Below are 144,179 nucleotides of genomic sequence, written 5' to 3'. Positions count from 1 at the left end.
GGATGAAAATACCAGCGTGTCAAAATCTTAAAGAATTGCATTTTAATTTTGAAAATTGAAGAAGAGTTTGTAGGAGAGTTCCAGATTTTTTGCCATGAGGTAGGGTGAATATTTCTATTAAGATCTTCTTCCCAAGCTCTCTGAAAGTATAATGGGGAGAGACGGTGGCTCAGTGGTAGAGCATCTGCTTGGGAAGCAGAAGGTCCCAGGTTCTATCCCTGGAATCTCCAAAAAAGGGTCCAGGCAAATAGGTGTGAAAAGTCTCAGCTTGAGACCCTGGAGAGCCGCTGCCAGTCTGAGAAGACAATACTGACTTTGATGGACCAAGGGTCTGATTCAGTAGAAGGCAGCTTCATATGTTCATATAATATCTATAGTACGTCGAATGTTATCCGTCATCTGTCTTCCTGGCATAAATCCTGTCTGATCTGGAAATATATAATCTGTAATTATACACTTCAGTCTGTTAGCTGATAAAGACGTGAAGATTTTAGCATCGCTATTATGTAGCGCAATTGGCCTATAGGAAGCTGGATCAGTCATATCTTCTGTTTTGGAATAACAGTTATTGAAGACTCCTTCTGTGATGCTGGTAAGATACCAGAATGGAAAACATGGTTGCAGATACATACGAGAGGTTCTAACAATACCGTACTGAAGGTCTTATACAACTCAGCAGGGAGGCCATCTATCTCTGGGGATTTATTATTTTTTAAATTTTTAATAGTGAACTGAAGTTCCCTCATTGAAAAAGGAGCATCCATTAGATTCCTATGAGCAGAAGAAATATGTTTGACATAATCATTGGAAGACAAATGCATTCTGATATCTGTTAGATCAGGTTTGTTAGAGCAAAATAATTTATCATAAAAGGTTGCAAATGCTGAGCTGATATCTTTAGCTGAAAACAACAAATTCCAGTCAAAATTCTAAGCAGATGGACTTCTGCTGGTCTGGTGACTCTGTGGGATTTTCAAGGCAAGAGATCTCAGGACAGGAGAGGTCATTCTAATCATTATCCCCCTCCCCTCCTAGTGTTTTCATCAGTTACAACTGATGATGAATTTAGAACTGTTAATTTATTTATTGTATCTTGGCATTTTGGAACAACATTACTGACTTCTTGGAGCAACATTACAGAAAGGAATCATGCACAATGGACACTTTCTCCCTCAGATCAATGTCAGTCACTAATGGTGTCCGATAATTTCTGATCTCTTGTCTGAACAAAAATGTGTAAATTTGCTTCATTTATTACTCAAAATTCTGTCTTAAGTCTGGACAGTTTCCTTTTGTATTTATAGTCCATAAAAGTCTTCTTGTGTCTTCTAGGTATGTCGTCTTCTGCCAGAAGTTTCTAGAAACCGCAGAGACTTATTTCATGGTTGGTCATAGAGTGAAGTATTCTTAGAGTGAAGTCATATTCTTAGAGTGAAGTATTCATAGAGTGAAGTCTTCACTGATAGGCCTGAAGTTGTTCCTAACATCACTGTCAAAGCTGGAAGGGAGATAGTCCCTCTGAAAGTCCAAAATTACCCCAGGTGGTAGGAAATCTCCATGCGCCGGATGGGGATGATCAGTCACTACTCTCAATAGTGCTTTATCCATGAAGTTGAGTTTCTGGTATGTGTTGATGTAGACATGCAGTTTAATGACCATGTTGGAGTAGAGATTTTGAGCGAGGTATTTGGCACAATTCACCCAGCTTTCTTTCCCTCCGAGCGCGAAATATTCACCTATGAACGACGTCCTGTCTCTGAAGCTTTCATTCCCCTAGATGAGGGGGATTTTTACTATGCTGGAGGCTTCTTTGGAGGAACTGTGGCTGAAGTTTACAAGTTCACCAAGAAGTGCCACAAAGCCATCATAACTGACAAAAACAAAAGTGTGGAGGCTGTCTGGCAGGAAGAGAGCCACCTAAACAAGTATTTTTGTACCATAAACCAACAAAATTACTTTCCCCAGAATATTTGTGGTTTAATGACTACCGCAGGCCAGATTTTATGTAATCCGCAAGGACAGGAATGTAATTAGAAATAAATGACATTTGAACGTGAAATGATAGCTAGACTTGCAGAATGAATAATATTTGAGATAAAGTATCATTATTTATTACAGAAGAGGCTTGTAGTTATGAGGGCAAAAATGGCATGGCCCCCTACATGAAGTGATCTCACTTTTCAGACATCTTTCAAAGTAGGTGAGATCAGTCCAGAGACACAGGCCTCTTGTTTGAGTCTAGCATGATCTTCGATGGGCTAGTGCCTTCTTTATCAGATACATGAAAGGATCATCCATTGGCAGAAGTTATGGAGAAAGTGTAAATTTATTCCAGCATTCTTCCTTGTAACTGTTAGTGGAGGGATCCATCTCATGCATTCTACAAAGTGGGCTCTCGTCCATGAAAACTATTTCCTGAATATGTTTGTCTTTAAGGTATTGTTTTTTTTGTGCAACAGATGAACAGTGCAATCTATGCAAAGGCTAAGCCCATTGCTTCCAATATGGCTACACCTCTGAGACTTGCAGGTTGACAAGGGAAGGGGAATACAGAGGAAAGGGAAGTATGAAAGGGTGGACCTCTTGACAGCACCTGGGTTTTGGCCATTGTTTGACACAGTGTTGGACTGGAGGGGCCATTAGCCTGATCCAACACAACTTCTCTTACGTTATTCTTATGAAAAAATGTACAGGAAGGGGTCTGTTCCTGAACAGTTCCTTTTGGCCTTGTGAAATATGAAAACCTAAATATTTACCAGCCTTCTTTACCAACTGAGCCTTCTCTTTGGAGACTATATTCCTGCTGTCCCAGAAAATTAAAAAGGGAGATGGTGGTTTCCCTGACAACCTCCTGAGTGGGCCTGTCAAAAGAAGATCATCCACATACTGCAATAAGGCCACCCCTCCCCTCCTTTCCATGCTTTTAGATTTTGTGCAAGGCAATTCCCAAACAGTGAAGGAGAATCTGCAAAACCTTGGGGTAAGACAATCTACTGAAGGTGTGACTTAAGTCCAGTAGTGGGGTCCTCCCACTCAAAGGCAAACAGGTCCCTAGATTCTAGGCCTAGGGGGATGCTAAAGAAGGCATCCTTACGATCCAAAATTGTAAACTGCTCATGATCGCCTGGTAAGGTTGACAAAATTGTCAAGTAGACGGATTCAACAGGGAGTCAACGTTGATACAAAGACTTCATTTATTGATTAACCGTTACTGTGGCTCAAGCCGATAGCTTGAGTGGAATGAAACCAATACATTGATACAGGAGTTATAAGATACACTTCAAAGGGATTCCTAGGGGGAGGGTAGCAGGAAACATTCACACATAACTACAAATATACATTCCCAGGCCAGTTATCATACATTACTACAAAGGGACTACAAAGAGACATTCCCAGGCCAGCTATCACACCATTTGGCCTTGCTCTCCTTGGAGGGCTTTCACTCCCTCACACCACTGTCTGGGAAGGAACAATCTACTTGATTCACAACAGTTACCAGTCATAAAGGAAAGGGGGGTCATTACAGGGAAATAAACTAGCAGCATTTGATCCAGGATGATTCTAACCAGGCCTGTTCTGACAGGCGGGACCCATCAGTCTTTGAGCAGAATCAGTCTATCTTGACAAAAATGGTATATGGATTAGGGACCACAGGGTGGGTACTTTCAACTATCGCATTTATACAACGAAGGTTCTGAACTAGCTGCCAAAGCATCTGTGCATTGTCTTCAGGTACTGCTAAAATAGGAGTATTATATGGTGAAGTATATTCTTCAAGCTGCCCATCCAAAATTAACTGTTCAATGACAGGGTTTAATCCCATGCATCATTTTACTGGCAAGGGATATTGCCACATTTGGACTGGAGCTGTTCCCTTCTTAACTTTTATTTTCACTGGGGCCATCCAAAGCCAGGGCTGGGGTCCCTCCCTCTGCCCAAACAATAGGGTCCACCCCAGGCAAAATGTCTAATCTTCTGTCTGATTTGGGGGTAGTTTCTTCTTTAGCTGTCCATAAAGCAGCAAGATAGTGTGGGACTTCCTGAACTGGGAGTAACTCCTTCCTCTGCATAGTAGCCCCAGGGTTGCATAACAAATCTGGACCGGGTAGTTACCATGGCGGCTACTTGAGAGGGAGAGATTAGAGAGTCTACAACCTCCTCTTTTTGACTGTTATGTTAAGGAAGGCGCGAAAGGGCATCCGCCAAAAAGTTTTTCGTCCCGGGGATGTGCCTCAGCACAAAGTCAAATTTCGAGAAGAACCCCGCCCACCGGATCTGCTTTTTACTGAGTTTACGTCGCCTGTGAGCGCCTCCAAATTTTTGTGGTCGGTCCAGATCTCAAATGGAACCTTAGAGCCTTCTAGCCATGACCTCCAGGTCTTTAGAGCATAAGTCACAGCAAAAGCCTCCTTATCCCAGACTGACCAATTCCTCTGCTCTTGGGAGAATTTTTTAGAAATATAGGCACAGGGCTTTAGTCTCCCCTCCTCATCTTTTTGCATGAGGATGGCTCCGACGACGACATCGGAGGCGTCACATTGCACAATGAAGGGCTTCAGCTCATTAGGGTGTGTTAAAATGGGTTCACTAGTGAACAGTCATTTGAGCTTGGTGAACGCCTCTTGGCACCTCTGTGTCCAATTCAGTTTCGCCCCTGGTTTTTTGGCGTCAGGACCCCTCCCCCTGGTTTTTAGCAACTCCGTGAAGGGTAACATAATTTGGGCGAACCCCGGTATGAAGGTTTGGTAAAAATTGGCAAACCCGAGGAATGATTGAAGCTGTCTATGTGTCCTTGGGGGAGCCCAATCCAGTACCTCTTGAACCTTACTTGGGTCCATGGCTAGCCCTTGTGCTGATACCCGGAAGCCCAAATAATCTAGTTCAGTCTTATGGAATTCACACTTTGACGATTTAGCATACAGCTTGTGCTTCAATAGGGTACTAAGAACCTCCCTCACTAATTTCACATGCGATTTGAGGTCTTGTGAATAGATAATTATATCATCCAGGTACACCACCACCCCCTTGAACAAATATTCTCTCAACACCTCATTGATAAAGTTCATGAACACTCCCAGCACCCCTTGCAACCCAAATGGCATCACTAGATACTCAAATTGTCCCGTGGGTGTCATGAATGCCGCTCATGGAAGACTGCAGGGTCATTTCAGGCCCAGACACAGCAGTGTTACTGCTCCATGCCGATGTCTGCCGATGGGCTGTGGGCCTGATAGCAGCTCAGGGTAAAGGCTGCCTGTCTGCAATAGAAGGTGTGTGGGGAGAAGAGTGTCAAGGCGGGAGGCAGGAAGGGCTGGAGAGGGTGGCAACCCCACCCCACACCAAGGGTATGGGCAGGGGGAGGCACCTGAAAGGAAACTCAGAATTGGGCTACTTAGTCTGCCAGTTAGCAGAGCCTTATGAGGGAGAAGGGGACTGATGGAGGAACTCCAACCCTTAGAAGCAGGGGCGTAGACTTTTCAATTTCCCGGTGTGTGTGTGTGTGGGGGGGGCTGGGGCCCAGTCAGAGGCATTTGATCCAGTGACATCACAGGGAGGAGCCTCCATTACCTATGAATTTATAGAGAAGCTCCCTCCCCATACTGATTAGCAAACACTAGTAATAAACCACTGTGTTTTTATGTTGCAAATAAATGCTTAAGCAATTTCTTTCATAATGATGTAATTATATTATTATCATCACAAACCAAAATTCATTAAATGTCCATAGAAAAATCAAAAAGTTATTTCACACCACTCTTCTAAGGCAGTACTTTCAAAATCAGAATATTTCACATCACTCTTGTAAGGTAGTACTTTACAGTCCACTGTCTCAGTTCTCCTTTGCTTGAAAGACGTAGACAGGACCACGCTTGTATATAATTCCTCCTGTGGGTAGCAGACCGAAGTCTTACGGGTGCGGCGGCTACGCAGGTCCTAGGTTCAGTTCTGTGTTCCGTTCGCCTTCCACTGGCCGCTTTCTTTTAGCTTTGGAACCCGTGCTAAAGGTAATGGCTCACACATTACAATACAATGTTACTTTGCAGCTTGCAATGGGGGGGCGGGGGGCAAGCAGTTTGTATTATTCTGCTCTTCCCCTATGTGATCTGAACAACAACCCTGAGAGGCAGGTTAGGCTGGAAGTCTATGTCTGGTCCAAAATCACCCAGACAGCTGCCTTTCCCCTTCCCTCTACACAGGAAAATTACAGTCTTTCTTCACAGTGTGTGTGTGTGTGGGGGGGACCAAAGCAGTTTACATCATTCTCCTCTCCCCCCATGTGATCTGAACAACAACCCTGTGAGGCAGGTTAGGCTGGAAGTCTGTGACTGGTCTGAAATCCCTCAATCAGCTTCCACAGCAAGGACCTGGGTTCAGTAGACCCCACTCTGAAGCCCTCAGATTTCACCACAGAATCTCCAGGCATTTTCCCACCAACTTGGAAAAGCACCAGCTCCCTTTGAGGTGGGGGCGGGGAGGGAATGCCTTCACTTGGGTCTGGGAAAAGCTGTTTTGTCCTGAGCAGTCAAGTGGGTGGGGAAAGAACTTTGATAGGGCAACAGAAGTGGAGTCCACTTATCAGTAGGGACAGATCTATGAAGCAAAGGTGCTTTTTTATCCTTTCACCTGGCCTGTCTCAGCTTTTCCCAGAGACAAAGATCACTTAGAATTACAACTGCTATCCAAATAGATGGCAGAGATCAGCTCCCTTTGAGGTGGGGAAGGAGGGAATGCCTTCACTTGGGAAGGGAGAGAAGGGAGATGTTTACTGTACCTCAATTAGCATTTGTGAGAGGTGCAAAAGAGTCTCTGATGACTGACTTACTTCTTGGCATCCAAAAAAACCACAGAGGGGATAGCTGCTTCACTGTTTCACATGCCTTTGAAAGAGATAATTTCAAAGGAGTATTGCTGGTGGGGGCTTAGCCCCCAGGGGAAAAATTTTGGGGAGGCGGGAGCCCCGGAGCCCGCCCCCCATACTTTATCCCTACGCTTAGAGGTTGATTTAAATGGGAGGTTTTCAGGCATGCCAGGGAGGAGAAAGCATGAGACCAGGGAGAGTCTATGAGCAGGAGAGAGGGACAAAGGTGAACTTAACCTCCTCCCTCCTGCACCATCTGAGGCCATTACTGAGCTAACCAGTCCAGTGATCATGCCCTGAAGGAGACGGCTCTCCCAAGCTGGGACCTGGAGGCTCCAGGACCCAACAAATAAATAAGAACTTATTGAATTTATTTTATTCCATTTATATCCCACCCTCCCCCCAAGGCGGGCTCAGGGCAGCTTACGCAGACTTGTGTATGCATGAATAGACATAGTAATGTGATGTTAAACCATAAAAATGTAAAATAGTATAAAATCATAAAATACATTTCGGTGCTGTGGTCTTAAGTTTCAGATTTATAATTCTCTGCAAAGCAAACCTTAGGTTGTCCTCTCCGCTGCTGCTGTACAGCAGATTGCAAGGAGTGGTTCGTATGTTGCCTAAAAGCTGTAGTGGCCAACAGTCTAGTTTACAAATGCCTGGTGGAAGAGTGCCGTCTTACAGGCCCTGCGGAACTGTATGAGCTCTCGCAGGGCCCTGACCTCTTCCGGCAACTCATTTCACCAGTGTGGAGCCACTACAGAGAAGGCTCTGGCTCTAGTTGTCGTGAGCTTGGCCCCCTTAGGACTGAGGATTTTGTGATCCAGACCGAAGTGCTCTCTGGGGAACATGTGGGGAAAAGCGTTCCCTAAGGTATGCCTTAAAGATGTGAACCAACACCTTGAAACGAACCCAGTATGCGATAGGCAACCAGTGCAACGCTTTCAGCACAGGTTGAATGTGCTCCCGTAAAGGAAGACCCATTAACAACCTGGCTGCTGCATTCTGCACTAGTTGAAGCTTCCGGGTTTGAGCCAAGGGTAGCCTCATGTAGAGGGCATTGCAGTAATCCAATCTTGAGGTGACCGTGGTGTGGATCACTGTTGCCAAGTCGCTGCGTTCGAGGTAGGGGACCATCTGCCTTATCAGCCGTAGATGATAGAAGGCTGATCTGGCGGTGGTTGCCACCTGGGCCTCCACATTTAAGGAGGGATCCAGGAGCACCCCTAACCTCTTGACCTTGGGTGCCGGTGTAAGCAGTGTCCCGTCAAAGGTTGGTAATAAGACCTCGGTTCCTAGACCGCCACGACTTAGCTACAGGACCTCTGTCTTCATCGGATTCAACTTCAGTCAACTAAGCCTGAGCTACCCTGCCACAGCTTGAAGTGCCATGGTGAGATCTAGGGAGGAGTTGGACTGGCCACCCATCAATAGATAAAGCTGGATGTCATCTGCATACTGACGACATCTCAGCCAAACCTCTGGGCAATCTGGGCAAGGGGGCGCATGTTGAACAACATTGGGGATAGAACTGCTGTGTAAGAAAGCTCTGTAACTGCACCGTGACCGCCCTCTCAATAATCTTGCCCAAGAAAGGCAAGTTCGACACCGGCTGATAACTGTAAACTGTGACTAAGATCCCAGCAACCAATTCGGTGGATAGTTCAGCCAAGAGTAAGGTGGGGTGTACAGCTCTTTCATTATTTGTGGATGGTTTTGCCAATAAGGAAGTAGGACTTGCAAATAAAGATCTTGGAACCACCTGGCAATCTACCCAAGTGCAAAGCCTACTAGAGAGCAAGTGTCTCTGGAGAGCAATGCATACTGATCACAGTAAGTTCTTTCTGGTGTGCTTTTCTGCTTGCATTTTCAGAGAGAATTCATTTGGGGGTGTTAATTCTGAGGGGAAGAGAGATAAACAGCAGGGCGTGGGTGTTTGGTATGGATCGTAAATAGAACTTTTCATAGCATGGAAGGATGATCAGAATATTGCCATGCAGAATCACAAACAACAGAGGAGAGAGTATTCAAGCTCCCATTCTATGTGGAAATATATTTCTCTGATGCTGATGGAGCTTATCTTGGGGTAGCCTGCCAAAACCTGCAGCATTAGAAATGCATAATTTCTAATGAAGATCAGTAGCCTGTGGAATAAACTTAATCAAACTACTACGGACAAATGGCTCCTGGGACGTTTCCAGCAATTACATTCAGGCTCAGTTGCCCAAGTATGTTGTACGTATGAAGGGCACTTATTTAGCATGGGAAAGGGGGCATGATAGTGATGTTTGCTGGCACCTTCTTTATTCAACTTCTATCTAAACAATCTGGCATCAATCTTGGACGACTGGAGCCACCCACCAAAACTCGCTGACAGAGAGGTGCCTCCCTGTCCTGCTTTATGTAGGAGGATGATATTGTTCTTTTGTCTCAAACCAGAGTTGGTCGGCAAAGGGCCTTGCAATCTTTTCCCAGTTACTGTTTCCAGGAAAGCTTGGTGATAAATTATCTGAAATGTAAGATCGTAGTTTTCACCAAGACCAGGAAATGGAGCCCACTTCGATGGTCAGTCAATGTGTTCAATATTGAATGGGTTCAGATCTTCTCTTAGTTGGGGATTCTGTTCTTGGCAGATTTATCTTAGACCCTCCCCCAACTTGGAAGACTGTCCAATAAAGCAAAAATATGTGCAAAAACCAAAAATAGGTTTTATTGTAATAAGGGAGGGTGAGATATAGTCTCAGAACTGTGCAAGCCTTCAACTATAAAGTGCTCCACCTTTTTCTTTATGGCTCAGCTATTCAAAGCTATCTCTCATAATATTGGTCAACCTCCAGCCCAGTTTTTAAGAGGAATGCTGAATGTCTCCCGTTGTGTATCAGCTATTGTACTGAGGGCAGAATTGGGAGAAATGTCCCTAAAAGGAAGAACATGGCTCTGTGCCTTCAAAATGAGAGTGTTCTGTGCTGAAGATGGCTTGCTAGCTGCTCTGAAATAGTATACCCACTAATCAATTGAAAGCCCTGGACTAGAAATTAATATTAGCTGGAAACACTGGGTAATCATATTTCTGATATGGACAAATCCAGAGCCAATTTGGTGTAGTTCTAAGCCTTGTGAGGTTTAAAGTGTGCAGACTCATATTTGGGAGAACCGGGTTTGATTCCCTACTCTTCCACTTGCAGCTGCTGGAATGGCCTTGGGTCAGCCATAGCTCTTGCCTGAGTTGTCCTTGAAAGGGCAGCTTCTGGGAGAGCTCCCTCAGCCCCACCCACCTCATAGAGTGTCTGTTGAGGGGGACGAACGTAAGGGAGATTGTGAGCCAGTCTGAAACTTTGAGATTTGCAGTGGAGGGCAGGATATAAATCCAATATTTTCCTCTCTGATCAAAAAGTATGCCCTAGAAACTGATTACAGCAGTTTGATCTTAAGAGCCTGCCATATTTGCTGTCTTTTTGTCTTCCCCCCTCAAAATCTTTAAATGCCCCCCCCATGTGTACTATCTTACTATCCAACACAGTGTTCTTAGTCACAAGATGGAATATTATACCCTCCGTGATCCTACATGAAAGATTTCTGAATAGACTTCGTTCCAATAGAATTTGCCATTGTAGCCTAGGTTGCCATTGTTGCTAGGTCCAATTAATATCTGGGGACTTTGGAAGCAGAGCCAGCAGACTTCGGGGATGGAGCTATGAGATTTTCTCATTCCCAAAATAAATAAATAAAAATACAGCAGTGCAATTCCCCAGAATACAATCTTCATTCCTTCATCCTCTTTTTTCCTACCTGGCAACTGAACATTCACTAAATGAAAGTGAAATTTGTTATACCCCCACAAATCCCCTTGTTAGGCCCTGGAAGCATTTCCAAGCATAGGTTTTTAAAGGGGTATGCACACATACTCACAAAGCAACTAAAATAAACAGTTTGCAAGCCTACACTTTTGTAATCTCACTGAGGCAATTTACTCTCAGGATTTGCTGAATGTAACAATCTGCTGTATTTGAACCAACATCTTCAGACAGGAACAGGATAGGAGAACAGCCTAAGGGATGGAGTTGTCCTCCATCCCATAACCAGGTTTTAGCTAGCTCTTTCCTATCCATTTTACTACAGAAATGGCTTCTGAAGTTGAATGCAAAAGAGGGAGACTCTACTTTCTGTCTTTCTCACAGTTTCACACACTGGTGGCTCCGCTTGCTTGCCTCGCCCTCTGCTGCTGGGATTTAAAGGCACACACACATTCCAAAATACAAACAGTTGCAAGCATCTTCTAAGCCTGCTGAGGTTTAAAGGCACATGGTGACAGCTGGGGTAGGACTTTCCTCTGCTGGCCAGCTGGCTGCTGGTGGGAAGGAGCCTGCAAAGAAGATCACCCACTGGGACCTGGTGACTGGCAAGCTTACCTTAGAAGAAGAAGAAGAAGATGATATTGGATTTATATCCCGCCCGCCACTCCAAAGTGTCTCAGAGCGGCTCACAATCTCCTTTACCTTCCTCCCCCACAACAGACACCCTGTGAGGTGGGTGGGGCTGGAGAGGGCTCTCACAGCAGCTGCCCTTTCAAGAACAACCTCTGCCAGAGGCTATGGCTGACCCAAGGCCATTCCAGCAGGTGCAAGTGGAGGAGTGGGGAATTGAACAAGTAACAAAATTTACTTATTTGGGAATGGTAATTCAGGATACAGGCGCCTATAATGAACATTGTAATATGAGGGTGGAGAAAACTGAGAAAACTATGTATGCTATCCTGAGATTTTTTCGTTCCAAGGGGGGCTTTTATGTTCCTGCAGCACTGAAACTGTTCCAATATAAAGTTTTAACACAACTGCTCTATGGTATTAACCTGGGCATCTCGGCTAAAAAATTATAGGCTCTTGCAGCTCCCACCAGGTGTGCCAAATGCCCTTTTGCGACTAGAAACTGGGCAAATGAGAATTGAGGCCAGAATTATGTTGTTTTCGGCATACCAATGGCTAAGAATCTATACAAACAAAAAAGACCTCTTTCCTCTAATAATTCAAGACCTCTATAGGCCAAGGTGGCTGCAATTGGTTGAAAGCAATTTGGAAAGTATAGGATTCTCACTTGAAAACCTCTTGACGCAGAGTAATGCCAAAGCAAAAAGTATTATCAAACAAAGAATCTGTGATATAGAGAGACAAAGGGATCTAGAACAGGCCCCTTCTTTCTTGGCGTCTACCGAGACCAAATATGTTATGAGGATGGCCAAGTACTTTTCTTATTTGGAGGTACCAGCTCACAGAAGAGCCTTTACATTGGCTCGATGCGCAGCCATGCCCTCAAAAGTGTTAGAAGGGAAATATAGAAAAGTTCCGTATGAAGATTGACGCTGTTCTTGTGCTATGGGAGAGGTGGATTCGATGATTCCAGGGGTGGGGCGATCCTGGATCTGGTCCTAAGTAATGCCCAAGACTTAGTGAGAGACGTAAAAGTGATTGCGCCGCTTGGGAACAGTGACCATAATGTTATTGATTTCACCGTTTGTATAAATAGGGAGTTGCCCAAAAAGACCGCCACAACCACATTTAACTTTAAAAGGGGTAAATTCTCTGAGATGAGGAGGCATGTGAGGAGGAAACTGAAAGGAAAGGTAAATACGGTCAAAACCCTTGGGGAAGCTTGGAGACTATTTAAAACTATAATCCTAGAAGCTCAGATAAAATACATACCACAAGTTAGGAAAGGCACAAACAGGTATAAGAAGAGGCCAGCATGGTTAACAAACAAAGTAATGGAAGCTGTAAAAGGTAAGAAGGACTCCTTTAAGCGGTGGAAAACCAGTCCAAGTGAGATTAATAAAAGGGAACACAGGCAGTGGCAAATCAAATGCAAGACTGTGATCAGGCAGGCAAAAAGGGACTATGAGGAGCATATTGCAAAAAACATAAAGACCAACAATAAAAATTTCTTCAAATATATTAGAAGTAGGAAACCAGCCAGGGAAGCAGTGGGGCCCTTGGATGACCATGGGGTAAAAGGATTACTGAAGGAGGATGGGGAAATGGCTGAGAAGCTGAATGCATTTTTTGCCTCCGTCTTCACCGTGGAAGATGAGAAGTGTTTGCCCGCCCCAGAACCACTAATATTGGAAGGGGTGTTGAAATACCTGAGTCAGATTGAGGTGATAAAAGAGGAGGTCCTACAACTGATAGACAAATTAAAAACTAATAAGTCACCGGGTCCGGATGGCATACATCCGAGAGTTCTGAAAGAACTCAAAGTTGAACTTGTGGATCTTCTAACAAAAATCTGTAATCTTTCATTGAAATCTGCCTCTGTTCCTGAGGACTGGAAGGTAGCAAATGTCACCCCCATCTTTAAAAAGGGTTCCAGAGGAGATCCAGGAAATTACAGGCCAGTCAGTCTGACTTCAATACCGGGAAAGTTGGTAGAAACCATTATCAAGGACAGAATGAGTAGGCACATTGATGAACACAGGTTATTGAGGAAGACTCAGCATGGGTTCTGCAAGGGAAGATCTTGCCTCACTAACCTGTTACATTTCTTTGAGGGGGTAAACAAACTTGTGGACAAAGGAGACCCGATAGATGTTGTTTACCTTGACTTCCAGAAAGCTTTTGATAAAGTTCCTCATCAAAGGCTCCTTAGAAAGCTTGAGAGTCATGGAGTAAAAGGACAGGTCCTCTTGTGGATCAAAAACTGGCTGAGTAATAGGAAGCAGAGAGTGAGTATAAATGGGCAGTCTTTGCAGTGGAGGACGGTAAGCAGTGGGGTGCCGCAGGGCTCGGTACTGGGTCCCATGCTCTTTAACTTGTTCATAAATGATTTAGAGTTGGGAGTGAGCAGTGAAGTGGCCAAATTTGCGGATGACACTAAATTGTTCAGGGTGGTGAGAACCAGAGAGGATTGTGAGGAACTCCAAAGGGATCTGTTGAGGCTGGGTGAGTGGGCGTCAACGTGGCAGATGTGGTTCAATGTGGCCAAGTGCAAAGTAATGCACATTGGGGCCAAGAATCCCAGCTACAAATACAAGTTGATGGGGTGTGAACTGGCAGAGACTGACCAAGAGAGAGATCTTGGGGTCGTGGTAGATAATTCACTGAAAATGTCAAGGCAGTGTGCGTTTGCAATAAAAAAGGCCAACGCCATGCTGGGAATTATTAGGAAGGGAATTGAAAACAAATCAGCCAGTATCATAATGCCCCTGTATAAATCGATGGTGCGGTCTCATTTGGAGTACTGTGTGCAGTTCTGGTCGCCGCACCTCAAAAAGGATATTATAGCATTGGAGAAAGTTCAGAAAAGGGCAACTAGAATGATTAAAGGGCTGGAACACCTTCCCTATGAAGAAAGGTTGAAACGCTTAGGGCTCTTTAGCTTGGAGAAACGTCGACTGAGGGGTGACATGATAGAGGTTTACAAGATAATGCATGGGATGGAGAAAGTAGAGAAAGAAGTACTTTTCTCCCTTTCTCACAATACGGGAACTCGTGGGCATTCGATGAAATTGCTGAGCAGACAGGTTAAAACGGATAAAAGGAAGTACTTCTTCACCCAAAGGGTGATTAACATGTGGAATTCACTGCCACAGGAGGTGGTGGCGGCCACAAGCATGGCCACCTTCAAGAGGGGGTTAGATAAAAATATGGAGCAGAGGTCCATCAGTGGCTATTAGCCACAGTGTGTATGTGTGTGTGTGTGTGTGTGTGTGTATATGTATATGTATATATATATATATATATATATATATATATATATATATATAGCCGCTGTGTGACACAGAATGTTGGACTGGATGGGCCATTTGCCTGATCTAACATGGCTTCTCTTATGTTCTTATTCATATGTTTTTTCGATGCCCATTCCACCAAGCATATAGGGACAGGTTTGTTTCCCCGTTTGTAGTCAAACCAATAGCAGATGCCGACGGGGCGTGTTTGGAGAAACTTTTGGTGGATGCAAGTCCATCTACAGATAGGTAAATTCTGCCATTACCTGGTGAAGTTCCATACTAAGAAATAAGAAATGGTAGGTTTTGTATGATCTGTTTGAATTTTAGGTTATAAACGATTTTATATATTCTGATTTAAAGGATTTTATATTAATTTGAACTGATTCTGGATTTTAAAATTGGTTAAATTATATTTTAGTTATCCCTGACCTATATAGGTGCGGAAAAGTTTTAAGTATTTTATTGTATTTTATGTATTTTAGGAGGGGTTTTACATGATGTGTTATAATTTTTATATTGGTCTATGACCGTAATAAAAAGTTCATTCATATTCAACCCGGTTCTCCCAGATAAGAGTCCGCATACTTAACCACTACACCAAACCGGCTCTCCGGTTTGAAGAATTGAGAATCTTCTGTTGCTCAAGATTTGTTAATCAATGACCTACTATCCAGGATCACTACTGCTCAGGGCGCCTACTACTTCCAACATGTCAACCAGTTTTTCTCTGTCGATGAGAATCCAGTCCAAGATAGCAGATCCCCTTGTTTCCTTCTTCACTTTCTGGAAAATGGAGTTGTCAGCAAGACAAGTCAGGAATTTATTTGACCTTTCATTTTAAGTAAAGTTAGACTTCCAACAGATGTCCAGGTAACTGAAATCTCCCATGACCACTGTGTCCCTTCTCTGCAATCTGTTGTAGGAATATCTCATCCAAGTCCTCTGCCTGGCTTGGTGGTCTGTAGCAGACCCCCACCATAATATCACTGTTATTTCTCACTCCTTTTATTTTTACACAGAGACTCTCAACAGAACTGCCATGCTCAGATTCATGTATTTCCTCACAAGTATATACCTCCTTCACATATAATGCTATGCCTCTGCCCTTCCTTATTTGTCTGCCCTTTTTAAATAAGTTGTACCCTGAATCCTAACATTCCAATTGTGAGTGTCACCCCACTGAGTTTCAGTATTGCGTATTAAGTCATAGTTCCCTTCCAGTTCCTCCTGCTTGTTTCCCATTCTCTGAGCATTAGTGTCGAGATATTGGAATCCATGTTTGAGTTTCCTTATATACCTACAAGTTAATGTTACCTAGCAGATGTGCCACTACCTGCAAAACATTAGCATTCTTATCTCTAGTTATTGGCATCCTACTAGACTAGGCTATTGGCATCCTAGTAGGCATTCTACTAGGCTTGAATAATTGTCCCACTCCCTCATACAAATTAGTTTTCTGTATTAGGTTAGCAATTCCTCTGTATTGGGTTCTTACTAAACATCCGTTTCCCTACCTTCAGGAGATGCGAACCACCTCCCAATAGAAGAGCTTGATCTTGAAAGCATAAGCCAAGGTCCAAAAATCCACACCTTTCCTGATGACACCATCCACGTAGCCAGTCATTCATTTGCAGCATTCTCCTTTCCTGTCCTAAGCCTGAGAAACTTCCTTCAAGCTTTGTGGAGGTTAGGGAAGTAACCCTTGTTCCGGTGGTTCAGAATCAGTACCTATGGGAAGACCTTGGAACTGGTTGCTTAGCAGCAGAATGTTTCCCGATCTTCCTGCTCCTGTGGGTTACATTTTCCCAAGAGCCCTTCTCCTGTGTTGGGTTCTCCTCCATTTGCTGAGATACCTTTTCCTCTTCCTCCGTTTTCCCTCTCAAGAGCACTTCATACATTCTGTCCTCACTTTCCTTATACACTGTAGTGTGGACTGGTGTGCCTTAAGTCCCTGTATTCTACTGAAAGAGAAGATACTACTGGACTTCCAACTTATACTTGCTGCAAGTATAATTGCTATTACCCTCAGATTGTCAAGTCCCACAGAGTTCACAACTATCAACACACTCCTTTGTTGAGAAAAGAGCTTTATTGAAATACTGAGACACTTCAGGCAAGAAGCTTCTTGCGAAAACTGTCAATGGCAAAAACCGCCACCTCCTCTCCAGGCTAAACAGGCCGAGCTCCTTCAACCTTTCTTCACAGGACTTGGTCTCCAGTCCAGAGCCCTCATCATCTTAGTCGCCCTCCTCTGGACCGTTCCAGCTTGTCTATAACCTTTTTAAAATGTGGTGCCCAAAACTGAACACATTCCTTCAACCTCTGTGAGTTTTGTCCTTGAAAACAGGCTCCTCACTTTGTCACTGGCATTTTTTTAAAAAGTATCTTTTTAAAATTACAAGTACCTTTGCAGATAGGGAAGCAGATTTTGAAAAGTGAAAATGAGTGCAGATTGAAGGATTAAACCACCTCTAGTGAAGCTGCTTGAAATTGCATTTTATAGGCAGAATGTGATCTCTGTCTTATGTGTTGGAAATTTTAAGAAAAGAAATAGCCTCTTAACCTGCAGGATAATATTTCCTCATAGTTTATTCCCTTCATTGCTTCTGAGTGCCCTGCTTGTTCTTTCTAATACCAAATTGGATGGTTAATTGCCAGCCAGGAAGGGGGTGAAGCCAAAGAATTCACAGAGAAATGTTAATTGCTGCTACTTCTGAGTTTTGATTATCTAGATGTTTTACAACATATTCTATATTGCCTTGGATAGTTTCCCATTTATTATTAAATTTTACTTCAGCTTAAATGCGAGTCTCCTTTTATAACATAAGTCATAAGGTCTTTTCTCATTTGCAAGGTCAAGGAAGGTGGGCCAGGTAAGAATTCCTGTCTGCCGGCTGCTACCTGAGCTGCCAGCTGCTAATTTAGCAGTTCTACTCTGAAGCAAGTCATAAATTATTCAGTGGGACTTTCCCCCCATAAAGTTTCCTTAGGATCGCAGCCTGAGTTTCTTCCCAAATAGCTCTTCATAATTAATATTTCACAACAATGCTTTAAACGACTATTATGTCTCTCCAGTTTGATGTAGTGTAGAGCCAGTTTGGTGTAGTGGTGAAGTGTGCGGACTCTTATCTGGAAGAAACGGGTTTGATTTCCCACTCCTCCACTTGCACTGCTGGAATGGCCTTGGGTCAGCCATAGCTCTGGCAGAGGTTGTCCTTGAAAGGGCAGCTGCTGTGAGAGCCCTCTCAGCCCCACCCACCTCACAGGATGTCTGTTGTGGGGGGAGAAGATAAAGGAGATTGTGAGCCGCTCTGAGACTCTGAGATTTGGAGTGGAGGGCGGGATATAAATCCAATATCATCATCATCCTATAGCTAGGTGTCAAGTCGGCTGGATTCAATAACGAGTCTTTGGTTGAAACAAAGTTGCTAGTTTATTGAAAGCAGAACTGAAGACCATGATAGAGATTGAAGGACTGGGGTACATAGACATTAACCAAGCATTTAAGGTATAGATCAAAGGATTCCTACGGGCGGGGCACTCTATGCAGTATATTTTCGCACTAGGATGTTACTCCCTCGTTCCCAAGCCAAGGCCTTGGCGCTTAACACTCCCACAGACACCCGGCCTGAGAAGGTTCCACTATCTTGTTCACATATCAGCATTTCAAAGCAGGCTACACAACAAAGGCACAGCTAGGAGGGGGGAAGGAAAGTTAGCTAGCAGCATTCGGTGTTCAGAATGAGCTACCCAGAATCCCTTACTTCTGAACCAGAGTTAGACCATAGGTTGATCAAAATACAGCAGACTTGACACTAGGGTTCAGGCCTCAAGATTCAGGTAAAGATCTCCTAGGGTTACAATGGATCTCCAGGTGACAGAGATCAGTTCCCCTGGAGAAAACGGCCACTTTGGAAGGTGGTCTCTCTGGCATTACACCTCACTGAAGCCCCTCCCCTCCCCAAACCTCACCCACCATAGGCTCCACCCCCAAATCTCCTGGTATTTCCTGGTTTGGAGCCAGCAACCCAACATACAGCCCCTTTCTTTCTTCTTCTCAAATTGACAATAGATGCATGTTCTGTGTCTTTATTAAAATGAGATTCAAATATTGTAATGCATGGTTCTTCCGAAAATGCAAATGATGTTACCTTTGGCTCCATCTTTTAAACCTTGAAGATTCTGGTTATGCTGTGTCATTTTAAAATATAGAATTTATCATTTATCATAAAGATTTTGCATACAGGAATTATGATTGGGTTGATTAATTTCAAGCTGTTGATTTTTTGGGTTTTAATTCCTCTGTTTCCTTACCGAAGTATTTATAACTTTCCACTGAGCAAGTAGTTTAGTTTGAGTTTGGGGGACATTCAACAGCCTCAAGGGAACATATCTGAACCCTGCACAAAGAATGGTTTGCCGAGTAAATTGATGGTGTTACATTGACTTGAACTGGTGTACAGACCTCTGGTCTCATACAGTATATACATTTTTTAATCTTGCAGAGAAAACAGGAATAATTCCTCTTTCAAAATGTTCTCCTCCTCTGCTCCTTGTGCTATGCTTATTATCATCGTTCTTCCTGGGATTCCTTTGGTAAGTGACTCATTATGTCATAACTGCTGTTTTCATATCCTGTTTCTGGGATCCATGTGGGGGCTTCCTTGGAAGCTCTTCAGGTGCTTTCTCACTGAGAAGGTCAGTCAGTCATGTCCACTACGGACCATCATCTGCACAAATGATCAGAGAAGAAATAAAGGTCCCAAGAAAATGGAAGGGTAAAAACCTAAACAGGGAATTTTGCACCCCATTCATCAGCACAAAAGGTTATAGGATGGGGGAGACTTGTCTTAGCAGTAGTATGTGTGAAAAGGTTCTAGGGGTCTTAGTGGACCATACGCTGAACATGAGTCAATAGTGTGATGTGGTGGCTAAAAAGGCAACAGAATTATAGTGTATCAACAGAAGTATAGTGTCCAGATCTGATGAGATGGTATCGCTTTACTCTGCTCTGGTAAGACCTCACCTGGAGTATTGTGTTCACTTTTGGGCACCACATTTTAAGAAGGATATAGACAAGCTGGAACAGGTCCAGAGGAGGAGGGCAACGAAGATGGTGAGGGGTCTGGAGACCAAGTCCTATGAAGAAAGGTTGAAGGAACTGGGATGTTTAACCTGGAGAGGAGGCAGCTGAGAGGTGATATAATCAGCATCTTCAAGTACTTGAAGGGCTGTCATATAGAGGATGGTGTGGAATTGTTTTCTGTGGCCCCAGAAGGTTGGACCAGAACCAATGGGTTGAAATTAAATCAAAAGAGATTCTGGCTCAACATTAGGAAGAACTTCCTGACCGTTAGAGCGATTCCTCAGTGGAACAGGCTTCCTCGGAAGGTGGTGGGCTCTCCTTCCTTGGAGGTTTTTAAACAGAGGCTAGATGGCCATCTGACAGCAATGAAGATCCTGTGAATTTAGGGGGAGGTGTTTGTGAGTTTCCTGCATTGTGCAGGGGGTTGGACTAGATGACCCCGGAGATCCCTTCCAACTCTGATTCTATGATTCTAAAACAATTGGGCTACACAGTAACTAAATGGAAGTAATAACATCCCACCACTTGCACAAAGAAAGAAACAAACAAGGAGAGTAAAGGAGTTGCAGGGAATTTCATTTCAAAGATCAGAGGGTGTTGTTTTCTACTTGGAACTGCAGGGTGGTGGAGGGAGGGCCTCCTGACTCTCCCATGCCATTTTCAGAAGCTGAAATGGCCCCCAAAGGCAATCAGTTACATTATATTGGAGTGGCACGTAGTTCATGTGCCGCTCCCAAGTTATGTACGTTACTGCGAGCTAACATTATTTCAGCTTAAGAAACCGGTCATGTGGGGCAATACTCCCTCTAAACTGTGGAGTCTTGTGAGCAAGAATTCTACTTTGTGAGTTACTCGCATTAGAGTTGTGAGCTACTGCAAAGATTAGTTTGCTCTGGGGCCATCTTTTTGTGAGCTAAGACAAAAATCTGTGAGCCAGAGGCAAAAGAACTGTGAGCTAATTCACACTAGCTCAGCTTAGAGGGAACACTGATGGGGGGGGGGGAGATAGGAGGTCCCTGCTCCCACAAGCTCCAGTTCCCAGCCGAAAAGGGCTTTGTCTGATCTTTGAAAGGACATTTCCTGCAGCTGCCCTGGAAAGGAGGGTTGGGTTGGGAGAAGCCAGTACCAAAGCTTAAAAAAACATAAAGTTTAGTTTGGCCCTCAGCCAAATTTATAGGCTAATCCTCCAATAGGTGTTGAGACTAAGGACTAAACTTGATGTTCTTTGGCAAGTTGTCAAGGGCCCTTGCCATATTTTGTTCATTTCAGGTATTCATGTTAATTTAGGCTGGCCTGCTGTAGCTTCTGTGCAAATCTCTGTCTACTCTGTAACAAAAGCAAGAATGCCCCACAATTAGAGCCAGTACAAGCTGGCTCTCAAGGTCATACTATCTTGTGGTGAATCATAGCCCTTACAAGTTGCCTGTTTATACTTTCTATGAGAACCAATTGTCTGTGCAAAAGCGCGCCTTTTTGTAAAAGTTCAAATCTTGGCAGGACTGGTGACTGCCCAAGATAAGGTACATAACCTGTAGCACTAGCAGTCATCTATAGTTCTAACACTTCCTTGGAAGTGTCTGAGTTTCTATCTATCAAATGAAGTACTTATCCAGACAACCCGGAGAGCAAAGAACAAAGCTGCTTTACTTTATAACACATAGCCACTTACTTTCTAGAGGGTAATTGTGTTAGTCTGTAATTGTAGAAGAACAAAATTGGAATAAAGTAATTGTCTGGGAACTACCTCCAATAATAACAACTCTCTATGGGTTCAGGATAGGCATTTATTGTAAGATGGCACCAGTGACACTGTTGGAGCCAGTGTCAGAACTGGGATACAACTGCAGGTGAGTTAGATATATACTTTCATTGTGGCTGTTACCAACGTACCTGTTAGATGCAAGATTAATTCAAAAGCAAAAAGACTGCACAAAACAATTACAATTACATTACATTCACACTACAAAGCAGCATCTGAAATCGCCACGAGATAACATACTGGAGTAACCTTGAAGGCAGGCTGGGAAGGAATGCACTGGCCTCTCTCGTGGGGCGCTTAAGTTTCAGTTTCTTCTAGACAAAGCAAGCATGCATAATACTAAATGGCAAGGGATCTTGACATACTCCCTTAGCAGGCCCTCCGGGTTTGGAAGGGAACCGTTTATAAAATTTACAAATCAATGCAGGAGCTCTTACATGGAAATGTGGATCCCATTCATTGTGTGATGGAGGGAAATGTAACCATTTAATTAGAAAATACACTGTTCTTTTTTTAATTTTGGCATCGAGAATTTCTTCCACTTTGTGATGATTCTGCTCGCCCACAGGATTGGTTTTGGGGGGGGGGCAGGGGTGCCACTGGGATCCACCAGGGTCTCACTTCAACAGGCTGGAATGAAAGATAGGGGGAATTTACTAAACATCTTAGGTAAGTCCAGTTCAACGGTCACCTCATTTATGATCCTCTTAATTTTAAAAGGACTTAAGTACTTGGCAGCTAGCTTTTTAGTGGGTTGAGTCAGAGGAAGATTTTTTTGTTGAGGCGAAAACTGAGCCCCCCACTTTAAAGGCCCATAATGTGAAGTGATGTTTGTCATAACGTCTTTTGTAAGTCTCTTTGGCTGTGTCTAGGTTCTGTTGAATGATTTTCCAGGAGTCATTTAGGGTGGACCACAACTGGGAAAAATCAACAAGTGGGGGTGCTTTCCCCTCCCGGGAGATGGGGAAAGAGTTTGCCCTCATAACTATTTACTACTAGCAATGGAGAAGCTTGGGTGGAGCTATGTACGCTGTTATTGCATCCATATTCTGCAAAGGAGAGCAATTCCATCCAATTGTTTTGTTGATGGCAAATAAAATGTTGCAGATATTGTTCAATTAAAGAATTAACCCTTTCCATTTGTGGGTGGTAGGCAGAACTGAGAGCTTGTTCTATCTGAGTTAGCTTGCACAAAGCTTTCCAGAAAGCCGCAACAAATTGGAGGCCTCTGTCACTTATTATCTTGTCAGGGAAAGAATGCAATTTCACCTCATGTTGGAAAAAGAGGTATGCCCATTTTTTCATAGTAGGCAGTATAGAACAAGGTATGAAGTGAGCTTGTTTGGAAAACGTGTCCACAATTACTAAAATTACTGCCTTTCCCTGACTGGGAGGTAGGTCTGTTACAAAATCCACAGATATCACAGGGGGCTTGTCCTGCTTCTTTTGCCCATAAGGCAGATTGGGCCTGACCCAACATATTCTGAAATGTCTTTTTTCATGTGGGGCTACCAAAATTACCTCTGTATTAGGTGTGGAGACTTTACCAGGGCAAATTAGGCATTTGCCTAGGGCGCCAGGAGGGGGACACTGAATTGGGTTCTTCCCCCCCCCCTCCAGGCACCCAAGACAAAGGCCTAATTGCTTTGCCGTGGTTGCTGCCTCGCTGAGGCAGCAGCAGCAATTAGGCAGGCAGCGGGCAGGCCACCCCCCAGCACTCTTAGAGGAGTGACACCCGTCAGCCTCCTGCTTACCCGCTCGACGGGCATCGCGTTCTCTTAATAGACGGCAGGAAGAGGCTTCAGTCACCCCTCCCTTCCTGTTCCAGAAGCGAAGCCTCTTCCTGCCATCTATTAAGAGAACGTGATGCCTGCCGAAGCGGGAAAGCAGGAGACGAGCGTCACTCCTCTGAGCACATGGGAGGGTGGGGTGGGGTGGCCAGGGAAAGGAGGTCACCAGCTGCAAATGAGGATGCACAAAAAATGTTCATGTAAAATAAGTAGCTCAAAAATTTAACAGGACAAGATAATTTTTTTTTGGGACCAGCTGATTACCTCAGATGAGATTAACGATGCCATCAAACAGGCCAAAGCTAATTCTACACCCAGCCCAGACAGCCTGCCAAACAAGTGGTATAAGGCCTTTAAAGATGTTTTGATTCTTCCTTTGCATTTTCTCATGGCTCAGATTATATGATCTGGTCAGTTTCCTCAATCATGGACAGATACCCACATTGTGGTAATACAAAAGAAGTGTGAAGATTCTACTCTGCCTGAAGCTTTCTGGCCAATCTCACTTTTAAAATCAGATGCCAAACTTTTAACAAAAATTCTGTCCAAGAGGTTAAAGCAGCGTTTTTCCATGCTGGGCCGCAGGGCCTCCTGTCCCCTGACTGCCGCCCCGCGCCTCCACCCACATTTTCCACCGATCAGGTGATCGGGGTGGGGCTTTACGCAGCCTGAAATTGACCTGCGATGGGGAAGGGAGGGAGGAGGATGCGGGAGAGTCAGCTGTATGGCGAGAGTGAGCAGTTCTAAAAGTGAGTTGCTCCCATCCCATTTCTTTTCATTTTTCTTTTCTTTCTTTCTTTCTTTCTTTCTTTCTTTCTTTCTTTCTTTCTTTCTTTCTTTCTTTCTTTCTTTCTTTCTTTCTTTCTTTCTTTCTTTCTTTCTTTCTTTCTTTCTTTCTTTCTTTCTTTCTTTCTTTCTTTCTTCCTTTCTTCCTTTCTTTCCTCCTTTCTTTCCTCCTTTCTTTCACTCCTTCCCTCCCTTTTCCTTCCTTCCTTTCTTTTCTCCTTTCTCTATTTGTTTTCAGCTCTCTCCCCATCCCTTCCTCTCTCCCTCCCTCTGCCCTTTCTCCCTCCCTCCCCCCTCCCTCCCTCCCTCTTTCTTTATCTGCACCCCCAACAACTTGCAATTTGGACCCATGCCCTTCCTGGCTGATTAAATCCTGCCAGAGGGAGCTTAGATATCCTGTGTGGGATATCATAAATAGATCCCTGACAGAGGGGCACTTTCCAACACCACTTAAAGAGGCGGTGGTCCGTCTCCTCTTGAAAAAAACATTAGACCCGGCCGAATAGGCACACTACCGGCCGGTCTCGAATCTGCTCTTTTTGGGCAAACTTATCAAGAGGGCAGTGGCGATGCAGCTACAGAGTTTCCTGGAGGATGCTTCTGTCCTTTATCCCCTTCAGTCCGGCTTTCGCCCGGGCCATGGGACGGAGACGGTGTTGGTTGCCCTGATAGATGACCTTCAATGGCATCTGGACCAGGGCGGCTCGGCCGTGCTGATGTTGTTGGACCTGTCGGCAGCGTTCGACACGGTCGACCATTGGCTACTGACCTGCCGCCTCGCCGACGCGGGGATTCAGGGGTTGGCCTTACAATGGCTTTCCTCTTTCCTTGAAGATCGAGGACAAAGGGTCGCAATTGGGGGTGAACTGTCCCGGAGACACACGCTTGATTGCGGAGTGCCTCAAGGGGTGGTTCTCTCCCTGATGTTATTTAACATCTATATGCGCCCCCTTGCCCAAATTGCCCGAAGGTATGGGCTGGGCTGTCACCAGTACGCTGATGACACCCAGCTCTATCTGCTTATGGACGGCTGGCCGGCCTGCGTCCCAGAAAATTTGGACCAGGTGTTACAAGCCGTGGCTAGATGGCTCAGGCTGAACGGGCTGAGGCTAAATCCAGTGAAGACAGAGGTCCTTTGCTTGGGTTGTTGTGGTCCGGGAGGGCAAATTCCCCTGCCAGTTTTTGACAGCGGCGCACAAGGTCAAGAGTTTGGGGGTACTATTGAAGCCTACTGTAATGCCCTCTACATGGGGCTGCCCTTGTGCCGAACCCGGAAGTTGCAGTTAGTGCAGAATGCTGCAGCCCGGTTGTTATTGGGGCTCCCAAGTTGGGAGCAAATTCGGCCAGGGCTCCGGACTCTGCACTGGCTGCCAATAACATACCGAGTTCGGTACAAGGTGCTGGTTATTACCTTTAAAGCCCTATATGGCCTAGGACCTGCCTAGCTTAGGGACCGTCTCTCCCCACATGTTCCCCAGAGAGTACTGAGATCGGAATCTCAAAATCTGCTTGTTATCCCCGGGCCAAAGGCCTGCAATCCACCAGGGACAGGGCCTTCTTTGTAACGGCTCCTTTCTGGTGGAACCAACTGCCGGAAGAGGTGAGGGCCCTGCAGAACCTTGCCCAGTTCCGCAGGGCCTATAAGAAAAGCCCTCTTCCGGCTGGCTTATAATTAACTGGCACTGGAAGCTGAGTGTAGTTTTGATAGACCGCCGCTATATGTTTTATTATTTTATTGTTTTAACTGTGTAAGATGTTTTAAATTCAAATTATGTTAGATTTTTATGTGTTGTGAGCCGCCCTGAGCCACCTCGGTGGGAAGGGCGGGATATAAACTTAAATAAACTTTCTTTCTTTCTTTCTTTCTTTCTTTCTTTCTTTCTTTCTTTCTTTCTTTCTTTCTTTCTTTCTTTCTTTCTTTCTTTCTTTCTTTCTTTCTTTCTTTCTTTCTTTCTTTCTTTCTTTCTTTCTTTTTCTCCATCTTTTTCTTCTTCTTCCTCCCTCCCTCTCTCCCTTCCAATTGCTAATCTGATTAGAGCGGTGGGGGGGAGGGAAGAATCTTGAAATGCCCTGCTATTTCATGTTTTCCAGGCTGCCATTTCATGTTTTCATAGAATCATAGAGTTGGAACAGACCTCTAGGATCATCTTTTTTTTCATAGAGTTGGAAGGGACCTCTACAGTCATCCTCTCTCTCTCTTTCTGTCAGTCTTTCCCCCTCTCTTTCTTCCTTCTCTCTCTCTCTGTCTTTCTGTCGGTCAGTCTTTTCCCCTCTCTCCTTCCTTTTCCTTCCTTCCTTCCTTGCCATTGCTAATCTGAGTAGATCGGGGCAGGGGTCAGAGAAACTTAAAATGCCCTGCTATTTCATGTTTTCCCAGGTTGCTATTTCTCTCTCTCTCTCTCTATTTCTAGAATGGAAAACTATGAAATATTCTTGACCAGTTAGAATTCAGCTTATTAAATCATTTATTCTTCCTAAATGTTTATTTCTCTTTTGAACTTTTCCTCTGCATGTCCCACAATTAGATCTTGATAAATGCCAACAGGAACTTAATAGATTTATCTGGATTATAAAAGGCCCAGATTCCATCAATCAGTCCTTTGTAGACCAAGAGACAGGAGGGGGCTATATTGTCCCAACTCAATTTATTATTATGAGGCCTCTGCTCTGGCCTCGATGATAAATAATTATCCAAATAATTATAGACCGATCAGTCTCTTAGCCCTCATGGGGAATCTGTATGCCAATCACTTGGTCAATAAACTAAAATTGTGGATGCTAGACCAGCAAATCCTGGGGTCAGAGCAAATTGGCTTTTGCCAGGGTATGTCAACCCTGGACCCTTAACCATCTAGTGAATAAATATAGGAAAGGGAAAGGACCCAAATTATACTCAGCCTTCTTAGACCTTAATGGACCTTTTGATTCAGCGCCCAGGGACATTCTGTGGAAGAAATTACTTAATATGGTGATTGATAAGCAATTGCTTCTCCTGATTAAAAAAAATAACTTTGCTCTGAAACCACTTTCCGGGTTAGATGCTCGAAGGATGGAGACCTAACTTCTAAGATTGCAATCACAGTGGGTGTCAAGCGAGGCTGTATTTTGGCACCTATATTGTTCAATATTTAAAAAAAAAAATTGGCACCCTTTATGACAGGAGTGGGGAACCTTTTTTCTGCCAAGGGCCGTATGGATATTTATAACATCATTAGCGGATATTTATAACATCACTGATAAAAAATTATCAACTCAAAAAACACTGCTCCGCCGAGGGAGAATGATTCAGGCCAGCAAAATTAATGCAAATAATAGTTTTTCTAATTTAAGTCACATCGGGAGAGTCTAATCTGGCACACACACACACACACATATACACATACACACCCAGCCCGCCGCTCTAGGCAAATGCATAGGTCCAGGGCTTTTTTGTAGAAAAAGACCAGCGAGACTCAGTAGCATATTAGACCACATCCCCTAATATTAGTATATTAGGTCATGCACTCATTAGCATATAGGCCACACCATTTGGGATAATCAAGTGCAAACAACTGTGACAGTAACTTTTCCAGGCTCTGCAGCAATTCTGGCCGGCCAGCTAGGCCCCAGGGAGGCTGCCGCACAGTACATCTGGGCCCTGTGATCCCTGCCTGGCCCTGGGGAGGCTGCCACATGGTGCGGCTGGGCCCCACGATCCTCACTGGCCAGCCAGGCCCCAGGAAGGCTGCTGCATGGCAATCTATGTATCTGTCCAGCAATCCCCGAGGGCCACACCAAGTGACCTTGAGGGCCATATACGGCCCTCGGGACGGAGGTTCCCCACCCCTGCTTTATGAGCTGTGTTAACGGACGTTACCCCAAATTAGGAAAGAGACACATCTCGCTATTGTCGGCTCCTACAAGTTCCTCCCCATTAAATAACTTGAGTAGGATCAAGAGATCAGTTTATTGAGAACAACATGACACACTATACGGACATTGCTAAAACTGCTTTTGGTGGGCCATTGACCCCTAGATATACCTTTCAAGCAACCATTACACATTCAAGCATTAAGCGCCAAAAGCATTCCCTCTCACCAAAGTTCTTTTCCGACAAATGCCCCCTTCATTGCAGGTGCAAGCGATTCACTGTGAACGAGACATTTTGGCCATGAGCACAGGGCGATAGAGGCGACATGATGGTTTCAAAGGAGTGCCAGAGATAGCAGCTAAGCTGAAAGGCAGAGCAATTCATGTACCCATGTCGAGGTTACAGGTCAGCATACACATCATGGCAAGAGCACTCTTGACTGCTATTGCTATGTGGCGATGATGCTGTTCTCTTTTCACTTTCAAAAGTTGGGATGAAAAAAATGCTAATACTCTTTTTAGTTTATTGTGATAAGAACAAGCTTTCCCTAAATTTTGATAAGTCCAAAATTATTGTGCTCAGTCGAAGTCGGAAGCCCTCCAAATGGATTATATGAGGAAACCCCGTTGAACAGTTGAAGAGTTTCAGATATCTCTGTATTCATTTCCACTATAATGTTAATTGGGCCACTCATATTAAGGAAGTGGTCAAATCTGAGAACAGCAGTGAACTTACAATCTCCTGCTTTTTCTATACTAAAGGAAACCAATTCATGCCTGCTGTTCTTAAAGCGTTCAACTATAAATTATGTGCTAAACTATTATATGGTGCCCCAATTTGGATTTCCACCCTTAACGAAATGGTCGAAAGAGTCCAATCTAAATTTCTTAGGAAATTTTTAGGGCTTCAGCATGTGTACCTTATGCAGCAATATGCCTTGAGACAAGCCAGAGACACTTAGCCACAAAGGTGTGGATCTCAACATTCAAATTTTGGCTGCGCCTCCATTTCAGAAGTGGACCTAATAGTCTTATTGCACATATGCTGCATGAATCTTATTTATCTGATTGCCTGGCACATATTGAAGGGAAATAGGATAGCACCCATGCCATACTTACACCAGCTGGAAAACTATAGTACAGGGGAATTTTTACCCTCATGAGATGGGATGCCCTTCCTTCTGCAGTCTTGGAGGGCAGATTTAACAAAATATTTTTTGAAGTTCGTATATGCCCCTGCTGTAATGAAGGGCTAGAATCTTGCATGTCCTATATGACTGCAAGGTGTACAACATTCACCGTGAAATCCTTTCTTTTCCTGCAATCTTGCCTACCACTCTTAATCAAAAAATGCAACAACTGAAGGATCTTCTGAATGACAGGAACCCTAGGGTTATACTCAAATTAGCTAAATTTGGCTGGCTTGCCAAATTCACTTATAGCTCAGAAGGGTAATAGCTAGGCATTTTCGTTCTATCTATCTTAGTTGGTAGCTTTTAAAATGTTTATTCCCTTTATAAACTGTATGTATGTGTTGTAATTGATTGTAGCAAATTTACCTGTGTTCTCTCAGCATAATTTATACGGGTTGCTGCAACTGGCCTTGGTTTTATCTTGGTTTGCTAGCTTTTGTTGTGAATAAACTTGAACTAGAACTAGATCCTTGCCACAAAGGCCAGGATCTCCATTTTCAAATTTTGGCTGCACCTCCATTTCAGAAGTGGGCCTAATAGTCTTAATGCTCATATGCTGCATGAATCTTATTTATCTGAAAGCCAAGTAGCTTTGTGTCGGCGTATCGCCTAGGTGTCAATTTGGCTATCCATTGACACGGGCACAGTTTGCACTGCAGGAATCGTGGGTGCACGGCTTCATGGCAGCACCAGGGACAAAAAACTTGGTTTTGGACCACGGATCCTCATGGATCAGCATGATTTTTGCTTTGGATCCCCCCAAGCCCTCCATCCAGTCACATATCATGTCCATGGGCAGAGTTTGCACCGCAGAAATCATGGGTCCACGGCTTTGTGGCAGTGCCAGGGACCAAAATCTTGGTTTTGGGCCACGGATAAAGAGAACCCCCCAGCCTCACCATCTTTTCTTATATCAACTCCATGTGCAGAGTTTGCACCACAGAAATTGTGGATCCCTGGCACTGCCACGAAGCCATGGATCCATGTATTCTGGAGTGGAAACTCTGCCCATGGACATGATATATTTTTCCAAAGGGAAAATCATGAGGAACCATGAGGATCTGTGGTCCAAAACCAAGTTTTTGGTCCCTGGCGCTGCCATGAAGCCGTGGATCCACAATTTCTGTGGTGGAAACTCTGCCCATGGACATGATAAGTGACTGGATGGAGGGCTTGGGGGGATCCGAAGCAGAAATCACTTGGATCCATGAGGATCTGTGGTCCAAAAGCAAGTTTTTGATCCCTGGCGCTGCTACAAAGCCATGGAGCCACGATTTCTGTGGTGCAAACTCTGCCCATAGACATATGTGATTGGATGGTGAGCTTGGGGGGGATCCGAAGCAGAAATCACGTGGATCCACGAGGATCCGTGGTCCAAAAGCAAGGTTTTGGTCCCTGGCACTGCCACGACGCCGTGGATCCACAATTTCTGTGGTGCAAACTCTGCCCATGGACATAAGTGACTGGATGGAGGGCTTGGGGGGATCTGAAGCAGAAATCATGTGGATACATGAGGATCCATGGTCCAAAATCAAGTTTTGGCCCCTGGCACTGCCACAAAGCCGTGGATCCATGATTTCTGTTGTGCAAACTCTTCCCATGGACAGGATATGTGATTGGCTGGTTATCTTGGAGTGGCCCAAAGCAAAAAACATGAGGATCCATGAGGATCCGTGGTTTGGAAACATGCTTTTTCAGTGCTGTGGCACCACAAATTCGTGGAGGCATGATTTTTCTGGTGCTGCCTATAGTCTAAGAGAGGATCTACAACATGATGGTGGTTTGATTTCATTTCACCATAAAAATCATATGAATTTCCGAGGATCCGTGCTTTGCAACCTTCTTGTTTTGTAAGGTTAACAGGTAACAGAGGCATCTTTTCCCATAAAGAAAAAGAGAAGTAACATTAGACAAGGGCAGTTCTCCAACTGAGAGCTGGAGATCCCCTGGAATCCCAGCAAGGTTTCCAGCCTTTAGTTTTCTCTGCAGGGTGAAGGGAGTTTGATGTAATATCTTTATTTTAACCATTTAAAATGGCAGAATCAAGAACCTGAGAAAAAGAGGTTGAAAAAGGGTTTTGTTAATTCAAAGCATTCAGGGCAAAAGGTAAGGAAATGACTATTTCAACTTTCAAATTGGCTGAATGTAAATCTTTGAAACTCCCAAACCCATCTTTCTCTGCCACTTATAAAACCAGAAAGTATTCATTGCCTCAGCTCTATGAATTTTACAGTGGTATAACCTCTGAGCTTGTACGGAGTGCCTGAAGACTAGCCCAAATAGAGCTGGCTAAAGCATTGCAAATGCTCAGCACTCTTGCACTCAGCACTCTATCAGGAAGAAATGCTAATCATCCCCCCTGTTGCAACCCAGTTTTTGCACTGCTGAGGCGCCACGAATTCGTGGAGGCATGATTTTTGTGGTCCTGCCTATAGTCTAAGACAGGATCTATAGAATTACAGTGGTTTGATTTCATTTCAATGTAAAAATCATATGAATTCATGAAGATCTGTGTAGATCCGACTTTTACCCAGACCCTTCAGGGACACTGCATGATGGACAAAGTTTCCTATGTCACCTTAACATTGTCGTGCTTAAGGAAGTAGCCTTTGGCCCAGTTCTATTAGCTTAGCTGTTCAAACCTTAAATTAGAACGTGCACTAGGGTTGCCAAGTCCAATTCAAGAAATATCTGGGGACTTTGGAGGTGAGGCCAGGAGACTTTGGGGGTGGAGCCAGGAGACATTGGGGGCGGAGCCAGGAGCACGGGTGTGACAAGCAGAATTGAACTCCAAGGGAGTTCTGGCCATCACATTTAAAGGGACAGCACACCTTTTAAAATGCCTTCCTTCCATAGAAAATACTGAAGGATAGGGGCACCTTCTTTTGGGGCTCGTAGAATTGGACCCCCTGGTCCAATACTTTTGAAACTTGGGAGGCATTTTGGGAAGAGGCACTGGATGCTATACTGAAAATTTGGCACCTCTACCTAAAAAAAAACAGCCCCCCCAGAGCCCCGATACCCACGGATCAATTCCCCATTATTCCTTATGGGAATTGTTCATGGAGGTGCATAATGGCTGTGGGGGTGGGGCTTCCCCCGCTGGCCAGCTGGCTGGGGGAGGGGGGAAGCCTGTAAAACCGGGGGATCCCCCGCTGGGACCTGGGAATTGGGAAGCCTAACGTGCACCCAAGTTAACACTTGGCCCTTAAATAAAACATATATATAGCCTACCGAGATTGACTGTGGGCTTTTGTGTTTGCCTGTACAGTTCATGGTGGCGCAGCTTCTTCCACTGCAGTGGCCAATACTGGGCACGCAAGGAGCAGCTGGAAGCTCGTCTATAGTTCTGGCTAACACCCATCCAGAGATGTAGAATGCTGCTGCAAAGCTGAGGCTTATAGTATCCACATAAACCTTAGAAACCGTGGGCAAAGTCCACTTCTTAGAGCAGATGTGTGTGAGTCAGAACTCCAGGCACCCTGGCAACCATACTGGTGATCACGATGTCCATGTGTATGAAAAGTAGGGGGCTTTTTCTTATAGTACAATCAGCAACTGTAAGCTTATTGGATGAATATTTAGGTTTGTTGCTCTTTCAGGTTGACTGCCAGTGCCACCCCTCCGCCCAGTGTTGTTACAATTTTGCACAAGCGGCAGGGCAGGCTCTTATTCGGAAAGTTTGTGACAACAAGGAACACTCAATTTTGTGCTCCTTGTTGTCACCAAATTTCTGACTCAGAGCTGGCCCTGCCAATTGTGAAAGAAGTCAATATTGGAGTTGCAGCATCAATGAAGAACAGCATAAACCTTCCCGTATTCTTTCTGGGCAGAACTAACGGCAGAGTGAACTTGCACCTCAGGATGTGAAAACTGATCACCAGAGCAGAGCTCATTGATGCCAAGTAGCAAACAGAAGCCACACGGGCGTGCCAGAAAAAGGCTTGGGAGTCTCTGGTCATAAGTGTGATCACAGGGGCTTTTATGGTTACAGCATAGCGAAGAAGAAGAGATTGGGTTTATACCTCACCCTTCACCCAAAGTCTCAGAGCAGTTTACAGTCTCCTTTCCCTTCCTCTCTCATGTGAGGTAGGTAGGGCTGAGACACCATGTGAGGTAGGTGGGGCTGAGAAAGCTTTCGGATAACTGCCCTTGAGAGAAGAGCTCTGCAATAACTGTGATCACCTTTTATCACAACACCAAACTGGCTCTTTTCCTGGTCATGAATATGTGGGGTTCCTAGATCAAATCAATACAGCAGCAATGAAGTCACAAAATCTCCAAAGCAGTATTTTGTGTTCCAGTAAGTGCTGTGGAAATAGGGCCTTTCAACTGTGGGATATGTTCTTCAATATAATAATATGTATTCAATATATAATAATATATATTGAAAAACTATATTTTAGTCTATGACATCTGGTTTCCCTATGGGATGGGGAACTACCCCTTTCCCTTTTTACAGATTGTGAAATGACACAATAGGAAACTGGCCCAAAGTTACACAGGAAAACTTTGGCACTGAAAACTGCTAAACTAATATCTTAGAACTCTCGAAATAAGAGGCCGATTCTGCACTGGGCAAAAGAGCCAGTAATACTACCCTCTCAGATGGTTCAATCCACACTGAAAACTGGCCTCACTCCTGTCTAGCTCCTGCTTTTTCGGTACGATCTACACTTGAAATCCTGGAACAGGAGCGAAGCTGCATTAGCCTCGGTGTTGCTGCTTACTTTTCCAGCGGACTTTTAGTGGGTTTTATTCTTTCTGTAGCTTTTCTTCATTACCACCAGCAGGTGGCGCTTCCTGCAGCAATCCTCATTGGTCGGTCCTATGTGACGTCCTATGTTATCTGATCGGACTACCAGGTAACAAAAGGAGAGGAAAACTCCTGCTGTGAGAGCTGTTAAACATATCAATGGATGGCCAAATTGACACCTAGGCGACAGGTCTACACAAAAAAGCTACTTGGCTTTCATGTGAAGATGCATTTTTTTCTTCTGGCACCATCCGAGGGACAAAGGTTTAGGCAGTCTGTGCGCTTGAAATGAAATTGAGAAGGCAACCTGTTTCTCAGTTCTGCTACCCAAGAATCATGAAGGAAGAATGGTCTCTGAGCCTATGCAGAGTTCCACACTCATGGCATAAGGCATTCCTTTTAGCAAGTACTAGCTCAAGCACTCCCACATGAGGAAGCCCCAGTCCTTTCCCCCAGAAATGTTCTGTCCTTAGCTCATCCCATTTGGGGAACTTGAAAGCCATAATTCTGGGGAACTTCAGAGAATGGCATTCCCACATGAGCAGGCTTTGTCTGTGAGCCTCCCCTCCCCCCAAGGGAAATCTAACTTTAAAACCTGAATACAGAAACCTTGTTTTGTAAGGTTAACAGGTAACAGAGGCATCTTTTCCCTCAAGTAAATACAAAAAAAGAGAAATAACATTAGACAAGGGCAGTTCTCCAGCCAAGAGCTGGAGATCCCCTGGAATCCCAGCAAGGTTTCCAGCCTTCAGTTTTTTCTGCAGGGTGAAGGGAGTTTGATGTAATATCTTTATTTTAACCCTTTAAAATGGCAGAATCAAGAACCTGAGAAAAAGAGGTTGAAAAAGGTTTTGTTAATTCAAAACATTCAGGGCAAATGGTTAGGAAATGACCATTTCAACTTTCAAATTGGCTGAATGTAAATCTTTGAAACTCCCAAGCTCATCTTTCTCTGCCACTTATAAAATCAGAAAATATTCATTGCCTCAGCTCTATGAATTTTACAGTGGTATAGCCTCTGAGCTTGTATGGAGTGCCTAAAGACTAGCCCAAATAGAGCTGGCTAAAGTATTGCAAATGCTCAGCACTCGTGCTCCTCCTCCATCAGGAAGAAATGCTAATCATCCCCCCTCTTGCTCACAAAAGCCCACAGTCGATCTCAGTAGGCTAGATATATGTTTTATTTAAGGGCCAAGTATTAACCTGGGTGCACCTCCTAATTTAAGGTTTGAACAGCTAAGCTAATAGTACTGGGCCAAAGGCTACTTTCTTCAGCACGACCGATGTGAAGGTGACTGACATATTTGTTCATCATGCAGTGTCCCTGAAGGGTCTGGGTAAAAGTCGGATCTACATGGATCTTCATGAATTCATATGATTTCTACATTGAAATGAAATCAAACCACTTTAATTCTATACATCATGTCTTAGACTATAGGCAGGACCACAGAAATCATGCCTCCACGAATTCGTGGCGCCTCAGCAGTGCAAAAACTGAGTTGCAAAGCATGAATCCTCATGAATTCATATGATTTTTATGGTGAAATGAAATCAAACCACCATCATGTTGTAGATCCTCTCTTAGACTATAGGCAGCACCAGAAAAATCATGCCTCCACGAATTTGTGGCACCACAGCACTGAAAAAACATGTTTCCAAACCACGGATCCTCATGGATCCTCATGTTTTTTGCTTTGGGCCACTCCAAGATTACCAGCCAATCACATATCCTGTCCATGGGAAGAGTTTGCACCACAGAAATCATGGATCCACGGCTTCATGGCAGTGCCGGGGACCAAAAACTTGATTTTGGACCATGGATCCTCATGGATCCACATGATTTCTGCTTCGGATCCCCCCAAGCCCTCCATCCAGTCACTTATTACGTCCATGGGCAGAATTTGCACTACAGAAATCATGGATCCTGGGCATCGTGGCAACATCATGGAGCGAAAACATGGCTTTGAAGCACATATCCTCATGGATCCTCATGATATCTGCATTGGATCATCCCAAGCTCACCATCCAATCTCATGTTGCGTCCATGGAAAGAGCTTTCCCCACAGATATAACGGATCCATGGCTTCGTGGCAGCACCATGGATCCAAAACATGTTTTTGAGGCACGGATCCTCATGGTTCCTCTTATGAGAAGATAGGAGTCTTGGAAAACAATTTCACAGGAGACCTTTATTCCTGGTTTAGCGGTGTCCCCAAACTGACATTCTACACCAGGGGTGGCCAACGGTAGCTCTCCAGATGTTTTTTGCCTACAACTCCCTTCAGCCCCAGCCAGCATGGCTGATGGCTGGGGCTGATGGGAGTTGTAGGCAAAAAAACTTCTGGAGAGCTACCGTTGGCCACCCCTGTTCTACACTAAAATCATAAAATTGTATAGAATCATAGAGTTGGAAGGGACCTCCAGGGTCATCTAGTCCAACTCCCTGCACAATGCAGGAAATTCACAAACACCTCCCCCAAAATTCACAGGATCTTCATTGCTGTCAGATGCCCATTTAGCCTCTGTTTAAAAACCTCCAGGGAAGGAGATCCCACCACCTCCCGAGGAAGCCTGTTCCACTGAGGAACCGCTCTAACGGTCAGGAAGTTCTTCCTAATGTTGAGCCGGAAACTCTTTTCATTTAATATCAACCCATTGGTTCTGATCCCACCTTCTGGGGCCACAAAAAACAATTCCACACCATCCGCTATATGACAGCCCTTCTAGTATTGAGGATGGTGATCATATCACCTCTCAGCCGCCTCCTCTCCAGGCTAAACATCCCCAGCTCCTTCAACCTTTCCTCATAGGACTTCGTCTCCATATCCCTCTGGGCATATCCTCTGGGCATGTTTCCTTATTAACCTGTGGTGCCCCAAACTAAACGCAGCAGTCTAGGAGGGTCCTAACCACAGCAGAGTAAAATGACACAATCACTGAACATGATGTGGACACTTGATTTTTGGTGATACAGCCCAAAATTGTGTTTGCCTTTTGGGCTGCCACATCACACAGCTGACTCATGTTCAGCGTGTGGTCCACGAAGCCCCCTAGATTAGTTTCATACATAGTGCTGCAATGATAAGTCTCCCCCATGCTATAATGAATATGCAACTAGGTTCAGAAAAAAAATCCTGCAGTTGTTTGAGACTTCGAAAATAAAACCCGGAACTATAAATAGGCCAGCAGTCCACAAAACTGCTTTTATGTAAAACTGTAGCATGATCCTTATATTCTTCCCCCACTTACATCCAGAGAGCTCACGCAAGAGCAGCTGTCATTTCTGTACACTAAAAGCACCAAATCAAAGAATAGGTAGCTGTACTCCAGTCTGAATATCTGTAAGGAAAAGTATGGTCATTCGGTAACATCATCCAATCCTGGTTCAGCTAATGGGAGAGAGATGGATTCATCAGAATATCACACAACAGAGCAGGCCTTGAAATTCCTAGTCTCATTTCAGAAACCGACCTATGAAGCTCTTTGCCCTCAAGCATAGAAGGCGGAGTGCACAGCTTGCTCTCTCATGGGAAAACCACAGATTATGCAAAATCACTATGTTTTATTGTAATTAAAAGAAGACTCAATAAGTTTTAATTCTAAGCAGATAAGTGATGTATGGAAAAAAGTCAACCCTTTGCCACTGACCCTGTTTCATTCTCAAGGTGTCCCATCAAGACACATATCACATATGTATGACAACACTTCTGTCCTCAGTCATATTTGATGAGGGAAAAGGCCCAGCCACACCCCACATTCCACATGTAAATGGGAGGACTCGAGGATGGGTTCTCCTTTTGCATCTCATTCCATTAGTCTCCAAAACTACCTTTGTTTGCTGGCTTCGTGCATGTATCACTTTTCTCCCCAATGAAAGCAAAGGGGCTGACATCATTCTCCTGTCCTCCACTTTTATGCTCACAAAAACCCTGCAAGGTGGGTTAGGCAGAGAGTGCATGACTGTCCTGAGGTCACACAGCAAGCTTCCATGGCAGTCAGGATTTGAACCTAGGTTTACTAGATCCTAATGTAATATTCCAACCACTACAACATACTGGCTTAGCATGACCTGGTGAGCCAAGAGTACAGCATGTAGAACAAGGGTGTATGACTTCCCTAAGCCTTTCTGCATCTTTGGAATCATGACACAGCATGGTGGCTGCAACCAATAAAGCAGAAATCACGTGGATCCATAAGGATCTGTGGTCCAAAAGCAATGAGAGCAATGCCGCCACCTTGTGGATAAGTGAATCAATACAGCCCTCAGGATCATCACACCCAGACAGTGTGGATTGTTTGAGGATACTCCGGATTTATATAAGCCAGGCCGTTTTCGCACTCACGTTTTACTGGCGCCACGACCCTCCTGACTCCGGCGAATCTGCATGGATTTCGCACCAGAAGCTCCGGCGCTCCCAGAAGCGCCGGCTACTTCCGTCGCTAAGCCAGCGCAAACGGAAATCGCAAAGATGCAGGAAAACGTTTGCGCTGGCTTAGCGACGGAAGTAGCCGGCGCTTCTGGGAGCGCCGGAGCTTCTGGTGCGAAATCCATGCAGATTCGCCGGCGTCAGGATGGTCGTGGCGCCAGTAAAACGTGAGTGCGAAAACACCCCCAGCTTCAGTCCACAGAAAAGCTGGCTTAAACATCAATGCAGAATCGGCCTCAGTCTACATCCTTTCTAAGGTGAGCAGGAGACAGAGAAAAGATTTTGGGTTTTGAGAGCCAACTCCAGTAACTTAACAGTTCCCTCTCCCCCCTCACTAGGGTTGCCAAGTCCAATCCCAGAAATATCTGGGGACTTTGGGGGTGGAACCAGGAGACTTTGGGGGTAGAGCCAGGAGACACTGGGGTGGAGCTAGGGGGAGGGGGGGAAACGGCGCTGGGGAGCGGGGCGGCACGTCTCGGAGCGGGCGACGCCGCTGCGCAGCTGCCGCCTCTTCTCCGCTCGCCGTGGCTGGGGTGGAGCCAGGAGACACTGGAGCCAGGAGACACACTGGAGCCAGGAGACACGCGAAGTGGGCGAGGCCGCTGCGCCACCGCCCCCTCCCCACCCACTGCAGCTGCTCCTCCGAGATGGGCTCAGGCTGAGCCCATCTCGGAGGAGCAGCTGCGGTGGGGTGGGGGGAGCAGCGGCACGGCGGCCTCGCCGGCTCCGCTCCGCCTCTGGGGTGGAATCGGAGAGGGGGGGTGGAGGCGGGCTGGGGGCGTGGTGAGCCGCGAGTCTGGGTCCTAGAAGGGCCCGGATTTGTGGCTCGCCATGCTCCTGGCCTGCCTCCGCCCCCCCCCTGGTTTTGCCTGCACTGCTGCCGCCTCTTGGCTGCTCCTCCGAGATGGGCTCAGCCTGGGCCCATCTCGGAGGAGCAGCTGCGGTGGGCAGGGAGGGGGCGGCGGCGGCGCATAGGTTTATCCTGCAGTACTGCTGCATCATGCTTAAAGATGAGTGACATATATACAGAAGCAAGCCTATGTATGTTTTCTTAGAAGACCCATTAGACAAAGATTAGGCATTTGCACAAAAATGGAAGTATTCCCAGAGTGTCTCAAAAGTCTAGACAATCTATTCCAAGCCAGTAGGACAACAGAGGAATTTCACCCCAGCTTTTAATGGCTCAATACTATGAATGGAAACCACTAAGTGAACAGGTACAAAGAATATGGTTATCTTGTGGATGAAACTGGTCACATCTTAACTAGCATGTATTTAGGAAGTAGCAGAGTATCGAGCTAAGCAAGTCTGATTGACAGGATAACGGCACAGCCTATGCACAACTACTTATGCAGTTTGCACTACAAGCAGCAGTGATCCTTAATGCAACCACTGTGCTGGTATGTTAGGGTTGCCAATCCCCAGGTGGGGGCAGGGGATCCCCCGGTTTGGAGGCCCTCCCCCCGCTTCAGGGTCATCAGAAAGCAGGGGGAAGGGAGGGAAATGTCTGCTGGGAACTCTATTATTCCCTATGGAGATTTATTCCCATAGAAAATAATGGAGAATTGATCCGCGGGTATCTGGGGCTCTGGTGGGGCTGTTTTTTGAGGTAAAGGCACCAAATTTTCAATATAGCATCTAGTGCCTCTCCCCAAAGTACCCCCCAAGTTTCAAAAAGATTGGACCGGGGGTCCAATGCTATGAGCCCCAAAAGAAGGTGCCCCTATTCTTCATTTGTTTCCCTAGGAAGGAAGGCATTGAAAAGGTGTGCCGTCCCTTTAAATGTGATGGCCAGAACTCCCTTTGGAGTTCAATTATGCTTGTCACAGCCTTGATCTTGGCTCCACCGCTAATGTCTCCTGGCTCCACCCCCAAAGTCTCCTGGCTCCACCCCCAAAGTCCCAAGATATTTCTTGAATTGGACTTGGCAACGCTATGGGATGTACACTATGGAGACGGAGCACCGTTGTAACTGGGCTATCCTGTGAACAGATGCATTATTTTAACTCAGCCTGGGACAGTGCTGACATAGTCTGGGTTTTAGGTAGATCCAAGCAGGCAGCCGTGTTGGTCTGAAGCAGTTGAACAAAGCAGGAGTCAAGTTTCACCTTTAAGACCAACCAATTTTTATTTAGAACATACGAAAGCTTACATTCTAAATAAAAATTGGTTGGTCTTAAAGGTGAAACTTGACTCCTGCTTTGTTCATCTGGGTTTTAAAGTTTATCTCACGGAAGTCTAGGGGAGAATGAGGAAGTGAAAGATGGCATTCAAAAGATGGCATATAATTTATAAGTATACTGCTGTTAAGAAGGGAAAATTGTTAGCAGGTAAACTTTGTATTTTGCACTTTTGCCAGTATTTACTTTACTTTCCACCTTGAATTCTCCAGATCCTTTCTAAAACCAATAATACTTGCAGTCTTTGCAGCAATTGTGCTTAGCCAGTCCCAAAATGGTAACTGGAGAAGTGGGTAGCAAGAAAGCCCTCTTCTCAGGGGACAGTGAGATTCAAGACCTTAGAAGTCTTGCTTCTGGGCATTGCTCTCCTGTGCTATGGGGGATTTCTTTTAATGGTTCACTTGCAGAGTATTTTTCTTTGATTGATCCCCATATTCGAACGGCGTTTATGTTGGCCTGTTTTAATGTGCTTTCTTTGCTGTGTTATATGGGAGGTTTAAAAAAATGCCACTCTTTGTTAGGCTATGTCCACGTGGGCTGAGTGGTAAAGCAGCAGTACTGCAATACTGTGATCTGAACTCTCTGCTCACGACCTGAGTTCGATCCCAGTGAAAGCTGGTTCAGGTAGCTGGCCCAAGGTTGACTCAGCCTTCCATCCTTCCAAGGTTGGTAAAATGAGTACCCAGCTTGCTGGGGGCAAAGTGTAAAAGACTGGAAAAGGCAATGGCAAACCACCCCGTAAAAAGTCTGCCGTGAAAACGTTGTGAAAGCAATGTCACCCCAGAGTCGGAAACAACTGGTGCTTGCACAGGGGACCTTTCCTTTTCCTATGGGCTGAAGGAAATTGAAGGAACAGACTATGTACTTTTATCCTGTAGATGCTCTCACACGCCTCTTCTCCACGAGGCTTCCATCAGATTTCACACTACCTGTCCTGGGGCTGCAACTAGCTTCGCCTTTTTTGTGTGGCAAGCAGAAACTGGTTTTTAAAGGATCGTGTTTGCTGCGCGAAAGTGGCGGAGTGAGTTGCAGCCCTGGGGCAGATAGTGTGAAATCCAATGGAAGCCCCGTGGAGAAGAGGAAAGTGAGAGGTTGTCCTTGAAAGGGCAGCTGCCATAAGAGCTCTCTCAGTCACTCTGAGACTCTGAGATTCGGAGTGGAGGGCGGGATATAAATCCAATATCTTCTTCTTATTGTTTATGTCAATATAAAACAGTATTCTGATACACTATTATTAAAGAGAAATACATTGGAATACTGTGGATGTATAGCTATATTCACTGAGAGTGGGTTTAGAATACGTAATGCGATAAAAAACCAATATCCCTGTTTAGTCCTGGGGAGGTGTTTGTTCCATTATTAAATTTTAGTTCCTCAAAATAACAACCTGGTGGTATTTCCCCCCGCTTAAGCTTTATAGGTTTTGCTTACTAAAGTCACCACTTTGTAACAGAAAATGTGGATACATAGGAGACTATTTACATGTATGTGGTCTTGTCTGGTGATAGAATGGTTTTGGAAACAAGTAAGACCAATGATTATCCATATTACAGCTCAATCCCTTCTATTTTTGCCAGACGTTTTTCTGTTCGATTTCTGGAATGCTTCATGGGGAACAAAGAATCACTCTCAGGCAGGGCGTTTTTTTGTAGCAGGAGCTCCTTTGTATATTAGGCGACCCCCCCCCCCCCCGATGTAGCCTATCCTTCAAGAATTTACAGGGCTCTTAGTGCAGGGCCTCCTGTAAGGTCTTGGAGGATTGGCTGCATTGCAAAGGAGTTCCTGCTCCAGAAAAGCCCTGATCACTCTGAAGTAATCTCCATTTTGTTATCAACAGCTTGAATGATGATTACAGCCCACTGGAAGAAACCTGCACTTCCACCTACAGATAACTGGTTGCATCACATTTGGTCATATTTTATCATGGCCAAAATAGTAGTCTTTAGGGTTGCCAAGTCCAATTCAAGAAATATCTGGGGACTTTGGGGGTGGAGCCAGGAGACTTTGGAGGTGGAACCAGGAGACATTGCTTTCTGCTCAGTATATCTTGGAGTTTTGGCATCAGAAATAAGGAACGCTCACAATGTCCTACAAAGCTAAGGAAGTTGTCTTCCACCTCTGGAGGGAATTCTGTGCCACAGGTAACTAGACTTCAGCTGTGACCCTGTTTCATGAAGTCCTTCAGACCTTTTCCTCTGTCCCTTCTACTGACCAAACTAATTATATGCTGAAAGGAGATTGAAAAATCTATCTTTTGATTGGGTCCTATCAAAGTTTGCTAAAAGGGGCAATAGGATTGCTATGCTCTGCTGTCTGATTGGTTCCTATCTAACTAGGTTAAGGAACCATTAAGACAGCTATATTGTCCTTCCTTCTTCTCTAATTGGTGAACTTTAGAAATCCTGAATTTGCATAGTTGTTCAGCTTTCTAATACATATATAGATCTTCAGTTATAGTGTGTGTGTGTATAACTGAAGATCTGTGAGGAAACTTTTAATATATATATACCTTTTAAAATGTTTTCTCACAGGAATATACATTATGAAAGAACTGAATAAGAAATGAAACATTTTCTGTCCTCCTGGAGCATGAGGCCAAATTCAGAACTGCAGTCCATGGGGACAGGTGACTTAATCCTTTACCCCCATGCCTTTCACCCCTGAGTGAGGCAGCTAGATATGAAGGTGGATGGATGTAGAAGAGGGAACATTGTTAAAAGAGGGAAACTTGGCATGAGGGAGTGAGGAAGTGTGTCACTGTGGTGTTGTGGCTAAAGGGTTGTACTGGGGAGGTTCAAATCTCTGTTCAGTCATTAATTGCATTAGACAACCATGAATCAAACTGTCTCTCAGCCATAGTGACCTCATAGGTTCACTATCGATCCATCCATCCATCTACCATATTTTTACCTCACCATTCCCCCAAGAGGCTCAGGACTGTGTACTGGGTCTCCATGTCGTCATTCTGGCTTCCCAGCCCTCCTGTGAGGGAGGCGGTAGACCTGAATGGGATGAGCGGCTCCAGGACAGAGAGCATCATGGTGGGGGGGTGGTTTTGAACTGGGGTCTCCCCAGTCCTAGCCCAGCACTTGAAATGCATCACCACCAGGCCTATGCTGTACTCCGTGGGGAAAGAGTGGGACACAAATCCTTTCTCCTGCTTTGCATTCAAAATAGCTTGGGTTTAAAGCAAAGGAGAGGAGGAAAGTGACTTCTGCATGACATGGTAGGGATTCCTTCCCCAACCCCACCTCCTTGTGTTAAAGGAGATTTTTAATATTTTATTCCAGGCAGACCTCCGAAGGACACTGGCTGACCAGGGGGATCTCAATATTATGTGAAACACAGAGGTAATGTGTTCCTGGGTGGGAGGGTCTTCAAATGGGGCTGCCGTGAGGCAGGTTTTAGACAAGACTGAATAGTAGAAAAAACTAACAATACTTTAAAATTAACTTTAATTCAGTTAAAATGAATGGTACCTTTTCTCAGCTGACAAGCCACAGTACTAAGGCAAAATGTTTTCTATTCTGAACAATGATTACTGTGACATTTTGTGTGTCCACTGGATTCCATAATTTCTCCTCCCACAGAAACAAAATCTAGTTTTTCAGAAGCAGAGCTATCCAGGTGCAGTTGTGGGTTACCCTGTTCACTTCGGAACTCGAGGAGGGGTCATAAGTGTGCGTTAGTGGACATGCCTTTGTATAAATCGATGGTGCGGTCTCATTTGGAATACTGTGTGCAATTCTGGTCACCGCACCTCAAAAAGGATATTATAGCATTGGAAAAAATGCAGAAAAGGGCAACTAGAATGATTACAGGTTTGGAACACTTTTGCTATGAAAAAAGGTTAAAACGCTTGGGGCTCTTTAGCTTGGAGAAACGTCGACTGCAGGGTGACATGATAGAGGTTTACAAGATTATGCATGGGATGGAGAAGGTAGAGAAAGAAGTACTTTTCTCCCTTTCTCACAATACGAGAACTCGTGGGCATTCAATGAAATTGCTGAGCAGTCGGGTTAAAATGGATAAAAGGAGGTACTTCTTCACCCAAAGGGTGATTGACATGTGGAATTCACTGCCACAGGAGGTGGTAGCGGCTACAAGCATAGCCAGCTTCAAGAGGGGGTTAGATAAAAATATGGAGTAGAGGTCCATCAGTGGCTATTAGCCACAGTGTGTATATATATCTCTCTATATATAAATTATTGGCCACTGTGTGACACAGAGTGTTGGACTCGATGGGCCATTGGCCTGATCCAACATGGCTTCTCTTATGTTCTTATGCTTTGCATGCAGTAGATATCAAACTCAGTAGGCAGCATTTTCATGTAAAAAGGTATTGGGTTGTGGAGCAGGGAAAGATCCTAAAACTATAGAGCTAAACACTTGTTTTATATTCTGATTATATTCTGTTATATATGACATTAATTAACTTGCATCCATTGGATTCTCCACTTTCTCTTTCCACAGTAACCAGACTGATATCTTGGACGGTTTATCGGAAATAAAGTTATCAAGGTACCATTTTGTATTACATTGGTTTGCATTTCAGCAAGAGCTGTCACTGTGTAGTAGCACACATGCTTGCTCCAGATGGAGCATAATTTCTCCTTCCACATCCACAAAATCTGGTTTGCTAGGAACAGAGCTGTCTAGGTGCAGTTGTGGGTTACCCTGTTGATGTCTGAACTTGGGGAGGGGCCATAAGGTAGTGTGGAGTAGTGGGCATACTTTGGCAAGCATTTTCACAATAAAAGATATTGGGTTGTGGGGCAGGGAAAGATCCTACAACTATAAGGGTAAACACTTCTTTTATATTCTGATTATATTCTGTTATATATGACATTAATTTATTTGCATCCAGTGCATTCTCCAGTTTATCCTTCCACAGAAACAAGAGTGATCTCTTGGATGGTTTACTCCCAGAAACAGAGCTACCGAAATACCATTTCGTGTTACATTGGTTTGTGCTGCCACTGTGTGCTAGTGCGCATGCTTTGCACCAGATGGAGGCTCTGGCATCTTGCATTGTGCAGTTGGGAAAACCCCTGATTGAAGCATTAGAGATCTGCAGCCAGAAAGTCTTGCAGGAGATGGGTTGCTGGTGCCACTGCACCAAAGGCGGGATGTACATAGGCTGCGGGCTCATGATTTGGTGGCAGGCACCTGCTTTGGATGCAGAAAACCCTCGATGCAAGTGTGGCCTCTTTGGCTAAAACAGTCTGGGGCAAAAGACCTTTCTCCATCTGGGATCCTGGATGGCTGCCGCCAGTTGGAGGAGACAACACTGACCTGCGTGGACCCAGTGGTCCATCTCAAGAGATGAAAAAGTCACAAGAGATCCAAGCTATGTGTGACAAAAAATACATGACTGTCTGCCACTCATCTATCCCACACCTTCCACTAAGATGACATGTGTTCACTGCAGCATTTTTACCTAGCTGAATGGTAAAGAATACCACGCAAACCTAATTTTAAAAATTAAAATGGAAAATCTGGAACAGCCCCTGCAGACTTAATGCTGAGCAGAGGCAGGGTAGAGGCAGCACATGTTTCCAGGGGAGCCCAATCTTCCTTTCCTGTGATTGTTTTGAGAAGGCTGCAGGTGGGCAAGATTTGACCTTCCTAGTGGGATGGAGTGGAGCGCTGTCTCCACTGCCCCAGATCTGGCTAGACCCTCGACAAAGGAACAGTACAGAAGGAAGTCGCTTGCATTTGGGGTGGGTTCCTTAATGGCTCTTGGACCCAGGGCCCGCCACATTGTATCCAGTGTTCCCTCTAAGTTGAGTTAGTGTGAGCTAGCTCAAAGTTTTTAGCCTCTGTCTCACACATTTTTGTCTTAGCTTAGGAAGGTTGGCCCCAGAACATACTAACATGCAGGAGCCAAATCACTCACTCAGAACTTTCATCCCAGTAGATCACAAAGTATAATTTTTCCTCACAAGACTCTACAGCTTAGAGGGAGCATTGCTTATATCCTGTAAGTTCTGGGGAAATCTTGCAGACAGACTGGTGGAAACTCTTCTTCCTTTTGTGGAGAGTGATTCCTAAGGCCCAGCATCTCTCTTTCTCTCCTTCAGAATGGACTACCTGAAGCCAGGTATCCTTAAGCCCATATCTAGGGTTGACCCTGCTTAGCTTCCAGCCTCTCTTATTCAGATTGGACAAGCCTGGACCAATCAGGAAAGGGCAATACAGCCAGGCATTCTCCTTTAACTGTGAAAAAATGTTTGCAGACCTTATAAGTAAGGGAAGGCTATTGCAGAGCTTTCTGTTCAGTATATCTTGGAGTTTTGGCATCAGAAATAAGGAACGCTCACAATGTCCTACAAAGCTAAGGATGTTTCTGGGCTAAAGAACAGCTTCCTAGAATCAGGGATGTGGCCTCAGATAAAGAATGGAGTGCTGCTGCAGTCACCTTTTGCCCTTGCCTGCTTCAGAGCCTGCCTTTCTTGATGGCGCTGATCATGTGGTAAAACCCTCAGTGGCTCTGTGTCAAGCATCGATATTTCGAAATAATCAAACTTTTGTTTTAAATCAAAGACATGTTTTATTGAAACTCCATGACTTGTTCCAAGGACAGATTCCTTGGAAGTAATACTGAGTACAGAGTTGCATAGTATCTTATAGACTACTTCAAAAGGCAGGGTTACAGATAACTTCAAGAGAATAACATAAAGATGTACTTGCGGTTGAAGGTTCAAAGGCTACTCGCTACTATCTCTTTTGTAAGTAAGGAATGTTCACATCTCCAGTTCTCACACATTCCCTGCTAGCTGATGACATGGCTGTGTGAATCTGGGGGAGAGGCACTTTACACTGTTTAATACAAGGTTGTGCTACACATCCTGGGAAGAGAAGGATTTATTATGCATTCACAGGGGGGAAGGGAGAAAGAGGAGTGAGAGTGTGGGGGGGGGAGGAAGAAGAAAGGTATGGATACTTCAGCACTTAGAAATAGTATGCTTGATACTCTGAGTCCCACCAAGTCCCCAGTTATCCCTACCACTATGACCAGCAAATCCCCTGAAATAGAGACAAGTGAGTTGAATGTAGCTGAAGATGTTGAGAACAATTTTTCAGAAAGGCCTGCAGATATTCTTCACTCTAAGGAGAAATATTCCTAAAACCCAGCTTCTCTCTTTCTTTCAGAATGGTTTACCCATAGCCAGAGATCTTTAAGCCACCGTAAGTAATGCTCAGAATGGTTCAACATTTGCAAGGACCACTGTGGTCTTCTGGAAAACTGCTGAATTCTGTCCTCACCCCACTGGGGAATGTTTGATAATTACGTTTGATAATTATGGAGTTCTTTCTTCTGACAGTGATCCTATAATGATCGTAGTTCCTCAGCAGTGTAGGGTGGCTGTCCTCTCCCAGTTTAGATGTTGAAGGCCTGTCGAAATAATTCAGTTTTGCAGACACTGCAGAACTGGGAAAGATCCTGCAGGGCCCTTATGGCCTCCGTGAGGGCATTCCACATTTCTGGTGCCCCCCCTTGGTCCAGATATAGATAGTAGGTTTTGTGTCCTTGAACGCAGTGATCTCTGGAGAACATATGGAGAAAGGTAGTCCTGTAGATAGGCAGGCCTTCGACCATATGGGATTTTAAAAGTCAATACCAACACCTTGAAATGGACTGGGAACACAATAGATAGCCAGTGCTGCTCTTTCAGCACTGGTTGAATGTGCTCCCATCAAGGGAGCCCCATTAACAACCATGCTGCAGTGTTCTGCACTAGCTGAAGTTTCCGCGTCATGGTCAAAGGTAGCCCCATGGAAAGAGCATTACAGTGATCTATTCTCGAGGTGACCATAGTGTGGATCACCATTGCTAAGTCATCATGCTCCAGAAAAGGGGCCAACTGCCATACACGCCAAAGATAAAAAAGGCAGATTTGGTAGTGGCTGCTACCTGGGCCTCCATTTCCAGACAGGACTCCAGGAGCACTCCCTAGCTCTTGACCTTAGGGTCTGATATTAGTGGCACCCTGTCAAGAGTTGGCAAAGGGATCTCCCTTCCTGGGCCACCCCGGCTCAGATAGGGAACCTCCGTCTTCGTCGGATTCAGCTTCAGCCGTCTCAGCCTGAGCCAAGATGCTACGGCTTGGAGAGCCAGGTCTAAAATGTCCAGTCTGTCATGGAAGCTTGCTGGGTGACTGCTTGGGCCAGTCGCCTACAGCCTTGCCTACCTCACAGGGTTGTTGTGGGGATAAAATGGAGGTGCAGGAAAGTATGTAAGGTGATGTTTGTTGGGGAGGAAAGGAGGAGTATAAACAGACAAACAAATTAATATAAACATCATCTGTGCATTTCTGTAATGTGATTCTGAAGAAGTCTTCTTTCCCTACAGGAGAACTGATGTCCTTACAGTGACTCCATGGCTTGCCCCAATTATTTGGGAGGGGACCTTCAACTTGGATATCTTGAATGAACAGTTCAAACAAAGGAACACAACTGTTGGACTGACAGTGTTTGCTATCAAAAAGTAAGCCTGGCTTGACTGGACATTGAAGCGAGCCGTGGGGTTAGGTGTCTTGGTGTTTGAAGGCTGACCTTTCGTGTGAATGAGGTTGTATTCTTTCTGCTGCTGATCTCTCTGTCACTCCCCTGTCTTGTGTGGGGTAGCCTGGTGGTGCTAAATAAATGGTCTGAGCCTTCCTGCTGTAGACACATGGCAGAATCACTTCCCCTGCTCCCAAGGTGATGGAAAGGCTGTCGGGTCAAAGCACTGAATCTCCTACCCAGGATCTGCCTTCACTTCAGACACTGAAGATGGATGTCCAGGAGGTGGATGTCACCCAAACTGTAAACTCCACCACATTCCTGTATTGCTTGTGGGTCCTCCCCACTTCCTGCAGATGATGTTCCCATTGTGGATTGGGGCCACATATCTGTGCAGAAGGAGCTGTAGTGCCTCCCCCCTCTTGGGGACCACAGGAACAAAAGGGAATTAATACCTCCCTGGACCATCTATGTCCTGAGTAACAGTGGAGGTGGGGCCACCATGGGGGGACGTCAAAGCTGTTCTGCAGTGTGCTGTGATTAGGAAAAGAGGAGGTACCCAAGTGGGGGATGACTGTGAGAGAGTCCACAGGATGGTTCTGGTGCCTCCAGCCTCTTGTGCCCTGTGGATTCTGCTTTGTGGAATTTGACCTAAAGTCTCCCTTTTGCTGCTGAGGGCCCTCCGCCCCCACCTCCCAGTATGTATTTATGTGGATTGAAGTCCCTGGCACCAAGAGCATTTTACATCATGTCCCTTGGTGCCCTCCATTATCACTATGAAATCTAAGCTCTAAATTCTAGCTGCCCAGGTGGGGAGAAAGTCCCACCCTCAGGAGCTACCTGGTCCTGGCTTCTGGGACAGGAGCTGTTTTCTTTGCAGTGCAACCTGAAGTGAAGGACACCCTTCTAAGCGGATGAACTTCTGTTGCTTTGGTGACTCTGTGGGATTTTCAAGGCGAGAGATGTTCAGAGTTGGTTTGCCATTGCCTGCCTCTGGGGAGCAACTCTTGGCTTCCTTGGTGGTCTCCCTCTGAGGACGGACCGGGGCTAATCCTCCTTAGCCTCCGGGTTCTCACTGGATGGGGCTAGCCTGGGCTGTCCTGGTCAGGGGCTCTGTGGGTTTGGAAGAGAATCAATCTGCTGCTCAGCATTGCTCCGTGAAAGGGCAGCTGTGGGGGTGGCGGCAGCAGTAAGACCTCAGGACAAGAGAGGTCATTCCCATCATTATCCCCCCCCCCCCCAGTGCTTTCATCAGTTACAACTGATGATGAATTTAGAACTGTTAATTTATTTGTTGTATCTTGGCACTTTGGAACAACCTCATTGGTATCTTGGAGCAACGTTACAGAAAGAAATCGTACACAATGGACGCTTTCTCCCTCAGAACAATGTCAGTCATTAATGGTGTCCAATAGTTTCTGATCTCTTGTCTGAACAAAATTTGTAAAATTTGATTCATTTATTACTCAAAATAATAATGGGCCGTTTTGTATTTCTTGTCCATAACTAATGATAAAAGTCTTCTTGTTTCTTCTAGGTATGTCGTCTTCCTCCAGAAGTTTCTAGAAACTGCAGAGACTTATTTCATGGCTGGGCATAGAGTGAAGTATTATATCTTCACTGACAGACTTGAAGCTGTTCCTAACATCACTGTCAAAGCTGGAAGGGAGATAGTCCCTCTGAAAGTCCAAAATTACCCCAGGTGGCAGGAAATCTCCATGCGCCGGATGGAGATGATCAATCACTACTCTCAACAGCGCTTTATCCATGAAGTTGAGTTTTTGGTGTGTGTCGATGTAGACATGCGGTTTGGTGACCATGTTGGAGTAGAGATTTTGAGTGAGGTATTTGGCACAATTCACCCAGCTTTCTATGCCTCTGAGCGCAAGGTATTTACCTACGAACGTCGTCCCATCTCTGAAGCTTTCATTCCCCTTGATGAGGGGGATTTTTACTATGCTGGAGGCTTCTTTGGCGGAACTGTGGCTGAAGTTTACAAGCTCACCAAGAAGTGCCACGAAGCCGTCATGACTGACAAAAACAAAAGTGTGGAAGCCATCTGGCAGGAAGAGAGCCACCTAAACAAGTATTTTGTGTACAATAAACCAACAAAATTACTTTCCCCAGAATATTTGTGGTTTAGTGAACACTACAGCCCAAGTTTTCTCAGGAAGATGAGATTTATTGAAATCCCCAAGAACCGTAATGTAATTAGATATAAAAGACATTTGCGTGCGAAATGATAGCTAGACTTTTTCTGCAGAATGAATAAAATATCATTATTTATTACAAAAGAGGCTTTTTGTTACACAAGGTGTCTTTAGTCAAGTAAAAACCAAGGTCCACATGAGGACAAAAATGGAATGAGTGGACAGTTAACATCAAGGTCATTGCTGCCTGTGCCCTGATCATCCTCGTTGCTCTCTTCACCCACTCCATTCTGCCCACATCCTTTTTGAAGTGAGCCTTCCAGAATTTCACATTCGTGTGTTTAGTTCCTGAGTTGATCTTCTCCATCTGTGCAAGTTTATGCACCCATGGCTGTTTTCAAAGAGGTTGTCAGATGAAGCACTCCCCTCCCTTTCCCCTCAAGGGTTAATGTGGCTGGTAATATTTCTGAACTGTCTTGCAGGCGTTGTTATAATTGGTTTCTCAGTCTGTATATCTCTTTTCATCTTCATGGCCATTGATGGGAGAGGGGAGTTTGAGAGTTCATCATCCTCTAGAGGTTTCTCTTGGAGACAATCTCTCATTAGATGTCATCATTGCCTGAACAAGTCCAGAGGAGGGTGATGAAGATGGTGAGGGGTCTGGAGACCAAGTCCTATGAAGAAAGGTTGAAAGAGCTGGGGATGTTTAGCCTGGAGAGGAGGCGGCTGAGAGGTGGTATATGTCAGGCTCTGTTCATTGATACTGTTGCTGAATGCTGATTACTAACCAGATTGATTAATGCACATATATGCTCTCTAACCTATGCTAGTAGGATAGTGTGTGTGGGGGGCAAGTAGGGAATAGTCGAAGAGTAGCTTCCCAGGAATATCAAAGGTTGTTAGGCAGTCTTTGAAGTGGAGAATGCCTGGCAGACTCTCACCTCCCCCTTAGAGGCAGCAAGGACATTGCCGCCAGGAAATGTAACCACCAACTGTAAGAGATAAAGGGAGAGCCGTGTGAAAAGTCTCACATGCAAAGCAGCCTTTGTTTTGGGAATTGGGGGGTAGTTGTAATTGCTTTGATGTAGAATGTTAAATACCAATGACTCGAACTGCTTGCCATCAGTTCCAATGTCTTTCATGCTGAAGCAACTTTGGAGAGTACAATAAATGCAACTTTGTTTCAAATAACAAGTCTGCTTATTTGGAACTTCAATGAACCTTCGCTGACATTTTGGAACTGATCCCCATGAAGGTTTATCAACGTTGGTAACTTTGCAGCGGATGGCTGAAAAGGCACCCAGCGACCGAGAGCCTTCAAATCCAATCGACATCCCAACGTCTCTGGTGTGGCACATTACCGAGCAGAGACTGGCCAAACTAGGGGGGATGACGCACATACAAGAACTCTTCATCACCCCGAGAGCGTGGTACCCCCGCACCTCGACCACCTTAATGGACAAGGCTGCACTCCGGCACGAGGCCATCCTTAACAGGCCGGGACTGAAGGGGAACCCGGGAAGCGGTAGCGACTCACCACCAAACATGTACAAGGGGAAAGGGTCCCCCAACCCCGACGACAAGCAGCAAGGGTCAGAGTCGGAATTGGAGGAGGAGGGAACCTCCCTGAAGGACCCGGAGCCCATCGAGGCACTACAGGAGGAGGTGTCCACCCTAGCTCGGGACCTGAGGTGAGAGATGAAAGAAAACATGGCACTGATGCTGCAAGAAGTCCAGAAGCAGATCGACTGCGCCCTGACGGGGGGAGTCGTGAGGCTATCCCGGCCACAGTGGGGCCTCCCCAGCGGGGCCTGGGAGGCGAGCGAAGACCCGGGAGCTGGACGCCAGGTTTGATGGGAATCCCGAGGGAGTGGAATATTTTATAATCCAGGCGAACAGCTACATGGACTACTGGGGGGACACCTTCCCCGATGAGTTCAGCCGTGTCGACTACTTGGGGTCCAAGATGAAGGGGGCTGCCCAGAGATGGTACGTGAGCCTGTACGAGACCAGAGGCCCCGAACTAGACACCGTGGGGGGCTTCCTCCAAGCCCTACTGTCCCAGTATGTAGACCCTCTGCAGGAGATGAGGGCCATTGCCACGCTCCAGAGCCTGCAGCAGGGGACGATGACGATCCGGGAATACACTGCCGAATTCCGGGCCCACTGTGCCAAAATTCGGGCCTGGAGCGAGATGATGAAAATAACAGCGTACCAGCGGGGCCTGAATGCCAGCCTGCTGGGTCGAGCCCTGGGGCAAGCGAGGCCCACCACCTTGGTTGGGTGGATACAGTTGGCAGGCGAGGTCAAGACCAGCATGAAGATGGTGGCCCTCCAACGCCAGCAGCAACAAGGGGGCAGGGTCGGACGAGAAACCAAGCTGAGCCAGAAACCCGAAGCCAAGAAAGCCCCGGGGGGGAGGGGAAGCAACAAAACTCCCTCCAACGACCCGCAAGTGCTATCAGTGTGAAAACCCAAATCACCTGGCTGCCAACTGCCCAGAGTGCCCCCCGGGCCCCCCCTTTACCCCCAAACTGGGACCAGTGGAGGCCAAGAAACCAACCAAACCAAAGGAGTCGAGTCGGGGAAGCACCGCTCTGTCGATGGTGCTAGACAAGGATTCTATAATGCTAGAAGACCTGGGTGAAGACCCTTGGGAGATTGAGCCGGCGGGAAACGGGAGCGACCTGCACTGACAGGTGCCGGGCAGCAGGTCGTGGATGTATCGGTACCACTAAGGGTGAGGATATCTGGCTCACTTTTGTTTGTCCCATTGACTTTATTGAATGTAAGACTGAAAAGGTTTGTGCACGCCAGAGCCCTTATAGATTCGGGGTGCACAAGGGAGATCATCACCCCTAGACTGGTGGACATGTTAGAACTGTCCCGGGAGCCCCTCCCGCGCCCGATCCAGTTTGAGCAAATGGATGGGACAGTGATGAAAGGCGAACCCTGTGTAGAAGAGACTCAGAGGATCCCCGTGGGGATCGACAATCACTGGGACTTGGAGATTTTTGTGATCGCCCCGTCCTCTTCCTTCGACCTAGTGCTTGGGCTTGGGGTGGCTGGCCAAACACCAGCCGGACATTCAGTGGGGGGAGCAAACTATAGATTTCACTGATGGGCGCTGCACCTCCCACTTCTGGCGAGAGCAGTGGGGGCCCAAAGCCCCGCCAAAGAACGAGAGGCTATACGTGTCAGTCGAAGAGGTCCAAACCATCCCCCGCGAGTACCGAGACCTGGGGGGAGCATTCAGTGAGATTGAGGCCGATGAGTTACCGCCTCACAGGGACACTGACTGTGCCATCGAACTAATCCCCAGCCAGTCTCTCCCCAAAGCGAAGCTATACTCCATGGGGTGGGCGGAAAAGGCGGAACTGAGGAAGTTCCTGGACAAAAACCTCAAGCGGGGATTCATCCGCCCCGCCACGGCGCCTCACGCCACCCCGGTGCTTTTCCGAAAAAAGAAGAACGGGAGCCTTAGGCTTTGTACTGATTTTCGTGGGATAAACGGGACCTCTATGTCCAATGCCTACCCAATCTCCCTGATTAAAGACTTACTAAGCACAGTATCGGAAGGGTCCATTTTCACTAAGCTGGACCTACGAGACACTTACTTCCGAGTAAGGATTAAAGAAGGAGATGAATGGAAGACAGCGTTCAACACCCCCATGGGCCAGTTTGAATACCTAGTAATGCCCTTTGGACTACAGGGAGCCCCCGGGGTGTTTATGAACTTTATCAACGAGGTGTTGAGAGAGTACCTGTACAAAGGGGTGTTCGTGTACCTGGATGACATCATTATTTACTCCAATGACCTCCCCTCGCATGTGAAGCTTGTACGGGAGGTCCTAACCACCCTATATCAGAATAAACTGTACGTGAAGCTACCCAAATGCGAGTTTCACAAAGAGGAACTAGACTATCTGGGATTTAGAGTGTCCGGGAAAGGCTTAGCCATTGATCCGGCAAAAATACAGGCAGTGCTAGATTGGAAACCCCCGAGGACACGTAGACAGCTACAATCATTTCTCGGGTTCGCAAATTTCTACAGGTCGTTCATATAGGGGTTCGCCAAGGTGGCCCTACCCCTCATAGACCTCTTAAAGACTAAGGGGAGGGGGCTGAAAGCAAAGAAACCGGGTGCCAAACTAAAATGGACCCGAGAGTGCCAAACGGCGTTTGACGCTCTCAAGAGGTTGTTCACGAGTGAACCCGTGCTAGTGCACCCAAACGAGCTTAAACCCTTCGTGGTTCAATGTGACGCCTCCGACGTGGCCGTAGGAGCCATATTAATGCAGAAAGACGAGGGGGGCCAACTCCGCCCGTGTGCCTACATCTCCGAAAAATTCTCCCATGAACAGCGCAACTGGTCAGTGTGGGACAAAGAGGCGTATGCGGTGACTTTTGCCTTAAAGACTTGGCGATCTTGGCTGGAGGAGGCACGGGTGCCGTTTGAAATCTGTACGGATCATAAAAACTTGGAGGCGCTCACAGGGCGCCACAAGCTGACTGGGAAGCAAATCCGGTGGGCGGGCTTCTTCGCCAAATTTGACTTCAACTTGCGGCACATCCCCGGCGCTAAGAACTTTCTGGCGGACGCTCTCTTGAGGCTTCCTCAGCACGAGAGCCGACAAGAGGAAATAATAGACTCTCTAATACCCCCCGGGGCTGTGGCTGGGGTGGTGCAAACCCGGTCGAAGGCGACCCTCAAGAAGCCCAATCCTTCGGGGGGGGGGGGAATATACTATTAACAGAGGGTGAAAAGGAGGGAGAGGAATGGCCAGAAGGGCTGCTGAAAGGAGAGGGGGGTTTCTGGTATCACGAGGGGAGACTATATGTTCCAAAAACCTTGCGGCTGGAAGTCTTGCAGGACTGCCACACTGATAAACTATCGGGCCATTTTGGCTATGTAAAAACTCTCCATCTGGTGAACAGGCAATTTTGGTGGCCCCAAATGAAAAAGGACATTTCCGATTATGTGCAAACTTGCCCGACTTGCCTCATGGCAAAAAGGAGAGGGGGCAAAGTGCCGGGACAGCTGCAGCCCCTCCCCACGGCTGAAAGGCCCTGGTCCGTAGTGTCAATAGACTTTATTGTGGAGCTACCCCCCTCACAGGGGCGGACAGTGATCCTAGTCCTGGTGGACACCTTTTCCAAGCAAGCCCATTTTGTCCCATGCCGAAAATTGCCCACAGCTAAAGAACTAGCGTATTTATTCTTCCTGAACGTGGTCCAGGTCCCCTCGTACCCCAACAAGGTCATTAGTGACCGCCGGCCGCAGTTTTTTGCCAACTTTTGGCGGGAGTTTTGTAAATTGGCGGGGATGGAGCAGGGGCTGAGTTCCGCCTACCACCCGCAGACGGACAGACAGATGGAACGGATGAATGGACTTCTGGAACAATATTTGAGGTGCTATGTGAACTTCCAACAATCCAACTGGGTGGAGCTACTGCCATTTGCCGAGTACAGGTACAACAACAGCCTCCACAGCTCCACTAAAATGACTCCCTTCCGGGCGGTGAACGATTACTAGGGAAAGCCGTTCCCTTCCTTGCCAGGAGGGGGAAGCGATTCTCAACCAACAGACTGTCAGCAATGGAGGGGGCGACTGGAGAAAACCTGGAAAGTAATCCAGGAAAACCTGGAAATGGCCAAAAGGGATTATAAAGCCCAATTTGACAAAAACATAGCCCAAGTTGGGATTTCAAAGTGGGAGAGATGGTTTTCCTATCGACCAAGAACTTACCATTACCACAAACCTCTAGGAAGTTGTCCTACAGGTTCCTGGGACCCTTTAAAATAAAAAGAGTAATCAACAAGGTGACTGTAGAACTGGACTTGCCCAAATTGTTTAGTAAAGTGCACCCTGTTTTCCATTGCAACCTTCTTCGTCAAGATCCAGGTGGGTCGAGGTGGCACCCTCGAGGTTTGGAACCCAGCCCTATTCATGACAACAATGCCTCCCCCTTTATCCTCTGGTTTCATAAGTATCTAAGGATCTCTAGCTAGCAAGTCTAATGTCTCCCTGTCTTCTTTATTCAAATTATTTCTATAATGCACTCTTTTGCCCTTCAAGATGTCAATAGTATGGAATGGCAAGCAGTTCTTAATATAGAGAAAGTGGGCAGTGAGTATGCAGAGTTGTGGAAATGTTTTTTAGCAGATTAAAATAATCACAAGTTGGGGTTGTGTTTTTTAGTTAGTGTTAACTGGGCTGAAACGAGGCCTCAGATTCAGTGGGAGCTCACAGGAGCATAGCTTCTGAACCTTTCTGAGAGTTCCACCTCCTCCTTCTGAGAGTTCCACTTCTTTGTCCATTGAATAGTAGGTGCAGCTGCATAACAATTCCTAGATGAGCTCCACCACCTATTTTTCTACAAAACGACCCCTGTCTAAAACAACAACGAAAGGTAATATAAAGCAGGTCAATGTTTAACAGGAGAGAAAGTGCCGGCCTCACTGTCCTTATCTAATTGTCTTCTTGCTGCCCCCTTCAGAGCCTTCTCCTCTTCTTCTTTGTACCCCAGACATTGCCTCACCCAACACAAAGCTTATCAAGCATGTCAACTACTTGCTTTTTATACAGCACAGAAAAAGTAACACCAGATGACATTGCTGGTTCAATGTGGTCATCAACAAAGATTAACTAATAGTGTTAAATAAACTGTAGATTAGGGGTGTTGAAGTCATTTATTAGGAGGGCCGGATCTGACATAAATGAGACCTGGTTGGGATGGGCCATGTGGGGTTGGGCCAGGCCATGTGTGTACCTATTTAAGATTAGGTAGGAGAGATTAGGTAGCATCTTTTCAGGGGGTAAGGGGGAGAGATTTAGGGCTTATTCTTGGTTTCAACTGAACATGTTTTTAACTATTGCTGGCAACCACCTTGACCCAGTAGGAAAGACAGGATATAAACCTTGTAATAAATAATATATTTATTTAATTGTTGGCAGAGTAATTAACACAGCAATGGTGCACAGCCTAGTTAAAGTGTAGATAAATATTTATTTAGAAACTAACTTACTTGATAGGAAAGATGGAGATAGAGTCCTAGCTACAGTTCAGAGAGAGAGAGAGAGAGAGAGATTGAGGCTGCGATCAGACGTGCTCTTTCCTTCTGGATCTAAAATGCACGTCCAGACAGCAGCATCTATCTCCTGTTCCTGAGTCACTGGCACCCTGTTCTCACCTGTTTTTGAGCTGGAGTCATTTGGTACTGGAGAAAGTCCAATCCTGGAGAGCCGGTTTGGTATAGTGGTTAAGTGTGCGGACTCTTATCTGGGATCCTCTCTTATTAGCTCTACGAGATGTCTATTTGAACTCTTGTACAGGCATTGACCTTGGGGAATATTGGCTTCAGTAGAGGGACAATGGGCTGGTCAACCCCAACTGGATCCCTTACCTTTTATGGAATGTCTAGCAGCTAAAAGAAAAATTGGTGTGGGCTGGAAGAGAGGCATGCAAGAGGTTGTAGGCCACACAAGACGATCAGAAGGTCCAATACACTTAAGGATTCAGACTCCGGACCTTCCAACCAAATGATCCGGTCCTGGTCCGTCATGTTGCTCCAGGTAAAGGAGACAACACCTGGTGGGGCCTTTTCCTATAACCCGCATCATTGGACCCTTGATGTATGATGTCCAAAGTGGACCCATGGTCTAAGACTGCCACAGTCTCCTTGTAAATCATCTAAAGCAGTGGCATGACCAGATAACATCTAGTTTCTTACTGCCAGATGAACCAGAAGATGAGCCAGCATCTCTCTCTAGTGGGGGGACTTTCTGTGGACCATCAGCACCTCAAAGGCCAAACTACCACACTTTGATCCCAAACTGAAGTTGCTCTCAAAAGAGGAGTCAAACCAAGTATTATAGAAGGTACCTGGTCCTGGAGTGTTCTCTAGGACATCCAGCAAGATCATTATGATAGAAAATGTCATCCTGAGCAATGCAGGGCTAGTGGCCAGGGCAGCATGGTGCCCAGTGTCCCAGGAAGTGGTGGGAAGAGGTGGAACGGAAAACATAGGAAATGTTCTGTTTAGGAGTCAATGAACCATCATGGAGTGTCCGGTGAAGCAGAATAGTTCTGGTCCCCAAACCAAATGGGATAATATGTTTTTGCATTGATTATAGAGAACTGAATGAAGTGTCTCAATTCGATTCAAGCAATAGCTCACCTTTATTGGCATAACCAAAGAGATATCGGCAGCGGGCGGTGCTCCTGGCTTGCTGTGGTGCTGGACTGAGCCACGACACGCCGGGCTGCGGAGTTGAGCAGAGAGTGGCGGTGGGCGACGTGAGCTGCAGCGGGCGGTACCCGCACAGTGAGAAGAGCGAGCCGAGCCGGCCGGGGCCGTGGTTAAGCGAAACGGAAGTAGAGACTGAGGAGTTGAGCCGTGAGCTGGAGGAACCAAGCTGTGGGCTTGAGCTGTGGGTCAGAGGAGACCGAGGAGGGGACCAGTGACGGGCCGTTAGTGGTGCCGACGACAGTATCAACCTCAGACGAGCCGTGAGTGGCGGTGGAGTTTGGGACGCACCCCTCCCTCCCTCCCTGTGCGGGAACGTCAGTGAAACTTCGAGTTGGGACTTGACTGGTGGCCGAAGGGCCCGGATAACAATGAAAGGGGCTGAGCTGAGTTGTTGACTAGGGCGGATGCTGTGTGATGAAGGGGACGCGGGGGGGCTCATACCCCTCCGGGCCCCCCGAGATAGCGCAGTGAGTCCCCCGAGTCCCCCAGCCGGCCACATAGTCGTCATAAGAACATCCCAATGACCCTCCTATCTAGCTGTCTACTTCTTGACACCCCCCCTTTACCGCTTTAAAAGAACAGGCTCCATATGGATACCAGCACGCCCGAAGATAAAGACAAAGATACGGGAAAAATAAGAACATTGCACCTTATAGGCACCAGCACTTTAAAAATCATTGCACTTTACTCAACTGTTTACATCCCCTGTACTAATCCCTCACCCCAGCAGTTCTAAACTGCCAACTTAATGATATGATTGGTTATGGTTTTATAGGCTATTTAAATTAGAGGTTGATTATTGGCTAAAGTGAAAGTTGATTAGTGGCAAGTTAATTAGGGTAGAATTTATTGGGAGGGTTTTTATAATTAACGAGCGTTGGAATTAAAAATTGATTGGTGGCAAATTAATTAAGGAAGGATATTTATTGGGAGGGTTTTTATAATTAATGAGCTTTAGATTAAATTAATTTAATTTTAGCTAATAATTGGAGAAGTTTAGATGGGAGTTAATTAAATAGCTATATAGTAATTGGCAGATTAATTTAATTTATATAAATAGATAGATCGGCTGGAAGGAGGGGGGTGGAGGAGAGGGTAGCTTTAACGGTTCCATCGGACTAGGGAATACTAACAAGAGATGACTGGCCTAGGGATTCCAGAACTCCTGGGGAGGGGAAGATATGACGGTGGGACGAGGCAGAATTACAAGGGAAGGAGATCGAGACATAATAGTGCTCGACCCCCTTCCAGCCTCCGTCTCATCCCGACGGTGACAGGTAGTAGGGCCAGGCTGAATTACTCGCCTCCGTCACTGGTGCTATGCAATGCCAGGTCCATCAATAATAAGACCTCTGTCCTGCGGGAGTTTCTGTCCGAGCAGGACATGGACCTGGCTTGCGTGACCGAGACCTGGGTGCGTGAGGGGGAGACGGTAGGTCTCTCCCAGACTGTTCCCCTGGGATACTCGGTCTTCCACCAGTCACGGAATAGCGGGCGGGGGGGGAGGGGTGGCACTTCTCATACGAGAGGCTTACTCCTTTAGGGCTCTTCCGGCTCCAGAGATTCCAGGCATGGTCTGTGTTGGCCTGATGTGGGATGTTGGGGAGGGGTTGGCGATCTGGCTGGTGTACCGACCGCCTAACGCACCGGCCGGCGCCTTACCGTCCCTGGTGGAGGCCGCGGCGGGCTGGGCGTTGGAGCACCCAAGGCTTTTGGTCTTGGGTGACTTCAATGTCCATGCCGACGACGCGGCCTCCAGCCAGGCGACGGACCTGGTGTCATCCATGGCGACACTGGGACTCTCCCAGGTTGTTACAATGCCCACTCATCAGGCGGGACACATGTTGGACCTGGTCTTTGCGGCCGGAATATCAGTGACTGATATTGCAATGGAAGCAGTGCCATGGTCAGATCACTTTGCCCTTAAGGCTCATATGGGGGTGTCACCCAAAACCTGTTTAGGCGGAGAGCGTATTTTAGCTCACCCGTGGAACCTGATGGACCCGGAACGGTTCCTAACGGCTCTACGGGACACCTGGCCCACTGGCGACTCCCTGGATGATCTGGTAGAGTCCTGGAACGATGGGCTCTCCAGGGCCATCGAGGAGGTTGCACCCAAGCGCCCTCTGCGTCCCCGCCCGAAGCCGTCGCCCTGGTTTAACCGGGAGCTACGGCAACAAAAGCGGGGACTCAGATGACTGGAGAGGCAATGGCGGCGTACTCGAGATGAAGTGACCCGAACATCTTATAGAGAGAGTTTAAAGGCCTATGAGATGGCAATCAAAGCCGCAAAGAAAGCATTCTTTGTGGCTAAGATTGCGTCCACAACTTCGCGCCCGGCACAATTATTCGATATAATTAGAGGAATCACAATGCTGCCGCAAGGCAGACTAAATTCTATTGAATTGGAAATAGGCTGCGAGGCTTTTGCTAAATTTTTTGTGGATAAAATCGTGTCACTCCGCCTCGACCCCCCTGCCAATTTTGAGACAGTTAGCGAAACCGAGGCCCCGAGCCTGTCTTCAGATTATACTCTGGATGGCTTTAGCCCCCTCAGCCTGGAGGAAGTTGACAGGATCCTCTTATATGCTTGCCCAACAACTTGCAAATTGGACCCATGCCCTTCCTGGCTCATTAAATCTTGCCAGGGTGATCTTAGATATCCTGTACGGGATATCATAAATAGATCCCTGACGGAAGGGCATTTTCCAACGCCGCTCAAAGAGGCTGTGGTCCGTCCCCTCTTAAAGAAACCATCTTTAAATCCGGCCCAATTGGCACATTATCGGCCGGTCTCAAATTTGCCCTTTTTGGGCAAACTTATTGAGAGGGCAGTGGCGATGCAGCTACAGACTTTCCTGGAGGATGCTTCCATCCTTGACCCATTTCAGTCCGGCTTTCGCCCGGGACATGGGACTGACACGGTGCTGGTTGCCCTAGTAGATGACCTTCAACGGCATCTGGATTGGGGCGGCTCGGCGGTGCTGATGCTGTTAGACCTGTCGGCTGCGTTCGACACGGTCGACCATCGGCTACTGAAGGGTCGCCTCGCCGACGCGGGGATTCAGGGGTTGGCCTTACAGTGGCTTTCCTCTTTCCTGGAAGGTCGGGGACAAAGGGTCGCAGTTGGGGGGGAACTATCCCGGAGGTGCACACTCGATTGTGGTGTGCCCCAAGGGGCGGTTCTCTCCCCGATGTTATTTAACATCTATATGTGGCCTCTTGCCCAGATTGCCCGAAGGTACGGGCTAGGGTGTCACCAGTACGCTGATGACACCCAGCTCTATCTACTGATGGACGGCCAGCCGACCTGCATCCCGGAAAATCTAGATCGGGCATTACATGCCGTGGCTGAGTGGCTCAGACTGAGCGGGCTGAAGCTTAATCCTGCGAAGACAGAGGTCCTTTGCCTGGGTCGCCGCGGCCCGGGAGGGGGAATCCCCCTACCAGTCTTTGACGGTGTGCCGCTGATAGCGGCGGACAGGGTCAGGAGCTTGGGGGTGCTATTGGAACCAAGTCTGTGTTTTTCACCTTAGGGGGGCAAGGCAGTTGGCCCCCTTCCTGGAGCGCGATGACCTAGCAGCAGTGATCCATGCTACGGTCACCTCGAGGTTGGACTACTGTAATGCCCTCTACATGGGGCTGCCCCTGTCCCGAACTCGGAAATTGCAGCTGGTGCAGAATGCCGCGGCCCGGCTGTTACTGGGTCTCCCAAAGTGGGGACACATTCAGCCGGGTCTCCGGACCCTGCACTGGCTCCCAGTGATATACCGAGTCCGGTACAAGGTGCTGGTTATCACCTTTAAAGCCCTATATGGCTTGGGACCTGTCTACCTGAAGGACCGTCTTTCCCCACATGTTCCCCAGAGAGTACTGAGGTCGGGAACACAAAATCTCCTTACTATCCCTGGGCCAAAAGAAGCCCGTTTGAAATCCACCAGAGAAAGGGCCTTCTCTGTTATGGCCCCTACATGGTGGAATCAGCTGCCGGAGGAGGTGAGGGCCCTGCGGGACCTTGTTCAGTTCCGCAGGGCCTGTAAGATGACCCTCTTCCGGCTAGCTTACACCTAGCTTGAGAATTTAATGCAACTTGCCAGATTTCTTTTTATATATTTGGAATATTTATTAATTTTTAAGGTTTTATCTGTTTTTAAATGTTTAATTCCTTACATGTTTAAATATTGTTTAATTTTTGTGTCGGATTTATTGTTGGAAGCCGCCCTGAGCCACTTGTGGGAAGGGCGGGATATAAATTCTAAATAAATAAAAATAAATAAATAAAAAAATATACAGAGACTTGTCAACCAAACAACAATCCAGTATATCTGTTCAAAGCATAAAAGGCTAAAGATTAAGCATCACAATAAAACCTGCTTAGAATCATTTTTGACAATTTCAGCCAAGCATTTGGCAACAGCTCTTGTGATATCAGTTATGTTATCATTTAGTAGGAAATGGCAATCAATCCTATTTTCTTGATTATAAGATGGTAAGGAAAGACTAACAGAATCAGGTAAGCTTGACCCGCATACACAATGTCTCTCGCTATAAGGCACTTGAAGAAATCTCCCATAGAGAACATTGGCGGGAATCTTCAATTCGATTCATATCCAATGCCCGTTCTGCCAGTTATTGACCCAAACAACCAATTCTCATAATAAAAATGTAAAAAGCTTATTGGAATAATATACAGATAATTTCCTTGTGCTGTAGACAGCCAAAGCCAGGAATAGCAAAAAATGTCACAATATTATAGTCCAAAAAGTGCCCACCAACCAAACACTCATTCCCACGGAAGGTGGCAACTAGAGTTATTTAGAGCATCAAGGCCAACAGCCAAGTCCTCCTGCTTCGTTGCCAGAGCAACACCATGTTTGGAACACAATCAACTCCAAAATATACTTTCTCCCACTCCCTCCTGCACATTTTTGTGTAGAAAAAGCCCAGTAGTAACTCATTTGCATATTAGGCCACACCCCCTGATGCCAAGCTAGCCAGAATAGCATTCCTGTGCATTCCTGCTCAAAAAAGCCCTGCTTAGCAGTTAGATAGATGTGTCTTCAAGCAACTATAGGAAATGAGAGTTACAGAATTTAAAGCTCAGAATAAGCAAAGTTCATGACTGTTAGAAAACATACAGAAAACATGGCAGATTCATCCTGACAGCCCAGAGCAGACATTCTCTTGGACCAGCTGAGGACAACACAGTTCCTATCCACCTTAGTCCAGACCAAAGGCTATTGGCAGGTCTGAGTCTAGAGCCTAGAGCTCCGTGGTGCAGTGGTAAAGCTGCAGTACTGCAGTCGGAGCCCTCCGCTCACGACCTGAGTGCAATCCCAGTAGAAGCTGGGTTCAGGTAGCCGACCCAAGGTTGACTCAGCCTTCCATCCTTCTGAGGTTGGTAAAATGTGTACCCAGCTTGCTGGGGGTAAAGTGTAGATGACTAGGGAAGGCAATGGCAAACCACCCTGTAAACAGTCTGCCGAGAAAACATTGTGAAAGCAACGTCACCCCAGAATTGAAAACGACTGGCGCTTGCACAGGGGACTACCTTTACCTTTTACCTTTTATTAGTCTGCATAGAAGATCAAGAGAAGACAGCATTTGCTACCCCTGGGTTTATTTCAGTTTAGGAAAATGCCCTTCAGGCTGCATGGGGCAGCTGCACATTTCCATGACTTGTCAGCACAGTGTTAGACAATTGCCAATCTTTAGCTGCCACAATGCAAATTGTGAGCCACTCCTCTGACACCTAGAAGCTGTGCTTCAGGCCTTACAATGGGTTGGCCTCAAGGCAATTCCTCTAAAAGTCATCAAGGCTTTTGGCAGGTAAAATATGCTTTATGCTAGATAACAGGCATGTCTGCCTGTGCCTGAGAAGATGTTACAGATCCAAGAATAACCACAGCCACAAACAAAGCATCAGTTATGTCAGTTCTTGGAACGTCTAGGCTACTGCAGCCAGTTTATCCCTCTTTATGCCATGCAAATGGCCTCCCTGACCTACTGTTTGAGGGAAATTGCCCCAACCGATTTCAACGGACACCGGAGTGGCAAACAGCCTTCCAGAATAAGCGCCTGTCAGGAACAAGTCCCTGACAAGGTTCCATTTCATGGTAGCTGATTTCTGATTGACATTTGCATTGCTGATATTATTAACCTGGTGTTATTATTTTGCCAGTTAACAAGTGTATGTTAAATGTAACTATTCTAGATTTTATATAATACGAAGAAGAAGACTGCAGGTTTATACCCCGCTCTTCTCTCTGAAGCGGCCCCATGGTGCAGAGTGGTAAAGCAGTAGAACTGCAGTACTGTGATCTGAACTCTCTACTCACGACCTGAGTTCTATCCCACCAAAAGCTGGTTCAGGTAGCCGGCCCAAGGTTGACTCAGCCTTCCATCCTTCCGAGGTCGGTAAAGTAAGTCCCCAACTTGCTGGGGGGAAGTGTAAAAGACTGGGGAAGGCAATGGCAAACCACCCTGTAAAAAGTCTGCCATGAAAACGTTGTGAAAGCAATGTCACCTCAGAGTCGGAAATGACTGGTGCTTGCACAGGGGACCTTTCCTTTCCTTCTCTCTGAATCAGAGACTCAGAGGGGCTTACAATCTCCTATATCTTCTCTCCTCACAACAGACACCCTGTGAGGTGGGTGGGACTGAGAGAGCTCTCTGAGAAGCTCCATTCCAGCAGGAGCAAGTGCCTCATTGTGTAAACTTGTTTTTAGTTACTAATACTTACAAGGTCTCTTGTTGGAATGTTTAGCAGTTTGTATGGTGTGAGATGCAGACTCATAGGTAGGAAGAGGCCGTGGGGAGACAAGTCTAATCTCGTCTCCCTGGGCAATGTTGAGAGGCACCAACAGAAGAGCAGACTATTGAGACCTGAGAGAGATTTTATTCTAAGAGACTTTCAAAAGACTTTTGGCAGGTGCGGGAAAATGAATAGCCGTTGCCGCCTTCTCTACAATAGTTGATAACTTTCTATTGTATTTCATTCTGGCAGGACCTGGACTGGTGAACACTTGCCATGTAATGTTTGCTTTAAGTATCATCATTAAAACGTCTTTTGATCGCACTCAAGAAGTCTTATGATTGAACCTAGACAAAACCTTATAGCGCCTTGCATAACCCAGATTTCCAGCAGCCCTTCCTTCTTCATACTGATGCATCCAGTGCTGGACTTGGTGCCATTCTTTCCCAAGAATGGGAGGGACAAGTGTTCCCCATTGTGTTGCAGGAAGCTGCAAACTGCTGAGATGTTACTGCACAGTTGAGAAAGAAAGAAGGATGACCTTGACAGACTGGAAAACTGGGCTAAAATCAATAAAATGAATTTTAACAGGAATAAATGTAAAGTTCCGCATTTAGATAGGAAAAATCCAATGCATGTTTATAGGATGAAGGAGACATTGTCTTAGCAGTAATATGTGTGAAAAGGATCTAGGGGTCTTAGTGGATCATACGCTGAACATGAGTCAACAGTGTGATGCGGTGGCTAAAAAGGCAAATGCAATTTTGGGCTGCATCAACAGAAGTATAGTGTTCGGATCATGTGAAGTGATGGTGTTGCTTTACTCTGCTCTGATAAGATCTCATCTGGAGTATTGTTTCACCACATTTTAAGAAGGATATAGACAAGCTGGAACGGGCCCAGAGGAGGGCAATGAAGGTGGTGAGGGGTCTGGAGACCAAGTCCTATAAAGAAAGGTTGAAACAGCTGGGCATGTTTAGCCTGGAGAGGAGGCAGCTGAGAGGTGATATGATCCCCATCTTCAAGTACTTGAAGAGCTGTCATATAGAGGATGGTGTGGAATTGTTTTCTGTGGCCCCAGAAGGTAGGACCGGAACCAATTTGTTAAATTAAATCAGAAGAGTTTCCGGCTCAACATTAGGAAGAACTTCCTGACATTTAGAGCGGTTCCTCAGTGGAACAGGCTTCCTCAGGAGGTGGTGGGCTCTCCTTCCTTGGAGGTTTTTAAACAGAGGCTGGATGGCCATCTGACAGCAATGAAGATCCTGTGAATTTAGGGGGTGGTATTTGTGAGTTTCCTGCATTGTGCGGGGGGTTGAACTAGATGACCCTGAAGGTCCCTTCCAACTCTATGATTCTATGATTCTCGCTGTAAAATGGGCCATAGGGGTTTTACAGTATCATCTGTCAAATAAATAACCCCTTTGTTTTGATAACTGACCATTCCCCGCTGCAGTGTCTCGCAAAGATGAAAGACCACAACAGCAGGGTCTTACAATGGTATTCACCACTCTTACCTTTCAGATTCACAATAAAGAATTGTGCAGAATGACAACACCCCAACATTGATGACAGTCCCACCTCATCCAGTTGCCAGACTACCCCAAGATGACACAAAGGGATTGTGTGTCTGGAGGCGAGGCCTTGCCACTGGACTCCGCAGACCCCCCCAGCCTTAGGTGTTCCCTACTCACCTGAGAGCCAGTTTGGTGTAGTGGTTAAGTGTGCGGACTCTTATCTGGGAGAACCGAGTTTGATTCCCCACTCCTTCACTTGCAGCTGCTGGAATGTTCTTGGGTCAGCCATAGCTCTCACAAGAGTTGTCCTTGAAAGGGAAGCTTCTGTCAGAGCTCTCTAAGCCCCACCCACCTCACAGGATGTCTGTTGTGTGTGTGTGTGGGGGGAGAAGATATAAGAGATTGTGAGCCGCTCTGAGTCTCTTATTCAGAGAGAAGGGCGGCGTATAAATCTGCAGTCTTTGTCTTCTTCTTCTCTGAGTGTTGGTGGGATCACTGAGGAAGGCGCTGGCATTGACAAGGCCTTCCCTCCGATGAGGCGGGGATCCCGGACAACGGCGAGCAGTCAGATGAACATATAAACATATGAACATATGAAGCTGCCTTATACCGAATCAGACCCTTGGTCCATCAAAGTCAGTATTGTCTTCTCAGACTGGCAGCGGCTCTCCAGGGTCTCAAGCTGAGGTTTTTCACACCTATTTGCCTGGGCCCTTTTTTGGAGATGCCAGGGATTGAACCTGGGACCTTCTGCTTCCCAAGCAGATGCTCTACCACTGAGCCACCGTCCCTCCCCTAGATAATGCTGGGGCGCTCATGGAAGACTGCAGGGTCATTTCAGGCCCAGACACAGCAGTGTTACTGCTCCATGCCGATGTCTGCCGATGGGCTGTGGGCCCGATAGCAGCTCAGGGTAAAGGCTGCCTGTCTGCAATAGAAGGTGTGTGGGGAGAAGAGTGTCAAGGCGGGAGGCAGGAAGGGCTGGAGAGGGTGGCAACCCCACCCCACACCAAGGGTATGGGCAGGGGGAGGCACCTGAAAGGAAACTCAGAATTGGGCTACTTAGTCTGCCAGTTAGCAGAGCCTTATGAGGGAGAAGGGGACTGATGGAGGAACTCCAACCCTTAGAAGCAGGGGCGTAGACTTTTCAATTTCCCGGTGTGTGTGTGTGGGGGGGGGGGCTGGGGCCCAGTCAGAGGCATTTGATCCAGTGACATCACAGGGAGGAGCCTCCATTACCTATGAATTTATAGAGAAGCTCCCTCCCGATACTGATTAGCAAACACTAGTAATAAACCACTGTGTTTTTATGTTGCAAATAGATGCTTAAGCAATTTCTTTCATAATGATGTAATTATATTATTATCATCACAAACCAAAATTCATTAAATGTCCATAGAAAAATCAAAAAGTTATTTCACATCACTCTTGTAAGGTAGTACTTTACAGTCCACTGTCTCAGTTCTCCTTTGCTTGAAAGACGTAGACAGGACCACGCTTGTATATAATTCCTCCTGTGGGTAGCAGACCGAAGTCTGACAGGTGCCGCGGCTACGCAGGTCCTAGGTTCAGTTCTGTGTTCCGTTCGCCTTCCACTGGCCGCCTTCTTTTAGTTTTGGAACCCGTGCTAAAGGCAATGGCTCACGCATTACAATACAATGTTACTTTGCAGCTTGCAATGGGGGGGGGGCAAGCAGTTTGCATTATTCTGCTCTTCCCCTATGTGATCTGAACAACAACCCTGAGAGGCAGGTTAGGCTGGAAGTCTATGCCTGGTCCAAAATTACACAGACAGCTGCCTTTCCCCTTAGCTCTACGCAGGAAAATTACAGTCTTTCTTCACAGTGTGTGTGTGTGGGGGGAACCAAAGCAGTTTACATCATTCTCCTCTCCCCCCATGTGATCTGAACAACAACCCTGTGAGGTAGGTTAGGCTGGAAGTCTGTGACTGGTCTGAAATCCCTCAATCAGCTTCCACAGCAAGGACCTGGGTTCAGTAGACCCCACTCTGAAGCCCTCAAATTTCACCACAGAATCTCCAGGCATTTTCCGACCAACTTGGAAATGTACCAGCTCCCCTTGAGGTGGGGGCAGGGAGGGAATGCCTTCACTTGGGTCTGGGAACAGCTGTTTTGACCTGAGCAGTCAAGTGGGTGGGGAAAGAACTTTGATAGGGCAACAGAAGTGGAGTCCACTTATCAGTAGGGACAGATCTATGAAGCAAAGGTGCTTTTTTATCCTTTCATCTGGCCCATCTCAGCTTCTCCCAGAGACAAAGATCACTCAGAATTACAACTGCTATCCAAATAGATGGCAGAGATCAGCTCCCTTTGAGGTGGGGGATGGAGGGAATGCCTTCACTTGGGAAGGGAGAGAAGGGAGATGTTTACTGTAGCTCAATTAGCATTTGTGAGAGGTGCGAAAGAGTCTCTGATGACTGACTTCCTTCTTGGCATCCAAAAAAAACAAAGAGGGGATAGCTGCTTTACCACTTCACATGCCTTTGAAGGAGATAATTTCAAAGGAGTATTGCCAATGGGGGCTTAGCCCCCAGGGAAAAAATTCAGGGGAGGCGGGAGCCGCGGAGCCACCCCCCCACCCCCCGCGGAGCCACCCCCCCACCCCCTGCCGCCAGAGCTCCCCCCCCCGCCCCATTCTCTCCTTCCCCTTCTGTGGCGCGTGTGAAGAGCGAGCTCGCGTCTATTTTCTAACCGAGCGGAATGTAGCCAGGGAGAAGAATGCAGGACTCCAACTTCCCATTTTATACATGGCGATTTTGTGCAGGTCCAGAAATCCTGGTGGCACAGCTGAGGGAGGCATTGCCTTTTTAAAACACACACACATGAACGCTTTGGCCCACGCCGGCACTAGATTTCTCCCCCCCCCAACAATGTATAATGTAGTTGCGAGATAACGCAACAGCGAAATAACGCAGGAGGGTTTTTTTTGTTAATTTCGAAATATCGCTATTACGCAAGAAATATGAAGTTTAAAAAAAAATGGCCGTGCGGGCACTTTTGGGAAGCGCCGCGAACGGCTGATGATTGGCCAAGGGGGTGGATGGGGTGGGAGGACGGAAAGGGAGAGGGTGACGCCCACAAAGCAATCGATCCGGCGTGGATGGATTTCCCACAGCAAACTCCGAGGAGTGGATCCGGTGTGGATCCGGAGGTTTTCAAAAACTCTGGAAGGATGTTGAAAAACATACTCCGGCGTGAAACCCCTGAAGCGCTGGAGCAAACCGCAGCGCCGGAGCAACAGGTGGGAAAACCAGGAAAAGATCCGGAGGTAAATGGGGTGCTACGCCGGAGTAAACGCTAGTGCGAAAACGCTCAGAGAGACTAGGGAGAATCCGTGAGCAGGAGAGGGGGACAAACCTAACTTTCTCCCTCCTGCACCATCTGAGGCCATTACTGAGCTAACCGGTCCAGTGATCATGCCCTGAAGGAGACGGCTCTCCCAAGCTGGGACCCGGAGGCTCCGGGACCCAACAAATAAATAAGAATTTATTGAATTTATTTTATTCCATTTATATCCCGTCCTCCCCCCAAGGTGGGCTCAGGGCAGCTTACATAGACTTGTGTATGCATGAATAGACATCGTAATGTGACATTAAACCATAAAAACATAAAATGGTATAAAATCATAAGATACATTTCGGTGCTGTGGTCTTAAGTTTCAGATTTATAATTCCCTGCAAAGCAAATCTTAGGTTGTCCTCTCCGCTGCTGCTGTACAGCAGATTGCAAGGGGTGGTTCGTATGTTGCCTAAAAGCTGTAGTGGCCAGCCCATGCCCTTGGCGGAATCCAGACAGACACGGGTTTCGTACGGAAGCATCATTCAGAAAGCTCTGTAACTGCACCGTGACCGCCCTCTCAGTAATCTTGCCCAAGAAAGGCAAGTTAGACACCGGCTGGTAACTGTGAACTGGGACTAAGGACCCAGGAACCAATTCGGTGGATAGTTCAGCCAAGAGTAAGGTGGGGATTACAGCTCTTTCATTATTTGTGGATGGTTTTGCCAATAAGGAAGTAGGACTTGCAAATAAAGATCTTGGAACCATCTGGCAATCCACCCAAGTGCAAAGCCTACTAGAGAGCAAGTGTCTCTGGAGAGCAATGCATACTGATCACAGTAAGTTCTTTCTGGTGTGCTTTTCTGCTTGCATTTTCAGAGAGAATTCATTTGGGGGTGTTAATTCTGAGGGGAAGAGAGATAAACAGCAGGGCGTGGGTGTTTGGTATGGATAGTAAATAGACCATTTCATAGCATGGAAGGATGATCAGAATATTGCCATGGAGAATCACAAACAACAGAGGAGAGAGTATTCAAGCTCCCATTCTATGTGGAAATATATTTCTCCTATGCTGATGGAGCTTATCTTGGGGTAGCCTGCCAAAACCTGCAGCACCAGAAATGCATAATTTCTAATGAAGATCAGTGGACTGTGGAATAAACTTAATGAAACTACTACGGACAAATGGCTCCTGGGACGTTTCCAGCAATTACATTCAGGCTCAGTTGCCCAAGTATGTTGTGCATATGAAGGGCACTTATTTAGCATGGGAAAGGGGGGATGACAGCGATGTTCGCTGGCGCCTTCTTTATTCAACTTCTGTCTAAACAATCTGGCATCAATCTTGGACGACTGGAGCCACCCACCAAAACTCGCTGACAGAGAGGTGCCTCCCTGTCCTGCTTTATGTAGGAGGATGATATTGTTCTTTTGTCTCAAACCAGAGTTGGTCAGCAAAGGGCCTTGCAATCTTTTCCCAGTTACTGTTTCCAGGAAAGCTTGGTGATAAATGGTCTGAAATGTAAGATCGTAGTTTTCACCAAGACCAGGAAATGGAGCCCACTTCGATGGTCAGTCAATGGGTCCAATATTGAATGGGTTCAGATCTTCTCTTAGTTGGGAATTCTGTTCTTGGCAGATTTATCTTAGACCCTTCCCCAACTTGGAAGACTATCCAATAAAGCAAAAATATGTGCAAAAACCATAAATAGGTTTTATTGTAATAAGGGAGGGTGAGGCATATTCTCCAAACTGTGCAAGCCTTCAACTATAAAGTGCTCTACCTTTTTCTTTATGGCTCAGCTGTTCTAAGCTATTTCTCATAATATTGGTCAACCTCTGGCCCAGTTTTTAAGAGGGATGCTGAATGTCTCCCGTTGTGTATCAGCTATTGTACTGAGGGCAGAATTGGGAGAAATGTCCATAGAAGGAAGAACATGGCTCTGTGCCTTCAAAATGAGACTGTTCTGTGCTGAAGATGGCTTGCCAGCTGCTCTGAAACAGTATACCCAATAATCAATTGAAAGCCCTGGACAAGAAATTAATATTAGCTGGAAACACTGGGTAATCATATTTCTCCTCCACTTGCACTGCTGGAATGGCCTTGGGTCAGCCATAGCCCTGGCATAGGTTGTCCTTGAAAGGGCAGCTGCTGTGAGAGCTCTCTCAGCCCCACCCACATCACAGGGTGTCTGTTGTAGTGGAGGAAGATAAAGGAGATTGTGAGCCGCTCTGAGACTCTGAGATTTGGAGTGGAGGGCGGGATATAATTCCAATATCATCATCATCCTATAGCTAGGGTTCAGACCTCAAGATTTAGCTAAAGATCTCCTAGGGTTACAATGGATCTCCAGGTGACAGAGATCAGTTCCCCTTGAGAAAACGGCCACTTTGGAAGGTGGTCTCTCTGGCATTACACCTCACTGAAGCCCCTCCCCTCCCCAAACCCCACCCTCCTTAGGCTCCACCCCCAAATCTCCTGGTATTTCCTGGCTTGGAGCCAGCAACCCAACATACAGCCCCTTTCTTTCTTCTTCTCAAATTGACAATATAAGCATGTTCTGTGTCTTTATTAAAATGAGATTCAAATATTGTGATAAATGGTTCTTCCGAAAATGCAAATGATGTTACCTTTGGCTCCATCTTTTAAACCTTGAAGATTCTGGTTATGCTGTGTCATTTTAAAATATAGAATTTCTCATTTAAAGATTTTGCATACAGGAATTATTATTGGGTTGATTAATTTCAAGCTGTTGATTTTTGGGGGTTTTATTCCTGTTTCCTTACCGAAGTATTTATAACTTTCCACTGAGCAAGTAGTTTAGTTTGAGTTTGGGGGACATTCAACAGCCTCAAGGGAACATATCTGAACCCTGCACAAAGAATGGTTTGCCGAGTAAATTGATGGTGTTACATTGACTTGAACTGGTGTACAGACCTCTGCTCTCGTACAGTATTTTTTTTAATCTTGCAGAGAAAACAAGAATAATTCCTCTTTCAAAATGTTATCCTCCTCTGCTCCTTTGGCTTTGCTTATTATCATCGTTCTTCCTGGGACTCCTTTGGTAAGTGACTCACTTTGTCATAACTGCTGTTTTCATATCCTGTTTCTGGGATCCATGTGGGGGCTTCCTTGGAAGCTCTTCAGGTGCTTTCTCACTGAGAAGGTCAGTCAGTCATGCCCACTACGGACCATCATCTGCACAAATGATCAGAGAAGAAATAAAGGTCCCAAGAAAATGGAAGGGTAAAAACCTAAACAGGGAATTCTGCACCCCATTCATCAGCACAAAAGGTTATAGGATGGGGGAGACTTGTCTTAGCAGTAGTATGTGTGAAAAGGTTCTAGGGGTCTTAGTGGACCATACGCTGAACATGAGTCAATAGTGTGATGTGGTGGCTAAAAAGTCAGCAGAAGTATAGTGTATCAACAGAAGTATAGTGTCCAGATCTCCTGATGTGATGGTATCGCTTTACTCTGCTCTGGTAAGACCTCACCTGGAGTATTGTGTTCACTTTTGGGCACCACATTTTAAGAAGGATATAGACAAGCTGGAACGGATCCAGAGGAGGGCGATGAAGATGGTGAGGGGTCTGGAGACCAAGTCCTATGAGGAAAAGTTGAAGGAGTTGGGCATGTTTAGCTTGGAGAGGAGGCGGCTGAGAGGTGATTTAATCAGCATCTTCAAGTACTTGAAGGGCTGTCATATAGAGGATGGTGTGGAATTGTTTTCTGTGGCCCCAGAAGGTTGGACCAGAACCAATGGGTTGAAATTAAATCAAAAGAGATTCTGGCTCAACATTAGGAAGAACTTTCTGACCGTTAGAGCGATTCCTCAGTGGAACAGGCTTCCTTGGGAGGTGGTGGGCTCTCCTTCCTTGGAGGTTTTTAAACAGAGGCTAGATGGCCATCTGACAGCAATGAAGATCCTGTGAATTTAGGGGGAGGTGTTTGTGAGTTTCCTGCATTGTGCAAGGGGGGTGGACTAGATGACCCCGGAGGTCCCTTCCAACTCTGATTCTATGATTCTAAAACAATTAGGCTACACAGTAACTAAATGGAAGTAATAACATCCCACCACTTGCACAAAGAAAGAAAGAAACAAGGAGAGTAAAGGAGTTGCAGGGAATTTCATTTCAAAGATCAGAGGGTGTTGTTTTCTACTTGGAACTGCAGGGTGGTGGAGGGAGGGCCTCCTGACTCTCCCATGCCATTTTCAGAAGCTGAAATGGCCCCCAAAGGCAATCAGTTACATTATATTGGAGTGGCACGTAGTTCATGTGCCGCTCCCAAGTTATGTACGTTACTGCGTGCTAGCATTGTTTCAGCTTAAGAAACCGGTCATGTGGGGCAATACTCCCTCTAAACTGTGGAGTCTTGTGAGCAAGAATTCTACTTTGTGAGTTACTCGCATTCAAGTTGTGAGCTACTGCAAAGATTAGTTTGCTCTGGGACCATCTTTTTGTGAGCTAAGACAAAAATCTGTGAGCCAGAGGGAAAAGAACTGTGAGCTAATTCACACTAGCTCAGCTTAGAGGGAACACTGATGGGGGGGGGGATAGGAGGTCCCTGCTCCCACAAGCTCCAGTTCCCAGCCGAAAAGGGCTTTGTCTGATCTTTGAAAGGACATTCCCTGCAGCTGCCCTGGAAAGGAGGGTTGGGTTGGGGGAAGCCAGTACCAACGCTTAAAACCCCCCCATAAAGTTTAGTTTGGCCCTCAGCCAAATTTATAGGGCAATCCTCCAATAGGTGTTGAGACTAAGGACTAAACTTTATGTTCTTTGGCAAGTTGTCAATGTCAAGCACGGCTAATTCTGATCAATAAGTTATGGTTTTAGGGCCTTGCTAGAGGCAGATCTGGGAAATGTCCCCGAGAACCAAATGTTGTTAGTTTATTATCCTTTCCTGGCTTTCATCCCACTTTATGACTGTTATATTAGAAGTAGTGTGAAGGGAAGAAAGTAATCAGCACCTTCCCATGAATTCTCCTCTGGGAGGATGAGCCATCTGGGCCTAGCAAGGACGAATGTCTGATAACGCCCTGGGAATGTATGTAGTTTGATATTTGCGTGTGAACGCTCTCGCGCGTCCCCCCACCCTTGGAATCCCTTTGAAGTAAGCCTTAAGAGTTCTGTATCAATGTATCGGTTTCATTCTTCTCAAGCAACGGCTTCGGCCAAAGTATCGGTCTATCAATAAATGTAGTCTTTGTATAAACTTCGACTCATCATTGAACCCGCATGCTTGACAGTCAAGGGCCCTTGCCATATTTTGTTCATTTCAGGTATTCATGTTAATTTAGGCTGGCCTGCTGTAGCTTCTGTGCATATCTCTGTCTACTCTGTAACAAAAGCAAGAATGCCCCACAATTAGAGCCAGTACAAGCTGGCTCTCAAGGGCATACTATCTTGTGGTGAATGCACAGCCCTTACAAGTTGCCTGTTTATACTTTCTCTGAGAAACAATTGTCTGTGCAAAAGCGCAACTTTTTGTAAAAGTTCAAATCTTGGCAGGACTGGTGACTGCCCAAGATAAGGTACATAACCTGTAGCACTAGCAGTCATCTATAGTCCTAACACTTCCTTGGAAGTGTCTGAGTTTCTATCTATCAAATGAAGTACTTATCCAGACAATCCGGAGAGCAAAGAACAAAGCTGCTTTACTTTATAACACATAGCCACTTACTTTCTAGAGGGTAATTGTGTTAGTCTGTAGTTGTAAAAGAACAAAATTGGAATAAAGTAATTGTCTGGGAACTACCTCCAATAATAACAACTCTCTATGGGTTCAGGATAGGCATTTATTGTAAGATGGCACCAGTGACACTGTTGGAGCCAGTGTCAGAACTGGGATACCACTGCAGGTGAGTTAGATATATACTTTCATTGTGGCTGTTACCAACGTACCTGACGCAAGATTAATTCAAAGGCAAAAAGCCTGCACAAAACAATTACATTTGTTTCTCACACTACAAAGCAGCATCTGAAATCGCCACGAGATAACATACTGGAGTAACCTTGAAGGTCAGGCTGGGAAGGAATGCACTGGCCTCTCTCGTGGGGCGTTTAAGTTTCAGTTTCTTCTAGACAAAGCAAGCATGCATAATACTAAATGGCAAGGGATCTTGACATACTGCCCCCCTTAAGCGGGCCCTCCGGGTTTGGAAGGTAACCGTTTATAACTGGTTGCATCACATTTGGTCATATTTTATCATGGCCAAAATAGTAGTCTTTAGGATTGTCAAGTCCAATTCAAGAAATATCTGCAGACTTTGGGGGTGGAGCCAGGAGACATTGGGGGTGGAGCTAGGAGCAAGGGTGTGACAAGCATATTGGAACTCCAAGGGAGTTCTGGCCATCACATTTAAAAGGACAGCACACCTTTTAAAATGTCTTCCTTCCATAGGAAATAATGAAGGATAGGGGCGCCTTCTTTTGGGGCTTATAAAATTTGATCCCCTGGTCCAATCATTTTGAAACTTGAGGGGTACTTTGGAGAGAGGCACTAGATACTATACTGAAACTTTGGTGCCTCTATGTCAAAAAACAGCTCCCCCAGAGCTCCCAAAACCTCCAGATCAGTTCCCCATTATACCCTATGAGCATTGATCCCCACACAGGGAATAATGAAGTGCTCAGCAGACATTTCCTTCCCTCCCCCCCCTCCCATTTCTGGCGACTCTTAAGCGAGGGATTGGCCTCTCTACTCTTGAGTTGCTGCCAACTCATGGAAAATGCCAAGACAGTGTACGATTGCAATAAAAAAGGCCAACACCATGCTGGGAATTATTAGGAAGGGAATTGAAAACAAATCAGCCAGTATCATAATGCCCCTGTGTAAATCGATGGTGCTGTCGCATTTGGAATACTGTGTACAATTGTCACCGCACCTCAAAAAGGATATTATAGCACTGGAAAAAGTGCAGAAAAGAGCAACTAGAATGATTAAAGGTTTGGAACACTTTCCCTATGAAGAAAGGTTAAAACGCTTGGGGCTCTTTAGCTTGGAGAAACGTTGACTGCGGGGTGACATGATAAAGGTTTACAAGATTATGCATGGGATGGAGAAAGTAGAGAAAGAAGTGCTTTTCTCCCTTTCTCACAATACAAGAACTCATGGGCATTCAATGAAAATGCTGATCAGTCAGGTTAAAACGGATAAAAGGAAGTACTTCTTCACCCAAAGGGTGATTAACATGTGGAATTCACTGCCACAGGAGATGGTGGCGGCTGCAAGGATAGCCAATTTCAAGAGGGGATTGGATAAAAATATGGAGCAGAGGTCCATCAGTGGCTATTAGCCACAGTGTATGTATATGTGTGTGTGTATATATATATATATATATATATATATATATATATATATATATATATATATATATATATATATATATATGTGTGTGTGTGTGTGTGTGTGTGTGTGTGTGTGTGTATATGTACATATTGGCCACTGTGTGGCACAGAGTGTTGGACTGGATGGGCCATTGGCCAGATCCAGCATGGCTTCTCTTATGTTCTTTTTTTTTTAATTTTAAAGTTTACTGTTTTCTTGACACAAACATCAACCTCTTACAAAATACTATATCGTTCTGCCATATCAGTCTTGGTATATAAATACAGAACATAGATTTCTTCTTATAATTTCATCCGGGCACCAAAACCTCTAAATTTACATTATCTTATACCTAAAACAGAGAGTGGAAATGGATTTAAACATCTACATTTAACCACCTAGTTTATAAAACTAAACATAGTACTATATCATTTATTCATCACACCGAATTCTTGTTATCCTTTCCTTTTGTCATCCTATCAAACCATATATATAACTTCTTCCATTTATTGCTTGCTACTGATTTTGTCTCCCCCTTCAAAAGAGTTGAAAGTATATCCGCTTCAGCAGCTTGGAGTACTTTTTCAGTTACTTCCTCTAAATTTGGACATCTCTCTTTCCTCCAATACTTAGCTAATAAAATTCTAGCAGCTGTAAGAATATAGATCACCAAATGCTCATCTTCTTTCGGTATAACTTTGTTTACCATGGATAGTAACATAATCTCTGGTTTAAACTGAAAATCTAAACATAATACCTCCTTTAAAAATAAAAATACTTTCACCCAATATTTTTTCACAATAGCACAGGTCCACCATAGATGATAAAACGTACCTGTTTCAGTGCCACATTTCCAACAGTTAGGTGACAAGTTATTAGACATCTTAGATAACTGGACTGGCGTAATATACCACCTATGGAACATTTTGAAAAAGTTTTCCCTGTAGTTAACTGGCTTGATGATATTATAATTATTTTTCCATAATTGCAGCCATTGTTCTAAGTTAATGGTCTTCCCCAAATTCTGTGACCATTTAATCATCACTTCTTTTACCTGTTCATCTTCTAATTTTATTTGCATTAAATAATTGTATACTTTTCTGATCGTTTTATCCTCCTTTGCCAGCAATATTTTATCGAAATCAAAATTCCCTTTAGTAAACCCACATACTTTATCTTTATTAAATTTAGCCGTAATCTGCAAATTTAGCCACCAATCTCTTATGTTCTTAACTTCTTCAAAGTAACACAGACACACCATCCCAAGAGGAAGCCTTTCCAGCAAGCGGAGTCTGAAGTCTCCGGAGGTGGAAAGTCACATGGTGGCTATGGGGGCGGGGCTTCCCCCCACCGGCCAGCTGACTGGGGGCGGGAAGGAGCCTGGGAAAGCGGAAGAACCCCTGCTGGGACCTGGGGATTGGCAAGCCTATGTTCTACATTAATTCAGACTTCCAGTCTTCTGAGGCCTTTTTTGCCAGCATCCTGATTGGGGGCGGGTGGATCTCCACTCCCCAGGACTTCAGTGTAGCAGCTCCCTTTGTGGACTTTGCCTAGGACTGGCTGTGGTCAGGCTGCTAGAGCTAGCACTCTCCCCAGCTATTCAGCCCTCCCTGGTCTACAGCTCTCAGTTGTCTTCCACCTCTGGAGGGAATTCTGTGCCACAGGTAACTAGACTTCAGCTGTGACCCTGTTTCATGAAGTCCTTCAGACCTTTTCCTCTGTCCCTTCTACTGACCAAGCTAATTATATGCTGAAAGGAGATTGAAAAATCTATCTTTTGATTGGGTCCTATCAAAGTTTGCTAAAAGGGGAATAGGATTGCTATGCTCTGCTGTCTGATTGGTTCCTATCTAACTAGGTTAAGGAACCATTAAGACAGCTATATTGTCCTTCCTTCTTCTCTAATTGGTGAACTTTAGAAATCCTGAATTTGCATGGTTGTTCAGCTTTCTAATACATATATAGATCTTCAGTTATAGTGTGTGTGTGTATAACTGAAGATCTGTGAGGAAACTTTTAATATATATATATATATACCTTTTAAAAAGTTTTCTCACAGGAATATACATTATGAAAGAACTGAATAAGAAATGAAACATTTTCTGTCCTCCTGGAGCATGAGGCCAAATTCAGAACTGCAGTCCATGGGGACAGGTGGCTTAATCCTTTACCCCCATGCCTTTCACCCCTGAGTGAGGCAGCTAGATATGAAGGTGGATGGATGTAGAAGAGGGAACATTGTTAAAAGAGGGAAACTTGGCATGAGGGAGTGAGGAAGTGTGTCACTGTGGTGTTGTGGCTAAAGGGTTGTACTGGGGAGGTTCAAATCTCTGTTCAGTCATTAATTGCATTAGACAACCATGAATCAAACTGTCTCTCAGCCATAGTGACCTCATAGGTTCACTATCGATCCATCCATCCATCTACCATATTTTTACCTCACCATTCCTCCAAGAGGCTCAGGACTGTGTACTGGGTCTCCATGTCATCATTCTGGCTTCCCAGCCCTCCTGTGAGGGAGGCGGTAGACCTGAATGGGATGAGCGGCTCCAGGACAGAGAGCATCATGGTGGGGGGTGGTTTTGAACTGGGGTCTCCCCAGTCCTAGCCCAGCACTTGAAATGCATCACCACCAGGCCTATGCTGTACTCCGTGGGGAAAGAGTGGGACACAAATCCTTTCTCCTGCTTTGCATTCAAAATAGCTTGGGTTTAAAGCAAAGGAGAGGAGGAAAGTGACTTCTGCATGACATGGTAGGAATCCCCCCCTCCATGTGTTAAAGGGGATTTTTAATATTTTATTCCAGGCAGACCTCCGAAGGACACTGGCTGACCAGGGGGATCAGGGGGACCAGGCGGATATTATGTGAAACACAGAGGTAATGTGTTCTTGGGTGCTGGGGGCTCTGGGTGGGAAGGGCTTCAAATGGGGCTGCCGTGAGGCAGCTTTTAGACAAGACTGAACAGTAGAAAAAACTAACAATACTTTAAAATTAACTTTAATTCAGTTAAAATGAATGGTACATTTTCTCAGCTGACAAGCCACAGTACTAAGGCAAAATGTTGTTTTCTGTTCTGAACAATGATTACTGTGACATTTTGTTTATCCATTGAATTCCATAATTTCTCCTCCCACAGAAACAAAATCTAGTTTTTCAGAAGCAGAGCTATCCAGGTGCAGTTGTGGGTTACCCTGTTCACATCTGAACTTGGCGAGGGTCTATAAATGTGTGGTAGTGGGCATGCTTTGCATGCAGTAGATATCAAACTCAGTTGGCAGCATTTTCACATAAAAAGATATTGGGTTGTGGAGCAGGGAAAGATCCTACAACTATAGAGCTAAACACTTGGTTTATATTCTGATTATATTCTGTTATATATGACATTAATTAACTTGCACCCATTGGATTCTCCACTTTCTCTTTCCACAGTAACCAGACTGATATGTTGGATGGTTTACCAGAAATAAAGTTATCGAGGTACCATTTTGTATTACATTGGTTTGCATTTCAGCAAGAGCTGTCACTGTGTAGTAGCACACATGCTTGCACCAGATGGAGCATAACTTCTCCTTCCACATCCACAAAATCTGGTTTGCTAGGAACAGAGCTGTCTAGGTGCAGTTATGGGTTACCCTGTTGATGTCTGAACTTGGGGAGGGGCCATAAGGTAGTGTGGAGTAATGGGCATACTTTGACAAGCATTTTCACATTAAAAGAGTGGGTTGTGGGGCAGGGAAAGATCCTACAACTATAGGGGTAAACATTTCATTTATATTCTGAGGAATGGTTACTATGACATTAATTTATTTGCATCCAGTGCATTCTCCACTTTATCCTTCCACAGAAACAAGAGTGATCTCTTGGATGGTTTACTCTCAGAAAATAGAGCTACCGAAGTACCATTTTGTGTTACATTGGTTTGTGCTGCCACTGTGTGGTAGTGCACATGCTTTGCACCAGATGGAGGCTCTGGCATCTTGCATTGTGCAGTTGGGAAAACCCCTGATTGAAGCATTAGAGATCTGCTGCCAGAAAGTCTAGGAGGAGATGGGTTGCTGGTGCAACTACACCAAAGGTGGGCTATACGTAGGCTATGGTCTCATGATTTGGTGGTAGGCTCCTGCTTTGGATGCAGAAAACCCTCGATGCAAGTGTGGCCTCTTTGGCTAAAACAGTTTGGGGCAACAGACCTTTCTCCATCTGAGATCCTGGATGGCTTCTGCCAGTTGGAGGAGACAACACTGACCTGTGTGGACCCAGTGGTCCATCTCAACAGATGAAAAAGTCACAAGAGATCCAAGCTGTGCATGACACAAAATACATGACTGTCTGCCACTCATCTATCCCACACCTTCCACTTTGGAATAATTACTAAGATGGCATGTGTTCACTGCAGCATTTTTACCTAGCTGAATGGTAAAGAATACCTTGCAAACTTGATTTTTCAAATTAAATGGAAAATCTGGAACAGCTCCTGCACACTTAGCTCTGAGCACAGGCAGGGTAGAGGCAGCACATGCTTCCAGGGGAGCCCAGTCTCCCTTTCCTGTGATTGTTTTGAGAAGGCTGCTGGTGGGCAAGATTTGACCTTCCTAGTGGGATGGGGTGGAGCACTGTCCCCACTGGCCCAGATCTGGCTAGACCCTCAACAAAGGAATAGTACAAAGGAAGCCACTTGCATTTGGGGTGGGTCCCTTAATGGCTCTTGGACCCAGGGCTTGCCCACCTGCCCTTACTTTGTATCCTGTAAATTCTAGGGAAATCTTTCAGACAGACTGGTGGAAACTCCCCTTCCCTCTGTGGAGAGTGATTCCCAGTATCTCAGCATTCCCAGCATTTAAGCCCATATCTAGGGTTCACCCTGCTTAGCTTCCAGCCTCTCTTATTCAGATTGGACTAGCCTGGACCAATCAGGACAGGGCAATACAGCCAGGCACTCTCCTTTAACTGTGAAAAAATGTTTGCAGACCTTATAAGTAAGGGAAGGCTATTGCAGAGCTTTCTGTTCAGTATATCTTGCAGTTTTGGTATCAGAAATAAGGAACACTCACAATGTCCTACAAAGCCAAGGATATTTCTGGGCTAAAGGACAGCTTCCTAGAATCAGGGATGTGGCCTCAGATAAAGAATGGAGTGCTGCTGCAGTCACCTCTTGCCCCTGCCCGCTTCAGAGCCTGCCTTTCTTGTTAGCGCTGATCATGCGGTGAAACCCTCAGTGGCTCTGAGTCCCACCAAGTCCCCAGCAAATCCCCTGAAATACAGACAAGTGAGCTGAATGTAGCCCAAGATGTTGAGAACAATTTTGCAGAGATTCTTCACTCTAGGGAGAAATATTCCTAAAACCCAGCTTCTCTCTTTCTTTCAGAATGGTTTACCCAAAGCCACAGATCTTTAAGCCACCGTAAGTAGTGCTCAGAATGGTTCAACATTTGCAAGGACCACTCTGGTCTTCTGGCCACTTTTTGAATTCTGCCCTGGTCCCACTGGGGAATGTTTGATAATTATGGAGCTTTTAAAAAGTGATCCCCTTGCCTTGTGAGTCAGTGTGGTGTAGTGGCCAGGGCTCCGGAGTATAATCTGGGAGACCCAATTAATTAATTAATTAAGTCTTCTATCCTGCCCTTTCTGCAAGTGGACTCAGGGCGGACAGTCAATTCAAAAACATTTACAATTACAATAACATTTACAATAATATTTACAATTACAATAACAATTTAAAATGATAAAATAACAATTAAAATACATTTTAAGGTGCTTTTTTAATTTCAGTGTAGGCGGGATCTTTCTTTCTTCTGACAGTGATCCTATAATGATCGTAGTTCCTCAGCAGTGTAGGGTGGCTGTCCTCTTCTGGTTTAGGTGTTAAAAGCCTGTTGAAATAATTCAGGGCCTTTATGGCCTCCCGGAGGGCATTCCACATTTCTGAGAAGGCCCTAGCCCATGTGGAACACAGTCTGGCCTCCCTTGGTCCAGGGATAGATAGTAGGTTTTGTGTCCTTGAATGCAGTACTCTCTGAGGAACATATGGAGAAAGGTGGTCCTGTAGATAGGCAGGCCCTCGACCATATGGGATTTTAAAGGTCAATACCAACACCTTGAAATGGACTTGGAACACAATAGGTAGTCAGTGCAGCTCTTTCAGCACTGGTTGAATGTGCTCCCATCGAGGGAGCCCCATTAACAACCATGCTGCAGTGTTCTGAACTAGCTGAAGTTTCCACATCAGGGTCAAGGGTAGTCCCATGGAGAGAGCATTACAGTGATCTATTCTCGAGGTGACCATAGCGTGGATCACCATTGCGAAGTCGTCATGCTCCAGAAAAGGGGCCAGTTGACGATCCTGCTGAAGATGAAAAATGACAGATTTGGTAGTGGCTGCTACCTGGACCTCCATTGCCAGAGAGGACTCCAGGAGCACTCCCAAGCTCTTGACCTTAGAGGCCGGCATTAGTGGCACCCCATCAAGAGTTGGCAAAGGGATCTCCCTTCCTGGGCCACCCTGGCGCAGACAGAGAACCTCCGTCTCCGTCGGATTCAGATTCAGCCTGAGCCAAGATGCTACGGCTTGGAGAGCCAGGTCTAGAATGTCCAGTCTGTCATGGAAGCTTGCTGGGTGACTGCTTGGGCCAGTCGTCTACAGCCTTGCCTACCTCACAGGGTTGTTACGGGGATAAAATGGAGGTGCAGGAAATGATGTAAGGTGATGTTTGTTGGGGAAGAAAGGAGGCATATAAACAGACAAATTAATATAAACATCATCTGTGCACTTCTGTAATGTGATTCTGAAGAAGTCTTCTTTCCCCTCAGGAGAACCGATGTCCTTACAGTGACTCCTTGGCTTGCCCCAATTATTTGGGAAGGGACCTTCAACTTGGATATCTTGAATGAACAGTTCAAACAAAGGAACACAACTGTTGGACTGACAGTGTTTGCTATCAAAAAGTAAGCCTGGCTTGACTGGACATTGAAGCGAGCCGTGGGGTTAGGTGTCTTGGTGTTTGAAGGCTGACCTTTCGTGTGAATGAGGTTGTATTCTTTCTGCTGTTGGTCTCTCTGTCACTCCCCTGTCTTGCGTGGGGTAGCCGTGGTAGTGCTAAATGAATGATTTGAACCTTCCTGCTGTAGTCACATGGCAGAATCGCTTCCCCTGCTCCCAAGGTGATGGAAAGGCTGTCGGGTCAAAGCACTGAATCTCCTACCCAGGATCTGCCTTCACTTCAGACACTGAAGATGGATGTCCAGGAGGTGGATGTCACCCAAACTGTAAACTCCACCACATTCCTGTATTGCTTGTGGGTCCTCCCCACTTCCTGCAGATGATGTTCCCATTGTGGATTGGGGCCACATATCTGTGCAGAAGGAGCTGTAGTGCCTCCCCCCTCTTGGGGACCACAGGAACAAAAGGGAATTAATACCTCCCTGGACCATCTATGTCCTGAGTAACAGTGGAGGTGGGGCCACCATGGGGGGAAGCCAAAGCTGTTCTGCATTGTGCTGTGATTAGGAAAAGAGGAGGTACCCAAGTGGGGGATGACTGTGAGAGAGTCCACAGGATGGTTCTGGTGCCTCCAGCCTCTTGTGCCCTGTGGATTCTGCTTTGTGGAATTTGACCTAAAGTCTCCCTTTTGCTGCTGAGCCCCCCCCCCCCACCTCCCAGTATGTATTTATGTGGATTGAAGTCCCTGGCACCAAGAACATTTTACATCATGTCCCTTGGTGCCCTCCATTATCACTATGAAATCTAAGCTCTAAATTCTAGCTGCCCAGGTGGGGAGAAAGTCCCACCCTCAGGAGCTACCTGGTCCCGGCTTCTGGGACAGGAGCTGTTTTCTTTGCAGTGCAACCTGAAGCGAGGGACACCCTTCTAAGCGGATGAACTTCTGTTGCTTTGGTGACTCTGTGGGATTTTCAAGGCGAGAGATGTTCAGAGTTGGCTTGCCATTGCCTGCCTCTGGGGAGCAACTCTTGGCTTCCTTGGTGGTCTCCCATCTGAGGACGGACCAGGGCTAATCCTCCTTAGCCTCCAAGATCTCACTGGATGGGGCTAGTCTGGGCCGTCCAGGTCAGGGGCTCTGTTGGTTTGGAAGAGAATCAATCTGCTGCTCAGCATTGCTCCGTGAAAGGGCAGCTGTGGGGGTGGCGGCAGCAGTAAGACCTCAGGACAAGAGTGGTCATTCCCATCATTATCCCCCCCCCCCCCAGTGCTTTCATCAGTTACAACTGATGATGAATTTAGAACTGTTAATTTATTTATTGTATCTTGGCATTTTGGAACAACCTCATTGATATCTTGGGGCAACATTACAGAAAGAAATCGTAAACAATGGACGCTTTTGCCCTCAGATCAATGTCAGTCACTAATGGTGTCCAATAGTTTCTGATCTCTTGTCTGAACAAAATTTGTAAAATTTGATTCATTTATTACTCAAAATAATAATGGGCCGTTTTGTATTTCTTGTCCATAACTAATGATAAAAGTCTTCTTGTTTCTTCTAGGTATGTCGACTTCCTCCAGAAGTTTCTAGAAACTGCAGAGATTTATTTCATGGCTGGGCACAGAGTGAAGTATTATATCTTCACTGATAGGCCTGAAGCTGTTCCTAACATCACTGTCAAAGCTGGAAGGGAGATAGTCCCTCTGAAAGTCCAAAATTACCCCAGGTGGCAGGAAATCTCCATGCGCCGGATGGAGATGATCAATCACTACTCTCAACAGCGCTTTATCCATGAAGTTGAGTTTCTGGTGTGTGTTGATGTAGACATGCGGTTTGGTGACCATGTTGGAGTAGAGATTTTGAGTGAAGTATTTGGCATAATTCACCCAGCTTTCTTTTCCTCTGAGCGCAAAGTATTCACGTACGAACGACGTCCCATCTCTGAAGCTTTCATTCCCCAAGATGAGGGGGATTTTTACTATGCTGGAGGCTTCTTTGGAGGAACTGTGGCTGAAGTTTACAAGCTCACCAAGAAGTGCCACGAAGCCATCATGACTGACAAAAACAAAAGTGTGGAGGCCATCTGGCAGGAAGAGAGCCACCTAAACAAGTATTTTTTGTACCATAAACCAACAAAATTACTTTCCCCAGAATATTTGTGGTTTGGTGAACACTACAGTCCAAGGTTTCTCAAGAAGAAGAGATTTATTGCAGTCCCCAAGAACCGTAATGTAATTAGATATAAAAGACATTTGCACATGAAATGATAGTTAGGCTTTTTCTGCAGAATGAATAAAATATCATTATTTATTACATAAGAGGCTTGAAGTTATACAAAGTGACTTTAATCAAGTAAAAAGCAAGGTCCACATGAGGACAAAAATGGAATGAGTGATCCCTCTTTTCAGACCTCCCCCAAGACAGGTAACATCAAGGTCATTGCTGCCTGTGCCCTGGTCATCCTCCTTGCCCTCCTCTGCACCCGCTGCATTTTGCCCACATCCTTTTTGAAGTGAGCCCTCCAGAATTTCACATCCGTGTGTTTAGTTCCTGAGTTGATCTTCTCCATCTGCGCAAGTTTATACACCCTTGGTTGTCTTCAAAGAGTTTGTCAGATGAAGCACTTTCTCCACAAGGATTAAAGTGGCTGGTAACATTTCTGAACTATCTTGCAGGCGTTGTTATAATTGGTTTCTCAGTCTGCATATTCCTTATCATCTTCATAGCCATTGATGGGAGGGGGGAGGTTGAGAGTACAACATCATCCTCTAGAGGTTTCTCTTGGAGACAATCTCTGATTAGATGTCATCATTGCCTGAATGGGTCCAGAGGAGGGTGATGAAGATGGCAAAGGGTATGGAGACCACGTCCTATGAAGAAAGGTTGAAGAAGCTATGTTTAGCCTGGAGAGGCAGCAGCTGAGAGGTGATATGATCACCATCTTCAAGTCCTTGAAGGGCTGTCATATAGAAGATGGTGTGCAATTTTTTCTGTGGACCCAAAAGGTAGGACCAGAACCAATGGGTTGAAATTATTTCAAAAGAGTTTCTGGCTCAACATTAGGAAGAACTTCCTCACCGTTAGAGAGATTCCTCAGTGGAACTGTCTTCCTCCTCGGGAGGTGGTGGGCTCTCCTTCCTTAGAGGCTAGATGGCCATCTGAGAGCAATGCTGATCCTGTGAATTTAGGGAGAGGTATTTGTGAGTTTCCTGCATTGTGTAGGGGGTTGGACTAGATGATCCTGGAGGTCCCTTCCAACTCTATAATTCTATGATGTGCTGGACCAAGATTATTATTGAACTATGGCCTGGGAGATAGCAGGCTAGCTGAGATTTTCATGGCCAAGACTATTTTATCTATTTTATTTTATTAGATTTATATCCCGCCCTTCCTGCAATGGGGATGATCTGCGATTGCTAGAAACATGCACAACGCTGGTTTGAGGCCTTCCATTTGAAACTATGGTTTGTGCCACCTAACGGTTCTTGCAAGTGTTAGGTAGTTGATGCTAACTTTGTTATTTTCTCTTCTGTATGATTTTAGAGTACTCCTTTTCTATTGATATCTCCTAAATAAATGTATTAAACAACGTCCCTCTTGTGTACATTTGCCCTGGGAACCCATGGCGTTTAGCTTTGTGCTTCCTTGACAGAATTGCACTGTTTTGGGTTTAGGTTGAAGATACACTATCACCTATCTAATTAGAGAGAAGTCATGAAAAAATTTAAAACATATGGCCGTGGTGAGTAACAGATTTCAAACCACTAGCAATCCTCACTAATAATGGATGGGAATATGTGGGATAAGCTGGAACAGGCCCAGGGGAGGACAAGAAAGAAGACCAAGTCCTATGAAGAAAGGTTGAAGGAGTTGGGGATGTTTAGCCTGGAGAGGGAGGACCAGAACCAATGGGTTGAAATTGAATCAGAAGAGTTTCCGGCTCAACATTAGAAAGAACGTCCTGAGAGTTAGAGCGGCTCCTCAGTGGAAGAGGCTTCCTCAGGAGGTGGTGGGCTCTCCTCCTTTTTAAACAGAGGCTAGATGGCCATCTGACAGCAATGCTGATTCTGTGAATTAGGCAGATCATGAGAAGGAAGGCAGGAAGGGCTGCATCAGGGCTTAGTTCTTGTGGCCTTTTCTCTGGCTCAGAGAGAGAGAGGGAGAGAGAGACTGAGTGTGGAACTTCCAAGAAGGAGGTGGAAATTGTCTTAAGAGTAGCAATCTGGAGACAGGCAAGGAATTACACTTAACAGGAGGTTGATCCAGGTGGGCAGTCGTGTTGGTCTGAAGCAGTAGAACAAAGCAAGACTTAAGTTGCACCTTTAAGACCAACAAAGTTTTACTCAGAATGTAAGCTTTCCTGTGCTCTAAGCACACTTCATCAGACAATAGTATAGAATGGCAAGCAGTTCTTAATATAGAGAAAGTGGGCAGTGAGTATGCAGAGTCGTGGAAATGTTTTTTAGCAGATTAAAAGAATCGCAAGTTGCGGTCGTGTTTGTTAGTTAGTGTTAACTGGGCTGAAACGAGGCCTCAGATTCAGGCCTCACAGGAGCGCAGTTTCTGAACCTTTCTGAGAGTTCCACTTCTTTGTCCATTGAATAGTATGTGCAGCTGCATAACAATCCCTGGATGAGCTCCACCACCTATTTTTCTAGAAAACAACCCCTGGCTGAAGCAACAACGAAAGGTAATATAAAGCAGGTCAATGTTTAATGGGAGAGAAAGTGCCAGCCTCACTGTCCTTATCTAATTGTCTTCTTGCTGCCCCCTTCAGAGCCTTCTCCTCTTCTTCTTTGCCTCACCCAACACAAAGCATGTCAAGCATGTCAACTGCTTGCTTTTTATACAGCACAGAAAAAGTAACACCGGATGACATTGCTGGTTCAATGTGGTCATCAACAAAGATTAACTAATAGTGTTAAATAAACTGTAGATTAGGGGTGTTGAACTCATATATTAGGAGGGCCAGATCTGACATAAAAGACCTGGTTGGGATGGGCCATGTGGGGTTGGGCCAGGCCATGTGTGTACCTATTTAAGATTAGGTAGCAGAGATATAAATGTTATAAAGGACACAGATAAACACAATTTAATATATATTTTTTTAAAAGTTAAAATATGCTTAAAACATTAGCACACATTGGTCTTAAAGATGCTTTCTTTGTATTTCTCCCATGGGATCCAGGGAACTGGCCAAAGGAAGCTCTGGCTCTTTCCTTGCTTCCCCAGGGGACAGAGGAGGGAGGAACCTCAGCCAATAGAAGGGAGAGAGGCTTGGCTCAGTAGCTCTGCTGTGTGATTGAGAGAGCCTAGAAAAACTAGCTGTGCCTTTACCCCCCCAAGGGAGGAGCCTCAGCCAATGGAGAAAATAGAGGATTTGCTCTATAGCTCCTGTGCAATTGAGCAAGCCTAGCAAAGCAGGCTGTTATGCAGAAGGAAGATGGAGAAAGAAGCAGATGACAGCCATTTGCTCGGGGGCCTGATAGGACACCCCTACTGCAGATGTAGTTACAAAGTATTTTCAAAGGTTGCATCAATCTGATAAATCTTGTTTAAATAGAACCCAGGATTACTTACAGGGTACAACTTGTAATAAACTTTTGGAATTTCTAGACACCCCCAATTCTACTAAGAGAGTTCAGGGTTCTAAAAAGGGACAGATTATCTGAGAGCCAGTTTGGTGCAGCTGTTAAATACGAGTACTCTTATATGGGAGAACCAGGTTTGATTCCCCACTCCTCCACTTGAATCTTCTGGAATGGCCTTGGGTCAGCTGTAGCTCTCGCAGGAGTTGTCCTTGAAAGGGCAGCTGCTGTAAGAGCTCTCTTAGCCCCACCCACCTCACAGGGTGTCTGTTGTGAGCGAGGGAGGGGAGGTAAAAGGAGATTGAGATTCAGAGTACAGGGCGGGATATAAATCCAATATCTTCTTCTAAAGCTGTAGGTGGAAATTGGAGTGAAGAAGCCAGTTGGAAAACTTAGCTCACCTAGGACTGGTGTCAGCATACTCAGAAGTGGGGCAGTTGCCAGGGTCCATGGCTTCTGTTGGGGCCCACTGCTTCTCCTCTGATGCCGGTACTCACGGCTTTCCACTGCCTGCTTGTGAACACTTTGTCACCTGTGCTCCCAGCTGGATCCGTGGCTCAGCAATGCTGGAGAAAGGCAGGTGGGTGGTTCAAAAGCAGCAGCATTCTTGGTGGCATTTCTGGTGGGACTCAGAGCCCAGCGTCATTGTTGAAAGGCTATGCAGGTAGTGTGGCATGCTGTTACTGCAGGTGGTAGCAGAGCTTGCAAGTGGGCAGCAGAAGGATGCACAAAGAAGTGGGGGCACATGGGTGGGTGGGCAAGAAGAGGGGCCTGTGAGTTGTCACTCTCTGCCCAGGGCCTCCTCAAGCCCGGAACTGGTCCTGAACTTAACCTTCACATACACTCGCTATGCCAATGAGACACAGTTTCCTTATGTAAATAAAGTTATTCTAAAAGAATTCTTCCTATCAATTGTCAAGTCTGTATTAACTCTGGTCAAGCCTGACCTCAATCCTTGGTTCAGGAAAGAAGCATCCTGGGTAAAGCCATATGCTGCTAGCTTGAACTCTCCTCACCCCCCTCCTTTCCTTTGTTATGTAGCTTTGCTTTGAAATGGGAATATGTGAAAGAGATTATAGTGCCTTCTCAGGCCGGGCATCGGAGGAGGTTGGCGATGCTCAAGGCCAAAGGAGGCCTGAGAACGAAATTGTAACATCAATGTGTGAATGTGCCCTGCATAGTACCCCTCCCTCAGGAATCCTTTTGAAGTGTACCTTATATGATTGCATTTTACTGTATGATCTTTAGTCTTTCAATCTCCTCGTAGTCGAGAACCATGATATCAATAAACTAGTTACTTTGTATCAACAAAGCCTCGTTATTGAATCTGCCGACTTGACATCAATTGCATTCAAATTTACAAAAGGAATTGAAATGTTTTAATGTTCAGAATTTGAATAATTTTCTTTTAATTTTCCTGTTTCATTCTCATAGGTATTGTTCTCATAGATAATGCAGCCAAGTTGAAGCATTCCTAGATCCTGCTGATTTCAATCAGAAAATAATAAAGCTTGTGAAATCAGGGTGGGGAACTAGATCTTACAGCAGCATTTGATACAGTTGGCCAGGGCTTTTTTTTTGTAGCAGAAACTCCTTTGCATATTAGGCCACACACCCCTGATGTAGCCAATCCTCCAAGAGTTTACAGTAGTTATGTTTTTCGCAATATGTTCCTCATAGTCCCTTTTTGCCTGGCTGATCACAGACTTGCATTTCATTTGCCACAGCCTATGTTCCCTTTTATTAACCTCGCATTTCCACCGCTTAAAGGAAACTTTTACCTTTTACAGCTTCCATTACTTTGTTTGTTGACCATGCAGGCTTTTTTATACCTATTTGTGCCTTTCCTGACTTCTGGTATATATTTTATCTGAGCTCTTAGGATTGTAGTTTTAAATAGCCTCCAACCTTCCCCAAGGGTTTCACTCTATTTACCTTTCCTTTCATTTTCCCCTTCACATGCCTCCTCATCTAAGAGAATATACCCCTTTTAAAGTTAAAAGTGGTTGTGTTGGTCTTTTTTGGGCAACTCCCTGTTTATACAAATGGTGAAATCAACAACATAATGGTCATTGCAATCTGACAGTAATGCTGATTCTGTGAATTATCGAAACAAAACAATAAAGCAACTGTGTAGCCAAAACGAATCACTCAGTATCTTAAACAAGTTTACTTGAAAAACTTTCTATATAGAAGTGTCCTATGCAGTCCAAAGTGCCAAAAGGCACCACATAAATAGTCTTGAAGTCCAAAAACGTGTAAAAAACCACTAAAGTGTGGTCAAACCAAGGCTGTTTCAAACATGAACGGAACGGTGGAAACGTATTCAGAGGACGCCTGTGACACGGCGTATCGCAGCACTCCTTCTCCCTCCTCTCCACCTTCGGAAGCAAGAAGATAAATGTGTAGACATTCTCAACGCGTTTGTCGACTTGGCTTGCTGTACATTTCGAACAACCATCCGAAGGCAGTTCCAGCTTTTTCAGGAGCCTGAATAAACATAATTTACATCAACCTCCGATGTTACCATATTAAAAAATGCAAAAGAATAATAATTCCACTACTTACAAATCAATGAAAATATCCTTCTCTGTACTGCATTTAGGAAAACATTTGTACAGTGGCTCACGCTCAAGGCAAATGCTCCAGCAATGCTAGCCAGTGCCAGCAATTTACAGCACCTGGCTTGGTGAATCACACCCGATCTTAAAGAAATATTAACACCACATCAAAGCCTATGTCTCAAATTCTTACAAAAAGCAAGATAAATCATTTTGTACATTCTAGAGTCTGTAATTTATGAATTCATTCTGGCTCCTTTGGTAAGAGAATTTTGTGAATGTCCCCACCAGAGGGTCTGAGTTCAATCTTCTGTAGAACAAAAAATCTAATAGACTCTGGGTCATGTTTATACATTCTGAAGTGATCCATAAGAGGAGCACCTGGCACATCATTCCTAATGCGACTAACATGTTCCAAGACCCTGGTCTTTAAAGGTCTCATTGGGCACCCGACATAGGTCTTGGGACAAGAGCAAAAAGCACAATATATGGTTGAATAATTCGAAAAACTCTTAGACCTAATCCTATACCCAATTCTAGGCTCTGTGAATAAGGATGAGACCACCATGTATTTGCAAACCTTGCAACTCCTACAGCAAAAATGCCCAGAAGGTTTATTATCAATGACCAATTTTGCACTAGAGCTTTAATTCTGGTTTAACTCTGTCCCCAAACTGACTTTCTACACTAAAACCATCGAATCATAGAGTCATAAAGTTGGTGTCAGACAGTGGAACTTCAAAGTAAGCAGACTTCCATTGGTTACAATGTTAAGGCTTTATTTGATAATCCAAAGGTCTGAACAAGGATACATTGGAACTGATGCTCTTGGAAAGGAGCATAGATGTTTTAACTAAAAGCACATCAAAGGTTTTCTAAACAAGTCTACATTCCCACACTACAGTGATACATTTAACACCTTTGCTTTCTCTTATCTCATTGTGGTTCCCATTCTCACGGAACAGCCCTGCTGGCTTTCCCTGAGGCATTTTTTTTTTTAATGTCCAAAAACTTTTTTATTGAATTTAGTAAACATACAAATAAAGCAATCAATGACTGTATCTGCAATCATTCTTTGTGTATAAGCATAGCATACCAGCAGAAAACAGAATATATATATATACACAAAATACAAACAAAACAACACATACATACATTCACACATACATACATACTTGGCAGCTGAATTAAAAAATAAGTACTCTGTCCATATGTTAATTACATCAAATTAATAATGTCATAATATCTACCAGGAATACATGTACGCATCTGATCTACAGGACTAAAAGAAAATTTAAGAAATGGAAGCCACTTGTACATCAGAGAATCGTTACCTTCTGAATTATTTATATTGCATAAACTATCTGCTATCTTGTCCATAGCATAGACCTCCCAGATTTTAGCATACCAGGCTTTAACTGGAGGAATATTGGGAGATTTCCAAAATTGGGCTAACACCATTTTAGCAGCAGCTAGTAAAAGGGATATCAGGGATTTATTGAGAGAAGTAATAGAAATACCTTTCCAACAGTCAAGCAAAATGAGTTCCAATCTTAAGGGTAAACTATAGCCCGTGATATCCTTGATTTTTGCCACAATTACTGCCCAAAACGACTGCACCCTCGGGCAAGACCACCAGCAGTGTATAAATGTGCCCACCTCTCCACAATTTTTCCAACATTTGGAGGATTGATTTATCGCCATATGGCTTAATCTCTGAGGTGTTAAATACCACCGGAACAAAATTTTTTGAGTTTGTAATTGTATATTCAATGATTTTGAAACAAACGAAGGAGATGACCAGATTTGTTGCCAAACATCCTCCTGAAAATTAATTGAACTATTCCTTTGCCAAATTTCTTGATAGGATAACAAATCAACAGCATCAATGTCTAGCAAACCCTTATAGATAAATGAAATCAGTCCCTTCCGCTTTAAAAAAGGAGATTGTAGCAAGGATTCAAAGAAAGTAAGAGGTCGATTGAAATTGTATTTCTTTGAGAGTGATGTCACCAAGTTGTTAATTTGCAAGTATTCAAACCATGGGATTTTTGTCCCACCAGTTTTCTCTTCTAAAGATTTTTTGTCGAGCACTTTTCCATTGGACAAAATATCCACAAACCTATAAAGATTATATTTTTTCCAAATTGGAAAAGACTTGTAAAAAAACCCCGGTTGAAACCAAGAAACATCCATAAAATGAGATAGTGGAGACATAGGAGGGGCTAAAAAGAGGCGGCGTTTGTCCCAAATCTGAAAAATGGCTTTAAGGAAAAGGTTGGAGGAGATATTAGGAGGTCTCTTCTTTGGAAATTCCCATAATGTAGATTGAAACGATTTGTTATTTAGATAGGTATCTTCTAGGACCTTCCAGCCTGAATTTAAATCAGCATCATGGTATCTGACAAGGCCTCCTAAAATGGCAGCTTCATAAAATTTATGCAGATCCGGAAGAGCCAGACCACCTGAGGATTTAGAACGAATAAGAGTTGCATACCCTATTCTAGATAAGCCCTTGTTCCAAATGTATCTTAAGAACGAACGACGCCAACCCACAAATAAGTCCTCAGGAATAAGAATAGGAATGGCTCGAAATAAAAACAGAAATTTGGGAAAAATAAAAGATTTAATAATCTGAATTTTTTCATTCCAGGGAATGAGTGAAGAATTTTTATTCTTTTGCATAGTAAGAATGTCCTTAATCAATAAATGATGATTGACTTTAAAAATATCTCCCAATTTTAAAGGTATATTGATCCCCAAATATGTCCAATATCTATCCATTTTTTTGAAGTGATAATTTGAGTAGATGGAATCTTGGAGAGCATCTGAAATTGTGATGGGATAAAGAATGGTTTTAGATGGGTTTACTCGAAGACCCGATATAGAAGAAAATACAGATAATAAATCAAAGACAGCTGGTAAAGAAGTCTTAGGTTTTGTAACAAAAAGCACTAGGTCATCTGCAAACAAAGACACCTTAATTTGTTTCTTTCTAATAGGGATACCAGCAATAATATTGGTATTACGGATAGCATTAGCAAGAGGTTCAATTGCGATTGCAAAAAGCAGAGGAGACAAGGGGCAACCTTGCCTCGTCCCTCTGAAAAGATTAAATTCTTCAGAATCCATATTATTAATAGAAAGAATAGCAGAAGGCGACTTATATAAAGAATGGATTATCTTCAGAAAATTCGGGCCAAAATTCATTTTCTGCAGTAAGGTTGTAAGATAAGGAACTTCAACGGAATCAAAGGCTTTTTCAAAATCAATAGACAAGATAAAGGAAGACTCAATATTAAATTTCCGGCAGTATTGAATAACATCAAGGACCATTCTAGTATTGTCCGTTAACTCACGGTGTGGGATAAAGCCCGATTGGTCAGGATGAATGTAGTTCCCTATAAAAGTATTAAGCCTAGCCACCAGGGCTGCTGTAAAAATCTTGTAATCGCAATTAAGGAGCGATATCGGCCTGTATGAACTAGGGTCTAGCAAGTCTTTGTCTTTCTTTGGAAGAAGAATGATTTTTGCCTGTGACCAAGTAGCTGGAAAAGAACCAGACTGTACAAACTGATTACAGGCGTCCGCCAAGATGGGAGCCAACAAAGTATTAAAAAATTTATAAAATTCTGGTATAAAGCCATCTCGGCCTGGAGATTTATTGGATTTCATAGACTTGATAGTCTCCTGTATTTCAAGTGCAGTAAAAGGTTTGTCCAAAAGGGATTTAACCTCAGGAGAAACAGGCTTAATAACTGAGTGAGTGTCTAAAAAAGATGAAATAAGGTCTGATGCTGGATGCTGGGAGGAATATAGAGATGAATAGTATTTTTTAAAAACTCCTACAATATCCTTAGTGGAATGTTTCAAGGTACCGGATTTAGAACGAATGGAAGAAATAGCCATTGAGGATATTCTCTTTTTAACCTTCCATGATAGGAGTTTAAGGGATTGAGGAGTTCGAAACCAATATTTTTGTTTTATATAAGCCATTTGTTTTTGAATCTTGGAGACGTCAAAAGATTCTAATTTTTTCCTTTCTATAAGAAGTTTTGAATAAGTTTTTTTGCTACCAAATTTTTTAAATTTCTCTTCCAATTTGGTAATGTTGGCAACCAAATCTGATCTAATTTTGTCTTTTTCTTTTTTATACGAAGAGGCAATAGCCAAAAATCTGCCACGAATTACAGCTTTAAACGAGTCCCAAACTATATGCTGAGGTACTCCACACTCAGTATTGAATTGAAAAAATTCTTTAATGTCTTTTTCAATGGAATCTGTAACCGATTTCATAGACAGAAGTTTACTATCCAATCTCCAATTAAAAGAAAAAGATCTTTCAGTGATTCCTGACATATAACCTTCCAACCATGCATGATCAGACCAAATCATTGGGCCAATGTCTACTTTAAAAAAAAGGTTAGAAATAGAATCCGAAACTAAAAGAAAATCTATTCTGGAATAAGTTTGATGACGAGAAGAAAAGAAGGTATAGTCTCTTTCTTTTGGATGCCTGCTTCTCCAAATGTCTGACAGATTATAGGATTGAAAGATTTGAGCTAAATCATTTTGGCCATTCGAATCTTTTGATTGAGACCATTTATTGGCAGATAGAGGTAGCAGGCTTTTTTGAGATCTATCTAAAGAAGGATTGACAACATAGTTGAGATCTCCTCCCAAAATAATGGGCCCTTTATGAAAAGTTTGAAGTTGTGACAACGTATCTTTAATAAATGCAATTTGTCCATCATTTGGAGCATACACCGATGCCAGAGTATAAGGGCTACCATTAAAGACCCCATTGATAAAAATATACCGACCCCTAGGGTCAATTGAGGAATTTTCAAAAGTGAATTGGACTGATTTACCTATTAAGATGGCCACACCTCTTGCTTTGGAGGACCCGTAAGCTTGAAATTGATGAGCAAAAAATTTTGACTGGAAGACCTTGGGCTGGTTACCCTTAAGGTGAGTTTCTTGCAAAAAAACTATATCTGGTTTCTGATGAGAGATGGCAGAGGCAACCCGTTTTTTCTTAATTAAATTATTTAGCCCATTACAGTTTAGAGATAGAAATTTCAAGTGGCACTCTGCCATAATTGAAAGAGGAAATAACCAAGGTTATCAAAATTATTGCAATTCATAGCTTTGAACCCAGGTGCCACCAGGATAGCTAGAGGCGAATCCTGTAGATCAAATTTCAAAGGTATGAGGACAGATTTCAGATTAAAGGCTTTAAAAAACTTCCAACTAAATCCATAATAATTCAATACAGTTATGCTGCCCGTAACACAAACAAAAAACCATAACCAACACCAGTGGTCTAGCATTAACAGACACTAGCCACTAACTCACCCTCCAACTCTGTTAACCCAAACTTGGGAAAACAACAACTATTTACTTAAAAGGATAAATTTGAAGCGGAAGTCTTCGTTACTGAAGACACCACACAACTAGCAACAACTACCAAATGGAGCTAATTAAAAAAAACTGAAGTTCTCCATTCTCCCTCTCTGCCAAAAATGCTTATATTTAACACTATCAACCCAGCAAAAATAAAATTTATAAACAGAATAACAGAGCCGAATGTATAGAAAGTTTATAATGAAAGGCCAAACAAAGCTGATCGAGTCAAGGCTAAAATGCCTAGAAAGCCACATATAATAAAACCTGTGCCTTTTACCAACTCAGGTTAGTGAATTAAAGATAATTACAGGCAAACTAATATACCATGTGTAACAGCATCAGATCTCGATCACAAAGTTATTGTAAGACTTAAGACACTATGATAAAAATACAATGAAACTTTAAACAGAACTATGAACGCTATTAAATACTGGTCTCCCCAAACACTCCCCACCAACTATCCTTCAGCCACTTATAAGCCTATGTAGGGAGATATGATGGTGAGGGAAACAAGTTTCCAAACCTTCATAGTAGCATAAGGCACAAACTGAAACACACATACATTCCCTACCCACCCTCTGTCTCACAGATTCATTTCCATTCAACAATTCACACAGGAAGGGAAAAGGTCCTGACAATTCATTAACTCATAGTAGAAAGAAATATATTGATATAAAACCCTAATCATACTATTCAAGTTTCTCACTCTGATCTACCCCCCCTCACTCACTCTCTCTCCCTCCCTCTCTCCCACTCCCTCACTCAACACCCAGCCTCCCCATTCCAGCTCCTACTCAAACCATATATTCCAAGTCACCCCATTCTTCCAATCATGCATACCCAATCAACCAAGAAGATTTCCTTTAATGAGTTGATTTGAATTAATAACTCCCTCACATTCATAACATTGTGTTCAAAAGATATAAATAACCAAAAAAAAAGGGGGGGGACCCCCCAATTTCGTATATAAACATTGCTTCATAGGCACGAAACAATCATCAGCATATTTCTAAGCCGTGACAGAGTTACACGTAGGCAAAGCTTATAAGTCAGCAGTTCAGTAGGCAAAGCTTATATGTCAGGAAAAAAAAAAAAGGGGGGGACGTCAAGAATCCACACAAAAAAGGGAAGATTTCTGCATAGCAACAGTTCCAGCGTTTAGCTTCTAGGAGAAACAGGCCGATCAGGACGGTTCATAGGCACACGACGCCATCTAGTGTCTGAAGTTATTGAGTGAACATGTGAAACTGCTTCTATAAGGCCGGTGGGAACAGGAAGATTCAAATCTCTCAGCATGCTTAGGCCTGAGTCAAGGCCTCCAGCGACAAACGACCGATCCTGTACAGTAACTTGCAGCTTGTACGAAGCAACCCATCGATATCTGATGTTTTCCCTGTTCAGGATTTCAATAATTGGCTTCAAAATTTTCCGCCTTTGCAAGGTTTCAGAAGACAAATCCTGTAGAATTTGGATGTTGTAATCTCCTAGCAGAAGTGGATTTATAGCCCGGGCTTTTTGCAGCAGCTTGGATTTAACTGAGGCAGAAGAGAAACGGACTAAAATGTCCCTAGGCAACGAAGTTTTCTGTGTGCGCAAAGGGCCAATTCTATATGCAGCCTCCAGGGCACAAAGATCAGATTCAGAAAAACCCAATGCCTTTGATAGCCAGGAGGCTATAAGAGATTTTAGGTCAGAGGGAGAGGCAGAGTTCTCGGGGAGCCCGCGAATTTTAACATTCCCCATTTTCAGTTGGTTCTCAAGTGCAATAATTTTATCAGTGGCCCATTCATCTCTTTTATAAAAATACTGAGTGTCCTCCTGCACAGCACATGCCATGTTAAAAGCAGAATCTGCAGTCTCTGCCACCTTCTCTAAGGACGTTTTGAAACCCTCCAACTGAGCAGAAAGGGGCTGGATCATGGCAGATATTTTGTCAGTCATATTTTTTTCCAGTTTTTGAAAAGCCTCCATTACCTCAGAACGAAATGAAGCTAGGTCTGCTGCTGTGTTTTCCCCTTCTCCCGACGCCATCTTGCTTGCAGGGCTGCTTGCTTTTCCTGAGGCCTTAGCCTTAGGCTTTTTGGGAAAATAGTCTTTAACAGAGTTCCTTGAGTTTCTTTTTGATCTGGATTTTTGACCATCTACTGTTCCCATACTAATTAAAGAAAAAAAAGAAAACAAACAACAACGCTGGGCGCTTGCTTAAGTGGATTTGGCAGGGGTAAGTAAGGAGCTCTGTTTTCAGGCGTCCATTCCCTATGCGTGCGACGCCACGCCCCCCCCTGAGGCATTTTATCTTCAAAGGGTTGTTGCCTTTGTTAGTACCAAGGACAGGAATTCACAGTAGGGTTAGTAACATCTTCATTTCTACTTTGATATGCAAGGTTTCTGTTTAGGGTTAGTAGCAAATGTTACAAAATGGAGTCGGTTAGGTCAAGTTATACCTTGCATTTTGAATATAGTATCATATCATAACAGTAAAGCTTTCCAGTGTCTGACAGTTGGTGTCTCCGATTCTCTGATTCTAGTGTAGAAAGTCAGTTTGGGGACAGAGTTAAACCAAGATTAAAGCTCTAGTGCGAAATTGGCCAATCTGTATTCTATTCCTTACATCTGCCCTCACTAGTTTTTCTTTCAAGTTCTTAGTTCATTTAAAAGCCACTAATGGTGGGAGTTGACAACTCGATATATGCTGGACCACATGCCAGTGTTTTTGTACAATATTTCTGACGGCCGAAGCTCTGGGGTAAAATCCAAACACCACATGAGTCTATTCCCAGTGTTTTGCCTTTCTTTGTACGTAAGTAGATCAGAGCGATCCCTAACTCCAGACCTCAATCTGGCTTGCCTCACTATTGTCTGGGGATATCCACATTGTGTAAAAAAGCCACTCATCTTTCTACACCTATCATCAAAATCTGCAGGTGAAGTATTGTTCTGTTTTGACCTCAAAAACTGCCGTAGCTTTGATGGACGAAAAGAGAAATAATGCAGGTAAGCGTTTCCATCTACAGTCTTATGAAAGTTTCTGACTGCTAAAGTATTGTTGATAGTCCTATAGACTATCATATCAAGAAAACTAATAGTGTCTGGATCATGTTGGGCAGTAAATTTAATATCTCTATGGAATGAATTCATAACCTCAACTAAATGGGGGATGGTATCAGCATGCCTAATCACCAGAAAGACATCATCAATAATCCTGAAATATAACTCAACATCTCCCCAGTGCGGATTATGTTGAGGATTGTAAATATACTCCTGTTCTAATTTCGCCATGAATAAGCAAGCTATAGACGGCGCAAAGGTGCTTCCCAGCGAAATTCCTTGCTATTGTAGAAAAAAATCATCATCATATCCAAAGTAGTTATTTTCAATAAGGAGATCTAGAAGATCCAACAAAAGCAGGTGGTTGGATCTAAATTAGTTCTAAGATCCAAAAAATAGCTAGCAGTGACTCTAAGATCCTCCAGGGGGATACTTGTGTATAGCAATTGCACATCCAGTGAGACCAACACTGCATCTTGAATAATGTTTTTCCATTCAATATTTTTGATAAAATTTGCTGTGTGCTGGATATAACTAGGACATATTGGAACAAATGGTTTTAGAAAAGAGTGTACATACTTCGATATAGGTTCTAATAGGGAGCCTGAGGCTGAAACTGTCAAGCATGATATTTCTGAGTATTAATTTAGTGTGCATTTGGTGTTCATACTTCCCCCCTCCACCTCCCCACTGTCAGAACTTGTAACTTTCCCTCTATCTGCCTTGGCCAAACCGACTCCATGCTGTAACTTAACACTAACACAAAGTCCATAGCCCGAGCAATTAACCCTGCCCTCATAGCTATTCCAAATATTTAGGGCCGCAAGACGGGAGACAGATAGTCTCTGTTCAACATCCACAGGTGCCCTTTTGAAGACAGGCCGTTTGGCCTTCACCACAGGGAAGCATCCTCCCTTCTGATAACGAAGCCTGGGAAGAGAGACACTTGTCTGTAACCCGTGTGAATGATAGCTTTATTGTACTTTACTGATGGCATAAAATGTAACCAACTGCCAGGACTCGGCATTACTGTTATCTCGTTGCTCTAGCACTGTAGTTCTTCAATAAAGATCCTAACTTTGTAACAAGTATTGGAATCGCCTGAAGTTCGTTCCAGTTCTGACATTTAACAGTAATCCTTTTATTTTGGGACTTATCTGGACTGGCAACCTGGCCCAATGGCGGCAAAGGCTCCAGACAACAGAGAGCCCAGCATCCCGCCGGAGGAGGAACCCTTAGACCCGAAGGTAACGGGGGCGAGACGCAAACTCAATGTCCCCGCACCCTTCTCCGTCGACGCCTTCCCCCCGCGGACCTGGAGCCCGAGGAAATCCACGGCCGCTATGGACGCCGCGGAGCAGCGATACCGGGTCCTCGCCACAGGCGGAGGGGAAGGAGAGGAGGACGAGGCCAGAGACGAGGGACTTGGCACCTACGGCGGTGGGGACCCGATCCGAACGCTGCGCAACGAGCTGTTCGATTGGGTGAAAGAGATCCACGACGAGGTCCACGCGTCCCGAGTGCTGATGGCCGAGGAGATGCAACAGAACATAGGCGCGATCCGCGACCAGATACGCGCGCTCCAGGGCGCCGCGCCCGCAGCGCCGATCCCGCCACCCCCGGGCCCCGCAGGCGGAGGGGGAGTGGTTCCGCGGGGCCACCGCCGGCCGCCCCTCCGGCCCCGCCACCGGGCGGACCAGCACCCCCCGCGCCGCCCGCGGCCCCAGCGGCCCCGGTTGCCCCGGCAGCGCCGGTGCCACCCGCCCCCGCCGCCCCGGCAGCCCCAGCCACGCCGGCGGCACCGGCTCCCGCCGCTCCGGTGATGCCGGGCCCAGCGGGCCCCGCCGCCCCGGTCGGGGCGGATGGCGGAGGGGCCAGAGAACTAAAGATTACTTTCGACGGGGACGAAGTCGAATACTTCACCATCCAGTGCAACACGTTTTTTACGCACTGGGGATCAGGTTACCCCACTGAGGCGAGCTGGGTCGACCACATCGCCTCCAAGTTGAGGGGGCCGGCACGGAAATGTTACGTGGGGCTATACACGGGAAGGAAGCCCGAGCTGGCCACGGTAGCCGACTTCCTGCAAGCGATGCTCTGTCAGTACGGGGATCCCTTGAGGGAGGAAAAAGCCATCGAGGCGCTGCAGAGGATCGAGCAAGGGAACCGTACAACGCGCGAGTACGCCACCGAGTTCATGGGCCACTGCGCGGCGGCCCGGGGCTGGAACGAGGTGATGAAGTACATCGCGTTCAAGAATGGACTGAACGCGAACATCCTTGACCGATGCTACCACCAAGGGAGGCCTGACACCCTGGTAGGATGGATCCAGCTGGCGGGGGAGGTGGAAACCGACCTCCAACACGTCGGGATGCGGCGTCAGCAGCAAGGCAAAAAAGGGGGGAAGCCGAGTCCTGCGTCCAGCAAACCCGAAGGGAAGCAAGCCCCCGCAACCTCGACCCCCACCACCGCGGCTCGCAAGTGCTTTAGATGCGGGGATCCGAACCACCTAGCCGCCAACTGTCCGGTGAGACAGACACCGACCCCTACTCAACCCAAGCCGGCAACCACCGCGCAGAAAAAGAAAGGGAGTCGCTCCAAGGAGCCCAGTCGGGGCGCCATCGCCACCTCCTTGGCGATTGACGAGGATGTTACCACCAAAGAGGAGTCCAGCGAGGAGTCCTGGGACCAGGAGTCGGCGGGAAACGACAGCGACCTGCTTTAATCAGTGCCGCAAAGCAGGTCCAGGAAACGCTGGCACTACTGACGGTGAGAGTTACCGGGGGGCTATTGTTCATGGCGGTCACCCTCCTGAACCCCAACCTTAAGCGGTTTATGCACGCCCGCGCCCTGATTGATTCAGGGTGCACTCGAGACATTATTACCCCGCGCCTAGTAGAGGCGTTAGGACTGGCCACATCCCCCCTACCCCACCCCATCCAATTCGAACAGATGGACGTGTCCACCATGAGGGGGGAGCCTTGCACCTTGGAGACCCAGGCAACCCCTGTAGGGACGGAGGATCACTGGGGGATAGAGACTTTCGTTATAGCCCCGTCATCGTCCTTTGACGTGGTGGTGGGGGCAGCGTGGCTCGCCCGACACCAACCGGACATTCGATGGGCTGAACAGATTGTACGATTCCCTGATTGGCGGTGTGAGCACCACCACTGGAGGACTGAGTGGGGCCCTAAAGCCCCTCCCCAGAACGAAAGACTCTGCCTCACCCTTGAGGAAATAGGGGCGATCCCCAAGGAGTACAGAGACTTGAGAAAAGCTTTTAGTGAGCGGGAGGCGGACGAACTTCCTCCGCACCGCCCTACCGATTGTGCCATCGAGCTAATCCCAGGGCAGGAACTGCCCAAGGCAAAACTTTACTCGATGGGTTGGGCAGAGAAAGCAGAACTGAGAAAATTCATTGACAAAAACTTGAAACGGGGGTTCATCCGGCTGGCCACGGCCCCCCACGCAGCCCCCGTCCTATTCCGCAAGAAAAAGGACGGGAGTTTGAGGCTTTGCACAGATTTTCGCGGGATAAACGGGATTTCCATGTCAAATGCCTACCCGATCCCGCTGATAAAAGATCTATTGAGCACAGTGGCCGAGGGTAAAATCTTCACCAAACTCGACCTCTGCGATGCGTACTTTCGCTTGCGGATTAAAGAGGGGGATGAGTGGAAAACAGCATTCAACACGCCTATGGGTCAATTCGAATACTTAGTGATGCCCTTTGGACTTCAGGGGGCGCCGGGGGTGTTCATGAACTTTATCAATGAGGTGTTAAGAGAATTTCTGTACAAGGGGGTGGTGGTGTACCTGGATGACATCATTATTTACTCAAAAGACCTTGAATCGCATGTACCATTGGTGAGAAAAGTGTTAGCAACCCTATGCCGAAACAAATTGTATGCTAAATTGTCTAAATGTGAGTTCCACAAGACGGAACTAGACTACCTGGGGTTCCGGGTGTCTGGGGAGGGACTAGCGATGGACCCCGCAAAAATTCAAGCGGTTCTAGACTGGGAACCCCCTCGAACCCGACGGCAATCATTTCTCGGGTTCGCAAATTTTTACCGCGGGTTCATTAAGGGGTTCGCCCGGGTGATGCTCCCCCTCACTGAGCTCCTCAAAACAAAGGGAAAAGGAGACGAGGCGAAAAAACCTGGCGCACGCCTAACGTGGACGCCGGAGTGCCACCAAGCTTTCAAGGAGCTCAAGCAACTTTTCACCTCCGAACCGATACTAGCTCACCCTAATGAACTGAAACCCTTTGTGGTGCAATGTGACGCCTCCGACGTCGGCGTAGGAGCCATATTAATGCAGAGAAATGAGGGGGGGGGACTTCGTCCTTGCGCCTATATCTCCCACAAATTCTCCAATGAACAAAGGAACTGGTCGGTGTGGGACAAGGAGGCTTTTGCGGTCATGTTTGCTCTCAAAACATGGAGATCCTGGCTAGAGGGGGCTCGAGTCCCTTTTGAAATTTGGACCGATCACAAGAACCTGGAGGCCCTCACCGGCCGCCGCAAACTGACCGCAAAACAGATCAGGTGGGCGGGATTCTTCGCCAAATTTGACTTCGTGCTAAAGCACATCCCCGGCACCAAAAACTTTTTGGCCGACGCGCTATCGCGTATGCCCCAGCACGAGAGCCAGAAGGAGGAAGTAATCGACTCTCTCATTCCCCCCTCTGCCATCGCGGGGGGGGGGGGTGACCACCCGTCCAGGGAAGCAAACCGGGGGCCCCGACCCGCAGCAGAAGGAACGCTTCGCGACAGAAGTGGAGCTAGAGGGACCGGAGCGACCCGATGGGCTCGAGAAGGGGGAAGGGGGGCTCTGGCTTCACAAAGGGAAAATTTATGTGCCCAAGTCTCTGAGAAAAGAGGTCCTTGAGCGGGGCCACTCCAGCCGCCTTGCTGGTCACTTCGGGTATGTAAACACTCTCAACTTAATTACCCGACAGTTTTGGTGGCCCAAACTAAAGAGGGATGTCTCTGAATTCGTGCTTGCCTGCCCCACATGCATCATGTCCAAGCGCAGAGGGGGGAAGCCACCTGGCCACTTGGTCCCCCTCCCAACAGCGAGCCGCCCCTGGGCAGTAGTTTCAATGGACTTCATAGTAGAACTCCCTCCTTCCCAAGGGAAAACGGTGATATTGGTGGTGGTAGATACGTTCTCCAAACAAGCTCATGCAAGCTCATCCCATGCAAAAAACAAGCTCATGCAAGCTCATCCCATGCAAACAAGCTCATACAAGCTCATCCCATGCAAAAAACTCCCCACTGCCAAAAAGCTAGCCCAGCTGTTCTTTAATCATGTGGTCCGCCTTCACTCGTTCCCCGACAAGGTCATTAGTGACCGCGGGCCACAGTTCGTTGCCAACTTCTGGCGGGAGTTTTGCAAAATAGCAGGAATTGAGCAGGGGCTTAGCTCCGCATACCATCCACAAACGGACGGACAGACGGAGAGGGTGAACGGGCTTCTCGAGCAATACTTGAGATGCTACATTAATTACCAACAAACAAACTGGGTGGAATTGCTCCCGTTCGCAGAATATGGGTACAACAACAGCCTCCACAGCTCAACTAAAACCTCCCCCTTCCAAATAGTAAACGGCTACGAAGGGAAACCCTTCCCCAACCTCCCTTTTCCGTCCGGGTCCCCGGAACCCACTTCATGTCAGCAATGGTGGGAAGGAGTACGGGAGGGATGGAAAGTGATCCAAGAAAACCTAGAGGAGGCAAAAGAGGAGTACAAACGCCATTTTGACAAAAAGCACGCCCCCCAATGGGAACTGAAGGAGGGAGAGACGGTCTTTCTATCCACAAAGAACTTGCCCCTCCCGCAGGGGTGTCGCAAGCTCGCTCTGAAATATCTGGGACCCTTTAAAGTAAAAAAGGTTATCAATAAAGTAACCGTAGAGCTCGAGCTGCCCAAATCGTTAAGTAAGATCCACCCTGTTTTTCATTGCAGCCTGCTTCGCAAAGACCCTGGAGCTACGTCCTTTTACCCTCGCCCTCCGGAACCGCCTCCGACGCTAGTGAGGGGTCAGAGTCACCATGAGGTGCAGGAGATTCTGGATTCCAAAATCCAACGGGGTGTGTTGTACTACCTCATCAGGTGGAAATACTTCCCCCCGAGCTGTGATGAATGGGTAAAGGCTAGCGATGTATCCGCTCCGCAACTGCTTAAAAGGTTTCACCTACTGTACCCACACAAGCCCAAGGCGAAGAGCTAAGGGGGGGGCAGTATGTCAGAACTTGTAACTTTCCCTCTATCTGCCTTGGCCAAACCAACTCCAGGCTGTAACTTAACACTAACACAGAGTCCATAGCCCGAGCAATTAACCCTGCCCTCATAGCTATTCCAAATATTTAGGGCCGCAAGACGGGCGACAGATAGTCTCTGTTCAACATCCACAGGTGCCCTTTTGAAGACAGGCCGTTTGGCCTTCATCACAGGGAATCATCCTCCCTTCTGATAACGAAGCCTGGGAAGAGAGACACTTGTCTGTAACCCGTGTGAATGATAGCTTTATTGTACTTTACTGATGGCATAAAATGTAACCAGCTGCCAGGACTCGGCATTACTGTTATCTCGTTGCTCTAGCACTGTAGTTCTTCAATAAAGATCCTAACTTTGTAACAAGTATTGGAATCGTCTGAAGTTCGTTCCAGTTCTGACACCCACTATCCCTCTTTTCTGAATAAAGATCTCTCTTCAAAGCTCCCCCACCTGTGGACTCTGAAAGATGCAGGATATGCAAGTAATCTTCATATTGTAAAGTAGAAGTACCTCCCCTGAGTACCCATACATATCAGCAAGTCAGGAATGTGTGGGAACCGAGGGATGTTATAGTATCCAAATGGTTAGTTGATAGTATGCTTTGAACCTTCTATGCAATTCACATCTCTATGTTATGTTTTGAAGTTATCTGAACTGTGTCTTTGAAGTAGCCTTTAAGATGCCATGCTATGTAACATTCTGTATCACTTGCAAGGTATCGTTCCTTGGGCAAGTATTGGAATATCAATAAAACGAGTCTTTCATTTAAACAATAGCACGATTATTCGAAATACCGATGCTTGACAGAAACTATGGGTCTCCCTGGAGGAGGAATAATACCTTTGTGGATTTTGGAAAGTATATAAAACAAAGGTACACAAGAATGTTTGTTATATAAAAATTCGAATTTTGATTGATTTATAAAACCCATCTCTCTAGCGTCTACTAATACCATATAAATCAATCTGGAAATATCACTGGTGGGGTTGGAAGTCAACTTCTTCACCCAAAGGGTGATTAACATGTGGAATTCACTGCCACAGGAGGTGGTGGCAGCTACAAGCATAGCCAGCTTCAAGAGGGGGTTAGATAAAAATATGGAGCAGAGGTCCATCAGTGGCTATTAGCCACAGTGTGTGTGTGTGTGTGTGTATGTATATATATATATATATATATATATATATATATATATATATATATATATATATATATATATATATATATATATATAAAATATATATATATAAAATTTTATATATATAAAATTTTTGGCCACTGTGTGATACAGAGTGTTGCACTGGATGGGCCATTGGCCTGATTCAACATGGCTTCTCTTATGTTCTTATGTATTATCCAACAATTGTCTCCACACCTCTCTATCGTAGTCAGCCCTATTCATGACAACAATGCCTCCCCCTTTATCTGCTGGTTTTATGGTTTTAAACAATTTATTGGTAGCATATGGTTACAAAGCTTTTCTATTTCTTAATTTTTTTTTCTTTTTTCACATTAACCCATATGACATTTCCATCCCCCCTCCCTCCAATGTTGACTTCCCCGAGGTTATAAATTCAAATCCATACTAAAGGCACTTCTGACTGCACAAAGTTCCATATATATATTCTTACAACTAAAAAATTGTCCAATATTTCTTTACTTTCCAAGTTTTCTCCATATATCCTTTAAATTTTCTCCACTCCCTTTTGAATATCTCTAGATCATAGTCTCTTAGTGTTCTGGTTAATTTGTCCATTTCACACCATTTCACACCATTTCACACCATCGTGATATAGTCTTAGATCGGGAAGTTGAAAACCTCCTCTCTCTTTGGCATCCGTTAGGATCTTCATCTTTATCCTTGGTTTCTTTCTGGCCCAAATGAAATCAGAAATTTTCCTTTGCCATTTGTTGAATTGTTTTGCTTCTTTTACAATCGGGATGGTTTGAAACAAATACATTATCCTTGGCAAAATATTCATTTTGATTGCAGCTATCCTGCCCAGTAAGGACAAGTTGAGTTTATTCCATTTCATCAAATCTTTGTCCATCTTACACCACAGTTTTTCATAGTTGTTTTTGAATAAATCAATGTTCTTCGTTGTTATCTCTATTCCAAGGTACCTAACTTTGGTTGTGACTTCACAACCTGTCACCTTTTGTAGTTCTTTTGTTTTATTTGCTTGCATGTTTTTACAGAGGAATTTCGATTTCTCCTTATTTATGTATAATCCTGCTAGTTCTCCGTACTCTTTTATCTTAGCTAACAGCAGTGGTGACACTTGAACCGGATTCTCCATTATGAACACTATATCGTCTGCAAAAGCTTTGTATTTATAAGAGAATCTTCTAATTTTTAGACCTTCTATTTTTTCATCTTTTTGAATTTGTTGTAACAGAATTTCAAGAGTCATTATAAACAACAATGGTGATAGCGGGCATCCTTGCCTTGTTCCTTTACTCACTTTCAATTCTTTGGTAAGGTCTGCATTTATACACAATTTTGCATGCTGATCTGTATATATTGCTCTTGTCATTTTTATAAATTGTTCTCCTAAATTAATTTTTTCCATTACCGCAAACATAAAGTCCCAATTTAAGTTGTCAAAGGCTTTCTCTGCGTCAACAAAAAATAAGGCCACTTCTTTTTCCGGGTGCTTTTCATAGTATTCCACGACATTAATAACAGCTCTTACATTGTCCCTTATTTGTCTTTTAGGAAGAAATCCCGCTTGGTCTTTGTTTATAAAGTTGGTCAGGTATTGTTTCAGTCGCTCTGCTAAGATTCTTGTATAAATCTTATAGTCATTATTCAACAATGAGATTGGTCTATAATTTTTCACGTTTGTGCTATCTTTATCTTCCTTAGGAATCAAAGAGATTACAGCTTCCCTCCAGGTCTTTGGGATTTTCCCTTCTTCTCTTATCGTGTTTAACAACTTCAACAGTTTGGGTGTTAATTCATCCTTAAGAGATTTGTAAAATTTTGATGTAAATCCATCTGGCCCTGGAGCTTTACCCTCTTGCATTGCTTTTATTGCTGCTTCTATTTCAATTTTCTCTATTGGGTCATTTAATATCTTTTTCATATATTCCGTCAAAGGTGCCACCTGGATGTTTCGTAGATACTCTTCCACTTTTTCTTTACTTACGTTCACACCCTTGAATAAATTTGCATAGTATTTAAAGAATTCTCTTTTAATTCCTTCTTGATCCACTACTGTTTTCCCATTTGCCATGATTTTATTTATAGTCTTATTTTCTTTCTTTCTTTTTAATTGCCAGGCCAGGTATTTACCAGGTTTGTTTGCACTTTCAAACGATTTCTGTTTCAAATTTTTTAAATTCCATTCTAGTTCTTTATTCAGCAAATGTTTAACTTGGGATTGTAATATCGTAATTTCTTTTATTAATTTTTTCTTCCCTGGTCTTTTTTTTAAGTCCTTTTCTTTTTTATTTATTTCATTTTGCAGTGCTGATAGCCTTTCTTCTCTTGCTCTTTTGTCTTTATTATTCAATGTAATTAATATACCCCTCATTACTGCTTTATAAGTGTCCCATACTGTTTGATACTCCATATCATCCGTTTCATTTATTTGGAAGAATGCTGCAGTCTCCTTTTCTAAAAATGACACAGTGTCTTTATTTTGTAGTAAATCCTCATTAATTCTCCATCTTCTTGATTTTCTTTGCAATTTTGTAGACCAGCATATTGGATTATGGTCCGCCCAAACCTTTGGAAGAATCTCAATTTTTTTTGTTATGAGGCCCAAGCCTTGGGAACCCCACAACATGTCAATTCTGGAAAAAGAATTATGCCTTGCTGAGAAAAATGTATAGTCTCTTACCTCAGGGTTGAACTTTCTCCAAATGTCTTCTAGATTTTCCTGTTTAATCAACTCAAAGAAAGAATTGGGCAGCTTCCCTTCTTTATCATTCTTCTTTGGACTTGATCTGTCAAGGTTATTTTGTATTGTCCCATTAAAATCGCCCATCATCAATACCTGGTCATAGGTCTCTTCGTCCATTTGTCGATTTATGTCTTTAAAGAATTTGTCTTTCGCTCCATTGGGTGCATAAAGTCCTAGTAGTAACGTTTTTTTCGCCTCTATCGTCACCTCAACAGCAATATATCTTCCTTCTTTATCTTTAAAGATTTATTTTGGGTCAAGTTGTTCTTTAATGTAAAAAACCACCCCTCTTTTCTTTTGCTCTGCTAGTGAAAAAAACTCCAACCCCAAATTTCTATTCCACAAAAATTTACTGTCCTTGCGTTGTATATGAACTTCCTGTAAACAAATTATATTACATTTTTGCTTTTTAATCCAATGAAATGTTCTCCTTCTTTTCTGTGGTGAATTTAGTCCATTTATATTCCAAGATAGTAATTTGTACTCCATTATGATGCTGGTTCTTTATTTTCTTCAAAAAAGCTATGCATCTCTTGTTCGCATCTTATTGTAATCCTTTTGCCATTTTGTTCAAATCCAAGACCCTCTGGTATTAACCATCTATATCTTGTGCCCTCTGCACGCAACTGATAGGTTAGCTTCTTGTACTTTTTCCTATCGCTGATCACTTCTCTTGGTAGCTCTTTCATTATTTTAACTCTGCTCCCTTCTATTGCCCAGGCTTTTTGGTACCCTTTCCTCAAGATTTTCTCTGCCAACTCTTTTGATCTTAATCTTATGACGATGTCTCTTGGCAGGCCTTTATTTTTCGCATAAACTGAGTTGACTCTATAGGCACCCTCCAACATACTCTTAAATCTGTCAGGGTCTTCTTCTATGTACTCAGTGATGATATCCACCATATAGCCTTTTAAATCTGTCTCTTCTTTTTCAGGTATCCCTCTTAGACGCACTTGTGACTCCAGCAACTTACAGTCGTGTATTATGACCTTTTCTTGAATTTTTAGCAAGGCAGAGGCCTGTGTATCCACTTTCATCTCTACCTCTTTCACTTTATTTTGAGTCTCTTCCTTAAAACTCTCTATCTCCTTCCTAAGGCCTCCAACTTCTTTTTTAATATCTTTTTTTATTGCCAAATGCAATTTGTCCATAGCTTTTAACATTTTTGCCTCCAGAGCGTCAAATTGAGACTGCATCTTGTCAAATGATTGGGCCCTTGCACGTGTTATTCTTTCTACTGACATATAAAAAATCACCAAACCTTAAAAAAATCCCCACATAAAGTTTGGCATCCAATCCAATAGCTTAGAGCCAATTCTTTCAGATGAGACTAGTTTCGTTTTTCTCCCTTCTTCCTGAGCAAAGATATTGAATTTTAACAATTTTGACAGTTTTTCTCCCTTTTAAAATGGCAATCGTTATTTCTCTATGGTACAGTTCCAGCCTAGAGAGGTCTCTCTTCGTCTTTCTTGGTCTGAATCTTGGACTCAATTCCTTCCTAGTTCAAAGGTCGGATGTCACAGCTCTTGTTATCCTTATAGGCTCTGATTTATTGTCCAGCCCCTTTTAGTTTCACTTCCTGTCACAGCTTAGACTGATCTCGTGTCTAATCTCGCAGTTCTTTGAGCTGCATGAAGAAACCGCAACCACAAAAATCCAAAACAATATGTCTTTACTCCAGATATCTTTGAAGGCAATTATTTTTACGGCGTTCAATTTTCACTAGCTGAATTCTTCCTACTATGCCCCCACTCAGCTCAGTTCATTCAAGGTTCTGCAGTTTATGGGCATATATACACGGCAACTCTCTTTTCTTTCTTCTGCGTCACCAGCCTCCGACTGCCAATTTTCACTCTTATCTTGAAGGTTTTTTTTTTTATTTTTTGCTGTTGTTCACTTCCAAAGCCACAGAGCTCAGCTTAACAAGGTAAAAGTTTTTTTTTCCATTCAATTATGCTTTGCCTTCGTCTGTTGTTAATCCACTCAGTGTTTAAACTATATTCAAAGTCTCTCAGAGTGAAGATAAGAATGATAAGTGTACCTTTTAGATGTTCTTAACTCCCTCGGCTGTTATTTTCTTGCAATTAAAATCAGTCCTTCTAGAGTGCTTGGATTCCGACAGCCTTAAGTGACCGAAGTCACTTTAGAGTCACTGCAGACGATGGTTGACAAATTCCATTGCCGGACATCAAGAAATGAAGGAGTCAGCTTCCTGACTCTTCCAGTTCGATATCAACAGCATTAAAGGAAGATAAGTCGTCTTGGGTTAACCCTTGCCTAGGGTTAATGAGCATAGACCTTATCAGGGGTCTTTAATACCCTGAACAGTGACAATAAAATCCCCCTCTGTTAGGGAGCTGCAGACTGTCTTCCAGCCAAACAGGAAGTCCATCTGCTGGTTTTATAAGTATCTCAGGATCTCTAGCTAGCAAATCTAACATCTCCCTGTCTTCTTTATTCAAATTATTTCTATAATGCATTCTTGGGCGGGAAAATGAATAGCCGTTACCCCCTTCTCTATAATAGTTGATAACTTTCGATTGTATTTCAGTCTGGCAAGACCTGGACTGGTGAACACTTGCCATGTAATGTTTGCTTTAAGTTTCCATAAAACTTCTTTTGATCCCACTCAAGAAGTCTTATGATTGAACCTAGACAAAACTATATAGCGCCTTGCATTATCAAAGACAATCCACCTCATAACCCAGATTTCCAGCAGACCTTCCTTCTTCATACTGATGCATCCAATGCTGGACTAGGTGCCATTCTTTCCCAAGAATGGGAGGGACAAGTGTTCCCCATTGTGTTGCAGGAAGCTGCAAACTGCTGAGATGCTACTCCACAGTTGAGAAAGAAAGAAGGGTGACCTTGACAGGCTGGAAAACTGGGCTAAAATCAATAAAATGAATTTTAACAGGGATAAATGTAAAGTTCTGCATTTAGGTAGGAAAAATTCAATGCATGGTTATAGGATGAGGGAGACATTGTCTTAGCAGCAGTATGTGCGAAAAGGATCTAGGGGTTTTAATGAACCATATGCTGAACATGCGTCAACAGTGTGATGCGGTGGCTAAAAAGGCAAATGCAATTTTGGGCTGTATCAACAGAAGTATAGTGGCCAGATGAAGCGATGGTGTCGCTTTAATCTGCTCTGGTAAGACCTCATGCGGAGTATTGTCTTCAGTTTTGGGCACCACATTTTAAGAAGGATATAGACAAGCTGGAAGGGGTCCAGAGGAGGGCGATGAAGATGATGAGGGGTCTGGAGACCAAGTCCTATGAGGACAGGTTGAAGGAGTTGGGGATGTTTAGCCTGGAGAGGAGGTGGCTGAGAGGTGATATGATCACCACCTTCAAGTACTTGAAGGGCTGTCATATAGAGCAGAGGTCCCCAACCCCTGGGCCATAGACCTGTCAGCAACCTGGTCATGAGTTGTATAATTATTCCATTATATATTACAATGTAATAATAGAAACAAAGTGCACGATTGTATCATCCCAAAATAATCTCCTCCCCTCCCTGGTCCGTGGAAAAATTGTCTTCCACAAAACCGGTCCATAGTGCCAAAAAGGTTGGTGACTGCTGATATAGAGGATGGTGTCAAATTGTTTTCTGTGGCCCCAGAAGGCGGGACCAGAACCAATTTGTTGAAATTAAATCAGAAGAGTTTCCGGCTCAACATTAGGAAGAACTTCCTGACCGTTAGAGCGATTCCTCAGTGGAACAGACTTCCTTGGGAGGTGGTGGTCTCTCCTTCCTTGGAGGTTTTTAAACAAGCTAGATGGCCATCTGACAGCAAAGAGGATCCTGTGAAGTTAGGGGGAGGTATTTATGAGTTTCCTGCATTGTGCGGGGGGGGGGGGGGTTGAACTAGATGACCCTGGAGGTCCCTTCCAACTCTATGGGCGTTTTCACACTGACCTTAATCGGCAGCGACGCCCCTCTTCAGCGCACAGGATCTGCCCGGATTTCGCACCAATTGCCGCGGAGCACCCGGAAGAGCCGGAAAGTCCCGCGGCTTTTGCGGCGCAAATGGAAACCGCCAAAAACCAGTTTCCATTTGCGCCGCAAAAGCCGCGGGACTTTCCGGCTCTTCCGGGTGCTCCGCGGCAATTGGTGCGAAATCCGGGCAGATCCTGCGCGCTGAAGAGGGGCGTCGCTGCCGATTAAGGTCAGTGCGAAAACGCCCTATGATTCTATGATTCTCGCTGTAAAATGGGCTATAGGGGCTTTGCAATATTATCTGTCAAATAACCCCTTTGTTTTGGTAACTGACCATGCCCCTCTGCAATGGCTTGCAAAGATGAAAGACCACAACAGCAGGGTCTTACGATGGTGTTAATCACTCTTACCTTTTAGATTCACAATAAAAAATTGTGCAGGATGACAGCACCACAACACTGATTGTATGTCCCACCTCCTCCAGCTGCCAGACTACCCCAAGATGACACAAAGGGATTGTGTGTCTGGAGGCGAGGCCTTGCCACAGGACTCCGCAGACCCCCCCCCCCCCCAGCCTGAGGTGTTTCCTATTCACCTGAGAGCCAGTTTGGTGTAGTGGTTAAGTGTGCGGACTCTTATCTGGGAGAACCGGGTTTGATTCCCCACTCCTCTGGGTTAGCCATAGCTCTGGCAGAGGTTGTCCTTGAAGGGGCAGCTCCTGTGAGAGCTCTCTCAGCCCCACCCACCTCACGGGGTGTCTGTTGTGAGGGGAGAAGATATAGGAGATTGTGAGCCGCTCTGAGTCTTTGATTCAGAGAGAAGGGCGGGGTATAAATCTGCAGTCTTTGTCTTCTTCTTCTCTGACATGGCCTTACCTCCCATGAGGCAGGGATCCCGGACAACGGGGAGCAGTCAGATAATGTTGGGGCGCTCATGGAAGACTGCAGGGTCATTTCAGACCCAGACACAGCAGTGTTACTGCTCCATGCTGATGTCTGCCGATGGGCTGTGGGCCCGATAGCAGCTCAGGGCAAAGGCTGCCTGTCTGCAATAGAAGGTGTGTGAGGAGAAGAGTGTCAAGGCGAGAGGCAGAAAGGGCTGAACAGGGTGGCAACCACACCGCACACCAAGGGTATGGGCAGGGGGAGGCACCTGAAAGGAAACTCACAATTGGGCTACTTAGTCTGTCAGTAAGTCTCCCTTATGAGGGAGAAGGGGACTGGTGGAGGAACTCCAACCCTTAGAGGTTGATTTAAATGGGAGGTTTTCATGCAGGCCAGGGAGGGAAGAGCATGAACAACTCCAGGGTGGGGCTGGAAACTCAGAGAGACCAGGGAGAGCAGGAGAGGGGGACAAAGGTGAACCTAACCTCCTCTCTCCTGCACCATCTGAGGCCATTACTGAGCTAACCAGTCCAGTAATCATGCCCTGAAGGAGACGGCTCTCCCAAGCTGGGACCCGGTGGGGGCTCCAGGATCCGACAAATAAATAAGAACTGTGAATAAGGACCCAATAACCAATTAGGTGGGTGGTTTAGCCAAGAGTAAGGTGCGGTGTACAGCTCTTTCATTATTTGTGGATGGATTTGCCAATAAGGAAGTAGGACTTGCAAATATAAATCCTGGAACCACCTGACAATCCACCCAAGTGCAAAGTTTACTAGAGAGCAGGTGTCTCTGGAGAGCAATGCATACTGATCACAGTAAGTTCTTTCTGGTGTGCTTTTCTGCTTGCATTTTCAGAGAGAATTCATTTGGGGGTGTTAATTCTGAGGGGAAGAGAGATAAACAGCAGGGCGTGGGTGTTTGGTATGGATAGTAAATAGACCATTTCATAGCATGGAAGGATGATCAGAATATTGCCATGGAGAATCACAAACAACAGAGGAGAGAGTATTCAAGCTCCCATTCTATGTGGAAATATATTTCTCTGATGCTGATGGAGCTTATCTTGGGGTAGCATGCCAAAACCTGCAGCATCATAAATGCATAATTTCTAATGAAGATCTGTAGACTGTGGAATAAACTTAATGAAACTACTACGGACAAATGGCTCCTGGGATATTTCCAGCAATTACATTCAGGCTCAGTTGCCCAAGTATGTTGTGCATATGAAGGGCACTTATTTAGCATGGGAAAGGGGGGATGACAGCGATGTTCGCTGGCGCCTTCTTTATTCAACTTCTGTCTAAACAATCTGGCATCAATCTTTGACGACTGGAGCCACCCACCAAAACTCGCTGACAGAGAGGTGCCTCCCTGTCCTGCTTTATGTAGGAGGATGATATTGTTCTTTTGTCTCAAACCAGAGTTGGTCGGCAAAGGGCCTTGCAATCTTTTCCCAGTTACTGTTTCCAGGAAAGCTTAGTGATAAATTGTCTGAAATGTAAGATCGTAGTTTTCACCAACACCAGGAAATGGAGCCCACTTCGATGGTCAGTCAATGTGTTCAATATTGAGTGGGTTCAGATCTTCTCTTAGTTGGGGATTCTGTTCTTGGCAGATTTATCTTAGACCCTTCCCCAACTTGGAAGACTGTCCAATAAAGCAAAAATATGTGCAAAAACCATAAATAGGTTTTATTGTAATAAGGGAGGGTGAGGTATATTCTCAGTATATTCTTTGAGACTCTGAGATTCAGAGTGAAGGGCGGGATATAAATCCAATATCATCATCATCCTATAGCTAGGGTTCAGACCTCAAGATTTAGCTAAAGGTCTCCTAGGATTACAATGGATCTCTAGGTGAGAGAGATCAGTTTCCCTGGAGAAAATGGCCACTTTGGAAGGTGGTCTCTCTGGCATTACACCTCACTGAAGCCCCTCCCCTCCCAAACCCCACCCTCCTTAGGCTCCACCCCCGAATCTCCTGGTATTTCCCGGCTTGGAGCCAGCAACCCAACAGGCAGCCCCTTTCTTTCCTCTTCTCACATTGACAATATATGCATGTTCTGTGTCTTTATTAAAATGAGATTCAAATATTGTAATGCATGGTTCTTCCGAAAATGCAAATGATGTTACCTTTGGCTCCATCTTTTAAACCTTGAAGATTCTGGTTATGCTGTGTCATTTTAAAACATAGAATTTCTCATTTATCTTAAAGATTTTGCATACAGGAATTATTATTGGGTTGATTAATTTCAAGCTGTTGATTTTTTTGGGTTTTATTCCTGTTTCCTTATCAAAGTATTGATAACTTTCCACTGAGCATGTAGTTTAGTTCCAAATCCAAATACCTTTATTAGAAATAAAAAGTACAGCATAGCAAATTTACATGGAGTTTCAGCTATAAAAACCAGTCAGACATCAAGAAAGGGAGCTAGTCTTTTGCTCCCTGATTGTTATGGCAGCCAAAAGGTACTTTGCAACCAGGCTTGAGATATGGGAACATTGATCAGATAGTAGAAAAAAACCTAACTTCACTTCAGGTAATCTATAAAAATCCGACAGAATAGGTTTGATTGTGCAGTCCCGCACTTCCCCATAAAAATCACAATAAAGACATGGGCGACCGTTTCAAGGTGTCTTCCATTACATGGGCAGACTCTATCCTGATAAGGGATGTTGGCAGACCCACCAGGCAATACCACTGAGGGTAGAACACTGAGCCTTGCTAACATAAAAGAGCGGGTGACTGGGGTGAAGTAATCTGGGAAAAGTAGGCAGCAGGCAGCCCATGATCTGGGAAGATGCCAAATGCTAAAGGGGAACAAGTTTTATGTCCAGAAGAACGAAGGGAATGTTTCTCGATATCTAAGATCCTCTGTTTCAGGATTCTGAATGTAGTTTAGTTTGAGTTTGGGGGACATGCAACAGCCTCAAGGGAACATATCTGAACCCTGCACAAAGAATAGTTTGCTGAATAAATTTATGGTGTTATATTGATTTGAACTGGTGAACAGACCTTTGGTCTTATTTATTTATTTTGCAGAGAAAACAAGAATAATTCCTTTTTCAAAATGTTATCCTCCTCTGCTCCTTTGGCTTTGCTTATTATCATCATTCTTCCTGGGATTCCTTTGGTAAGTAACTCACTTTGTCAAAACTGCTGTTTTCAGATTCTGTTTCCGGGATCCATGTGGGGGCTTCCTTAGAAGCTCTTCGGGTGCTTTCTCACTGAGAAGGTCAGTCAGTCATGCCCACTATGGACCATCATCCGCACAAATGATCAGAAACAGAACAAAAGAGAAAAAAATAAAGGTCCAAAGAAATTGGAAGGATAACAACCTTAACAGGGAATTCTCCACCCCACTCATCAGCACAAAACATTTACGTTCTGAATAAAACTATGTTGGTCTTAAAGGTGCAATTGACTCCTATTTTGTTCTACTACTTCAGACCAACACGGCTGCCTACTTGGATCCGGGAACTAAAGGAAAGTAACAACATCCCGCTGCTTGCACAAAGAAAGAAACAAACAAGGAGAGTGAAGGAGTTGCAGAGAATTTCATTTCAAAGATCAGAGGGAGTTGTTTTCTACTTGGAACTGCAGGGTGGTGGAGGGAGGGGCTCCTGACTCTCCCCATGCCATTTTCAGAAGCTGAAATGGCCCTGGAAAGTCAGTCAGTTACATTATATTATATTCAAGTTGTGAGCTACTGCATAAATTAGTTTGCCATCTTTTTGTGAGCTAAGACAAAAATCTGTGAGCCAGAGGCTAAAAAACTGAGCTAACTCACACTAGCTTAGCTTAGAGGGAACACTGATGTGTGTGTGTGTGTGTGTGTGGGGGGGAGATAGGAGCCCCTCTTGTCTCTGCTCCCGCAAGCTACAGTTCCCAGCCAAAAAGGGTGTCAAGCGTCGATATTTCTCAATAAGCAGTCTTTTGTTTTAAATCAAAGTTGTTTTATTGTTAGAAACTCAGGAGCTATACCAAGGACACAAGCCTTGGGAGTAATGACATATACAGCCCCACAGTTGCTATATAGGATATCTTCAAAGGTGTTTCAATTTGAAATCGAATTTAGCAAAGAATCCTGCCCACCTGATTTGCTTCTCAGTTAGCTTCCTGTGACCGGTCAGGGCTTCTAGGTTCTTATGGTCAGTCCATATCTCAAACGGGACTCTCACCCCTTCTAACCAAGATCTCCATGTCTTTAACGTGAACGTTACAGCAATGCTTCTTTGTCCCACACTGACCAATTCCTCTGGTCTTGGGAGAACTTTTTAGAGATGCAAGCACACGGTTTTAGGGAACCCCCCCCCTCATCTGGTTGCATGAGAATTGTCCCCACAGCAACATCGCTGACGTTGCATTGGACCACAAAGGGTTTTAACTCATTGGGATGAATCAGAATGGGTTCACTGGTGAACAATCTCTTTAACTTGTTGAACACCTCTTGGCAGTTTTTTGTCCAATTTAGTTTTGCTCCTGACCCCCCCCTCTCCCTTTTGTTTTAAGGAGGTCTGTCAGGGGGAGCATGGTGTGGGTGAACCCTTGTATAAAATTATGATAAAAATTTGCAAATCCGATGAAGGATTGGAGCTGTCTACATGTCCTCGGGGGTTCCCAGTCTAGCACGGCTTGTATTTTGGCTGGGTCCATTGCCAAACCCCTCCCCGACACTCGGTAGCTTAGGTAATCCAATTCTGTTTTAGGGAACTCACACTTGGACAGTTTTGCATACAGTTGGTTCTCATAGAGGGTTGCTAAGACTTCCTTTATTAATTTCACATGTGAGGAGGAGATCATTGGAATAAATAATTACATCGTCCAGGTACACCAATACCCCTCGGTACAAATACTTTCACAGAACTTCATTTATAAAGTTCATGAAAACTCCTGGGGCCCCTTGCAACCCTAATGGCATGACTAAGTATTCAAACTGTCCCATTGGCATGTTTAACGCCATCTTCCATTCATCCCCCTCTTTTATGCATACCCGGAAGTAAGCGTCTCTTATGTCCAGCTTGGAGAAAATCTTTCCATCCGACATGATGCTCAATAAATCCTTTATTAAGGGTATGAGGTACGCATTCGATGTCGAAATTGCGTTGATCCCCCTAAAATCTGCACATAGCCGGAGCCCCCCCTTCTTCCTAAACAGCATGGGGGCGGCATGTGGGGCCGTAGCCAGTCTGATGAACCCCCGCTTTAGGTTCTTGTCTAGAAACTTGTGAAGTTCTGCTTTCTCAGCCCACCCCATAGAGTATAGTTTAGCTTGGGGGAGGCTCTGCCCCGGAATCAATTCTATAGTACAGTCAGTGTCTCGATGGGGCAGAAGCTCATTGGCCTTTTCTTCACTGAACACTTGTTAAGTCTCGGTACTCTTTTGGAATTGATCTCACCTCTTCCATAGTGAGACAGAGTTAATCATTCAAAGAGGCTGGTTCTGGACCCCACTCCATATTCCATTGATGAGGCTCGCACTCTCCGTCTCTAAAGTCTATGATTTGGTCTCCCCACTTTATGTTGGGTTCGTGTTTGGCCAACTATTCCATTCCAAGGACAATGTCAAATGACGATGAAGGGGGCACAACAAAAATCTCCATGTCCCAGTGGTCTTCTATCCCCACTGGCACCACTTGGGTTTGCTTCGTGCAGGGTTCCCCCTTCATTACTGTCCCATCCATCTGTTCAAATTGTATGGGATGCTGCAGTGGACTCATAGGGAGTCTGAGAGCCTCCACTAGTTTGGATGTGATTATGTCTCTGGTGCACCCAGAATCTAGTAGTGCTTGGGCGTGTATAGAATGCTTAAGTCTAGGGTTCAGTAAAGTCAGTGGGATGAAAAACAAAGCCCCCGTAATTCTCACCCTCAGTGGTGCCGTTAGTTCCATGACTTGCTGCTCGGCACCTCTCAGTGCAGGTCGCTCTCGTTTCCCACCGGCTTGTCTTCCCAGGTGTCTACTCCCAATTCATCAACGATGATGATCTCCCCGTGGGGTTGCAGACGCCGAGCTGCCCTTAGCTGGTTCTTTTGCTTGTCCCTCCGCCTTCTTCACTTTGGGTGCGCTGGTCTTCAGGGTGAGGGGGCGCGCCTCGAGGTTGCTATGTGGTTGGGGTCACCACACCGAAAGCAGCATCAAGGGGTGGATGGTTTAGCTGTTTCCCCAGACTGACCTGCTTTCTGCCCTTCTGTTTTTGCCCCTGGCCGAGACTCACGTCCCCCCTTACCCTCTTGCTGCTGGAGAGCCACTCTCTTCATGTTGGTTTCCACCTCTCCCGCCAATTGCACACACCTTACTAGCGTGGTAGGGCGAGCCTGTTGGAGGGTTCGATCCAGCACGCTGACATTCAGGCCCCTCTGGAACTGCTCGATCTTCATCTGCTTGTTCCACCCTCGAATTTTGGCTGTGTACCCCTGCTGTAGGTGCCTCAGGGTGGTCAGTGCTCGGGTCTCTTGCAAGGGATCTTTGTACTGCGTCAGTAGTGCTTGTAGGAATGTCGCTACCATATCTAGTTCGGGGCTTTGGGTCTCATACAGACTTACGTACCATCTTTTGGCAGTCCCCTTCAGTTTGGAGCATAAGTAATCCACTCTGCTGAATTCATCGGGAAAGGTGTGCCCCCAGTAGAACATAACGCTATTAGCTTGTATTGAAAAGCACTCCACCTCTTCAGGGTCTCTGTCGAAGGTGGCATCCAGCTCTTGGCCTCACCCGTAATCCCTTGGTGGCGGCGGCAGCAGTGGCTGAGGTTGCTGGGGCAGCTGTGGCGGTGGTAGGGGGGATTGTGGTGGTTGCCCCCCTCTTGGCACCGGAGGCTGCAGTGCCCAGTCTAAGTGCCTTCTCACCTCTTGGGGCATGAATGCATTGTTTGCTCGCTTTTCTTCTCTTGGACCCCTGGCCATTTCAGCCATCTCTAATCTCATCATTTGGAAGAAGTTCCCTGGGTTGGGGTTTTGTTCTTCCTCCTTCTCCTTGTCTGGGATTGGATTGGGGCCTCGTTCTTCCCAACCATCTACACCACTCGCCTCCAAGGTGCCTTGGTCGCTGTCATCCCCCATCCGTGTGTGTGTGTGTGGGGGGGTAGCACTAAGATTGCCTCTCTCCGAGCGGGCACTTCGTCCATTATGCTGGTGGACCTTCTGAGGCCCCAATCTGTTGGGGTTATGAATAGTCGCTGTATATGCAGCAGAGACCCTCTGTCTGCCGGCTTTCTGGCATCGAGTACATGCCACGGAGGTTGTTCTGGGGCTGTGTCGGGTCCTTGATCCTCACCAATCAGTCGTTCTGGATTTTCGGGAACTTCTCTGTTATCTGGAGCCTTCTCTTCCATTGGGGTAGAAAGTTTCCAATTCAGTTAGGTCCCCAAGTGGGATTACTCCCAAAATGTCAAGCCCTAATATTTCTCAATAAGTAGTCTTTTGTTTTAAATCAAAGCTGTTTTATTGTTAGAAATTCAGGAGCTATACCAAGAACACAAGCCTTGGGAGTAATGACATATACATAGTTACACAGCTGCTATATAGGATATCTTCAAAGGTTACCATACAGATGCATAATGGAGTCACGGGTTCAAAGGTTGCTAAACAACTATTTTATTACTAAGGAATTTAGAAACATCTCCCATTCTCACACTATTCTGAAAGCAGATAAGAGTTGTCTGTGTGAACCTGTGGGAGAGGCGACTTGAAAGTACAACCAGCCAGGCTGTAGCATAAACATCCTTGGGCCAGATGGATTTATTACCTGCCCAATGGTTGCAAATAAGGGGGGGAGCAGAAGAGAGCTAGTGACCTGCTCTTTGTCTTAAAGAAAATCACCTTACAGAAAATAGCACGCTTGACAAAGAGCTTTGTCTGATCTTTGAAATGACATTCCCTGCAGCTGCACTGGAAAGGAGGGTTGGGTTGTGGGAAGCCAGTACCAACTCTTAAAAAACCCATAAAGTTTAGTTTGGCCCTCAGCCAAATTTATAGGATAATTCTCCAGTAGGTGTTGAGACTAAGGACTAAACTTTATGTTTTTTGGCAAGTTGTCACTGGCCCTTGCAATATTTTGTTCATTTCAGGTATTCATGTTAATTTAGGCTGGCTTGCTGTAGTATTTGTGCATATCTCTGTCTACTCTGTAACAAAAGCAAGAATGTTCCACAGTTAGAGCCAGTACAAGCTGGCTCTCAAGGTCATACTATCTTGTGGTGAATGCATAGCCCTTACAAGTTGCCTGTTTATACTTTCTCTGAGAACCAATTGTCTGCGCGCCTTTTTGTAACAGCTCAAATCTTGGCAGGACTGGTAACGGCCCAAGATAAGGTATATAATTTGTAGCACTAGCAGACATCTATAATTCTAACACTTCCTTGGAAGTGTCTGAGTTTCTATCTATCGAATAAAGGACAGCAGCAGAGCTGACACAAGTTGGTGCAGACTTCTGTAGATATTTCCTGTTCATATAAAACTGAGCAAAGAACAAAGCTGCTTTACTTTATAACACATCGCCACTTACTTTCTAGTGGGTAATTGTGTTAGTCTGTAGTAGCAGAAGAACAAAATTGGAATAAAGTAATTATCAGGTCTAGGAACTATCTCCAATAATAACGACTCTCTATGGGTTCAAGATAAGCGTTTATTGCAAGATGGTACCAGTGACACTGTTCAAGCCAGTGTCAGAACTGGGATACAACTGCAGGTGTGTTATTGTGGCTGTTACAAACGTGCCTTTTGTGTTAGGCGCAAGATTAATTCAAAGGCAAAAAGCCTGCACAAAATAAATACATTTATTTCTCACACTACAGAGCAGCATCTGAAATCACCACAAGATAACATACTGGAGTAACCTTGAAGGCCAGGCTGGGAAGGAATGCACTGTCCTCTCTCGTGGGACGCTTAAGTTTCAGTTTCTTCTAGACAAAACAAGTATACATAATACTAAACGGCAAGGGATCTTGACATACTGCCCCCCTTAAGCTGGCCCTCTGAGTCTGGAAGGGAACCATTTATAAAATTTATAAAATCAACGCAGGAGCTCTTAAATGGAAATTTGGAACCCATTCATTGTGTGATGGAGGGAAATGTAACCATTTAATTAGAAAATACAGTGTTCCTTTTTAAATTTTGGTATCGAGAATTTCTTTCACTTCATGATGATTCTGTTCACCCACCAGGATTGGTTTTGGAGGGGGGGGGTGGCAATGAGCCCTGTGGCGTAGAGTGTTAAAGCTGCAGTACTGCAGTCCTAAGCTCTGCTCACGACCTGAGTTCGACCCCCGGTGGAAGCTGGGTTTTCAGGTAGCTGGCTCAAGGTTGATTCAGCCTTCCATCCTTTCAAGGTCGGTAAAATGAGTACCCAGCTTGCTAGGGGGAAAGTGTAGAGGACTGGGGAAGGCAATGGCAAACCACCCTGTAAAAAAGTCTGCCGTGAAAACGTGAAAGCAATGTCACCCCAGAGTCAGAAATCTGGTGCTTGCACAGGGGACCTTTCCTTTCCTTTCCCCTCTTATTCCTGTAATTTTTATTCTGACTTAATGTTAACTTTTGATTATGTTATCATGTTTTTAATTTGCTGTTTTTTGATGTTTGGTTTTGTTTGAGAATGTCTCTTAAATTATGTAATGTTTTTTGAAATTCTCGATTAAAAAAGGTAAAAAAACCAGTATGACTGAGCACCAGCCATAACAACATGGGCTGAATCACTTGCATATCATCCAGTTTAATATATGTCATCATGAGCCAACAGCGTCCTTCCGCTATGTACATGGGACACAGAATCAGAGGACACAAATCTGATGTAAGAAGTCATAACAGAAACCAGGGGGTGAACATTTCAGGCTTCCTGGAGGTATCATTGCAGACCTGAAAGTCTGGAGATATTATTGCAGACCAGAAGTCTGTCAGGATGAGCCTGCCATGGTTTTCCATTTGTTTCCTAGCCAATGTGAACTAGTGTAACACTGTTTATTCTGAACTCTGAACTGTGTAACTTTTGTTTCCTAGAGCTGCTTGAAGACACATCTATCTGACTGCTAAGATGTGCAGGAGGGAGGGGGAGAAAGTGTGCTTTGTAGTTGATTGCCTTCTAGACATGGCTAGCTAGCTATCGCCTTGCTCTGGAAATAGAGCAGGAGAACTTGGCTGTTGGCCTTGATACTCTAAATAACTCAAGGTGCCACCTTCCATGGAAACGAGTGTTTGGTTGGTGGGAGAGGCTTTGCATGCACTTTTTGGACTATAAGAACATAAGAGAAGCCATGTTGGATCAGGCCAACGGGCCATCAAGTCCAACACTCTGTGTCACACAGTGGCAAAAAATTTTATATACACGCATACACTGTGGCTAATAGACACTGATGGACCTGTGCTCCATATTTTTATCTAAACCCTTCTTTAAGGTGGCTATACCTCCTGTGGCAGTGAATTCCACATGTTAATCACCCTTTGGGTGAAGAAGTACTTCCTTTTATCCGTTTTAACCTGTCTGCTCAGCAATTTCATCGAATGCCCACGAGTTCTTGTATTGTGAGAAAGGGAGAAAAGGACTTCTTTCTCTACTTTCTCCATCCCATGCATTATCTTGTAAACCCCTATCATGTCACCCCGCAGTCGACGTTTCTCCAAGCTAAAGAGTCCCAAGCGTTTCAACCTTTCTTCATAGGGAAAGTGCTCCAGCCCTTTAATCATTCTAGTTGCCCTTCTCTGGACTTTCTCCAATGCTATAATATCCTTTTTGAGATGCGGCGACCAGAACTGCACACAGTACTCAAAATGAGACCGCACCATCGATTTATACAGGGGCATTATGATACTGGCTGATTTGTTTTCAATTCCCTTCCTAATAATTCCCAGCATGGCGTTGGCCTTTTTTATTGCAAACGCACACTGTCTTAACATTTTCCATGAGTTATCTACCATGACCCCAAGATCTCTCTCTTGGTCAGTCTCTGCCAGTTCACACCCCATCAACTTGTATTTGTAGCTGGGATTCTTGGCCCCAATGTGCATTACTTTGCACTTGGCCACATTGAACCGCATCTGCCACGTTGACGCCCACTCACCCAGCCTCAACAGATCCCTTTGGAGTTCCTCACAATCCTCTCTGGTTCTCACCACCCTGAACAATTTAGTGTCATCCGCAAACTTGGCCACTTCACTGCTCACTCCCAACTCTAAATCATTTATGAACAAGTTAAAGAGCATGGAACCCAGTACCGAGCCCTGCGGCACCCCACTGCTTACCGTCCTCCATTGCGAAGACTGCCCATTTATACTCACTCTCTGCTTCCTATTACTCAGCCAGTTTTTGATCCACAAGAGGACCTGTCCTTTTACTCCATGACTCTCAAGCTTTCTAAGGAGCCTTTGATGAGGAACTTTATCAAAAGCTTTCTGGAAGTCAAGGTAAACAACATCTATCGGGTCTCCTTTGTCCACATGTTTGTTCACCCCCTCAAAGAAATGTAACAGGTTAGTGAGGCAAGATCTTCCCTTGCAGAACCCATGCTGAGTCTTTCTCAATAACCCGTGTTCATCAATGTGCCTACTCATTCTGTCCTTGATAATGGTTTCTACCAACTTTCCCGGTATTGAAGTCAGACTGACTGGCCTGTAATTTCCCGGGTCTCCTCTGGAACCTTTTTTAAAGATTGCGGTGACATTTGCTACCTTCCAGTCCTCAGGAACGGAGGCAGATTTCAATGAAAGATTACAGATTTTTGTTAGAAGATCCACAAGTTCAACTTTGAGTTCTTTCAGAACTCTCGGATGTATGCCATCCGGACCCGGTGACTTATTAGTTTTTAATTTGTCTATCAGTTGTAGGACCTCCTCTTTTGTCACCTCAATCTGACTCAGGTCTTTCAATACCCCTTCCAAAATTAGTGGTTCTGGGGCGGGCAAAAAGTTCTCATCTTCCACAGTGAAGACGGAGGCAAAAAATTCATTTAGCTTCTCAGCCATTTCCCTATCCTCCTTCAGTAATCCTTTTACCCCATGGTCATCCAAGGGCCCCACTGCCTCCCTGGCTGGTTTCCTACTTCTAATATATTTGAAGAAATTTTTATTGTTGGTCTTTATGTTTTTTGCAATATGCTCCTCATAGTCCCTTTTTGCCTGCCTGATCACAGTCTTGCATTTGATTTGCCACAGCCTGTGTTCCCTTTTACTAATCTCACTTGGACTGGTTTTCCACCGCTTAAAGGAGTCCTTCTTACCTTTTACAGCTTCCATTACTTTGTTTGTTAACCACGCAGGCCTTTTCTTATGCCTGTTTGTGCCTTTCCTAACTTGTGGTATGTATTTTATCTGAGCTTCTAGGATTATGGTTTTAAATAGCATCCAAGCTTCCCCAAGCGTTTTGACCGTATGTACCTTTCCTTTCAGTTTCCTCCTCACATGCCTCCTCATCTCAGTGTATTTACCCCTTTTAAAGTTAAACGTGGTTGTGGCGGTCTTTTTGGACAACTCCCTATTTATACAAACGGTGAAATCAATAACATTATGGTCACTGCTCCCAAGTGGCGCAATCACTTTTACATCTCTCACCAAGTCTTGGGCATTACTTAGGACCAAATCCAGGATCACCCCACCCCTGGTAGGTTCTGAGACCATCTGCTCCATAGCACAGTCATTGAGAGCATCAAGAAACTCAATCTCTTTCTCTCGACCAGAACACATATTGACCCAATCAATCTGCGGGTAGTTAATATCACCTATTACGACACAGTTTTTACGTTTAGCTGCTATCTTTAAGCCTTCCATCATATTATAATCGTCCTCTCTCTTTTGATTTGGTGGGCGATAACAAACTCCCATAGTTAAATTTCCTTTTGAGCCCTCTATTTCAACCCAAAGCATTTCTAAAAGTGAATCTAATTCTCTGATCTCAGTCTTACTGGACCGTATATCCTCTCTGACATACAGAGCCACCCCACCTCCAACCCTTCCCTCCCTATCCTTCCGATATAGCTTATATCCAGGAATCACCGTGTCCCACTGATTCTCCTCATTTCACCAAGTTTCTGAAATTCCCACAATGTCTATGTTTTCTCCCAATACTAAACATTCCAATTCACCAATTTTACTTCGAACACTTCCAGCATTTGCATACAAACATCTATAATTTCCCAGGCGAGCTAGGCCTGCCACCTTCCTCCTGCCGCCTCGAGACTCTGGCAGACAGTCCAAATTGTTTGTCACCTTCACAGTGGACAACTCTGGTCCGTTACCCGGTAGAAAAATAGCAGCTAACCCTTCATCTCTTTGAGACGAGTCCTCCCGAACCAGAGACATTTCATCTCCTGTCGGCTTTCCCCCAAGATTTAGTTTAAAAACTGCTCTGCCACCTTTTTGATTTTAAGCGCCAGCAGCCTGGTTCCATCCGGGGACAAGTGGAGACCGTCCCTTTTGTACAGCTCCCGCTTGTTCCAGAAAGCATCCCAGTGCCTAACAAACTTAAACCCTTCCTCCTTACACCATCGTCTCATCCACACATTGAGACTTCTAATTTGTGCCTGTCTCTCCTGCCCTGCACGTGGAACAGGTAGCACTTCTGAGAAGGCTACCTTGGAGGTCCTGGCCTTAAGTCTCCCGCCTAGCAGCCTAAATTTTTCCTCCAGGACCTCACAACTGCATTTCCCCACATTGTTGGTGCCAACATGCACCACGACAACAGGCTCCTCCCCAGCACTGTCTATCAGTCAATCTACTACATGCGTAATGTCCGCTACCTTCGCACCAGGCAGGCAAGTCACCATACGGTCAGTACGCGGTTTCGCCACCCAGCTGTCTACTTGCCTAAGGATTGAATCACCAACTACCAACCCCCCCCTCCCCCTGCTCAGGGATGGTTCCTTGGCGCGAAAGGATACCCGCTCACCAACCGAAGAAGAGGTCCCTTCTGAGGGCGCATTCCCCTTGTCCTCAGCCCGGTGCCCTGTTCCCTCTCGACCCTCACGCTCTCTGGCAGCAACGGGGCTGCTACGTTCAGAGCGGGGCTCATCTAATACGCCCCCGAGAGTCTTTCCCAAGTGCCTAACTGACCGTCTCTGCTTCTCCAGGGCAGTCACCTCGGCCTCAAGGGTACGAACTCGTTCCCTGAGGACCAGGAGCTCCTTGCATCGAGCACACACCCAAGACTTCTGTCCTTTGGGCAGATAGTCATACATGTGACACTCAGTGCAAAACACTGGAAAGCCCCCAACCCCCTGCTGGCATTCTATCTTCATGATATATATATATTAAAATATACAGTCCTCTTTAAATGCTGTTTAAGTGGCTCCCCTTCTGGAGGGTCAACTTACCTTACCTCAACTTACCTTATTGGGAACTTACCTTATTTGGAGAACAAGGAAATCAGGGATCTGGGTTCCTGGTCCTTAGAGAGCCCCTAGGCGAAGAGCCACAGGCCAAGAGCCCTTTAGCTTTGGCAAGGCGCAGCTTAAAATGCAAAAATGCAAATAATATTGTGTGAAAATCTTGTTTTCGTTATTCGTGGCTTTGGCTGTCTACAGCACAAGGCAATGCTCTGCATATGATTCCAATAAATCCTTTATAATGAGAATGGATCGTCTGGGTCAAAAACTGACAGAACCTCACAAAGTCACTGTTCTGGGAGGGGTGTCAACGGTCTTTCAATATGTTTCTGTATTCTATAACTGCAATGGGAATGTTGGGGGAGTATGCATTGTGCTGCTTTGGCCTGCTTGCTTTCCCTTTTGTTTGAAACACATGAAGCACTCTCTCAACCGTGGTAGGGAGGTTCAGGCCTGGAGTCCAAGGACGTGATATCTCCTAGCAGAGACTGTCTTGGCACCTGCTAGCACCCAATGTGGGCTTGGTGAGAAACTGTAACCTTTGCTTTGTGCGAGCTTCTTGCTCTGAACTTTGGTGGGTTTGTAACGGCCCGGGGAGAGGGTATATAGATCTGGCTCCCAAAGATATAGCCGGATCTGACACAGAGAGTCATACCTACTGTTATTTGTTATACTTGCTGTTATACATTAATTCAGACTTCCAGCCTTCTGAGGCCTTTTCTGCCAGTGTCCTGAGTGGGGGGCCGGTGGATCTCCTCTCTCCAGGACTTCAGTGAAGCAGCTCCCTTTGTGGACTTTGCCTGGAGATTGGCTGTGGTCAGTTGCTGGGTTTAGCACTCTCCACAGCTCTTCAGCCCTCCCTGGTCTACAGCTCTCAGTTGTCTTTCACCTCTGGAGGGAATTCTCTGCCACAGCTACCTAGACTTCAGCTCTGACCGTGTTTCATGAAGTCCTTCAGACCTTTTCCTCTGTCCCTTCTGCTGGCCAAGCTAATTCTACTTATATGTTGAAGGGAGACTGAATAATCTATCTTTTGATTGACTCCTATCAAAGTTTGCTAAAAGGGGCAATAGGATTGCTATGCTCTCTCTGCTGTCTGATTGGTTCCTATCTAACTAGGCTAAGGAACCATTATGACGGCTATATTTTCCTTCCTTCTTCTCTAATTGGTTAACTTTAGAAATCCTGAATTTGCATGGTTGTTCAGCTTTCTAATATGTATACAGATCTGCAGTTACACAGAAGTTATAGTGTGTGTGTGTGTGTGTGTGTGTGTGTGTAACTGAAGATCTGTGAGGAAACTTTTAAAATATATATACCTTTTAAAAAGTTTTCTCACAGGAATATACAATATGAAAGTACTGAATAAGAAATGAAACACTTTCTGTCCTCCTGGAGCATGAGGCCAAATTCAGAACTGCAGTCCATGGGGACAGGTGGCTTAATCCTTTACCCCCATGCCTTTACCTCCTGAGTGAGGCAGCTAGATATGAAGGTGGATGGATGTAGAAGCAGGAACGTTGATAAAAGAGGAAAACGTGGCATGAGGGAGTGAGGAAGTGAGTCACTGTGGTGTTGTGGCTAAAGGGTTGTCCTTGTACTGGGGAGGTTCAAATTTCTGTTCAGTCATTAGACAACCGTGAATCAAACTGTCTTTCAGCCGTAATGACCTCATAGGTTCACTGTATCGATTCATCCATCTACCATATCTTTACCTCACCATTCCACCAAGAGACTCAGGACTGTGTACTGGGTCTCCATGTCGTCATTTTGGCTTCCCAGCCCTCCTGTGAGGGAGGGGGTAGACTTGAATGGGATGAGCGGCTCCAGGACAGCGAGTTTCATGGTGGAGGGTGGTTTTGAACTGGGGTCTCCCCAGTCCTAGCCCAGCACTTGAAATGCATCACCACCAGGCCTATGCTGTACTCCATGGGGAAAGAGTGGGACACAAATCCTTTCTCCTGCTTTGCATTCAAAATACCCCAGCCTGGGTTTAAAGCAAAGGAGAGGAGGAAAGTGACTTCTGCATGACATGGTAGGGATCCTCCACATCCATGTGTTAAAGGGGATTTTTAATATTTTATTCCAGGCAGACCTCCGAAGGACACTGGCTGACCAGTGGGATCTCAATATTATGTGAAACACAGAGGTAATGTGTTCCTGGGTGCAGGGGGCCCTGGGTGGGAGGGGCTTCAAATGGGGCTGCCATGAGGCAGGTGTCAAGCATGGAAGTTTTCAAATAACCAAGCAATGTTGCAAAAGTCTTAGTTTATTAAAAATCCATTGTTGCTTTGTTGTGGAACACATTGAAAGTGATACACTTCATTGCATAGAATACAGTTTTAGGGAGTACATCAAAGTGGGTAGGAGAGATAATGGGGGAATTTCTCATAAGCGTGTGAACTGCTACAGTTATGCATTTGGCTATCTCTTGCGATTACACATTCTGACTCCCAGGCTTTTGCCTGGGAACTGGTTTTGGCTCCTTCTACCTTCAAAGCATTACATTCCTACATTTGCTACAGGAGATGGGAACTGGGGGAAAGAGGTTAACATGAAAGGGGGGGTTACATGCTTTGATATGCAACATGTACAGATACTCTATAGAAAGTAATATTAATATAGTAGATAACTCATATGCTTGACAGCAAGTTTTAAACAAGACTGGACAGTAGAAAAAATAACAATACTTTAAAATTAACTTTAATTCAGTTAAAATGAATGGTACATTTTCTCAGCTGACAAGCCACGCTACTAAGGCAAAATGTTGTTTTCTATTCTGAACGATTACTGTGACATTTTGTGTGTCCACTGGATTCCATAATTTCTCCTGCCACAGAAACAAAATCTAGTTTTTCAGAAGCAGAGCTATCCAGGTGCAGTTGTGGGTTATCCTGTTCACATCTGAACTTGGGGAGGGGCCATAAGTGTGCGGTAGTGGGCATGCTTTGCATGCAGTAGATATCAAACTTAGTTGGCAGCATTTTCATGTAAAAAGGTATTGGGTTGTTGAGCAGGGAAAGATCCTACAACTATAGAGCTAAACACTTGTTTTATATTCTGATTATATTCTGTTATATATGACATTAATTAACTTGCACCCACTGGATTCTCCAGTTTCTCTTTCCACAGTAACTGGACTGATATCTTGGACGGTTTATCAGAAATAAAGTTATCGAGGTACCATTTTGTATTGCATTGGTTTGCATTTCAGCAAGAGCTGTCACTGTGTAGTAGCACACATGCTTGCTCCAGATGGAGCATAATTTCTCCTTCCACATCCACAAAATCTGGTTTGCTAGGAACAGAGCTGTCTAGGTGCAGTTGTGGGTTACCCTGTTGATGTCTGAACTTGGGGAGGGGCCATAAGGTAGTGTGGAGTAATGGGCATACTTTGGCAAGCATTTTCACATTAAAAGATATTGGGTTGTGGGGCAGGGAAAGATCCTACAACTATAGGGGTAAACACTTCTTTTATATTCTGAGGAATGGTTACTATGACATTAATTTATTTGCATCCAGTGCATTCTCCATTTTATCCTTCCACAGAAACAAGAGTGATCTCTTGGATGGTTTACTCCCAGAAATAGCGCTACCGAGGTACCATTTTGTGTTACATTGGTTTGTGCTGCCACTGTGTGGTAGTGCGCATGCTTTGCACCAGATGGAGACTCTGGCATCTTGCATTGTGCAGTTGGGAAAACCCCGGATTGAAGCATTAGAGATCTGCAGCCAAAAAGTCTTGCAGGAGATGGGTTGCTGGTGCAACTACACCAAAGGCGGGCTATATGTAGGCTGTGGTCTCATGATTTGGTGGCAGGCACCTGCTTTGGATGCAGAAAACCCTCGATGCAAGTGTGGCCTCTTTGGCTAAAACAGTCTGGGGCAAAAGACCTTTCTCCATCTGGGATCCTGGATGTCTGCCGCCAGTTGGAGACGACAACACTGACCTGCGTGGACCCAATGGTCCATCTCAACAGATGAAAAAGTCGCCAAGAGATCCAAGCTATGTGTGACACAAAATACATGACTGTCTGCCACTCATCTATCCCACATCTTCCACTTCGGAATAGTTACTAAAATGACATGTGTTCACCATAGCATTTTTACCTTGCTGAATGGTAAAGAATAACACTCAAACTTAATTTTTAAAATTATAATGGTAATTATAATGCTGAGCACAGGCAGGGTAGAGGCAGCACATCCTTCCAGGCAAGCCCAGCCCCTCTTTCCTGTGATTGTTTTAAGAAGGCTGCTGGTGGGCAAGATTTGAGCTTCCCATCAGGATGGAGTGGAGCACTGTCCCAGGTCTGGCTAGACCCTGGACAAAGGAACAGTACAGAAGGAAGCCATTTGCATTTGGATGGGTTCCTTAATGGCTCTTGGACCCAGGGCCTGCCACCTTGTATCCAGTGTTCCCTCTAATTTGAGTTAGTGTGAGCTAGCTCACAGTTTTTTAGCCTCTGTCTCACACATTTTTGTCTTAGCACAGGAAGGTTGGCCCCAGAACATACTAACATGCCGGAGCCAAATCACTCGCTCAGAACTTCAATGCCAGTAGCTCACATAGTATAACTTTTCCTCACAAGACTCCATAGCTTAGAGGGAACATTGCTTGTATCCTGTAAGTTCTAGGGAAATCAGGCAGATGGGTGGAAACTCTTCTTTCCTTTGTGGAGAGTGATTCCTAAGACCCAGCACCTCTCTTTCTCTCTTTCAGAATGGACTACCCAGAGTCACATATCTTTAAGCCCACCTAGGGTTGACCCTGCTTAGCTTCCAGCCTCTCTTATTCAGATTGGACTAGCCTGGGCCAATCAGGACAGGGCAATACAGCCAGGCACTCTCCTTTAACTGTGAAAAAATGTTTGCAGACCTTATAAGTAAGGGAAGGCTATTGCAGAGCTTTCTGTTCAGCATATCTTGGAGTTTTGGCATCAGAAATAAGGAACACTCACAATGTCCTACAAAGCCAAGGATGTTTCTGGGCTAAAGAACAGCTTCCCAGAATCAGTGACATGGCCTCAGATAAAGAATGGAGTGCTGCTGCAGTCACCTCTTGCCCCTGCCCGCTTCAGAGCCTGCCTTTCGTGATGGTGCTGATCATGCGGTGAAACCCTTGGTGGCTCTGAGTCCCCCCAGTAGTAGTCCAAGCTGTTGAGAACAATTTTGCAGAGATTCTTCACTCTAGGGAGAAATATTCCTAAAACCCAGCTTCTCTCTTTCTTTCAGAATGGTTTACCCAAAGCCACAGATCTTTAAGCCACCGTAAGTAATGCTCAGAATGGTTCAACATTTGCAAGGACCACTCTGGTCTTCTGGCCACTTGTTGAATTCTGCCCTGGTCCCACTGGGGAATGTTTGATAATTATGGAGCTTTTAAAAAGTGATCCCATTGCCTTGTGAGTCAGTGTGGTGTAGTGGCCAGGGCTCCGGAGTATAATCTGGGAGACCCAATTTATTAATTAATTAATTTAGTCTTCTATCCTGCCCTTTCTGCAAGCGGACTCAGGGCGGCTGACAGTCAATTCAAAAACATTTATAATTACAATTTAAAATGTTAAAATAACAATTAAAATACATTTTAAGGTGCTGTTTAACTTCAGTATAGGCGGGATCTTTCTTTCTTCTGACAGTGATCCTATAATGATCGTAGTTCCTCAGCAGTGTAGGGTGGCAGTCCTCTTCTGGTTTAGGTGTTAAAAGCCTGTCGAAATAATTCAGGGCCTTTATGGCCTCCGGGAGGGCATTCCACATTTCTGAGAAGGCCCTAGCCCATGTGGAACACAGTCTGGCCTCCCTTGGTCCAGATATAGATAGTAGGTTTTGTGTCCTTGAACGCAGTGCTCTCTGAGGAACATATGGAGAAAGGTGGTCCTGTAGATAGGCAGGCCCTCGACCATATGGGGCTTTAAAGGTCAATACCAACACCTTGAGACAGACTTGGAACACAATAGGTAGTCAGTGCAGCTCTTTCAGCACTGGTTGAATGTGCTCCCATCGAGGGAGCCCCATTAACAACCATGCTGCAGTGTTCTGAACTAGCTGAAGTTTCCACATCAGGGTCAAGGGTAGTCCCATGGAGAGAGCATTACAGTGATCTATTCTCGAGGTGACCATAGCATGAATCGCCATTGCTAAGTTGTCATGCTCCAGAAAAGGGGCCAGCTGACATACCCGCTGAAGATGAAAAATGACAGATTTGGTAGTGGCTGCTACCTGGGCCTCCATTGCCAGAGAGGACTCCAGGAGCACTCTCAAGCTCTTGACTCTTATGATAAAATGGAGGTGCAGGAAATGATGTAAGGTGATGTTTGTTGGGGAGGAAAGGAGGCGTATAAACAGACAAATTAATATAAACATCATCTGTGCACTTCTGTAATATGATTCTGAAGAAGTCTTCTTTCCCCACAGGAGAACCGATGTCCTTACAGTGACTCCATGGCTTGCCCCAATTATTTGGGAAGGGACCTTCAACTTGGATATCTTGAATGAACAGTTCAAGCAAAGGAACGCAACTGTTGGACTGACAGTGTTTGCTATCAAAAAGTGAGCCTGGCTTGACTGGACAGTGTAGCGGGCCGTGGGGTTAGGTGTCTTGCTCTCTGAAGGCTGACCTTTCGTGTGAATGAGGTTGTATTCTTTCTGCTGTTGGTCTCTCTGTCACTCCCCTGTCTTGCGTGGGGTAGCCGTGGTGGTGCTAAATGCATGATTTGAGCCTTCCTGCTATAGAGTTATTGCAGAATCGCTTCCCCTGCTCCCAAGGTGATGGAAAGGCTGTCAGGTCAAAGCACTGAATCATGTGGTAGGCAGCCTCCTTTGTCACTGGTGCTTTCTTATTCTCCTCCCTTTCTTATGTGGCATAGAGAGTATTCCAAGGAGGTCTCCTACCCAGGATCTGCCTTCACTTCAGACACTGAAGTTGGATGTCCAGGAGGTGGATGTCACCCAAACTGTAAACTCCACCACATTCCTGTATTGCTTGTGGGTCCTCCTCACTTCCTGCAGATGATGTTCCCATTGTGGATTGGGGCCACATATCTGTGCAGAAGGAGCTGTAGTGCCTCCCCCCTCTTGGGGACCACAGGAACAAAAGGGAATTAATACCTCCCTGGACCATCTATGTCCTGAGTAACAGTGGGGGTGGGGTAAGTCCAGGCCTCTAATTCAGCAGGAGCTTACAGGAGCACCTTTCTGACCACTTCCCCTCTTTCTCCCCATGCATCGTGTCCATTGAATAGTAGGTGCAGCTGCATAACATTCCCTGGATTAGGAGAGTGGGCAGCCAGCCAATTCTTATGTGATTTTGGGTGGCACATGGCTTGCTGGCCTTTTGACTATGGGGAAAGGTGGCCCAGGAGAGCCCCAGGAGAGCAAGGCCTAGATCTCTAGCCAGCTCAAGCAGGCCTCGCTCGCTTGAGGCTCTCCTTTCTTTCATCAGGTTGCTTGGGCAGCGGGGGCGGGGGGGGGACAGCATATGCTAATGAACTCAGTCATCTATTTTTCTACAAAATGACTCCTGGGTAAGTCAAAGCTCTTCTGCATTGTGCTGCGATTAGGAAAAGAATAGGTACCCAAGTGAGGGATGACTGTGAGAGAGTCCACAGGATGGTTCTGGTGCCTCCAGCCTCTTGTGCCCTGTGGATTCTGCTTTGTGGAATTTGACCTAAAGTCTCCCTTTTGGTGCTGAGGGCCTCCCCCCCCAGTATGTATTTCTGTGGATTGAAGTAATGCAAGAAATCCCTGGCACTAAGAGTATTTTACATCATGTCCCTTGGTGCCCTCGGTTATCACTGTGAATTGTAAGCTCTAAATCCTAGCTGCCCAGGTGGGGAGAAAGTCCCACCCTCAGGAGCTACCTGGTCCTGGCTTCTGGGACAGGAGCTGTTTTCTTTGCAGTGCAACCTGAAGCGAAGGACACCCTTCTAAGCAGAGGGACTTCTGTTGCTTTGGAGACTTATTGGGATTTTCAGGGCAAGAGACATTCAGAGTTGGTTTTGTCAAGTCTGCTGTATTTTTATTAACATGTTTGCTAACTCTGGTTCAGAAGCAAGGGATTCTGGGCTCATGCTGAATACCGAATGCTGCTAGCTACCTCTCCTCCCCGCCCCCTCTGCTTAGCTATGCCTTTGTTGTGTAGTCTGCTTTGAAATGCTGATATGTGAACAAGATAGTGGAGCCTTCTCAAGCCGGGTGTCTGTGGGAGTGTGAAGCGCCAAGGCCTTGGCTTGGGAACGAGGGAGTAACATCCTAGTGCGAAAATATACTGCATAGAGTGTCCCGCCCGTAGGAATCCTTTGATCTATACCTTAAATGCTTGGTTAATGTCTATGTACCCCAGTCCTTCAATCTCTATCATGGTCTTCAGTTCTGCTTTCAATAAACTAGCAACTTTGTTTCAACCAAAGACTCGTTATTGAATTCAGCCGACTTGACAGGTTTGCCATTGCCTGTCTCTGGAGAGCAACTCTTGGCTTCCTTGGTGGTCTCCCATCCGAGGACTGACCAGGGCTAATCCTGCTTAGCATGAGTGGATCAGGTCCAGGGTCTATGTTGGTTTAGAAGAATATACATCTGCTCAGTATTGCACTGTGAAAGGGCAGCTGTTGAAGTAGTGGTGGCCATAAGATCTCAGGATAGGAGAGGTCATTCTCATCATTATCCCCCCCCCCCACTCAGTGCTTTCATCATTTAGAATTGATTATCATGATCAATTTAGTAGTAGCCGCTTGGGCGGGGAGGGCGGGATACAAATAAAATCTGTCTGTCTGTCTGTCTGTCTGTCTGTCTGTCTGTCTGTCTGTCTGTCTGTCTGTCTGTCTGTCTGTCTGTCTATCTATCTATCTATCTATCTATCTATCTATCTATCTATCTATCTATCTAACGTCATTGCATCTTGGAGCAACACTGCAGAAAGCAATCATACACAATGGACCCTTTCTCCCTCAGATCAATGTCATTTACTATTGGTGTCCAATAATTTCCTATTTCTTGTCTGAATAAAAATGTGTGAAATGTGCTTCATTTATTACTCAAAATTCTGTCTTAAGTCTGGATAGTTTTCTTTTGTATTTATTGTCCATAACTAATGATAAAAAGTCTTCTTGTGTCTTCTAGGTATGTCGTCTTCCTCCAGAAGTTTCTAGAAACCGCAGAGACTTATTTCATGGCTGGGCACAGAGTGAAGTATTATGTCTTCACTGATAGGCCTGAAGCTGTTCCTGACATCACTGTCAAAGCTGGAAGAGAGATAGTCCCTCTGAAAGTCCAAAATTTCCCCAGGTGGCAGGAAATCTCCATGCGCCGGATGGAGATGATCAATCACTACTCTCAACAGCGCTTTATCCATGAAGTTGACTTTCTGGTATGTGTTGATGTAGACATGCGGTTTGGTGACCATGTTGGAGTAGAGATTTTGAGTGAGGTATTTGGCACAATTCACCCAGGTTTCTATGCCTCTGAGCGCAAGGTATTTACCTACGAACGGCGTCCCATCTCTGAAGCTTTCATTCCCCAAGATGAGGGGGATTTTTACTATGCTGGAGGCTTCTTTGGAGGAACTGTGGCTGAAGTTTACAAGCTCACCAAGAAGTGCCACGAAGCCATCATAGCTGACAAAAGGAAATGGGTGGAGGCCATCTGGCAGGAAGAGAGCCACCTAAACAAGTATTTTGTGTACAATAAACCAACAAAATTACTTTCCCCAGAATATTTGTGGTTTGATGAACACTACAGCCCAAGTTTTCTCAGAAAGATGAGATTTATTGAAATCCCCAAGAACCGTATTGTAATTAGATATAAAAGACATTTGCATGTGAAATGATAGCTAGACTTTTTTCTGCAGAATGAATAAAATATCATTATTTATTACAAAAGAGGCTTGTTGTTACACAAGGTGGCTTTAGTCAAGTAAAAACCAAGGTCCACATGAGGACAAAAATGGAATGAGTGATCCCTCTTTTCAGATCTCCCCCAAGACAGGTAACATCAGGGTCATTGCTGCCTGTGCCCTGGTCATCCTCGTTGATCTCTTCTGCACCTGCTCCATTCTGCTCACATCCTTTTTTTGAAGTGAGCCCTTCTGAATTTCACATCCCTGTGTTAAGTTCCTGTTGATCTTCTCCATCTGCGCAAGTTTATACTCCCTTGGTTGTCTTCAAAGATTTTGTCAGATGAAGCACTTTCTCCACAAGTATTAATGTGGCTGGTAATGGGTCTGAACGGTCTTGCAGGCGTTTTTATAATTGGTTTCTCAGTCTGCATATCTCTTATCATCTTCATGGCCATTGATGGGAGAGGGGAGGTTGAGAGTACGACATCATCCTCTAGAGGTTTCTCTTGGAGACAATCTCTCATTAGATGTCATCATTACCTAAATGGGTCCAGAGGAGGGTGATGAAGATGGTGAGGGGTCTGGAGACCAAGTCCTATGAGGAAAGGTTGAAGGAGCTGGGGATGTTTAGCCTGGAGAGGATGATCACCATCTTCAAGTCCTTGAAGGGCTGTCATATAGAGGATGGTGTGCAATTTTTTCTGTGGCCCCAAAAGGTAGGACCACAACCAATGGGTTGAAATTAAATCAAAAGAGTTCCCGGCTCAACATTAGGAAGAACTTCCTGACCGTTAGAGTGATTCCTCAGTGGAACAGGCTTCCTCCTCGGGAGGTGGTGGGCTCTCCTTTGGAGGTTTTTAAACAGAGGCTAGATGGCCATCTGAGAGCAATGCGGATCCTGTGAATTTAGGGGGAGGTATTTGTGAGTTTCCTGCAGGGGGTTGGACTAGATGACCCTGGAGGTCCCTTCCAACTCTATAATTCTATGATGTGCTGGATCAAGATTATTATTGAACTATGGCCTGGGAGACAGCAGGCTAGCTGAGATTTTCATGGCCAAGACTATTTTATCTATTTTATTTTACTAGATTTATATCCCGCCCTTCCTGCAATGGGGATGATCTGCAATTGCTAGAAACATGCACAATCCTGGTTTGAGGCCTTCCATTTGAAACTAAGGTTTCTGCCACCTCACACAGTTCTTGCAAGTGTTAGGTAGTTGACGCTAACTTTGTTCTTTTCTCTTCTGTATGATTTTAGAGTACTCCTTTTCTATTGATATCTTCTGAATAAATGTATTAAATAATGTCCCTCTTCTTGTGTGCATTTGCCCTGGGAAGCTTTGTGCTTTCTTGACAGAGTTGCACTGATTTGGGTTTGGGTTGAAGATACACTATCACGCACCTAATTAAAAGAGAAGTCAACTGATGGAAAAATTTAAAACATATATGGCCATGGTGGGTAACAGATTTCAAACAAAGCCACTAGCAATCCTCACTAATAATGGAGGGGAATATCTGGGACAAGCTGGAACATGTCCAAAGGAGGGCAACAAATATGGTGAAGGGGTGGAGACCAAGTCCTATGAGGAAAGTTTGAAGGAGCTGGGTATGTTTAGCCTGGAGAGGAGGCAGCTTAGAGGTGATACGATCACCATCTTCAGGTACTTGAAGGGCTAGAGGATGGTGTGGAATTGTTTTCTGTGGCTTCAGAAGGTAGGACCAGAACCAATGGGTTGAAATTAAATGAAAAGAGTTTCCTGCTCAACATTAGGAAGAACTTCCTGACTTTTAAGAGCAGTTCCTCAGTGGAACAGGCTTCATCAGGAGGTGGTGGGCTCTCCTCCTTTTTAAATGGAGGCTAGATGGCAATCTGACAGCGATGATGATTCTGAGATGGAGGGCAGATCATGAGATGGAGGGCAGGAAGGGTTGCATCAATGCTTAATTCTTGGGGCCCTTTCTCTGGCTCAGAGAGAGAGAGAGACTGAGTGTGGAACTTCCAAGAAGCAGGAGAAAATTGTCTTTAAGAGTAGCAATCTGGAGACAGGCAAGGAATGACACTTCAGGAGAGAAAGTGCCGACCTCACTGTCCTATCTAATTGTCTTCTTGCTGCCCCTTTCCAAGTCTTCTCCTCTTCTTCTTTGTACCCCAGACATTGCCTCATCCAACACAAAGCATGTCAAGCATGTCAACTATTTGCTTTTTATACAGCACAGAAAAAGTAACACCAGATGATATTGCTGGTTCAATGTGCTCATGAACAAAGATTAACTAATAGTGTTAAAGAAACTGCAGGTGTGTTTACAAAGTATTTTCAAAGGCTGCATCAATCTGATAATCTTGTGTCAATAGAACCCAAGATTACTTACAGAGTACAACTTGTAATAACCTTTTGAAATTTCTAGACGCTCCCATTTCTACTAAGAGAGTTCAGGATTCTACTAATGGATTAAAGCTGTAGGTGGAAATTGGAGTGAAGATGCCAGTTGGAAAACGTAGCTCACCTAGGACTGGCGTCAGCATACTCAGAAGTGGGGAAGCTGCCAGGGCCCATGGCTTCTAGTGGGGCCCACTGCTTCTCCTCTGATGCCGACACTCACTGCTTGCTTGTGAACATTTTGTCACCTGTGCTCCCAGCTGGATCCGTGGCTCAGCAATGCTGGAGAAAGGCAGGTGGGTGGTTCAAAAGCAGCAGCGTTCTTGGTGGCACTTCTGGTTAGGCTTCCCAACACTCCTGCCCTGGCGGGGGACCCCCAAATTTTCAGCCTCCTCCCCCGCTCTTAAAAAATCTGGGGGCGGGGGGAGAGAGAACATACCTGTAGGCATCATGTTGTTTTACAGCTTGGGATCCGTTTTTAAAATGTGTCCCTTTAAGGCTGCACAGGAAACAGGAACGGCCCCTCCCTTTCTTTTCCTGTGCAGCTTGCTTTTGTTTTCACAGCGAGCAAATTCTGCTGGAAGAAGACAAAGTATGGTAAGTATTTGTGTGTGTGTGTGAGAGAGAGAGGGAGGGGGCAGGGAGGGAGGATTCCCTGGTATGGAGGCCCCCCCCCTTTAAAAAGCGTGGGGGGGGGAGGGAAATGTCTACTAGGCACTCTATTATTCCCTATGGAGAACGATTCCCATAGAGAATAATAGGGAATTGATCCATGGATATTGGGGGCACTGGGGGGGGCTATTTTTTGAGGTAGAGGCACCAGATTTTTAGTATAGCAGCTAGTGCCTCTCCCCAAAATACCCCCCAAGTTTCAAAAAT

At 45.2% G+C, this 144,179-nt stretch overlaps 2 protein-coding genes and 1 pseudogene across 5 annotated transcripts; all 3 read left to right on the top strand.

Moving 5' to 3' along the window:
- Nucleotides 1-94: 94 nt before the first annotated feature.
- Nucleotides 95-2,009, top strand: LOC132580045 (histo-blood group ABO system transferase 1-like; annotated as a pseudogene).
- Nucleotides 2,010-43,694: 41,685 nt separating this feature from the next.
- Nucleotides 43,695-140,913, top strand: LOC132580581 (histo-blood group ABO system transferase 1-like). 4 transcript variants are annotated; one of them, XM_060251485.1, is made up of 6 exons: nucleotides 43,695-43,758; nucleotides 45,288-45,331; nucleotides 81,679-81,697; nucleotides 83,586-83,621; nucleotides 85,028-85,162; nucleotides 140,206-140,913. In XM_060251485.1, exons 4-6 carry the CDS (start codon nucleotides 83,587-83,589, stop codon nucleotides 140,909-140,911), a joined length of 876 nt encoding a protein of 291 aa, XP_060107468.1. In that variant the 5' UTR covers nucleotides 43,695-43,758; nucleotides 45,288-45,331; nucleotides 81,679-81,697; nucleotide 83,586; the 3' UTR covers nucleotides 140,912-140,913. The 4 variants fall into 4 exon arrangements, with proteins under 4 accessions (XP_060107468.1, XP_060107466.1, XP_060107469.1 ...); XM_060251483.1 differs by lacking the exons at nucleotides 43,695-43,758; nucleotides 45,288-45,331 and having other exon boundaries at nucleotides 81,641-81,697; XM_060251486.1 differs by lacking the exons at nucleotides 43,695-43,758; nucleotides 45,288-45,331; nucleotides 140,206-140,913 and adding an exon at nucleotides 86,717-87,422 and having other exon boundaries at nucleotides 81,641-81,697.
- LOC132580044 (histo-blood group ABO system transferase 1-like) lies at nucleotides 47,422-51,210 on the top strand. The gene is made up of 3 exons (XM_060250650.1): nucleotides 47,422-47,452; nucleotides 48,746-48,899; nucleotides 50,454-51,210. The coding sequence occupies exons 1-3, from the start codon at nucleotides 47,422-47,424 to the stop codon at nucleotides 51,157-51,159; spliced, it is 891 nt and encodes a 296-aa protein (XP_060106633.1). The 3' UTR covers nucleotides 51,160-51,210.
- Nucleotides 140,914-144,179: the final 3,266 nt, after the last annotated feature.

This window comes from Heteronotia binoei, chromosome 12 (assembly GCF_032191835.1).
Source record: "Heteronotia binoei isolate CCM8104 ecotype False Entrance Well chromosome 12, APGP_CSIRO_Hbin_v1, whole genome shotgun sequence".
NCBI classification, from domain to species: domain Eukaryota; kingdom Metazoa; phylum Chordata; class Lepidosauria; order Squamata; family Gekkonidae; genus Heteronotia; species Heteronotia binoei.
This window is presented reverse-complemented; position numbering and strand designations above follow the sequence as displayed.

Excerpts from the sequence above, each read along its gene's own strand:
- LOC132580044 (XM_060250650.1), top strand. The coding sequence starts at position 47,422 with ATGACCAGCAAATCCCCTGAAATAGAGACAA. Across the intron at positions 47,453-48,745 it reads ATCCCCTGAAATAGAGACAA|AAGTCTTCTTTCCCTACAGG; the intron begins GTGAGTTGAATG and ends GTGATTCTGAAG. Across the intron at positions 48,900-50,453 it reads ACAGTGTTTGCTATCAAAAA|GTATGTCGTCTTCCTCCAGA; the intron begins GTAAGCCTGGCT and ends TGTTTCTTCTAG.
- LOC132580581 (XM_060251483.1), top strand. The coding sequence starts at position 81,663 with ATGTTGGATGGTTTACCAGAAATAAAGTTATCGAG. Across the intron at positions 81,698-83,585 it reads CCAGAAATAAAGTTATCGAG|AATGGTTTACCCAAAGCCAC; the intron begins GTACCATTTTGT and ends TCTTTCTTTCAG. Across the intron at positions 85,163-140,205 it reads ACAGTGTTTGCTATCAAAAA|GTATGTCGTCTTCCTCCAGA; the intron begins GTAAGCCTGGCT and ends TGTGTCTTCTAG.